The following is a 144,179-nucleotide window of genomic DNA, read 5'->3' as shown; positions in this document are numbered from 1 at the left end:
CTCAAAAATGCGCGCTCCCGCGAGGTGCAAGTGCTGTCCCGATTCTCAGAATGTCAAGTTGAGGGACAAGTTTAAAGGCTGTAACGCCCTCAATATTGAGATTCTCCGGCACCACCCTTGGCAGTAAGGGCTACCCAGAAGGCATTGCGTATTTTCGCCAAGACATCTTCGAATAAGATTGCGATGTAAAAGCGAGCTACAAATGGAAGTATTTTCTTAGTTAATAAAGATATAAATATTACGAAACCATTTTATTGTCTTAGTTTAAGATTTTTTAATGGATTATTGACATCGTTGTTGCGTAACAATTTTTTTTTTTTACTTTCCGATGTTTGTCAGCCGGACCGGCGGTCCCGGCTTCACGTTACTTGTATACCTCGTTGTGTAGCGACGGAGGACTTCTTCCTGTTTCGTCTTCTTTTTCGTCTTCTCCTTCTTCTTCGTCATCGTCGTCTTCTTGACAGACTGGAAGTAGCTTTGGCGTAAGGCCGCCCCCCACAGTCTGAAGACGTAACTGCACTTAAGGGGTGTCCCATTTCTAAGTCACACGATAGCCCTTATACTTATTATTGAGGGCCAAGATTGAGGGCCAAAGATTGAGGGTTAAGTGCGAGGGTTGAGATTGAGAGTTAAGGGAGGAATTGGAATTGGCCCTTTATGTCCTGAGGTGACGGCCACCTTGTGGATGGAGGAGTATCTTGTGATGCACCTGCGTGTGACCTGTCTGCTCACTCACAAAGAAAAGCTTGAAATTCTGATTCCCCATTTGCATATCTTCTCACGAGAGGCTAATCTGCATCTCGTGTCTCATTTTATGTTTTCTTCCCCCTTCCTTCTATGCACAAGAATATTAATGCGCAACACAGGAAACTTTGATGTCACTGAATAGACTTGCTAAATTTAAAAACAAACAAAGAAAACCAAAACACACCCCTTAGTGTCATAACTTCTGCTGCATTTGTGCTCTCCTGGCTGTGGCTTTTTGCGTCACATTATAAAGGTTTGTATACCTCATCCTCGGTTTTCTACATTCTTGTCTATTTATGAGATTTGTAATCGGAGTGAGCTTGGAGTGCTTTGTGTTTTTGGTATCGAGAATAAATTCTGCTGTTTGTTCTCAGAATTGATGTTGACTTTCTGTAATTGAACAGAGGACGAACCGTATGCAGGGTGTTTTTTTTCTTTTACTTTCTTGATTCATCAGACAGCAACCGGGTGGGTGGGGGGCCTGGGAAGAACGGCGGAACATTTTTAGCGAAAACAAGCCATTGATGTGTTTGATTAATTTTAGCACCTCCGCCCCGATTTCTCCATGTGTTTTTTTTTTTTTTTCCCAGGGAAGTACAGAGGAAACAAGCGCTCCACTGAAATGATAAATTCCGCCGCCGTTCAGAGACTCGATGATTCTCGCAGCAGCTCAAACCCCCGCGGGTTGTTAATATAACTGTTCTGCGGCTGCACGGCAGCAGAAGAACCAAAAGCTCGGAGGCAAATACGGGAAGATCAGAAGGCGGGAGTGGGTGCGGTCTCCCTCGCCACATCGATCTCTGTTCCGCAGCTTCAAAGGGGATAGATGGTTTTAGATTACCACCTTGGTTGACATTCACACTCGGCATGTCGTGCTTCTATTTATCCAACCAATGTGTAATCCTCATTTCTATACACAACCTGCTCTGATGCCTGACTTTGCGCCGGGGAGCTTGTGTGGCAATTTCCATCGTTTGGGCGCTTGGGTGTTTCTGCTCAGAGGCTTTCCATTGAGTGACAGATTAAATTCTGCACTTGTTTTTTTTTTCTTTAAAAAAAAGAAGAAAAAAAAAAGAAAACTTATTTTGGCTTCAGCGCTGTTTCACAAGCCACTGAAGCAGCAAGTCATTAGCTCGGAAAAAGTCGAGCAGGCCTGAGTTTGCAGTGCCATCCCTCCCTGTTATTTCCACATAATGCTTTGGACACAGCATATTGGATATTTGCTGCACCTCCAGGACGGAGCTTCCCCCTGCACAAGTGGAGAAGGCCACAAGACTTAAAGGTCCCATTCAAATTTTCGATTGTTAATCCTGAACTTCAATAGAGAAGACCTGCTCTGCATAGAGTTTATGATTAGCTCTTTTCAATACCCAGAAAAACTGCACTTTTAGCTTTCTGTTTTGAAGCCTCCTGCTAAAGCGGTTGGCTGCAGCGTCCTACTAAGAATGAGGCATTTTTGGGATCTTTCACAGCTTTTGCCAGGCTGTCTAAGAGGGTGGGAGAAATATCTGGTAAGAGGTGATGCCACTAACCTGGGAGAGGTGGCGCTGCTCTTTGCAACATCACAAAAGGATGATTTCTCAGAACTTTGTGTTTCACAGCGCTCTTTCTGAAAAACAAACAAACAAAAAAAAAACAGGAGGGAGAAAAGACGTGAAGGATGGACTGCGCGAGTCGACCGACAAGCTACACGCTAAAGGTCCAGCTAATTTGCTTATCTACAGTGTCCCCGTCAGTCACATACAATCTGAAATGGCTCTGAAGCTTTCCACTGTGCTTGATGCATTCATGGAACACTTCATCGAGATTCAGTGTCAGAGTGGATGAAGATGCACCTTTTAAAATTACAAAACAGATGGACAGTATCCAAAATGAGTCAGAATTGACTCCTCAGTAAAAGCCCCGCGCTGGTTTTCCCCCAGAAGCAAACCCTTTTTTTCCTGCCAAGCGTCCTGACATTGTGACCTTGACTAGAGGCCACCTGCCAGGCGCTGTGTATATACAGTACTTATACGGGGAAATGCATAGGGGAGGGGGAGTGTGTTTATCAGGCATCACCCTCCACCATTAGCGCTCTGTGCTTTCTGTCGGGTGCCTACTGTCAGTAAAGCGCTGATTGGAGGCGCTGGGACACCGCCTGCAGGGACCAGGTGAGGAGGCTGCATTCATTTGCAATTTTTGAGATGAAAAGGCACAGCAGTGTGCGTGCAGCTTCGGCGCCTCTCTTTGTTTGCACATATCATTTCCACTCTAGCAAACACTGCACAGTGGTTGGTCCCGCTGCAACATGGCGCAGAGGCTCAAACATTGCTTACATTTTGCATAGGTCTGCATGGCCCAGGGCTTTGGGAGGGGAGACACAAATTACATTTTCCCCTTCTTGTACCATAAAAGTGAGTCCATTCCAGCCCCCGCAGCAGTCTGAGGGAAACTGTTATTTTTGTGTCCAGTGACACCTCTTCTCGCACCTGGAAGGCAGATCCAAATGCTTGGAAGCAAACGGTGAAAATCCGAAAAGTGGGGAAGGGAAGCGATGTGGAGTCTATCACCAGTTTCTGCCTGGGATTTTACTCTCCACTCTGCTCGGCAGCATGCAGGTGGCCAAAGCTCCCTGCTGTGCTGAGATCTGTTCGGTGCTTAGTGTCCTTGTCAAAGAAGAGTTCCTGCCCCTTCACTTGTCAGTGTGTGCGCCCCTGCCTGCGTGTGTGTGTGTGTGTGCGTGTGTGAGCGGGGAAGTGGAAATGAAGAGTCCAGGATGTCCTCTCCAGTCACCTGCTACGTCTTAAGGACTCAAAAGGGGCATAAACGGCTCTTCCTACTGACCTCACAGTGGGAAAATGTTGGAAACATTATTCACTGTTGCTCACATCACCGAGAGCAGTGATGTAATTTCTGTTGTCTGCCACCTTACAGTGCGTTTTTTTTTTTTGTTTTTTTGGGGGGAAAAGGACTGTTTAAACAAGAGGTGTTGGTTCAGTCAACATGGACATTGGGCTTTGTATTGATCTGTGCAGTGGCTTCGTCTGCAGGTGTTTGTGAAACGTAATGTTTTGATTGCACGAGTTTAGCCTAGCTAGTTGGCTAATCTTGCAAATCACTGCATTCTATTAGATAATTCATGATTACACACGGAACGTTCCTCGTAAATTCACGCCTCTAGTATTAGTGCATCATGACTGTTGCAGCTATGTGGATGGGTGCGAGAAGCTGCTACCACTAGAAAGTCAGACGTATGATAACGAGGTGATGAAGAGGCTCCTCCTCTCTCTAATATACACATATAAAAAAACTGCAGATGTTCTGTTTAAACAATGAAAATAAAAAACACACCAGAAATTGTTATTCTCAGAAATGTCAAAATCAAAAAGGTAAGCAGGGCAAGCACCTAAACCATGGAAAAAATGGTAATGCACACTAGATACAAGCTCAGCACAATGAGCGAGCTGTGGTAGTGTAATGAATATTAAAGGGATAATTTACGTGAAATTGGCAAAAAAGTAAACAAGGTATACGCTTTGCACATATGATGAGTGATCAATAGTGACTGCTTGGCCCTTTTTCGGTGCCAGGATTTATGGCTCCCCATCAAACGCGCCTACTCCCAGATTTGGAACGACAACTCACCACCTGTTAGCATTTCAAAAATCCCTACCCCTTGGCCCACTTTTGTTTTCAGCCTGCCGTGTGACGGAGAGCAGAGCTGCGAGAGAGATAGAGAGAGAGAGGGAGAGAGAGAGAGGGAGAGTGGAATTCAAATTTCCCGTCCCTTAAGAGCTTTATTATCAACCCAAATGGCCCGTGACGAAGCTGGGACGGCGCTGTGAATCTCTGGGATCGCTCTCCTTTTTCATTTGCTCCTCCCTGTTGTGAAAATGCAACTTTATTGTCCGTATTGATCTGTGGACTAACAGATGGGGGTGCTCATCATGGGGCGAGGATATGTGGCTCAGACCTGTGTGGGAGGCTGTTGCTGCTGCGGCGCTCATGCTGCCTTGGACGTGGAGTAAAAGATTAGGAGAAGTCTGAATCACGGCTTCCTTGGCTTCAGAGAGAAAATCCGCCGCACATTTGTTTGGGCCGGGCGAGCTTCTCTCGTGATTAAACCCTCCTCCCGGTTGGGCTCCGCTCATGTGTTAACGTCCTTGTCTAATCACCCCTGAATCTCCACATCCTGCTTCCGACCAGGAGACCCAAGTTGCTTCCCGAGAGCTGCTGCCGCCGCCGCCAAGCTGTCCAGTTTCGCTTGACGGCAGCTCTCATTCCGCCCCAAGGAGTCGTTCTTATCCTGAGAGAAACCTCGTGAGGCTGCAGCTAATTATTTTAGATGTTACTGAGACAGTTTCATTCACTTCAACAGCATTTTTTTTTCTTTCCAGATGAAGGAAAAAAAAAACGAAAACGCATTAATAATGCCGGGGTACTAATTAACAATGGGAATGAACAAAGTTTAGAAAGAAGTGTGAGAACACATTACGCCGACTCCAGCGGAGACGTTCTCCCCCAGCACGAGTCACTACGCCTCAAGATAAAATGTTCCTGACTTGGTGCCAGAGCCTGACAGCTTGCTAGTCTTTGCCACCAAACTCAGGAGCAATAAAGTGATAGATAGTGAGAATTAACTATGAGTCCGATTGCAAGAAAAAAAAAAAAGATAACTCAGCGAGCAGATGGAAGTCACGAGTGCACTTGGAATCACTGTACTCAGTCTCCACGGCAATCGACTGCGTTCTCTCAAAAGAGGCATTCATTTTAACTCAAACAGACCATTTGGCTCCTGACTGCTTTTGTGACAGTGAGTCCTGGCAAGAGTTGAGTTAGGAGAGTAACGCTGGAAGCCTCTTTTAGACGGGTGTCAGTCACCATATGTGCGTCACTGCTTTCACGTAGGACACAATGGACGAAGTAGCAAAAAAGGCCTTTATGAAAATGTGAATACAAATATGTTTGTTTTTTTACTTTTAAAGTTGTCATTTGGGAAGAAACTTTTCAGAAATCAAACTAGATCAAGATCTGTTGAGGCCAGTTACTTTTAATGATGCAGTTTCAATGCAAATACTCAAAAGAGTCAAATTAAAATGATCCCTGCACAGCAGCTTGCATCACTGAGAATTTAACGCACGTCTTGCTTAACTTTTTCAATCAGGCTCCTATTTTAATCTCTAATCAACTTTGTTTGGGTTATAATGCAAGCTGAAAACCACAGAAGAAGAGGCAGAGCAGTGGCTGTTGAGAGCGTAGCTGCTGCTGCTAGGGTGCAGTTAGCAAACGGCATTTTCACGTTGCAGAACAGAAGGATTTTCTCTTTCACCAACATGTCCTTTGGCAAAAGTTCCGCCAGACAGCTTTGCACACGTTAGCCAGCCACAGCTCACTGACTTGTGGCCAGTGAGTGGCCACAAGTCAATAGGAAGCCTGTGGCTACTTGGCAAAGCAGGAAGTTGAAATTGTAACAGGCTTATTTGAAAGTGAAAGACCACTCGAGCCAGGCAAAGTCATCCAACCAACCTGTCACCAACATATCCATCAATCAATCAATCAATCAATCAATCAATCACTCAATCAATCAATCAATCAATCAATCAATCAATCAATCAATCGATCAATCAATCGATCAATCGATCAATCGATCAATCAATCAATCAATCAATCAATCATTCAATCAATCAAGCAATCAATGAGGTATCTATTGCGTCTATTGGTATCACCAACTGTGACACCATCTCCTCCCCTCTCTCCTCCCCTCTCTCCTGCCCTCTCTCCTCCCCTCTCCTCGCTCATCCTCTCGCTCATCCCCTCTCTCCCTCACGCCACGACTCTCGGCACCCCTTTTGGGACTGAGTCTGAGTGACAAGCCGCTGACATTTACAATCTCTCAGCTTCAAAGTGCGGACGAGCCTGTCTGCATCCAAGTGCGATGGCAGGAGACGCTCTGAGTCATCAGGAGCGATTGTTTGTATAATTGGCAGGCGTCATTATATCACTGCTGCTCATTAGTCTCAGCAGTACAGTCAGTGCAGCCTCAATTTGACGAAGCAGCTTTGAGTGCACGCATGAATGACTTCTTTGAGAAAAACAACATAAACAATTTGGGCCGGGCAAGAGTTAAACCAAACAGAAGGGATAAGATGAGCTTTCGACTGTCGCAATGCCAACAAACGCATCGTTCACCAAGCAGAACGGCTGCCGCAAGAACAACAACGAGGGTCGGCAAGGTCACGGTGTGTCTCTGTCAGGCCTGGGCCCAAAACATTTGAAGGGTCCCATCAAAACCTTTTCATGAATTATTTTTCCCACATTTCTGTTGAAAGACTTGAGAAACGCGGCGTCAAAGACTTTCAACCGGGACATTTTTAGAGGCCTCAGAGGCACTGTGATTTGGCAAGATTGGTGCTAATCTACGGTGGCCTGGAAGTGCAAAACACAACCGCAAAAGAGAAAACAACCGCAAGTCAGAAAGCACAACACATCAACCAATAACACAACCGCAAATCAGAAGACACAACACATCAACCAAAACGGAAGTGATACCTTGCTTTCGGCGCTCATGTTTGTCGTCTTCTCCGTCTTCGCATTTCGTTTCTGGCAGCGTAGACGGGAGAGCAGGTTTAGTTTCCCGGGCAAAGGTATCGCTTCCGTTTTGGTTGATGTCTTGTGTTTTCTGATTTGCGGTTGTGTTTTGCACTTCCAGGCCACAGTACTAATTCCTGTTAGCTCAAATCCTACCTCGCGTCTTATCTTTCTCCTTATCAGAGATCAATGTTCTGGAGGTTCTACTCTTAGAAGCTGCTGCTGCTGCTGGATGTGGACATCTGCTTCTAGTAACAGCTCCACTCACTCATTATGCAACTACTCTTTACGTAAATATAAATGATTATAATTGGTAAAAACAAACAAACAAAACAATTACTTGCTTTACATGACACCAACTGGAAACATACTCCTATTCCATTTCGCACCAACAGACCCTATGAGGCATTACACACTGGCTGTTTCAATGATGACAGAAGGTTAAATAAAGAGTAATTTTTTAATCTGCCCTAGCTCAACATCCTGCAACCAGAAAGCTGCATGTGACAAAACGCCCACCTGATCAAAAAAAAAAAAAAAGAGTGTCTCAGAGCATTCTTGTCCAGGTAAATGGCAGACTAATAGGCAGTGAATTATTCAACATCAGTACTTGGGGTGGCGCCGTTAAGAAAGGTTACATCAGCGGGCAGGGTCTCCTTTCTTCCAGAGACCTTTGCAAAAGCAAATGGGCTGCTTCAGTGAAAGTTCATGTGCCGCCTTTTATGCGTAGCACTCCGTCACCCTCGTCCTCTCTGCGCTCCTGTTCCCCGAAGGCCGTGCGGCGCACAAAAGCCCTCGTGTCTGGAGGCGAGCAGCTCTGAATCTCCCCTGTGCTGGAGGTTGCAAATTAATCTACAGCGCCTGTGCACCTGCAAAGCACATCGAGCGGCACGGGTTGGCGCGTGCATTCATTTCGCCTCCTCCTGCGGGGGCCAAACATACAGAGACGTTTAATTTAGAGCTGTCGTTTCTCGCGATGTGCAGCTTCCTGGGCCAAACAGTGCAGAATTTCAATGAGAGGCTGTTTACGGCATGGCAGGAATGGCTCTCTTCAAAAGGCATGAGAAATGAGACTGTAAATCTCCTTTGCTAGGAATAATAAAGAAAAAAATACAACCACATACTGATGTCTGGGGCAGGTAATGCACACATTTTATGTTTTTTATTTATTTTATTATTTTTACTTGGCTAATTGCTACTGTGCCAAGTCTCGTCACGCGTTGGTAGTGAGTAGAGCAATAAATGAGGATGGAAAAAAAAGAAAATAGCAGATGGCACACGTGACAACACTGAGAGCTGCAGGGCATCTCTGCTCTTCAGTCTGTCTGTCTGTCTGTCTGTCTGCTGTTATTGTGTTCAGGCAGCTGGGGTGTTGTTCAGTCAAATAAGTGCTGAAGGTGCAGTACAGGGGAGAGTATTTGCTGGTGGTGCTTCGTACTAAAGTATGATGTGTCTAAATGCTGAAGTGCACATTTTTAATTTTCAAATGCTTTTTTTTGGCCAAACTTGAAGCAATTTTTCACTATTATCATCAATTAATTCTTGAAAATTATTGAAATTGTTTTGAATGAATTTGGCGGATCGTCTCAAATCAACTGAATGAAAATTAGATAAACCTAGTTTTAGATAACAGTGGGTTTTTAAATCCAGGCAAAAATTAGGGACTATCATTTAGCCCTGCTTGGTATTTCACCCTGTCAGTAATTACAGAGTGTTCTGATAAAATAAGTTTAAAGTAAATTGGATCTGTCAGATTGCCTTTCATAACCCAAAGTAGAAATTTTAAAGCATGACAATGCAGTTTTCCTACCTTAAAATTAGTTTTAAAATGCATTTTGACAAATAACTGACTTGTAACTGGATGAAGGGCGGCCCCACCACTGACCCGGTGCATCAGCCAGCTTTCATTAGGACCATGTAACTAGAGACTGTCCTGACTTGACGGGTGTGTCCTGATGAGAAGGTGCTGGGCAGGCAACCAAAATTACACAGTACTGTGCCGAGCTCGCTGGGAGAGTTTTGTCCCTGGCAGGGCTGCCTTCCTCCACGTTACAGCTCAATGAAGTGTGAAAGTGAAATGAAGAAACACTACAGAGCAGTGCTTAAATGTATAATTTTGCCTTGGTGTTCCTCTAAACTGACGTCCTTTAGTAGGGAGCCTGCCAGTGGACACCATGCAGTGAAACACCAGCAGTGTTTTTTGTCCGTCGTCCTCTCAGCCTGTACTTCTTCTCCCCAGAGTCGCTCAGCTGAGCAACTCCTGCCATCAGCACCGCCTAACATTAGGAGCCTGGATCAGCGCTTAAACACCCTGAAAAATGAAAATTGCCATGTTTAAAATAAACATGAGCGCCCTTGACGCTTGGCAGCTTGGAGAAATTGCCCCGTCTTTTTATGTAATTTGCCTGCCGTTTGCTCGCGACTCCGTCCTCAGTTCTTCCATAAACATGCGAGCAACAGCTCTTAAACCGCTGCCAGATTTTTTATTTTAACTAAAAAAAAAAAAGAAACAAAACAAAAAACAGAAAACTTTGCCGGGGCTTAGTCTGAATAAGGCACATAATCAAAGTGTCTGGTTTTCTCTCTCTGACTAAAAGTAGTAAAATAATGACGACAAATGCAGTCTAATACCAGGATGCACGACTGAAAATCAGAAGCGGCTGTGCACTCAGACTGGTCTACCACCTGACCTTTGAGTCTAACTTTCGAGAGCTTCGCAGTGTATTTGTGGAAAGTCTGTGTCACCAGCTTGTCCCTCCAGGGCCGGCGCCTGCGACAAATCACAGTGTGGCTGCCTCAAATCAAGCACTCCGGCTGACAGATGGCCTTTGGCATGATGTATGGTTGCTGCTTTCTAGCCACAGGCCCCCGACATTGCGTTTGCTGTGCTTGGTCAAGTGACCTCCGCTTCCTGTGCGTCGCTGCGCCTCCCTGGAGTCCTGACATGCTGCCCGGGTGCAAACACAATCCATATAAGGTGCAGGTTGAATGATGGGAGTCATTGTCTAAGGGACAGAAATCAGATTCTCTGGAGTTTGTTGTTCCAAACTTGCTGCTGGAGTGCCGCTGCTACTCACAGCATTGAATGTTACATTAAATACTGAGGAATGATAAAAAAACAAAAAAACAACAATAACTGACACACCAAATAGAAAGTTACTCAAATGTGTATATCCAACTGAGAGGGAACACAGGAAAGGAATTTGGACGTTTGAAGTGGCAATGAAAAACCACAAAGGGAGGAAAGCAAAGGGCTGGGCTTTCAACTCTGTTAACTCCCACATCCATCTTGCCAAGCTCCAACATAAAATGTTAACAGTTTCTCTTGAGAGTTCCATCCCGACCAATCGCAAAACCAAGACGCTACTGATTCAACAGTTTTTTACCAATAGAATTCAGAAAACGCAACCAATGGATGTCTTCTCTGGTATGTAGCTCGAGGCCTCCTACTGGTGCAAGGGACGCTAGCTGTGTGTACCACCTGGTGCAGCGTGGACCTTCAAGGAATGATGTGCCTTATTCAGGTTATTACTACGCTAAGAAACACACATTTTGTTATGTACAGAGATGGGCTTCATGACATCTACAGAGCAAAGTTACTTTATCAAGTGGTAAAATGATATCAGATTAGATTAGATTAGTTCTTCATTAATCCTGTAGGCAATTCAGTTCCTCAGCTGCATCACAGTCACACATAGTGCATAAAATGCACAATAATAAATAATGGATATCCTAAAAAAAAATGATGGCGAGCAGTTTGCTCAGTGCCGCAACAGAGTCCTGCTCTGCACCAGTAACAGAGGTGGCCTTCTTGATGAGCTTGTCCAGCCTCTTTGTGTCTTTCTGTTTGGTGCTGCCCCCCCCCTCCCAACACACCATCCCATAGAAGAGGGGGCTGGAAACCACCGACTGGGAGAACATCAGCAGCATTTTTCTACAGACATTGAAGGATGCCAGTCTCCTCAGGAAATGCAGCCTGCTCTACACTTTCTTGGAGACATAATCAGTGTTAACTGAACAGACCATATCGTACCAAAAAGTGATACCAAATCTATCTCTGTATCTTTGACGCCACCAGCTCTCAAACATAAACTCTTATCTTTTTTTAAGTGAAAAATGTGGTTGCTGCTTTCAGCTGCTTTACAGCTACAAGGACACCTGCTGTCTGAATAAGAGAGAGACATTGAAAAATACCTCAGAGTGGTTGTGGATGTGCTTTGCTGGTTTACAATCAACACACATCACTCAGTCATCTTTACAATATTGCATTTATGGAGAACAAGCCTTCATCATTCTTCCTTGTAGAAGGTTTCCCGCTCTGCCATCCAGCACTTCAGCGATTCTCAGGTTTTTTTTTCCCCCTGCCATGCACAGTGTGCACAACACCACTAAATAATGGGTCACTGAACTCCCATAACAGAGAGGGCTGCCAGGCGCTGACACAATACATTTTTGCCGGCAATAGCTACTCCGGTAAATACACACAATGAGAAATTAGATTTGGCAGGTCTTTCAACTCTCCCCCCCAGGGATCTTCAACTTTGCCAGAGCATTTTTTCCCCCTCATCCTCGCGGTTTTTAGTTATTTATTTTGAGCTGAAAAGCACACATTTCACCTCAAAGGCTTTGCGGTGCTTTCCGGGGTTTGACCACGTCCTCCTGATATTTCCAGGCACCTGGAAAGAGAAGCTTTTAGCTAGGCAGATTTCCGTCCTGACAAATTGCATCCCAGACAAGCCTGCGCTGCAAGAGTTTTGTTGATTTGAGCCCCACATTTAATTAGATTATATAAAAAACAGACATTTGGGAGGGCTGTTGAGTCACAGTGATGAATCCGATACAATTTCCTTTTATATCACGTTACGTGACTCTGAGCGAGCAAGTTATGAAACGCTGCAGTGTGCCCACACTGATGTGATTGTGCTTGAGCTGCGACATCCTCCTGCTGCACTCCGCTGGTATCAGGCCAGAGCTGGTGGCTCTGCTGACAGGATGAAGCTGCAGCTCTACCAGACTATTAATGAAGGTCCGCTGCGGCTCCCTGGACGTCACTGGGGGGGAAGGATCCAAAAAAAATCACACGCTGGCCCCCACGATGCTCCGAGCTCTCTGGGAAAACACCCACTAGGAGAGATCTCGAGCACAAAAAGCACGAGTGAGCTGTGGAGTGAGCTAATCACGAAACACTTGCAACGAAACTCGAAACACGGGCAACAAAAACACTGGCGAAGCGTCAGACTGCGATCCCTTGACGTTCGTCAATCATTATTTGGACTTCCAGCAGCTCCTCAGATAATCTGGACGACAGTTAAACTGAATGGCAACCAGATGAGTCACCAACAATCTGCTCACCCCTCATATTTTTCCTCAATTCACTACTGTGTTCCGGACTAAAGTGCATGACAACCAATGAACCGATGCTCAACATTCACACTTTATTCTTCTCACACATCCGACGCTGACGTACAAAAGTTGTGCACATCTCGCACATACAGTAATGTCTAAACAGGGCCGGCGGTGATGGACTGGGGGGAGGGGCATTTTCTTTCTTGTCTGATCTCTGCTATGAAAACACAGAGACTTGAGATTTAAAGTGATTTAGAGGCGAAAGGAAAAGAAAAGAAAAGAAATTCTCGTGTGAAAAAAAGAAAATTCAAAACGTGTGAAAACCGCTCGCTCCCTGTTCGAGGTAAACGGGGACAACTGTGTTTGCTTTGTTTACAGCGAAGATGGGACTCAGACACAAGCACACAAACACACACACACGCGCGCACGCACCCGCACAAGCCAGTGTGTGATTTGAGTATGAAGTGGAAGGCGCCACGCTGATCTTCCAAAATTGCATTCTGGAGGTGTAAAAATGTGCTCCGTGTGAAGAGAACACCGCGCAGGTTGATTGTGCACCTGCTTGGCTTTTATTTATTTATTTTTACCACAGGTGCGATTCACGCAGGCGCCTGCTACCTCCACGGATCCCTCCCAACTCACAAAGTTTCTGTTTTCAGATGTCTTACCACTGAAAGCATTTCAAAATCGAACCCAATTAGTTTTAGAAGTGCATTTCTTATGAACAGGTGAGCTTCATTAACTTTGCCTGGCTCTGATGCTCTGGCAGGACTCCCACTCTCAATCAATTTTGTCTGAAATGTAACAAATAATTAAACAGGTTTTGCATGAAATATTGACTTTGGACGAGCCAGAGATTATTTAAGTAACATACATCAGGACACAAATTAACTTCACTGCCGCGTGGTCTTGAATGTGTCTGAATATTATTACCTGTGAAGATTGAAAAAAAAAAAAATTCAGACTGAAGCGATTTCAATGAATCAGCTACAATCATTTTGATGTGTTTTGCTGCACAGTCTTGCAGCAACACACAACACTGTGTGTTGACGTGTTACAGATAAAGGACATCAAGTGCACCCAAGTGGTCTCCTTTATGCCTTTCGCTTATTTTTTTTTTAAACATCCCCGTTTCCCTAATCTAGGGGTGTGGTGATACTCTGCTTTGAGTGCAAATTAGATGTCTGTCAATGTAAATAGGTGAGACACGGCTGGGCGCACAAACAACACAAAGGAAGCGCAACGCAAGCAGCTACAAATGCTCTTTTTTCTCTGTGTAGACATAAGAAAAGAAAATCGACAAAAATACATGACTCCAGAAACTCAAAATAGCTACAATGCCTTTCATGAGAGTTGCAAATGATATCCATTTTTTTAATCAAGAAAAACATTAGGAATTTATCCTGAATTGTAAAAAGATTTCAAGTAAATAGAATAAAATTAGTTTTATTCCCTTTTTCTTGTTTCCTCATCAATAAAGATAAACATTACTACTACTACTGCTACTATTACTACTGCTGCTACGACTACTACCACCACCACCACCACCACCACCACTACTACTAGTAATAATGATAATTCTTTTTTCTCTTCACCAGCATGTTTTGGGTAAAAGACACCAAAATCCAAATACATCCAAATAAAAGTGTCATTGATGGCACACATATATATGTACATTGGGTCATTATGGCCGCGGTAGCAGAACCTTGTGCATTAAAAGGTACTCCAAAAGTCACACCTCTCACTTTGGGACCAGGTCAAACAGCAAATCCCCTCTGAATATTAAAACACATGCAGGTTGCTAATGCTCGTCCTTGCTTATGAATAACTTAATAGTCATGTTTAATGCATCAGACCGACTGTTGCCTGCTTGCTGCGCTGCCGTCGTCTCAGCTGTGCTGTTGGAAATTATCGGAAGAAGGAATTTGTTTGTTTGTTTGAATGTCTAATGTCCTCCAGTGCCTGGAGAGAGGTAGCCTGGTACGCCAGATGGAACGTTTCCCAAATCAGATTTATTTCATGTATCCATCTGTTAAAGAGCCCTAAGAAAGTGTTCAGGGAAAACCTTTCCAGAATAAAACTTGGAAGCTAATTGGATGAACCCTTATCATGTTTACTGGCTCACATATTAAATGCGTAAAGGTAAAAACAGTACACAGAAAGAATTTTTCATTTTGCTCTCCAGCACGAAGTGGAAAAACAATCGCAAAATAATCGAATACACAACTCTTCCTACTGTTTCGTCTCTGACCCACCTAGTTGTGTCACTGTCTGTCCACTGTCTTTATTTCTTTCTTCCTGCCAGGCGTGACAATAGACCCACATGACCACGACCAAACCTTCCTTTGTTTTCTTTTTCAAAAGAAACTCCTTCTTGTGAGGGTTACATGGGCAGTTTGCAGCTCTCACTGTTTGCTTTTTGCTAGTGGTACAAGGACACCGATTGGTTTTTCAGAGACTGCAAGACTGGATTAAAAAGGCAAATGTTTGGAGCTTCCTGAAAAGGATGATGGATGGTTTGCAAATGAAAGAAGAATCAGTGAAAAAAAAAGGCCTGTAACATCATATTTTAGCCACACAGAGAGAAAATGTCCAAACATAAGGTGTCTCTGGGCTACTAATTCACTTCTTGACAGCCGGGTATTGGGTATTCTGCACCAGCACTGGCTACACTCCGTCCCCGTCCTCTGTGTGTGTCTCATCTCCAGACAGTGTCTTGCAGAAGGGAACGCTGGCGAAGTCACGGAGGGAATATGTGAGAATGGCCAGAGGCTCTGGATTGGTAGCTGCTAGCTCCTGCTTGAGTGCGGACCCCCCCTGGGCAGCCCCTCCATGGAAACAGAATTTTTTTATTTAATCAACCTCCTGGCAGGGGGAACGGCGAGGACTTAAGCAAAACGCTGCACACGGATTTGTTTTTCACGTCCTCCGCCTTTTGCAGGCTCTTTTCTGCCGATTGATTAGTCGGCTCATCGATTTGAGGGACGGGCGTCAGCGGGAGATGCTGTTAGTTTGCAGATAAAACAACAACAACAACACCAAATGTCATTGAGCTATTCGGCACGGATAAGCAATTTGAACTGTATTCATTCTGAATGATGGGGGGGGAGTCAGCAAGCCTGCATTGCGTTTGTGCCCAGTTCTGTCTTGTGATGGCACGTCCTGCCCCATGTTGCGAGCGCTCCCACAGTGCTGTAATAACACACCTCAGTGCTGTCTGAAATATTCATGGCCAGGTAGGCCCAACGGCTCCGAGCCAGTCACATGGATTTCTTATTATCGCCCTCCCCTCCAGCTGCTTTACTCCCCCAGGTCACTGTTCCCAGAATGCTGCATCCCACTCACCTCTCAGCACCTGGCGGCACAGCGCTGGAGCCTGGCCTCAAAGTGCCACCCTCTCTGTTTCTATTGGCTCAGGCTGAATTCATGCCATTGTGTGTGATTGCTTGGTTGTCTGTTTAGTCCTCTGGCTGAATTCCTTGTCCGTGTTTAACATGTGGTGAAAAGCAGTTGGACTCACAGTGCAGCCGATATCCAAAGTTGAAACTTCCTGTCCAAAGTGTGTTTTCTGTTTGTTTGTTTGTCTTTTGTTTTTTGAGGTTTCAGCAATGCAACTAGCAGCCGTTTACACACAGAGATCCCTCACCACCAGCCGTACAATAGTTCCCCAATGACCTGGCAGACACATTGATTTTTTTGTTGTTGTTGAATTGGCCTCACGTCTCTCCTCAGAAAGTTCAACCTGTGTTTCTTTCCAGGTGGAAATGTGAAATAAATCCCATCGATTTGGACCTTCTCGCACATCACAATAACAATTATCATTGTCTGTTTTGTGCTCCAGCCAGCTAAAATGACACGTTCCTCATCGGTGTGCCATTCTTTACTTCAGATTACTCTTTTCATTTACACCACTGTGCTCTCAATCCATTCATTCTCCATCACTGCTTCTCCTGCACAAAGGGTTGCAGTGGTGATGGAGCCTTTTGCCAGCTGGAGAGAGGAGTAGTTACCTGGACAAGTTGCCAGTTTATCGTACACAGAGAAACAAACAACCATTCAGACTCACACTCAAGCCTGCAGACAATATAGAGTCGTCAACCAACCTGACATCCACGTCTCTGGGCAGTGGAAGCAAACCGCAGAACCTGGAGAGGACCCACAAAGACACACGGAGCTGAAAATCAAATGTGCAACCATTGGGTTGCCACCTCTGTGAAGTGCTCCTTCAAACCAAACCCTATTTGGTCTTCATTTATCAGACACCATTTACACTGTTTTTCAGTCGGGGAGTCTGCCCTCCCTTGTACTGAAAATATATCAATGTGTGACTTTGGTGAACAGATACTCAGCTGCTGCTGCAAGAAACAAACACTGTATGCACAAGAGCACTCACGGTGCCATGTTTTAAAATTAGAAAAATAAATGCCGAATGTCCCCCAGCTAGTCTGTGGATACACGTTATTTACCACCTCCTGCTTCTGCGCCTTCTTCACTTAAACTCTGCTGCCAGTAAATATGTTTATGCACATGTGTGGAAATTGCATTTTCCCTTATCACCACTTACGCCCGTGGCTATGTTTATTTTATTCTGACTGTCAGGCTCGCGAACGGGGTAAAGTGCTGCGGAGCACAAACCGTCTGTTGCAAAGGTTTCATCAGTGTTATGCGAGAGCAAAGGGGCTCCGTGTTAAATGTATATGATTTGTTTTGACATAAAAAAAAAAAAAAAGAAATCTATCCTCTTTAACCAGTTGGACAGATTTGTGCATGATAAATTCCCTTTGCAAGTTAATGTTTCTTCAACTCCTTACTTTTTTCACCTGCTATAGAGGTAGTTGGGACAATAGGCCATTGGTGATGTGACAAATGGCAACCTGACACCTCTCCCAGGACAGCGACGACACCCCCAGTGTAGCGTTCAGTTTAGTCCTCTGAGACCTCACAGTCTCACAGGTGTCTTGTTTGTCCGCATATGAAAATGTGGAGGCCACAACACAGCAGCGGTTTCAGCAAACAGCTAAAACAGAGACTGTCAGTCAACTTCCCAATAATGAGAAAGTGTAGAATGGCTAAATATCCTGTTTTGTTGTGATTTATAGATTTATTTTGCTATTCTCTTGTGGAAGACAAGAATAAAAACAAAGATCTGAAACTAAAGGACCCAAGTTGCTCTGCATGGGTTTGCTGCTTTGTTGCAAGTGAAGCAAGCATCAGGAAAAGTGAAGATTGCGGTGAGAGTTGAGTTGGAATCCTAATATCTAAAGTTTTTGATTTTTCTAGGGGCAGGGAAAGCCAAATATTGACAAATTTCTCATTAAATAAATCTTGCCAAAATAGGTCAAGGCGGCCAGAGTTCAGCCCTTGCAGCCAGTGGTATTCAAATGCGTTCAGTGACCAAACTGCCCTGCTGCCCGTGGCCCAGACAACGGAAGCAGCTCAAAAGGTCAAAGTCAGCCTTCACTGAGCCTTCGCTACAGTCACACTCCGCCAGTAAAATATGGACAGCGTATTAGCATAGCATTGATTTCTCTTCTCCAGCTTGCTTTTCTTAGTAATCCAAATATGCTGTATGCGGCGCCGCACCTGGGAGCTCCAGAACAACCGCCAACAACTTCTCGTTCCTCGTCCTCCACCGAAGTTGTTGGCTCCGGGGCAACACATTTATCGACTTCCGTGGGTGAACTTTTGGGGTCATCTGGAGAGCCTCGGCTCGAGAAATACCGTAATCATAGCTGCAATAAAAAACACTTGAAGGTGATCCACGGAATGTCACATGGGGCAATGACACGCAAAACCTCTGAGGGAACCAACAAGGTGCAGCTAAACCTGAATCAATAGCTGGAAATGTCACAGTGGTGTGCCCGATGAGGTGTATTTAATCTCCAAGGTGACTGTTGATGTTGTTTATGGAGGCAGGATGAGAACATCTACCAAAAGGGAGATGCCCCCCGCCCCTTTTAAATCAAAGGTCTCTTGCTGACTTTTTATCCTTGCTTACAGTTTAACTCTGGAATCTTGGCTTCATAACACATCTGAAAAACACTCAGTATTTCATCAGCCCAAACTTCACCGTATTCCTCCTTGTGTTTCCTTGTCGTTTCGGCTTTTTCATTTTGTGCTGGTGCAATTTGGAAGAGAGACTCTCTCTAATGATGTTTACTCTACTGTGTCGCCTCGCCATCATGTCACCATCGGCACAGTGAGCAAGCAGACTCAGGGCTTCTTTGTGTGGTGCGCTGGATGCAGATGAGGGACTAAAGACTCAGATACATAAGAAGAAGAAAAAAGAAGCAGAGCCGATCATCCTTCTGTTGACTGTCACACGCAGCCGAACATAAGGAGGCCATTAACAACACTGGCTTCTCGCACACTGAGGGAACATTAAGGCAGACGGCTGAGCATGAAAAAGACAAATGCAGCAGGCAGTTCGGAGCACAGGCGCTTTCTGCTGAGTGGACAACCACGACAGAGAGGCTTTGCAGCAGAGATGCCGACATGAACACCAGTCAGAGGCGAGACTTTGGGAGTTGTCTGTGTTTCCAAAGTTCAATACGATAATCATCATTGTCACACCTTTATTTTTATACAGCACTCGAGTCTGAGCAGCCTCACATGATAAATGGTCCTTCCTCATGTTTGGAAGGGGACAAAAACAAGGTGGTCTCAGAGAGAGGGACACTGACACACACACAGCGGCCACTTTATTTGGGACCAAGATATCAGGGTGTATTTAATCAGGGTGGTTGGTGAGCGCAAAGGTGTGGTATCATCTCGCTGCTACACGTTTGTTCTCAGAGCACAAAATGATATATATATATATATATATATATATATATATATATATATATATATATGTGTATATATATGTATATATATATATATATATATATACATATACATATACTGTACATATACATATTTTTTTTCTTGCGAGGAAACGGCAGTAAAGTTCATAAACAAATGATAAAACATTAGGTGGGACTGTAAAATTTAATCAGGGAGGAGGTCAGGGAACTGGATATCTGACATGCTAACACTTGCAGAACTCTTTTAAATTAACCGTTAAAAGTGATTCCCACCTGAATCATTTTGAGCTGAAGAGTGTATTCCAGGACCAATCAGGTGAACTTGTTCTGTGTGTCTACGTCTAAGGCTCCAACACTCTAAAGAGTAATCTCACAACAAAACCTAAAGTGGTCATGTCTAATACACTTTGTGCAGTGCAAAGATCATCCGTCAACTGGACAGTTCTTGGGTTTAGTGAAGGTATTAATACAAAAAGGCCTCAGAAGTGTCTCAAGAGTCACTCACTCTTATTTGACCCCGTTTTTTTTTTAGGGGGGTCCACAGCCATTCTGAAAAAGGCAGCTGTAAATAATGAAACTGTGTCTCCAGCTACACTCTAAAAAAATGAATCACCTGTAAAAACACTTAAAAACGTGGCCGCCATAGAGAGGTGCGATAGAGTAGAAAAAAGTACAAGTACATCCATTTTCTTTGACATTTGGTATTTCTGAAGCACTGAAAAGAGATTGTGTACAAGCAGGAGCCTTGATAATGCAACTCAGGAGTGCTTTTCTGTACAACATGTGGGCAAAACAGCCATTTAAAAACTCTCACACTCTCAAGCTGTCATTTTGTAAAGTACTTACTGCAGATAATGACAGCATTTCATAATTTCCTTGATAGTGAAGAACATGTGATTTTTATGCTTGCACAGTATAAATGTAACCATCTGACCTTTAAATGGTTGATTCAGGATTTAAATCTCTTAAAACACTGTAACTGTAACACTGACAAATACGAAGAAATTGTTTAATGGAAGAAACTGCAGTCGACAGCAAGAGAGTATAAAGGAACTGTGGCTGTTTGTTGACAAGGTCAGCCTAGAGTGTCAATCCAGGTGTGTCTGTGAGTGTGGTGGTGGGGCAGGAGATGGGTGGGTGGTGTGGACGGCGACGAGAGAGATCAAAAAGAGAGCGAGCAGAGGAGAAGGTGTATTTATTTTGTTTATATTAAAAAGCACAGTCTTGCTTGAGGTAACAAAAGAAATCAAACTCTGTGTTAATTAAGTAAAATTCCCATTTGAGCCCATTAACAAAGATTCCACATCAGCAATGTGCCTCAGACAAAGGGGGAAAAAAAACATAGATGTCCTATTTGACTCTGATTAAAGTGCCTCTAATGGCTTTTCGAAGACAATAACTCCGTCGCCACCGCGAGTCGGAGAGCCGAGCAGGGAACGGAGAAGGACATCCTCAGCCTTTATGCTGGGTAGGAGGGATCAGTACAAGCGAATGGAGGAGAGGGTGGTACGCAGTGCCGCTGAATGCTGAAGATGAGATGGCGAGACTTTACGTGAGTCGAGGACTGTGTGGTTTAAACACAAGACACAGGGCGACACACAAAAAAAACAACAACCAAAACCAACAAAAAAGGGACCCTTTTACCACAGACGCTGGATGCTCCACTCAAAGCAACATTCAGATTTTGAGTCAGGAGCACAAGACCACACTATGCGATGAACCCGCAGCTAGCATAGTTCGCAGGTTGTTAGCTGCTGCTGTTCGCTGTTAGCCTACGTACCATAATCCTGCAATTGTGTGATGTGATGATTTGGGTGTAAGGCCAAAAAAATCTAAAACATATTTAGAAAAAAATGCCCAACTATAGTGCACTGGTTATTCATGTGCCCACTGTGCATTCAAACCAATTGGTATTGGTGGGATTAGTTGCCTGTGTGTATGTGTGTGTGTGTGTGTGTGTGTGTGTGTGTGTGCATGTGTGTGTGTGTGTGTGTGCATGTGTGTGTGCATGTGTGGACACGTTTGTCTCGTACATTGCAGCTTTCGTCTCCTTATCATTTCTCATTAGATGCATGCGGGACTCAAATCAAGAACCTGTGACCAAAAGCCACCAATGGAAGCAGGGGGGCTGAGGTGTTGGAGGGGAGGAAGGGGGGCTGTTTGCGTGACTTGTTGTCACTTGTCAGGTAGTGCGGCCACTGGCCTTGAGATACTCGGCCGTTGTCTGCGAGCACTTTATCATTTTGATAAATGCAGCCTTGGAGCGGTGCACTATCAGCATGCTCAGGGGCATGAGATGCACTCTGACTAATGAAAAGAGAAGGTCAAGGAGAGGGAGGGGCATGCAGCGAGCCCGGGGAGAGAGAGAGTGGGCAAACCAGGGGATGTGAATGTGAAATACGGGACGATGTGTCACATCCTCTCTGAAAGATCTGCCCGCTTGAGGCAAAGGGCGCAAATATGCTAATTTCCAGCGGCGAATGGACCTCCGTGCACGGTGCGTGTAAAGGAGTGATTGAGTGTTTTGTGGCAGACGACTCCTTCTACCTTGAGAGCTATATTTTACCTTTGGAGTGAAAGCTTCATCCTGCGCACCCTCGTACCACTCATAGCACGCAAGATATAGTCGTCAGCCAAAAGTAGGATTCCTGACTCGAGCAATAATTTCTTGATGTGGCACAACACATGGAATGTTTTCACAGTGAGAGAAATTAAATTCATTGTCATAAAATTGATGTTTTATCTGTTATCTGGTAAAGAGCTCAAAGAAAACGCCTAAAAAGTGGAGGACCACAATACAAAGCCGCTTCCTGTTGAATTTGAAGCTGACAATAACGTTCAGATTTTTTTTGTCCTGTTGAGCCAGTTGGTTACAGTTCAATGCTAACTTTTAGTAGCACAGGTGTCTCACGGTGAGTGAGTTTAAAAACTGAGCCAGGGCAGTTAAAACAAAACAAATCTTTTTCACTAAAGATGTATGTTTTCATACAAAAAGCACAGATCTTTTTTCTTCCTTTTGTTGCGTCCATGTTAATTCCTTTCGCGGCAGGTGCCTTGACTCTCTTCCGCTCTTCTCTGTTGTTTTGGGGGGCTGCTAGCGATGGTCATTTCCTGCTTTTAGTCACAGCTGAGTGGAAGCTGTTTGATTGCTCAGTGGCTTGATAAGCAGAAAGAGCGCTTGATTGGAGCTCAGCAAGATTTCAGACCTATAACTTTCAGCAATCCAGCTGCAATGCCAGGGCTCAAAATGTCTCGCCTGACCCTGTCAAAACACCCTTTTGTCTCTCATTAGCCCCCACGCACTACCCCAAGTGGCCTTCGTTATATTTGACAAGAGGAGTTACACCGCTTGTCTTGCTCCAGCATTACTGAAATATTCCCTCTGTCTTTGAAAGTTATTATGGTCGGTGCTGAGAATTTCAAGCACTGTGTTAATTTTGGACTCATCAAAATGACAGCGCTGAGCTTCGGGAATCCTTTTGGGTTCATTACCATAGTCTGCAGAATCTATCGGCAGGGGTCCCGCATGGCCACGCAGAAGATGCTCCAACCACAGCCGTCAAATAGAGAGAATGAGCGGAGGTGGGGGGGAGTTAGCAGATGCTGCTCGGTGTTCGGGGTCACACTCACTCAATTCCCACCACTGGGACTCAGACTGAACACAACAGCCGTGCACAGGAGGAGCAAAAGGAAAAATAAAGAAAGAAATAAACCCCCCGAAAAGAATCTCTCTTCAGTTCAGATTGTCTCCCAAACCTCTTGTCTGTTTGTCACAAAATCCACGAGGCGGTTTGCTGAGATTCATTGTTTGAGGTCTTAGGTCGGACACGAGGGGGGGACAGAACCGGGGGGTTGGTTTAAATCACCACCCTCTTCTTTCTTTCCTCTTCTTTTTCAACAGAAAATTGATTTTTTTTCTTCTTCCCCTGAAAGCTTTTGAAAAAGCGTCTACAGTGCAGATGACTTGCTCAGAGGGAGCCCCTCTCTCCAGTGCATGGTAATGAGAGATGTGCAATTAACTGAGCTTGGCGAAAAGGAGGAGCACAACAACAGGGATGCAGGTGCTAAGCTGCAAAATGTTTGGATCTTGTACTTTGTGGTAAAATGTATGAAAATTGCAAAATCCTAAGCATTGAGAGAGAGAGAGAAAAACAGTGGTGGGTATACCACCACCACCACAACAGAAAATGTCAACATCTTAATAACTTGTCATGTGACCTTTTTCTGATGTGTCACCTTGGTTTTATGGTGTCAAAATGAAGAGAGCTGTTTAAACACTAATCACCACTGAACCAGTCCAGGACATTTGCTCGTGGGTTCACAGTAAAACTTTCAGATCCATTCTGAAACTCTGAAATAAAAGCTGAATATTCCCAATGTTCCCAGGACTTGTGTATGTTAGACACGTCCTCATATGTTGTCGTTAGAATGTTGGTATTTGTTGGTTTTTGTTTATTTTGCCTCTTGTTGGTCGAACATGGCTCGGCTCTGAGTCTCAGATAATGAGCTTCCAGCCATTGTTTTTTGTTTTTTTGATGTTGCTGTTCAGGGGGAATGCAGCGTCTGTTCTGCGCAATTGTGATCGAATGATACATTTGTTTGCAGAGCGAAAGTTTGGGAAGCTAAGCCCTGAAGCCAAAAAACAAAAGGTTTGCTTTGTCGCAGCACAATGCTTGCAATCTGTGTTAAAATGAACATGTCCAATTAGTGTTTCTCTGTGCAAATGACTTGCACAGGGGGAAAGTAAATGTAAATGTAAAGTCCTTTAGGCGAGTGCATGGCCTGATTTTTTGGTTCTCATGCTTGATTCATTCTTTTTTTTTTTTCCAATGTGTGACTTGGATTAATTTATTTTGCTTTGTATATCTGCAGCTGAGGGGATTGGTTTGCTCAAACAGATTCAAAAGTAAACTTTCATATTTACTAGTTTGACTTTTCACAGACGATATTTCGCACATCAGCTAGCAGTTAGCAGCATGCAGTGCTTGTAATTTGTGGCAGAGCACAAACCGGAATATTGGCAGCGTTAAAAAGTGACGTGTGAGGGACAGCGATCTCAGGACTGGACACGCGTGGGCGAACATTGAGCATCCTCGCTTGTTTTGTCTATGTTTTTGTTAAACACAAAAACTATAATCTGAAAAATAAGACCTTATTTCATTTTTTTAAAAATAAATCAAATGTAAGTTTCTGGGAAGAGTGAGGCGTTGGAGTGAGCAGAGACAGGTGTTCCAGTTCGGCTGTTATTTTTTTCCCTCTGATCACTGCGGATACGGATTATACGCTTCACGCGCTCAGCCTGTTTTCTCCTGCTCTGTCTGTTTACGCCTTCTGAGGTGACGTTTTTTTTTTTTTCTTTTTACCAGATTTGCGCGAAAACAGAAGTGTGCCATTAAAGTGAAGCCGGTCTCGACAAATGTTACATCACTTACAGAATGTGTGCGCTCAGTGGGAATTGCACACTACAACGGAGGAGGAAAAAAAGAGCCGTGGAAAACATGACTCCTTCTTTCCATGCGTCTCCACAGTTAATAGGATCTGACGAGTGTCAGTGGTGGAACAAAACAATGAAAACAAAATAATGTGAAGCTCTGTGATTGTGTGTAACTGGAAGCTACTAATTTCACTTTCATGGAAATCATTATCACGGTCTAGCGTGTCTAAACAAAACATGAAACAAACATTTTGCCACGGTAGAAGGGCCTCAATCCTATGTTGTTTTCACAAAGTGGCAGCGATACAGAAATGTTTTCGAAGGAAATCAGTGCTAACCTGCCTCATGCGGGCGGAACCTGGGAACATACTGTATGTCATGTGTTTTGTCTGTAAAGGACCCATTCACATCAATTGCAGATGAAACTTGGAAGGAGATTGCACAAAGTCTCCGTCTGTGGCGGATCAATGAGATTGTTTTTAAATGCCAGTTCAGTCAGGTTGCAGCAGCTTGAAGCTTCTGATGAGTGTGAGAGGTGACATTATTGGCATGAGACTGCCCTGCGGCCAACCTCTGTACAGTGCAGTGCAGTGTAGCGTTCAACTAAACTTTGGGGAAAGTCAAATGGGAGCAAAGTGAAAAAATCTTTCTTTGCATCCAGTTTATCCCATAAAGAGACACACACATTCAGCTGCCACTTTATCATGTGGTACTGGGTGAAGAAGAAGGACCTAATACAGTGGCTGTTAGGTAATCAGCAACTCAAGATCTGGAGAGCATTGGCATAAAAACATTTCATTGACAATAAATGTGAAAGCAAGTACCAGTTCACCAGTAACCAGTACCAGTCCTTTGCTTAATTATAATTCTTTAATCTTTGTTTTGGCCTGGATTGTGAGTCCACAAAGACATGGGGTTGCAATAATGAGGTTACTTTGAAAGGTCCAAATCAAAGCTACTGTTTACTTTGTGTGTCAGTATCTGCTTTGCTTTAAAATGCTGTTTTGATTTAACTGTGATACTAAAAAAAAAAAAAAAAAAAAACCCTCTCTCCACATACGGTGTTCATTAAACAGCAGCAGGCTACTTTTCCGCGCTGAGGAGTTTAGCAACACCAGCTCTGGAATCCGCTAAAATTTTAAGACCAATTAAAGCACGGCGGATAAGACGGATGGCCGAGACTCCTAAGCTGAAAACCGGCCAATCGAGCTGTACCGAAACTTTAAATCAGTGCATGCTCCCAACAAACCCAGACAGCTCGGTGAAACCTGCAGCTCTGCTCTCTCTGATGAGACCCATTTGAATATTTCCAGCCGTGAAGACTCGCTGCCTTCCGCGCTGCCTCAGATGTGGAGTAACTGTGCTAATGCGTGGGACATTACCGGCTAATAAAACCTCCCGCCGCTCCAAAACAGTAAATCTTTGTCCTTCCGCCGAACAGCAGACGCCTGACTGGCACGGCCTCGTGCGGGGCACAAATAGCAGTAAATCACAGCGAGCAGTTTGGGACGGCGCTCTAATTGCGATAACTGGCCGAAAGGAGGCTACAGCCAGTCAGGAAGAGATGTGCATCGACGACGTGCCCCACCCCCGCCCCGCGAGCGTGCGATCGGAGAGTCCTTCACCGTCGCTGTCTGTCGCCGCAATTTGATCAGTAATTTGTGGCTTGTAATGCGACGTGGGCAGAGGCCTCATTGATGGCGCTTGGCACACGGCGGCCTCGCTCCAGCGAAGCACTCAGCCGAGCCGCTCAATTTAAACATCACAGGCAGTGCTGCGAGTCAATGGGAGCGTGTTTGTTAGCTGCGCACGTGGCGCAATAATCACCCCTTATCTTTGCAATGTACATTCATCAAAATATAGTTCTTGCCCGACCCTGCCATGTGACATTACCTTAATGCGCGTAAAAAGGCCCGCCGCCGACGTGTGCCTCATTACCTCGGAACATTGGTCATTTCATTTCGAGGGTTTGATTTTCATTAACCCCCCCACACCCCCACCCTCCAACCCCCGCCCTCTCTCCCCCGCCCGACCCATTAGCAGAATGAAAGCTCGGCTGCAACCATCTGGCTGCCAACCAGACCTCCAGGCTGTTTATGGCTCTGTCGAGCTTCACTAAAGGGGAAGTCACATCCGTCCGCCTTCATCCTCCCCCCATATGCAGGGATCAAAGGAGTGACGCAAGGAGTGTCCCCGTGCTGTGGGCGGAGTGGAGGGCGGAGTGGGGGGCGGAGTGGAGGGCGGGGAAGAAAATAAAAAACAAGACAGATAAATTCAGGGAAATAAAGGAGAGACTTTGGTGCAGTGACAGGGGACGAGGCGCACAAGCAAAGTGAGGCAAAGTCAAACAGAGTCGGACAAAAGAGTCAGCAGTAAAAACAAAACCAAGAAAAAAAGGGGAGGGGTCGCGATGAATCTCGGTACTGTGGGATGAAGACATTCCTGGCAAACCGTAAACTGATGAAAACGTGTCTCACTTGGAGAAAAAAAAAATCTGTGAAGTGATGATCACACATCGCCGGAAGACACCTTCATAGCTGATAACAGAAAGATTTGGCTGCTCCACTGTGCTAACCTCCCACAGTGGCTGGGTCACTCGCTCCGAATTTTCAAAAAATGATCTTAAAATTTGAGTGGATTTCATCCTGAATACATCCTCTGAATACAGGAGGCCTGAGGGATGAGACGAGAGGTCTGGTTGTGCCAAAAAAGTGAGAAGCTTCTGCTGCAGCTTTATCTGCTACATAACAAACACAGAAGAAGAAGAAGAAGAAGAAGAAGAAGCCATGACAAGTATAAATGAAAGTGTAAATGAAAGCCACTGCTAAGGCAACAGAAAGTCAAACAAAAAGCGCAGACGACATGGACCAATAGGAAGCCTTGAGCAGGCCCGGCCTAGCTGCAACAGGTTTAACATGATAGACACACGGTTCGCTCAAACATCTTCGGGTTGCCTTTGAATAAGATCCAAGTCATGATGCCAGGTTACCGCTAAGTGTTTAGAAAAGATTGGCCTCGCGCGGAAAGTTTTTTTTTTTTTTTTATTCCTGTGCAGCCAAGAAGCACCAAGTCCAATTCTGCTCCAGTGCTTTTATTTCCCCGCTGCTGTCCCCTACCTCTATTTCAGTCCCTTTAATTGCCTTTATTTTGCACTGTTTTGCTCCGCCTCACATGACACAACCACCCATAAACCTGCTGTATTTTCTTCCTATTCTGGCGACAGGACGTAACACAATGGCCCAGCAAAAAGAAAAGAATGAAAAAAGCCTGACACATCCTGATTTCTCCCTGTCAACAGCGATACAGCGCTACCGTTCACGCATCGCTTGTCTTCAGGGTGCAACCGACTGGATGAAGAGAACGTTGGCCTGTCACAATTATTTTTCTGCCTGTTAAGCCTTTCTTCTGATACATCATGCAAATATGACCCACATAGCTAAAGTGGGTGTAATGATAAAAAACAGCCGATAATCACGTTTCAACAAACTTACCGACTTTTTTTTTAAATCACTCATAATCTCTTTGTGCCCTGCGATCAACTGGCGACTTGTCCAGGGTGTCACCCTGCCTTCGCCCTAAGACAGCTGGGAGAGGCTCCAGCAGACCCCCGTTACCCTGAATAGGAATAAGCAGGTATAGAAGATGAATGAATGAATGAATAATCTCTTTGTTACGCTGGCTGGATGGTACATAATGAAGGACAGCCACAGCGAAACAGATTCTGATGGAAGTCCCCAAAAAATAATGCTGAAATAATTCATTAAAGCCACTCGAAATGAAGCACATTTGTCAAAACTACATTTGCAAGTCAAATGACAACATCCACGCTTGGGGAGGGACCTTGAGATGGTTTTAAAGGTACATTCTGTAAATTTCTGCCATCCAGTGGTCAGATTTTAGATTGCAGCGCTCTTTCGCTCACCCTCCCTCTCTCAAGATTGGCAGTGTACTACAGTGGCCTGTGTACCAAACCTGGTCCACTCTCTTCTTCGTTGGTTTATTTGAGGATGCGAGCATTCACCCTAAATACGAACCGTGCTGTCAGGCAGCTTGATTGTCCACACCAGCTTTCTTTAAAATATGGTGACACAAGATGACAACGAACTGGGAGCAACACTCTTGCTCTATGTATCTCCTTACAAATAAATAAGAAGCATTCTATGGGTAGGAAAACCAAATGACTTTTATTGTACTGCGAGTATACACTTTTAAACATCACCCTGGTCATATTAGAATTGAAGCCGCTGAGAAGTTTTTCAAGAAGTTGAAGCAGGAATGCCTGGTCTTTGGAGGAGAAAACTGTCTCTCGTGGTTCAGCTTCACTTCATCAATTTCATAACTGTGTTTTGTCTGAAAGATCGATTTGAAAAGTCTGCAATGAGAAGAGAGCATATTTCACTCATGCCATTCAGACAAGTTACACAGTGAGGTCAGAGGTCATGCAACGACATGAAGGCTTGCAGAGTCTTTACTCGTGGGTTCCTCTGTTTTCTCTGTGTCTGCTTCATGGAGACCGAACGTGGGCCCGAAGCGCTGCTCTCAATGTTCATTATATTTTCGTCACAGTTTTGGCTCTGGGCTGCAGCACCGCTCCAAATACTCTATTTACTGGCCGCATTGACAATTTAGGTTCTTTCCCACAATTCTTCGTTAAAATTCAGCCGCAAGGGCAGGCAGCAGAAAATAGATTGGAGAGACAGCCCCGAGACATCAAATCAACCTAAAAAAAAAAAAAAAAAAGGGACCAGAGAGAGAAAGAGAGAAAGAGAGGGAAGTGTCCTCAGAGACTTCGAGCACGGCATGATTATTTCCAGCACCTGAGCAACGTCTGCCCTCTGGGCTCGTCATGCCCAGCAGGGTCAGAACCTCACTGAGGAGGAGGAGGATAAAAAAAAAAAAACTTGGCCACTTTTAAAAACAGGAAAAAAATACCTCTTGAGGTTAGGTCACCAAAACCCCTTCCAGGAGGAGGATTTTCTAGGAAATGATACCTGATATATTGTTGTAACTCAGAAGAAAAAACTAGAGCCAGTTTCAACCTTTCTATGTGAAGGTTCCCCTTCTCTCCTGCTCGGGAGAGTTGGTGGCACACTGAGGCGCTTTTTGTCATCTTTATATTCCAAAACAATATTGAGACTGGAATTGCACTGCCCTCGCCAGACAGTCTGCATGTGGGGTTGTTTGCCAAAGAGAAGATTTTAAAATCTGCTTGTTTGTACCGAACTTTTTTATCCCCCTTAACATTGAGTTCAGCTTTCACACACACACACACACACACACACACACACACACACACACACACACACACACAAAGGATATCTATTAATTTTGAATATCAGAACAAATTAATAGAAATTCTTCTGATAATTGCGTAGTCTACTTTATTGAGAACATCTCAAGGATTCTTTTTTAAAAGTGATTTTATTCATGAAGGCCTCTTCCCTTAAAGCCTCTCCACTCTGGCGCTTTATCATGAATGGTAAATTGCCGTCCCACCCTTGTGTCTCGTGTGAAAAGGTGGGCTGGTTGCTTTGACAGAGAAGAGTCGCATTCAGTTTTTTCCCCCCTTCCTGCCAGTAAACTCTCCTCAAATTACCTCTGCTGTCTCTGAATACATAAATATTAATGAAGTATTATTACTCTGCTCCAAGCAACACAGTGCTGAGAGTTTGAGGTAGAGCATCATTTATGCTGCTTAGTGTCTTTTCCATAGCGTGAATCAGTCTGTTTTGAGCTTCAATCGATAATCTGCCACAAAAACCTGCCCCAAGAAACATATTATGCCTTGAATATGAAGCAATTACTGAAGAAAATGGCTGAATAAAATTTCAGGGTCCCACAGTTCTGTTCCCACATAGTTTCTTTGTAGCAATGGTATTTTTCCATCCTGCAGCTGTGGCCAGCAGGCCTCGGTGCAAGTTTATTTCACATTGCGCCGGGCTAATTTGTGATACACAATGTACTTCAACAAAGCTCCTGGAGTGCTGTTGGTCACATGACACCCCCCCACCCCCATGCGACAAAATAAGGCTAACATTGTAACCTTATCAAAGTTACAAAGAGCAAAGGGAGAACTTCTTGATGACTTGACAGTTAAAGTTATCAACTTCACAAATGACCAGAACATTAGTTTGCACAGGGAACACACGCAGGCCCAACTGAATTTGGTTGTGGTCCTCATTGTTTGTTGTTACTGCTGCGGGAAGGCACAGTGAACGACTTACGCCAAGCTGAAGGGTCATTGCTCACTTGAATTGAGCAATCGCAATTCTACCTTCAGATGGCTGGACAGTCTTTGCTGAGACCAACTGGATAAGTGGAGGGAGGAGGTTATGCTGTCGTCACTTACTTTGGGATAGTACAAGTACTGTTTGTGATGTCATAAAAGGCACAACACAAATTTCGGATGGGAAGGATGATTTTTTTTTTCTTCAATTGTCACTCACTGACAGACAAACAAAATGTGTGCATTTTGAATAAAACGGCACATTTGAACAGGTGGAAAGTTGAAAAAAAAAAAAAGAATTCCTCGGGTCGGTTGCCTCTTCAGGCCAATATGCCCCTCTGCATCCTCATCTCCCACACCAACAAGCTTAAAGTCCTCGTTCAAATCATCAGAAAGGAATGAATAATTTCGCCTTTTTCTTTCTTTCTTTCTTTCTTTCTTTCTTTCTTTCTTTCTTTTTTTAGTCTTTGAACCAATTCTGTGTTCACCCTTTGTGTTCTCTGCAGCCGAGAAAGCCTGTCAGCGGCAGCAGAGGAGGAACAGAGCGGAGGGAAGAGCCGCCCCCCACCGGGGAACCGTTAAGAGAGCTGTTCCAGCAGCTGACGCTAGGAGCTGTCCGCGGTGCTGAAGCTCTCGGCCGCCTCCTCCTCCTCCTCCTCCTCCTCCTCCTCCTCGCTCCATGTGGCCGCCGCTCGGCGCACACAGCGAGCCGAATTAAAACCTCGGGACCTCGAGCGCTCGGCCACAGAGGCAAGTCGGCTCTGCTCGTCTCGCCTTTGTCTCTCTTTTCGTTCTCACGTTTTAAGTTGCAACCCTCTCCCGCTCCCGCCTCTGGAAGTACTCTTTTTGTTTCGCCCAAACACGCACGGAGCCGTTCCCCGTCCGCCCGCCCGCCCGCCCGTCCGCAAGCCGCGAGCGACCCTCGACTTTTATCCGCCATGTGCGCCCGACAGGACGGCCAGTTGAAGAAGCTCCTGGCGGTGCTGGTTGCGGTGGTCGCCGCCGCGGCCGCCTCCACCGCCGCCGTGGCTGACGCGCACGGACAAGGTAAGAACTTGGCTTGTTATGCGCACTTTTGTGACCCCCTCCACCGCTACTTGCTTCCGAAAAAAGCGCCGCACGCGAGGGGGGGAGAGATGTACGGACAGCTCCCGGCTGATCTACAAGTGTCCACGGAGGAAGAGCCGGTGGAAGTGAGCAGCGGGAAACGGCCTGTTTCACCGTTAAGTTTGTGCACTGATTGTTGTAATTAAACAGATCGGATGAAGCTGCATTGGTTTTGTGAAAGTTTAGACTCAGGCAGATCTGAACCGGCTCTTGAAGGCAGCTTCTTCTTTTTTTTTTTTTTTTTTCTCAAAGTCGAACTAAAAAAACTTGACCCAGCTTTTTACTTCAGTGTGTGGCAAATCGTTTTTTTTTTTTTTTTGTTTTTTTTAAAATCTCAATTAATAACATATAGTGGTTAGACAGTTTCCTCACAATCACACATCAGAAATCCTATAAAGGGTTGCTTGTATAGCACACTCTGGCACACAAATCAGACTATAGTAAAGTCATCCAACGTGGAAATAGAAAATTTAACATGACACGGGCAACCTGGGCACAATTCCGGTGCCATATTCCAGCTAACGGGAGGGATTTTTGCGAGTGACATGTTGGTAAACAGTCAGGGAGTGACTTGCTCGGGCGCTGGGGTCTGTGCGACAGACGGTGCTCGGTAATCAGACTCTAATCCGCAGGAATTGCTGAAGATTATTGACCAAGCTGTTTGACACAGTTGAGTGCTTGTGGAAGGATTCATGCACTGGGGCCTTGTCCTAATTATTTCTCCATTGTGCATCTGCCCCCTCTTTATCATTATAGCTCTGCTGCCCTGTCCGTGCCCTTCTGCGTGTCAACAGTGTGTCTGCATTTATTCATTTGTAAAGTTGTTGAACATCAGAATGGACAGTTTTGCAGCCTTCAGGCTGCTGGTTGTAACTAGTAATCAAAGTTAAATGTGCAGTTTTAAGGAGAAAAAGACTTTGCAACATCTTTGATTTTTTTTTTTTTTTTTTTTTATTCAACTAAGTTGACAGTGAAACTACAGACTTTGAGCTGAGCTACAGTAAATCCTTCCAGACTGAAGAATGTTTTTTTTCTGCATCTCATTTTCATGAGCACGGAGGCCTGTTTCATGTTCGGAAAAACAGGCGCTTTTGTGAGGGGCAGAGCGATGACTAAACAATGTAATAATTGCGAGAGTAAATTTGCATTGCCTGAGTTGTTTGACTCATTACATTGCAGTACATAAAAGTATGTGGACCGTAGCCTGAAACAGTCACTGACCCCGTCAGCAAAGCATCGTCTTGCTGGATGTGAGGTGGAGGCGAGACGCTTTCTCGCCTTCCGTCAGAATGTTTGGAGAGGAGCAAACTTGTCTGATCCAGCAGCATCACTTTAGTCAAAACATCATCTGCACTGATTTTCAGATGTCAACGTTGTACCGACCTGCATTTCCAGCTATTGCTAGGTGCTTTAAAAGTCACAAGATCACAACATCAGCATCGGCTCCCTGCTCAGACCTGTGGGAGAGGACAGAAACGCCCAAGCCACTATTTTTAGAGCAAAATAAAATTTAACGGCTTCCATTAGCCAATTCTCTGCTGCTGCTGCTGCTTTGCCAACAGACGCTCGCATCTCCGGTCGATCCTCCAAGGTGAACCCTTCCAAGTTTTCATTCTGGGGCCTGTGTTAGTTTTTTGCTACACTGATGGAAGTTTGAGAAGTTGGCACGTGGCTGCAGTGAAAGAGGCAAAAAGCTCTGATGCCTTCATTTTGTTGCCTGCCTTTGTCTGTTGACGCGCAGTCGCGCACGCTTGCACACGTGCGGCTGTCCACCCGAGCGCCGTCCTGTCACAAGTACAAGAGCGGAGATTAATTCACGGAGGTGTGCCATTAATTCCCCATTTGGGGCTTGAACATCAGTCATCCAGTCACACAGCAGACGTTCGACAACATTTACATAAAGGATGTAGGGATAGATTTAATTTCCTCACGTTTATTTCTGGAAATATTAGCAGAAGTGGTTCATTTTGGCGGTTTTGCCTCGCTGCTCGGCTTCATACCTACGGACTGATTGTTTCTTAACTGCTGCTCTTTTCCGTTTTATTCAATTGCTGCTTTTCATCCCGGCAGTCCCTCCCCGCGTTTATTATTAGAAAGCGACACGAGTTTATAGTAGCTGATTATGCGCTTTTGCTTCGGTGCTGGTGTACAAGACAAAAAAGAAAGGAACTGCAGAATAACAATAATGAAGAGGAACAAACAAATACACTGTGATCCAGTGGAATAAAATGTGATCACAGGACCACGGGTGCAAAATTGGTCAAATAATTTTAAAATGCGAGTCAGTGAGGTCTTACAAAGAAAATGAGGAGAAAAAGGAAAACGTGTTGTACTGTAGAAAATGTCTGTGAAATTTCCGATCAGAATGTTCCCTCTTTATTTATGTGCAGTGTAAATAAGGTGAATAAATTGGATGGTACATAAATCGGCCTGCCAGCTCTTTGTTTACAACACTTTGATTCAGCTTCTGTCTCCCAGACTTGAATCATGTTTGGTTTGGGGACGTGCAGACTTTATTTTATGCATCTGCACGATTAAACGGGATGAAAAAGTGGGTCGTGCATCCAAAATATGTGAAGAGAGCAAACAGGTACAGAGAGCCATATCAAATTGACAAACAGCTGCTTGTCGACGGGGACCATCAGGGTATCAGTGGGGATGTTTCTGTGCGTTGTGAAAGCCTGTGTGGCAACATTAATCGAGGCCGTAGAATCTTTTTTTGAAGATCGTATACATCCGTGTGTGCGAAAGCACTACAGGCCTCAATTATCTCGGCGCAAATCACCAGGGGGACGCAGGGAAACAACATGTTATGAACGTCGACTCGGAAAGCCGAAGGCGGCAGCTTGAACTTGTCTCGAGGAGTATCCGTCAAGTGCGTGCCTCGATACAAAGGACATTATCACGTCTTGCCAGCGTTTTTCTCCTTTATTAAAAACAAAAGCTGCAAAACTGAAGAGACGATCAATCGCCCAACAGAAACACGACCAGCGGAAGTTATTTCCCACAAAAGCAGCTTGGCAATAATGACAATTCAATTTTACATCCAAATTAGCATGTCTAATAAAATCCTGATGCGCATTCAATAGCTAATCATGCATCCTTTTTGTGGAGGTTTTTTTTTTTTTTCTTTTTTCTTTTTGTTGGCCCCGCTGCGGCACTTCAAGCATGCCACTATTTCTTTTATTTTTTTTTTAATGGTGTTCGCCGGAGCCTATTATCTTTACGCCGGCACATTATCTCCGACTGTTAACAATGATCCGTAATGATGTGGGAGTCGCAGAGAGGGATGTTTTATGCATCCTAAAGCTCGTTAAATGAGTTACGAGCTCCTTCTGGGTGACGGAGCGCTCGCAGACAGGCCTCCATTTGGCTTCAAGCGTGCTATTGTGTGAGTTCCATGCCGAACCGTATTTGCCACGTTTTGTTTTGACCCCGACTCTGAATACCAGATTCAATGCTTTCAAAGACATAGTGCAGGGTGTAAACAGCTCTTCTGCCTGTCATGGAGACCGACATTTCCTCTGCCTGATTTGGTCAGGCTAAAACTAGACAAAAGCATATTATCAAAAGAGGGGCAAAGTGACTCTATGCCAGCTATTTCTACAATGACCCAAATGTCAATATGAAAAAAATATAACATATCAAAATTATGAAAGTTGTCCCACATGAACAGCGGCTCAACTTCTACTACTTTTCACTGAGGTGGTTAACTGCAAACAGCCGGTAGAGATTTATTGCACATAAACAAATTGCACAAAGCAGCGCTAACGCCTGATTAAAATGCACTGTTGCAGCTAACACGCTAATTCATTACATCCCTTCCACCGAGTCACAAATATTGATGACCTTTTGTTGCTAACTTGTAAGTGTGAACACACTTTGCCATCCCAAGACATGAAGTCTTGTGCACAGGAAGTTGCAGTTTGCCACACCATCAGCAGGGTGATGGAGGTGCGGGCTCCATGCTGCCGTAGTGCTTTTGTGCCCACACCTGTGGAACGAAGCCCATTCATTCCCAGCAATGACTCTCTGTTACACCCTACTGCACGCTCATCCCGGTCTATTGTTTGCACCGACGCTACAGGTTCCCACACTAATCTTTGTATGCCTGCGTCTGAGCTGCTTTTTACTTTCATGAAAATAACCAGAACAAAGGGAGTGAAGCTGCAAATCTGAGGGAGATTGTTGCCTTGTGTGGCACGCTGACGAGTGGGGAAAAAGAAGAGAGAGAAAATAATTTTAAAAAGAGGAGTCTGAGCCGCGATATAATTTCAGAAGAGGTATCAGGAATCTTTCAACACCTGTTTTCTTGGATTGCCGGTGATTAACTTCATCAAAGGCTATTCAGCATCTGCGAGCTGTCATAATTAGTTTAACTTTCCTGAGGCCTGTCAATGGTAAATGAGAGTCATTATGCCAGAATGCCCCTCTTCAAGGCTTCGGTGCCTGCCTGCCTGCCTGCCTCGGTCCCTCTTTGCGCCCGTCTCGGTCTCTTTCACTGCCTCCTAGGTGGAGCTCACAGCTTGGCTGAATGCGACTCATTTTCAACTCTTCATGTGCAAATGGCTCTCTCTCGCTCGCTGCGAATGTTCTATGCATTCTAATTTGAGCCATCGCCTCATATATTCTCCCTCTCTCACTTTCTCTCTCTCTCTCTCTCCCCCGAAAAGAAGGGGAAAAAAGTGCGCTGCTTTGTTGTTTGCACATATTTTTGCAAGGATCTTTTTCGGATTTCATCGCTGTTTTCCTTGGCTGTGGGGCTCCAACAGCTGGGTTCATCCTATAGAAAATGACACCTGCTGCTTTAACTCACTCAAGGCTGCACTTGGGTAAATTCTACTGCAAACTCACTCAAACGGGTTGGGCATGGAGTTTATTTTATTTCATCTATTTCGCCTGACAGCAAGGTCATAATGTAGCGTTGGCCTATTAAGGGCGTCAGCAAAACAAGGTTTATTAATGGCGGCATTTGTCTGATTTCCTTCACTTTTGCCCATTTTGCATTCAACGCTCAATGTGCATGTTGAGCTGCAGGTACATTCAGACGTTGCGTTGTTTCAGGGTGAACTAAATAATTCAGAGAAAAATGGATTTTGTTCTGCTGCGTTTGAATATATTGCCCTGATAGTCGACTTGGTTATTTATGCCTATTTTAAAAATCTGGCATTACAATATTTACTATAGAGGTAAACAAATAATGTGGTAATCAGTCAGTCCAAATGCTTCTGGGAATGTGTAGTTGTGATACAGTATAAAAAACAGCTTGAAAAGGGACAATTGCTTGTTGATTTTGAAGGGTTTATAGCAATATAATATTTCTGGTCTAAATTGATTGAGTCTTTTTTGGCTGAGCTTCAATACAGATCATGATGATGAAAAATACTTCATTCTATTCTATGTAATTTCCTATATGGTTCGGATATAGTACAGATGCTCCTGTATGTGAGTCAAAAATGAGAATGCTGTGAATTACTGAGCTTCTCCATGTTGGAGGTGTGGATGCAGGTATTTTATTGTCCCAAAGGGAAATTATCTTCTTGTGAGCTGTGATGGCGGGATGTTACAATATAAAGGACACCACAATAAAGTCATCACAGCCAGCCAATAAACAAACAAATACATGAAATGGCAGTGACGGCCATGCAGTGCCAATATGCCCTCATAACTTCATGGAAAAGGAACACGGCAGGATTGCAAGTGCTTAACCCAAAATATAGAATTGGAAAGTTACAGAGCAGACATCCATCTACTGGAAGAGACACAAGATAGTGAATAAGACCTAAATCCACCTCAAGGTTTCTGTCAATGTTTTACTTAAGGTTTCGATTAGTTTCTGTACAAAGCAGCCTTGGGGTCTCATCTGAAAAGTGGGCATCTGAGATCTGATAAGATTTCTCAGTTTTGTTGAGGGACCTTGATTGTTGCAGAGACTAGCAGGCCATTGGAGCTGGTTGATACAACGGTTCAGCTTAAATAGGTGATGAAAGGGTCTAAGTGGTAAGCCATTTCCCACACGGAAAGCATCAACACATTCTGGAAAGGTCTCTGCCTCAGGAATTGAATGCAAACTGAGAAATCTTTGAAGGTCGCCACATTCACTATCAAGGAGCCAGCAGTTATTAAAAAGAAAGAAAAAAAGCCAGGGAGAACCATGATTCGCAACTGCAATTAACTCCGCTGTGATCTATTCAGCAGATATGGGCCTTTGCTGGTCTGGTGAAGGTGGCGCAGGATGACTTTAGTGAAAAGCTTCACAGCAATCAGTCACAAACCAGAGCCTGTGTGTCATTATCACACAGTTTGTCTCCCTTTGTCTTCTCTCCTGTGGAAGTTGTTAATATTTCATTGATTATCTTATAATGACTGAATTTACAGTTTTGTTCACAGCGCCTTCCATCGCTCCAAAAACAACAGACAACACATGCAAACACATCTTTAGAAGGAGAAAGAACTGAACCAAGTCTTTCATCACAGCGGCTTCTTTGCCTCCTATCCTCTTCAATAACATTGACCGGACAAAAGCGTCACTAGCTGCTGCTTTTCAGTAGTGAGGGTCGAGTTCACAGCTTAAAAGCAACATTTTATACTGAAGTTGGACCCTTGTCTTCTCAATGAAGGGGTGAAATTCAATCTGAACACTCAACTCTCTTAAAGTTCCACCTGGGTGCCCATGAGGTGGTTATAAAACATGCATTTTCATCTATATATAAAAGGTCAGATTTATTATTATAAAGTCTTTGACAGTGTCAATCAGGGTGTGGCTGGTTTACTTCTGTCCGCTTGGACTGCAGACTTGTGCCTCATGAATTCACCCGAAGACGGAATCAGCGCAGGCCAGATTTTTCCGGGCCGATCCTCCTCTTTACGCCTTTCGTGCTCTACCTAGCCGTGCACGCCCCTCTAATCAGGACTGGCGTGCTGCTGGGGCTGCAGTCGGGATGGCTCTCCGAAACGATTAGGACCGGGGACGGCCGCGGCTCTCTTCCCCTCGACTCGGTGCCACATTCCATCTGCAAAGCATTTCATCTGTGGTGGAGCTGGGGCTTATGTGGGGTTGGAGAGCGGCCGCGTGAAAGGCAGCAAGGTAATAGGCTGTGTAATGTGTTTGGAAGAGTCTTTTTTTTTTTTTCTTAAGTATTCACAGTTAGCACTGACCTCTGGCAGGCTGGGCCACCCCTGCAGTAAATTCCTCTCAAAATGTGTAATTGAATTCATCAGGACGAGTAAACATATTATAAGTTAAGAGGAAAGATAACAATGTTGTAGGCAGATGAAGGGAGAGGATAGTAGCAGCGGCAGTAATTGGAAAACACTCAAAGACAAACCTAAAGAAGGTGCGCCAGATGTTGAGGAGACTTGGTTTCGCTGTGCAGTTTGCAGTGTTGTTGGGATTACTCCATAAAAGTAATCCAACTACAGATTACAGATTACTTGTTTAAAAAGTAATCCAATTATTTCTTTGACTACTTTGTTTCATAAGTAATCAATTACTAATTAGTTAAAAAAAAAAAAAAAAGAAGAAGTGACAGTTGAAAACGTCTCACCTTGTACAAAATGGACTCAAAATAATGTTTGTATTTCCAGCTACAAATGCAATCGCTGTTTTTTTTTTTTTTTGCTGCCGCATGCTTGTTTTGGTGCGTTGTCGCATATCAATGACTTTGCATGCACGGTTGCCGCATCAATCTGCGACATTGTTGTTTTTCTAAATAAAAGACATTTTGTGGGTAATAAGACATTTTTAGTTTGCTTGATTGATGAATTGTTAAATAATAACCCGTTTTGCCACAGTAATCCCGTTACATTACTCTGTTACTAAAAAAAAAAGTAGTTTAATTACAGTAATGGATTACTTCGTTATAGATCACTTGCCAACACTGGTAGTTTGATCCTTGTCTTTGCCTCACTGCTACTGCATTTTACAACCTAAGAGACCATGACTAAAGACTCTGACTATGACCTCCTGACTGGCCTCACTTTTAATTGCTGGATGAAAAAGCTGAAAAGTGACGCATTTCAATTAAAAAACAAAACAAAAAACGTTTCCTATGATTTCGACTTCGACCACCTTGGCCTTCCTTCGAAATATGAACATTGTCAGTCCAAGCAAGTCGCGGGCAGTCTGGCAATTGTCTGCGAGTTATAATTCAATCCTCTGCCTCCAACTCCACTCCTTGGTGATGGAGAGTGGCTGCTCTCATCAGTTAGAGCGCTGAGCTGCCTTTAAAAAAAATGTAAAAAAAAAAAAAGGAGAAGAAGAAGTAGGAAATTCTGGGGAACAGCTGGAGCGCTGTTCGACCCACGCTGCTGATTGCATGGTTGGAGCTTTTAACGGTGAGAGCTGGTCTGCGGATTCCTGACATTTCTTCAAGAGAAAGTGTGAAATATGGCTGGGGTGGGAGTGGTGGGCTGCATTGCAAACTCCTAATGGATGAAATGCTTTGAAAGCGAGAAAAAAAAAAAAAACCTGCACAGTAAAAGAAAGAACGAGATCACATTATGTTTCTTTTCAATACGACAACTGTTTCAGTGATAAGAGCTGTTAGGTGGAGTTACTGCTAAACTGAGAAGGTGCCAATAAGTAAGTGACTGCAACCACTTTGACTTACACAAAGATGGCATAGATTTAAATGTAGGCAAAAAAATAATAATTAAATGCACATTTCCTGTTTACTTTTGGTTGTTATAGACTCCGATTGATAGGTTATATTTGAAACATATGTAGCCCACTGATTGGCAAAGATTCCAGCCTGACTCCCTCAAATCCCCTTCTCTCCCATCATTCCTTGCCGCTCTTGGCCACAAATCAAACGTTTCATCAATCGCACTCTGAATCCAATACGTATAGACAAATATTTAAGATAAAAATCCAAACATGACTCCATATTTAACCCAGGCTTCCGTTCTCAAACACCGCCAGCAGAGTTTCTGGACTGCGAGTGTATTCAGTCCACGGAAGCCTGGCTGTGCGCGCTTCAAAGGATTATATCTGTATTATGAGGGCAAACAGTGAAAAAGGAATTCTGACTGCCACAGAATGGAGTTTCATGAGGGTCCCTCTGTGTAAAGTCTTCAGGAAGTAAATTAACAGGGATCTTTTTATCCCCTGAATGCCACTACAGCTAGAAAGAAAACAACATAGGTGGAACCAATCACTTGGTGGAACCAATCACATGGCAGTGGTGATGTGGTCTAAAAAAAAACTAAAACAAAGAATCACAAAAAAAAAGCTATTTAAAACAGAGTCATTACATTTATTTATTTTTTCTTCAACTATGTTAGATGAAACTGCATTTCATTTTTAAAAGACAGGTGAAAAGATTTGGTCCGGTGTAAAATAAAAATAGTTCCTATATTGCAGCAAATGTAGGAGATTTGGACGGAGGAATTCAAAGAGACGCGGGAAACAAAAAGCTGTTGAGTTGAGTTAGTTTGTATCTAGTTTTTTCACGCCCCAAATAAAGGCCAGAGGCGCGCACACACACACACACACACACACACACACACACACACACACACACACACACACACACAAGTCAAAGAAATCTTCAGCCTGTCACACAGATTGATAAATTTGACTTATGATAATATGACAAGTACAACAGACAAAAAATATTCAAATTCTACTTATCTACAGCTTATTATCATTATTATTGTTATTTTTTTAAATACAATGTTTGGCCATCAAGGACTGGGGGATTCCTTTTGGTAACATTAATAAAAGCTCTTCTTTAAAGCAGCTCTGGGTAACTTTTCGACCATAAACTTATGATTCCAAACTCAGTAAAGCGGTACATAACCGATTAATAGGATCAGTGGTGCCGCCTCGGCAGCGAGAGGGGGGGTTGCGCCGGCTGTAGCTGCACTGTGTAACTTTCAAGCGCGACCCGACACGCTGGATGAACCACTTTACGGCAACATCACATGTTTATTTAGAGGCGGTTTTACATACTACTACTACTACTACATATTACAAATTAATAAGATTATAAAATGACGGAATGGAACCCAATAATTAACCTCGATAAAGGCGAAGTAATAAAAGTGTTGCACGTTTGCTACAACGTTATTGTCAATGTCTTATTTGCATTTCATATTGGTGTTTTTCCTCGACACATACGAGCGCTCCAGCAAGGCGACTATTTGTATTTTCCCACATCAATAAACTAGCGCTGCAGCGTGTTTACTTCGTCACTTCGCCATTTCCACCGAAAGTTATCTAGAGCTGCTTTAAATACACATTGTGAATAATATTCAAAAATGAAATAGCGGTGAGTTAAAAGCAAAGCTGCGACTGGTCCACAAAAAGACACAAACTCTCAAACTCTGATCGACCTGGGGGTGAGGGAACGTCACTAAACACTGTGCTGTGTCTGTTATTTCTAAAATGAAAGGGAAGCCTTAATGGGACAATAATAAAATTAAAACAAAATAAATATATTTCGTAGAGCCACAGGAATGCAGCAGTGTGAACGTCTCACGCTCCTTTTGTTCCTGGAGCTGCAGGAAAAGCGAAAAACAAAAACATGAGAAAAGAAGACAAAGCAATAAAGCTTGTCAGCACGGGGGCCATGGAAAAAATGGAAAAGGAGCAGTTTGTCTTCAGTGGGGGGTGATTTAAGGGCGTTTTTCCAAACAAAGTGCACACACAGCTCTGCGCATCTCCTGTCCCCTCCCATCTCTGTCTGCAAAAAGGCTCTGCTTCAATCCTGGCACTATAGTCGGGATAAAAGGAGTGAAGCCGCCGACAGCTGCCAAATTAATGACTGCCTGCCTGCCTGCTTCCTTTCCCCGCCGCTCGTTGAGGGATACTGAGTGATAGCGATTTATTTGTCACCGTGGTGCCCCCCCCCCCCCCCCCCCCCCCCCAGCTCCAAACTCTTTGCAAAAAAAGTTGATGGTTTCACGAGCTGGCAGCTGTGAAGGCTCACCCTGCCTCTTTCTGACGGTGGAGAACGGCGCCTGGAGTCGACCGAGGTCGCGGGTTATAAACAATTTGACGCGGAGGAGGAAGAGGAGGCGAAGAAGTGGAGAAAAAGTTACCGAGGCGGAGGAGAGAAAATGAAGCAGAAAGTAGTGGCAACTTATCAGCCCAAACTTGAACCGATTCACAGTCGGCAGAGAGGAGCTCTGAGAGCAGTGAGTTGTGTTGATCAACTGATCCAGTCGGCCTTTATAGGGTTATAAAATGAATCAGCTCCAGATCTCTTAATTTGTCCAAGCTCCTTGAAAAAAAAAACACATCCGCCTTCCTTCCGTGACACAGTTTTGTTTGAACTATCGCATCGATTCGGCAGGCGGCTCTGGCTGACAGAGTTCACGCCAAGTCCGGCGCTGCATCAAAAGAGTTGTGTGGAGGTTGCGCAGCTTCGGATCTGGTGCGATCAATGAAAGAGGAACAGGGAGAATCCATGCCCACGCGCATGTGCCCTGCGATGCAATCTTACGCTTGCGGGTTCATTGCGCGAGCCAATACACCTGCTGCGGAGACCTGCATTTCCTCGAGGATTTTTAAGGTCGTGTTGTCATTAGCGGCGCTGTGTCATCACCAACTGCTGAATGGACGGCAACTCCTTGCACAGGAGCTCTACACACACAAACACATACTGGGGATCCGTTTTATGCAGCCTGACCGCAGCCGTTGCTTTAACTCATATATTTACCACCTTTACCGCCTCTAACCTCAATTTTGAACACATAGTATACAAAAAGGGAGGATCTGCTAAAAACTCAGTCTACTTAGGAAACTAAACTTTTACTTGTGGCATTCTGCACCCAGAGACAATTCATTATTCCTGTGCAATGCAATCATTCTGTGCACTATAATCATCTGTGACACACAATCATCTCTGAGTATTAATGACCCAGCGCACTGTAATTATTCTGTACATGTCCAACAATTTTTGATATTTTTAATTTTTATAATTTCGTTACCTTCAATTTGCACTGTTTTCATCTTGTTTCTTAATTCTGTTTTGCACAGAAAAAATGAAAAGCTCTCCAATCTCGCTAAACACTGTATTTTCTTTATCAAATCACTGTTCAGTGCCTTTTTTTGTTTTTTATTACTTTGATAGGGTATTGTGTCCTTTGTTTTTCTATTAATGGAATTTTCTGGAGATATTTTTTCTAATTGCTGCTTGAGGAATGGCATTTTTCATACGAAACAATATTGTTTGGGGAAAAAGCGACATTAAACACAAAACAAGACAGGAACTGTGAAAATAATAATTTTCACTTTTCCTTTTGGAGAGTATTAAAGGGTCCCGGCTCTATCGAGTGTCATGTTTTTTTGTGCCTGGCCGTGTGACAAGTGGCCGGTCGGTGGGTAAATAGCCTGTGAATGTCAGCGGTCGCTGCTGCCCAGAGCTGACATGTTTGTGTTTGTCTGAACTGCAACCACCTCCCTGTCAAAGTAGTTGCATCCACTGGGTAAACAAATCCAGACAAGGTTTTAGCAAAGCTGAAGGGAGAGAAGAAGAAGAAGGAGGAAGAGGAGGAGGAGAAAAAAAAAATCATTCAATCACAAAAGCGCACCGCTTGGCTCCAGCGCAATTACCTTCTGCAAATGAAGCCCCGTCCTCCCTGCCAGTCGCTCACCCTCCGCACACACCGTGTCAACAGCAGGGCAGCACGGGCCTCCGCATGGAGGGGACGGGGCTGTTTACCTTTGTTGCCGTGCGGATTGATGAGGTGGGCCGAGGCTGAGGCAGGGCGGCCATGCGAAAAGCCGGGAGCATTAGCGTGGAAAGAGGTGTGCGCTCTCCCTGGGAGGCGGCTAACTCAGTTTGACGAAGCAGTTTCATCCAAAAATCTGTGGGGACCCTCGCTGGACGACAGCCTCGAGGCTCGGCTCCGCATGTTCTGATCACATTTAATGTGTGATGAAAGGCCGAAGTGGCGGCGGGCAACTATGGTATCAGCATATTAAATGTAGCATGAACATACTGATGACGCTAACTTTGGGGAGATAATTAAAAGGTAGGGTAAACAAATGTTTTTATGTCTCTATGTCTATGGCTGCTTTGGATTTTTTTTTGTGGCTGAGGGTGGGGGTGACTGCAGCAAATCCAGAACTGCCTGACAATTTGAATGAAATGTTCTGTTCTTATGTTTTGTGTTTCCTGTTTGGGATGTTCTATGTCATCACTGGAAACTCGAATGTTTCCAGTCACGTCCAGTATATAATGGCGATTGTGAGGGTTTTGTTTTGACAACTGAACTGAATCTCCAGCCCTTGAAAATGAATCTTCTGCAAACTGAAACTGACATTTTTTTTTTCTTCAAACCAATCAAAATGAAAAATGTTTTATGTAACTATTTTGTCAGTCAGTTACAAGAGTAAACAAACTAAAAATATATAAAATCAGGCAGTGAAAACATTCAACGGGCCATTTTTTGGCCATTTTATAAACTACATCAAACAAAAAAAAAAAAACATGTTAAACTTTTTTGTGCAATCAAGGACACATCTGTCATTGCCTACTGCTTGTTTAAGAGCCTTTAAAACGAGACATGACTGGCTGTGAGACGACAGCACAGAGAAGTTGTCGTTGTCGTCGTCACCCTTTTCATTGACACATGAACAGATTCTCGAAATAGAAGTGTTTAATAGATCCTCGGGGGGGGGGGAGAAATCTTGTTGTTTCCATGGTAATATGGGGTGAACAAAGCATGGAACAAGGTGAAATAGTGGCAGGGAAGCCACAAGACCAGCCTGTAATTTTGCCTGGGACCGCTCGTCATGAACAGGGTTGGACAATAACGAAACAATGACAACTGAGCTCAAAATAGAATTCCGCCATGATTACAGGAACCGAGAGGTGGGCGGTGCTGGGTACCACTGAAGAAGAAGGAGGTCAATGCACATGCATACACAAACACATACACGTGCGTGCACGGCCCGATGACAGACAGGTCTGCCATTACGCAAATGGATCTTGAAAGGCACTTCACAATGTTTGCTCTTTGTCTCGGCCCGCCCGAGGATTTGGTGAGCTGGAAGGCAAATCGCCCCTTGATCTGAAAGCTTGGAGTAACAGAAAAAATAGATCAAAGCCTCTCCCTCTCCTCTCCGAGATGCTTCCGTTAGATTCGGTGGGGGAAAGTGGGGAGGGGTTGAGCAGGAAGAAGACACCAGAAAGCGGAAGATGTGAGGGCAAAGACTCATTGTGAGTAATTAGGAGGTTTTTGTGGAAAAAAAACGTTGGGGAGGGCGGTGGATTGTTTCAGGAGAGCTGCCGATGTAAATCCTCCTCGATTTTTTGTTGATGTTGTCGCCTCAACTGGCCACGGTCTGCTAAGACAAGTACACTCCTGTGTGTCATGTGACTGTCTAAAATCTCTCTCTTAGGATTTCCAGAAAACAGCAATTGTTTGTCCTTTGCTTAAAAGTTTGTTTTTAGCTTCCTGCTGAAACTGATTTGTTGTTGGACTTTCTGTTTGGTTGAAAAAAGTAGATAGTAGATAGCTACAGGCATCATTAAAACATAGCTGAGGCCTTGAAAGGTGCGTCACATTGTTTCCAGGGTTCCATGCATTTTGGCGCCAGCCCTCTAAGCATGCTGGGAGAAACGGTCGGCCCTGATTGCGATCACAATCAATAACACATTCAGACCCTCGCAGGTTCTTGGCCGTGTTCTGTGCTTGGCTAATGATTGAAAAGAAAGGTGTCCTTATGGCCGTTATTTGAAACACTTCCTCTGAGGGGGTCTTCTTAAAATCATTGTGTTTGCTTTAATGAATAATTAAGCCATTGGGAAGATAATTCAAGCCACTGCGCTTGCTGGGTGACGGCTGCTCTGTGCGATGGGCTGCTTTCATGTCGGGGGTGTGAAATCAGAATCAGCCAACAATTTGCCGTCTGTTCCATCCGCTGTGGCGACAACAAACATCGTCGCCGATTATGTCTCGACAGTGACGCGGCGCCGCTCCCCGAATGTACGGAGGTTGCCCGTGCGTGAGCTTCAATTGTTGTAGGGCTTTTGAAATCGCTGATTTGTTATTGATTGGCCGTTTGCATGAGGGCTTATTCTGGCAGAATGCGTAGCAACGTGTCAGAAAGAGGTTGGAGCGGAGCCATAATTACATTTACTGACTTTTCTGTCAGAGATGGGACCAATCTGATATCAAAATCGGGTGTGATAATGATATGATTAATTTATGGACGGGAACCGGACAATGCTGGTCCACATAGTTCACACTGGACCATGAAAGCATCACAGGGAAACCTAAAAGTGAGCTAGAAGCATCTTAGCCGTTAGCATTAACTCAGTCTCTCCATCGTGTGGAGATAATTTACCCTAAAAATTTGCAAAGGCACTAGACAGCAATGTGTGAATGACTCAGGGAGGCGAAGTTATCTTGAATTGCACGCAGCAAAACTTCAGATGTGAGCTTTGTTTCCATCAAGAGAAGTTGTGAAAGGGGTGATGGGACTCAGCGGCTAGCAGGAGAAGCCGAGGCAAACAAAACCAGCAGAATGACCAAGAAAGAATTTCTTGTAAATGTGAAGTTGAGGAATGTCAGCTAATGGTCTTTGCATTGTATTTAAATTGGCCAAGTATATATTGTCTACAATACTATATGTATGTACTCGGGATGCAATGGGACAGTTTTCCTTCGGTTTGGTATGCATCATGGGTTTTGGGCCACGGTAACAGTACGGTTTTGATATCTATCTATCTATCTATCTATCTATCTATCTATATATATATATATATATATATATATATATATATATATATATATATATATATATATATATACATATATATATATATATATATATATATATATATATATATATATATATACATGTACATATATATATATACACATACATATATACTCTCCCTATATATATATGTATATATATATATATATATATATATATATATATGTATATATAAGATAAGATATCAAAACCACACATACATACATACACAAACACACACATAAAGGTTGACCAAGTTGGAGGTTTTTTTTATTATTATTCTGAGGGTTGTTTTTTGCTATTCCTTTCCTTTTTTTTCCTTTTTCTTTCGATTGTTCTGACTAACACGCACACACACCTATCTTAGATACATTCTACCAGGACAAACCCTGTTGACAATTTCAATTTTGCTGCCGCCGGTGATTTATGGACCCTATTAGTGAGAGACAAAGACAGTGAGACAAACACAGAAGCACACACACACACACACACACACACACACACACCCTCTCTATCTCCTTGAATACCCCCCTTTATGTCCCTCCTTGTTATAAAGACTTGCCAAGGAATCAGTGGTTCAACAGAGAAAGGGCAAATCCTCTTCAGCCAATTTAAATTCTTCTGAGCACATGCTGCAGACTATTCCAAACTAATTAATAGACATGTCATGAATAAAAACACTTTGATTATGAGAAGAGGTTGCCCTATGCCTCCTTTTAGGCTTGTCATTTATATGAGGACACATGTGGTGAATAGCTGGAGTGTTGGTACCAGCAGCCTGAGACAGCCGCAGATGCCCTGTCTTGATTTGATTTTTTTTTTTTTTTGCTCCCCCACCCCGCTGGCTGCCACATGTTTTATTCAAGAATGACTGCACGGACCCGGCACCACACTCTCTGATTAGCTGTACCTGCACCAAGGGCCGGCAGGACCGGGAGGGCACGGCCCGTACAAAAAGAGAAGGACAAAAAGACACGCATTCCCGCCGGGCTCACTCACACTCCTTTATCCGCTGTGCCCTCGGGTCAAAGCGCCACCGAGCACAGGTGCACTTCAGCTCCGCGGCTGTGAGGATGTGGCCAGATTGAGTACAACTCCCATTGGCAGACAGGGAACCCTGATAGCTCGACAGCGTTTGCCAACTTGTTTCGGATTAATTACACCCTTTTTGCACTTTTTTCCCTCTTTTTTTCCTGTGACCTGATGCATTTTAACCTGATTCCCAAAAAGCCTCTAATAATGATTTTCTAGTGCCGAGAAGATAAAGGGCAAGAAACTCCTTCCTGACCGGTAGAAAAATGAAGACAAATTGCTCAGGATTGTAACACTCTCTGTCTTAATGCTGGAACAACCAGTGAACACACCAGGGTTTAGCTGCCTATCACTACATTCTTTGCTGTTGTTTTTTAAACCGAAATGCCTTATCAAAGCACAAGTGAGCCACATTGCATATACATCTGCGTGATCAGCGTTATATAGGTATAATTAAAAAATAGAAATGAAAGATTTTCTGAGCCTATACCACATCTAACCACCAGGGCCATTTGTGGTGTTTTTATGTGCAGTCAGTTGTACGCACAGGCATATTTTAGATTTTTCATATATTAAATATAGAATGCCTTTTTTATACAATTAATGTGATTAGATTGAAAAAAAATAAAAATCTAATAATGCATTTATAATTCTTCCAGTACAATGTGCATTTATAATTGAGTGTGAATCAAACAGGAGGAGGGCCTCCTTCATTAGATAAAGTGGTTTCAGTGCCGTTGCTTCCTAAGTATATTTATTACCTGCATAAGCTGTACCCCTCTTTTAGCTTGTTGCCAGCTGGGATGGGCTGCACTTCCCAGCAACCTTGCAAGAGGATAAAGTATAATGGATGGATGAGAGTGAGGGCTATTTTGTAACACTGTTGGCGAAATAATAATGACATTTTTCATGAAAGTCTGATTTAATGACGGCTCTTCTGGCGCTTTAAATCGCCTCAAAATATTTCTACTATTCATTCTTAAGTTTTGAAATGCAGAACTTGTTGTTTTTTGTTGGCTTTGTCGAGATTACAGTTTCCAGAGGGGACACCTCTCATTAAATACGAGTATGCACAGCCTGGAATGGCTGATGCCAATGTTGCCGCTGTTAGTGCTACACTCTGCTGCTTTATTGATCTTGCGGTGCTGGTGGAACATCTCCGAAGACGGCTCTGCGGTGCCTTATGTTGCGCTGCAAAGCTGCTCTGCTTGTCAACATGTGGTCCTCGGCCCTGCTGACTCGTCCCTTAAGGGAGCCGAACCCCCTGCAGGAGCCATCTGTATCCCCGACAAGGCTATCCATCATCCTCACCACAGCGCTCAATTTGGGCTTCTTCACCAGACGGCGTTCGGGCGGCAGCGAAGAGCTTTTACATGTACGTGTCTGTAATGAGAGCCCTTGAAACCTGCCTAGTGGCTCTCTGAGCCGTCCTTAAGGGCTGAAGGGAATCGATGAGTCGATCTCTGGGACTGATCCCGCAGCCAATCCCCGACAAGACTGCTCCAAATGCGGGCTTTTTCTTTAAATGTCTTCCTGTTGAGGCAGCAGCAGTAAATTAGGGGGAGAAAAAGTGGTCTGTGTGCACGGTGTGCGAGCGCAGACGGTGCTACCGATTTTTTTTTTTGTTTGTGTCTTTTTAATTGGGTTTGTAGACTTATAACACAGTGTCTTTTTTAAATCATTTTGTATTCGGTTCAATTTTAATTTCACACACCCTTAAGTGTTTTGAACAAAGGGGCCTGGTCTGAACTCCCTAACTAAATATTAACATAATGTGAACAGAACCAAAGCAGCCTTGTCTATTAGGTCTCACCAAACGTAGGAAACTCAACCTGGAAAAAGCTCCTGAGCTTTATGGCTTATAGAACCTTCTCCTCTCAGCCACGATGAATAAAACGGTATGTTTTTCTACACCAAGGGCTGTGGGTGCTGTAAATAGAACAACAACATCCATTAGTGCTGGTAGTTTGCTCATTCCTTCTCAAAAATGCACCCTCGCACTGAATGCAAGGCACTATTGGATGATGCAGATTTCGCTGGAAGTTTCCATTTTTTGTTTTGACACAACATACGTTGACACAGATTTATTTTATATCCTCAGAGCTAAAAGGGCTGAATTACACGTAATTACGCTCACTCATGCTTGAGGGTTCGCCTGCTGCAACCAACAGGGAAGTGCTTCTAATTAATTTCCGCGACCAAACTTCCGAAGCAGCCGCCAGTAACAAGCCTCGTCTTCTGTAACCTTCGGCTACCCGCCGCTTCATTGCTAGGAAACAAACACATTCTCGTCAAACAACAAGCCCTGCCTTTGGCGCGGGCGCAGGAACAGGAATGCCTTTGTAAAACACACAAAAAGCAACGGCACTTAGCGGCAAAATGTCGGGTTTTGTGTGTGCTTCAGCAACAAGCTGTCATTAGCCGAATTCAAGGCGGGGACCAAGTGACAATCTCAGAGACGAGCGGAGGCGTAGTAGCCAACTGCTGCGCGGTTTAATGATGTCAGTCAACCGTCGACTGAGTGAAAAGGCGTGGCCACAGGGATCGCTACACGACGGTGGAGCGCCAAGCTGAAGATTGATTTCTCTAAATCTAAAAGGCAAAAACACAACATCATTTGCTAACCTGTAAACATCAGCTGACAGCAAATATAGCAGCACATAAAAGCAAAACAAAACACACAAAAACTGCTTGACTGTGTAAAATCCTAGTAAATTCACCGACTCAACACACCCGTGGTTGTTGTTGTTGTTTTTTTCTTTTTTGGAGGGACAAGACGGGAGAAGGATGTTCTTGGCAGGGGGTGAAATGTCATAGCCTGCTAACCCGACCAGATGAGGCTGGGTTACACGCCGAGTTGGCGGCTCAAGACATGATAGTTGAGGCTTATCATTTGTAAGCCTGGGGGAGGAGAGGCCGCTCGGGGCGCTTACATTTGCTCCTCTCGTATTACGTCTGCATCTCAACATTACAAATCTCATTTTTCATGCTGCTGCTTTGGGCGCTCACACATTTTTTGGGTTAGTTTGTTTGTGTTTTTTTCCCCTTCGCTCAATAATCTCGCAGGCCGGTCGGCAGCACATCTAAATCCACCGCCTACAGGTTCCCAATTCCATGTGTTCCACCTGTTGTGATGTTCTCCGAACCACGCGGACATGCGCGAAAGCGGCATGAGCTCTGTCCACACCACCATAGCAAGACAGATAAGGGTTATTCCCCCCCCTTTGGCCAAGATCAGCATGTCCATGCTGCACAGTGCTGAAATCGTAGGTGAGCCTGTAGGCCAATACAGCGGCTGGAGCAAGTTTCGAGGGACTGATCCAAGCCTGTTTTGTGAAATGGTAAAAAATAAAATAGGCTTTTTTTAAACTCTGTGGGAAGATTGCTTCAGCAAATGTTTGCCAAGTCAAAACTTGATCCCACTTGATAGCTACAAGATTTAGGGGAATATTGAGGTGGGTAAATAAAAACCTTCACTGCCAAAGAGTTACTGCCCAAGTACAATAGAACAAATTTAATCAAAACTGGTTAAGAATTCAATGTTTAAGAAATTCGATCAAGGTTATAACTTACATTTTTTCTTTAGCCTGTTTGCCCTTGGAATCCTAGGATAAAGAGAGATAAACCCAGATGGAAGTGGGTTCCAACTTCAAGGACAACACCTGACAGAGGTGCTTGAACAATGTCAATGTCTTGTATACATTGAATGTGTTTCAGGAAGAGTGAGGCAAGGTTATCTGGATGGAAAACACCACTTTACCTTTATATGTGTTACTGGAAAGACTCGGCTTTGCTGCAGCAGCCGCAGCTGTAGACACGGTGGCACATTTTACAAGGAGTTCCTTTGAAAGCAGCTCTGTTGTGTTTCTATCACCTCATTAGGTTCACAAGCTCTGCAAGTAGATGCGATTGTTTCTATTCTTAGGCCGACAAACCTCAAGAGAGGCCTTCGCTTTTATTTTGATCACACTGGAAGTTTTTCATTAAATTTTTTCCTTTTTTTTGTTATTTTCTACAGTAATGATCCCCGTGAAGATCGTCGGCAAGACTCCTGGTAGATAAGCAGCAGGAGTCGCGGTGGTGGAAATTACAGACAACGTCCCAGCTAGCAGCGTGTAGCTACATGGAAAGCTTCACTTTAAGCATTAATCATGAGCTTTGGCACATCAGCTCTCTTCCTCCGTGGGTAAAGCGGCGGTGCCAATCCACCAATTTGCATTACCGACCCACATAATTGCCACAAAGCCACACTGTCCTTTCGCCGGCAGATCCCCTTTCAAAAAATGAATGTCAAGGTTAAGCCTTCAGCGTGTCTTATTTTGCCATCGGCTGCCAGTTTCCCGCATGGAGATGAAGAAATTCACTCATGAACTACGTCATTGGCTTTGAATCAGGACTTTTTCACCTTGGTCGGAATATGTCAGAGTGCCGAGGTGCTTTTCCTTGCATGGAGGCAGAACATGGAGGCAGAAATATTAAATCTCTTAGGATAAACATATGGAGATTGCAGGCTGTGAAATTAACTTTGGGCATTGAAATGAAAGGCAATGCCCTCAGAGGTGCTATCTCCAGTTGTTGTGGGCTGTGTGTGTGTGTGTGTAAAGTGCGGGGATGCACTGCACTCCCAGTTTATACACGGGAACTCATTAGCGCCCTTGATCCTTTTTTTTTTCTGGCACGTCTAATGCGGTGTGACTTTGCGATCTTGCGGGTGAGACGGCCGTTCAATCTTTGCGAGTTGTTTGATTTATTTGTTCATTAGAAACTCTCTCTGCGGACACGGAATTCTCATCAATTCACACTAGGGAAGTACAATCAACGGACGTCCACTGCACAGCCAGAGGGGAAATGAGTGAAATCCCACACACCGCAGCCATTGATAAGGCGCTCCCCTGCCAACGTTTTCAACTAAACGTAGTGTGGTAATCCCGTCCAAAGTGGATTAAATATTAAATAGTTTGGTGAGTGTGTGTGGAGGGAGAGCTGGCCAGTGAAATGGCGAGAGGATTAAGTCAAGGCGGATAAAGTGTGCGCAGCAGAAGCGTGCTAGCCGAGAGTTGCAGTTTCTTAATAATAGAAATGTCAGGGAAGGGGTATGAGGACGGTCGAGGAAGGCTGAGGAGAATGTCCAAGCCGCCAGTGTTGGAAATCTGCCGTGGAAGTCATCGTCAGTTCTCAAAACTCACATCCATTTTTTTCTCTTCGAAAAAAGTATTAACCTTCACTGTTGAGGGAAATAAAATGCCACAACCGCCGCTTTAATTCAAACAAAGTACTTTAATTCCAGTTCAAAAATTAAAACCACAGTAGAATTGTATTCCAGCGCCGTCAAACTTTCCTGCTAAATTCAATCTTTTTTTTGTTACCCCTCACAAAGCATTAACACCCACACATTTTTCCCCCCAATGAAATAATCCACAGCAATATCTTAGCAAGCAATTCAATTTGCCGAAACAAACATTAAAAACAATTTCGCCTTGAGGAGGAAGTGTTATTCACAAACCCTTTCATACTTTATTTCTAAACGTTTTATCTCTCTCCAAGCAATCACTTTGTCAGCATCAGTAATGCCTATAAATCCTACTGTGGAGCAGATTAGACTGCGCGTAATGCTGCTGCCTGCAGTAATTAAAATTCTGCTGGTTGGCGAGGGTTTCCACCGCCATCATCACCCCCTCCAGAAATCACTACGTGTCTTTCCATGGCGTTGTCCTCTTATCCTTCCAATTACGTTTTCCCTTCTGTATAAAGTGTTTCAGATGTCAAAATATGTTTTTTCTTTCATCCTAAGTGGGTGCTCAGTAGTCAGTCAGACCTCTTGGAAAATCAAAACCATATTGTTATGGTATGGCAATTCTACTTTGCCGAGCTTCAACTTGAGGCGTTTCCAGCACTGAGGAAGCAATTAGTATCCTTTTAGTTGTGGCAAAAGCAGCCTGTGACTGTTAAAGGCTGCCCTTAAAAGCCACAGAAAGTGGGCAAAGAAAAGAAAAACGGGGACTGAGAGCCGAGAAGATTGGTGTGGAGTGATGTTGGGTTTTTCTTTGTGAGAATTTTTGGAGTGACGCGGGAAAGACATTGTTTCACTGCGGTCTTGCATCTGTATTGTTAAATCCTGCAGCACTTTGTAGCTCGCCACTTTGTGGTGACACAAACCTCACACCAACAGAAAGCTTTAAGCACTCGCAAGTGGTATTAAAAATAAATCTCTCAGAAGGGACAAAAAGTTCCACGTGTTGGCTCTTTTTTGTAGCGCAAGGCAAATCTAAGTAAAGCAAAGACTTTATGGGATGCCCTATTCATTTTGAATTCTGATGATACCCTTGAAAAGCAATGAGGTTTACCAACTCTCATTTTCTTACATAATGTAATCTTTGTCTGGCATGGAATAAAATGGAATTATGCATCTGCAATAAATCTAAAAAAAAATGCAGCTTTTACATCAAAAGTTGTTTCAGGGACACCTGCTTTATGGCTGGTCCTCGTCGATCCATCATCATTAGGGTCACCTCAGACAGAGGTGGGTCTTTTCTGACAGTACACACAGCCTGAGACTTAAAGTCACTGTAATTAGTGCACAGCTGAGTCTCTGGATGAACTGCACAAGAAAATCACAGCAGGGATGGGGATAAAAGTATTTCCTACACTGCATCTGTTCGCTGCCCAGCACGTCTGCTCGGGGTTGGCTCTCCGCTGTTTGTTCCAATCCCTGTCAGCTGCACGCTGAAAGTGAAGATGTTTTCCTGCAGGTGCGATCCCGGGTGGGTTTTTTTTTCTTTCCTTCTCCGATTGCAGTCAAAGACAAAACAAACAGAGGAAGATGCTGTACGGTTAACCGCCTCTTATCTGAATGTGCCAGAGGGCTCTGCTGCCAAACAAGCAAAGCTCAGATGTCTGCACACATCTTTGAAGACAGCAATCACCTGTTTACCACTACCACTTGCGTGTTCTTTCTCCCTATTGAGCGACCCTTTGGTTCTGAGTTATACCGATGTTGCCGGCTCCTCCTTTAAAGAACGAGCAAATGTTCAGACTTTTAATCAACAAGCGAGCCGACCCCTGTCACCGACTGCAGTTGATTATGGCTTGGCCGACCTTTTAAAACTCCCCTGGTGCCAATCTCCGTGATGGGTTGGGGTCATCACCTCACCGGTTATCTCTTGGCTGGAGCAGCAGCGTGACCTCAACTCTCCGTCCTCAGCCATCCGACGGAGGGAGATAGACGGCTTTATCTGCGAACGTAGTGACGGCACTACACGTGCTGACATCCATTCCGAGCTGATAAGAGGGGCCACTTTGCAGGCAAGTCGGCAGGCTGCGGCTGCTGCGTTCCGCTGTGCAGCAGCATGTGAAGGAGCGGGAATGAGGCTGCTGAGCTGCCCAGTTCATAAAATAACGTTAGGTTAAAAAAGATCTACAATGCACGAATGGGTGAATTATGCACAATCATCATTAAATGATTAATGATGATTTTGTTAATACTTCTTAATAGCACTTTTCATCCAAACTAGTTGACCAACACGCAAAAACACTTGGCCATGAGAGCTGCATGAGAGTTGCATAAATACCCTGAATTAGTAAAGTGAGCAGCTGACAAGTTGCCTCAGGCAGGAGCCACAAACAATATTTGAGCTTTGATGCAAATGGCCCGAGACAACGAACAGCGCAGATCGATTAATTTAGATTAAATAAAACAAAAAAACAAAGTATCGCACGGCAAGAAAAATAATTAAATCTGCCAACTGAACTGAACATTTTGTTATTTAATTTAGCATGATCATCCATTCCATTCTTTGCTACTCACCTCCATTTTTTTTTTTAATTCTCTCGAAAGCGCCTACCCAGGAACACTGCCCGCGGGGCCAGAAGAGTGTGGGCATGTGTTTGCGTCCTGAATATCTAAACAAGAATGATGAGGCCAAATGCCTCTAGGTGATGTGGCTCTGCTTTTATTTTCCCGGGAGAAGCGTTGAGACAGTGATGATATGCTGCCACAAAATAAAATAACAGTGTTTCACAGTCGCGCAAAGAGCGGGATTTTCCGCGGCAGGATCTGTGTAGTGCCTCGGCAAAAACAGAGCTCGTCGTCCTTCTTCAACCTTGGCGCTGGCGGCGCTCACGGCCCCGACACGCCGATGTGTCGGACCGCTCGCTTGCTCACCGCCCTCCGGCAGGAAGCGGACAGGTAGCCGGGGCAGTTGCGAGAGCGCCGCCAGCCGCCGCCATAATAAGCCGCCGACTGTGACTTTCCCCAGAGTGTGTGAAGTCACTGGCCGCTTGTGCCGCTGCAACCTCGGGCCTTTCTGACGCGTCGACCGCAGATGCACTCGTCATATCGCATAAAACCCGACACGCTGCGCATTTTGCAAGAAATAATTGGACAGGAAAGCGGCACACTATCAGGTTTACAAACTGGCACGCCAGATGGGCTGTTTTTCTGAGGCTGTTGCATTGATTTTTTACAAATCCACCTGGCAGAGTGAAGATAGAAAACATCTGTAAAGGGGGAGTCCCGTTAGAATAAAAAAAAAAGCCAGGATGATGATTTGAATTGCGTCTGTCGCGTTCAGAGGGATTAATAAAACGTCTTACTGCTCGTGTAGTTAGGTTGCAACAGCTTCAAATAGCAGCATTTGTAACACTTCAGCGCTCTGTGGAGTCACAATGTCTATTTTTCTTCTCTGTCTTAGTCTAGGTTTATTTGGGCAGATTGCAGCAGCTGCTCCTACTGGTTTTGTCAAAACTACAACAAAGCTGATAAGTTATGGAAGGATAAGGCCGACTAAAAGCACTTTGCACCGCAGCTTGGCAAGACGGACGGCTGAGGTTTAGTATTTGAAAATTGAGAGTTCCAGTTACTGTGCAAAGCTGAAATGGTTTGATTGGCTCCTCAAGAGTTCCAGGCCTCGGCATCACATTGTTCACACTGCAGTTATTCGTCCGTTTCCCTGACCCCTGTCCGACATGCCACAAATGTCCCTCAACTAGACGTGGAAGCACTTTCCACAGGAGGCTGAGCTCATCAAACATTAAACAGCGAGACAATGTGTATCACACAGTATCTCTATCCAGTAAACGCTGGTCAGGATGCTTTTTCTGCCCCCTGCGCTGCCAAAGCTGCCAAGATTTGGGGGATTAGAGCGAGGTTTGCATTTTCTGTGGCTCCACGGACCGCTTAACCTTGCACTACTGTGACAGCCATTTTTCCACCCAGATTAACTGCAAAATGTACACATTTAGCAGATTTACTACAGGACAGTAAGCATTTGGAGCCCTAATCCTTGGTGGACCTATGAACCAGTGACCTATGAGTATGCTTAAAGAAATAAAAACATCTGAAATTTGTGAAAAACAATATGGTAATTGGGTCATGGATTCACAGTGGGAGAGAAAATACCTTTTAATATATTCTGTGATATTTTATATTGAAGCATAAATAAAGTACTGCGGTATGAGCTTTAAGTAAACACAGTATAATTAAATCCAGTTTGGCTGCAAAATGTTTTCACAAACTTTGACTCTATGTAACTGTACAGAATTGATTTCCTATTTACTGAAGGGTAAAAAAATTTTGTTATTCATGAATCCAGAACTTAAAGTGCTTTTTGACAAAAATGAATGTGATGATTGGTTTTTGACAAGACAACAGCTCTATCGCTCTATCTATCAGGGTGCCGAGATGACTCATGACTCCTCAGGAACTGAATGTGCAGCGTGTCGTGCCGGAGATCGCTTGAGAACATTTGCTGCTTTTCAAATCAAACTTTTCATCTCTGACCTTGGCTTTTAGATGTTAATAACATGCAATGTGTTGTTACCCGCTGGGCTTTTGTGCAGCTTCTCGATTGAGATGCAGTTGCAGCTTTTTAACACCCGCCTGCCCCATAACTTCTTTTTACAGCTTAATTTAGAAGCAAGGCAACGGATTTCGCACAACGCTGGGTAGGCAGTCAGTGTGTTTCAGTATTAATAAAAGATTACAGTGTGATATGGAAAATTGTGTTTTTGCCCTTTTTAAAACCTTAAGTCGAGGCAGTGACATACGGTTGGAGACGGGACTATTGAATATGCATTTGCTGAGAAAAGATCACATCCCCTGACATCAAGAGAACTTTCTTGCAAAATGTTATTGAGATTTATTTCAGAGGTTATTCTTCCAGTACCAAAATATTTCCACTTTACTTTGAAATACCAATGGACCAAAAATCCAGTCTGTCTAAACCAATTTATAGTTCTCATCGCTGGCACCTATTTCAACCATGCATACACCAGCTCTGCAATAGAATTTAATCTGTTTTAATTTCAAGGTAAATTCTTCACCAATCAGTTTCCTTTCTATAACTAATCAACTTCCTCAAATAAGAAAGGCTGCGGCTAAAAAGACAGCATTAGCATCCACATTCACATTAATGGATGAAGCTAAAAACAGCACTTTGGAGAGTAGCATGTTAGCCACAGGACAGTCTTATCTTGTCATAGCCAATCTGTCTTGTCTGCTTGGATGTGACAGACAGAGGGTTCACCCAATCACCTCCTGAGTTTTTCCTCCCCTTTACAAACGCTACGAGATCTTCCAGATGTGTTTGATAAATCTGGAGGATATAAAAATGTTCCAGCTGGCAGGCTGGGTCACTTATATTTTTGTAAAGCTGAACTCTTTGCAACAAAATGTCACTCACTCTCTATCCGGCACTGAACTGATGCCTTTTTTTCCAGACCTTTGCTAGACACATCTCATCCGCGCGCCTTGTGCGGCGCAAGTCGGCGGTGATGAAAGATGACATTTGTGATAAACGCACTGACCATAAACTGTCAAATCACAGCAGAACCTGCCTGCTGGCCGCTTCCACAGTTACACTCTGTACACTTTCCCCCCTCCGTGTCCGCACATCTCCCGCTCAGTGCGGCGCTCGGCTGCCGCGTTGGACGCACTCGGTCAGAGTTCACTTTGACGGGAGCTAAAGTGAGTCACATTGTGGCCGAAGGCACTAGAAGCCAACATTAGTCACCATTTCCCCTCCTCCTCTCTCCCCTTTATCTGTTTTTAAACTAGAAATCTCTGCCTTGGCTGCCACTTCTATCGGTTGTGACGTACTTCGCCGGAAAGAAAAAGCGGCGATGGCGGTGGCGGGATTATGTATTTGAGGTACTAAACAGGAAAATAAAGAAAAGGGAGGGGGAATAGAACAGCGATTGAGGCGATAAATACCTCTGAATAGGACGGCACTGAATTGTGGATGGCACTGGGATACTCATGTGTGCCAGCACGCTTTTATTTCCTTCATCTCTTATTCATTTTCCCAGTTTATCTCCTGCTGACAAGTTGTCACTCTCACAAAGTCTTTTGTCCTTTTAAAAAAGTACAGTGAGTTATTCACAGCGCTCCATGTGATACTGCAGCTGTCAATCCACATGACACGGCAAAGGCAGATAAGAGGGAAGTTTTGGGGTCGTGTTTGCGAAAACCTGCCACACGATAGTCATCAGCGCTGATAAGATGCTTTTTTTTCTTTACTTTCTTTTTTTTTTTTTTTTTTTTTCCAGATTTATGGATATAAAGCCATTACCAGGATATTTTAGTCTAAGCATCAGTGCCTGAGCTGTTCCAGTAAAAAATCATTCAAAACGACAAGAAAAAAACAACTAATGTACTGTGTGTGTTTTAAAGGAAAACTTCAAATTAGGTCAAATTCAATGTAAATAATTCATGTTGGACTGTTTTTAACTGTGAAACCGTATCAACATTTTTGAAAAAAAAATATAAATGTATACACACATATACAGTATATATATATACACAAAAATTCTGAAGAAATAAAGATATGTACAAATATATAAAATGGTTTAACAGCATACAGATCTAATGAGTGACCATCCGGACGGGACTTGTGTGTGTTCAGGACAACAAAAGACATGCGATTCCAGCGTGTTTAAATTGGGTGCCATTCATCCTCCACCGCTGCACAGATATGGAATAAACAAACAGCTGAAGATGTGAGTTTCAGCTTTGATGTGTGTCTCTTATGTGCCAAAGCTGCACAGGGGCGAGTGGCGGCGTGGGCGTGAGCCCACCTGCAGTCTTTAAAGACCTGGAAGAGCTGTGATAGATAGTTCAAAGAGCAGCATTCTGCAGAGAAACATAACAAGGTAAATGGGAATATGAGCTACCTTAGTGTTGGAACAGTCAGATGAAGGCTGCACGTTCCCGCTCAGCTCCCTGCAAGAGCTCATGTGTTCATTCACTCGGCTCTTTCAGTTCACTTTAGACCAAAAGGAGGCAGGGTCATCCCTCACTCCCAAGGAAATAAGAATTTGGAAGAGAGCTGATCAATTCTTAAAAGAACGATCCAAAAATAATGTAAAAATGACCTCATAGAAAAATGTGAAATTAATTTCAGGTGTTTTTGAGCAATGTCTAGTTCAGGAATATTTAGTCCAAACTTTATATAACAATTACTTTAAAAAGAACACAGATCAGGTGTGCCTCAGGAGTCAAAAAGGCAATCAAAAAGGCCTTGCATGGAAGATATTCCTAGTTGTGTTTTGATCACATTGTTTTATAAAAATAATTATAAATTATAAATCCGGAGACAGAAACACATTTCCAGAGGAAAATAAAAAATGTACAAGCAGCAGTCGAGAACCAGTGTGATGATTGTTGCTGACGTCCTCAGGTTTCCACTCATGCATGGCAACATGTTTGGTTGCAATTAAAAAAAAAAAATACCCAATTGAATTGATTGTCTGGTTTCTGCAGACCATTGTCCATGTTCTCAATCTGCCAAGTTGTATATTGGACGGATGTTCTCTTCTCTGCAATCTCTGCTCCCGCAGTCGTGTTCTCAGTCCTAAATTGCCCATAACTACATCTACAAACAAAACTAGTTTGGTTTATCTGCTTCAACCATTGATAGCAACACAAGTCATTTTGAAGAATTGCTTAAAACTGGGATGAAAATCAGAATTGTGTGTACAGTAAGATGCTGTTCAGGCAATAGTTTTTATTTTTTGTTTGTCATTTTCTCTTTCTAGGCTTAGTGTCAAACAGCACAATGAGGTCTAACCAGTTTCAGCCATGCTGTTCATCTAATAAAAAATTGAGATCCTTACAAATGCTTTCCAAGTATCTCTGACAAGCCCTCCAGCGATTCAGTGCCGATATTGGTGACAACTGAGATATGAACCAGCACACAAAGTCCTCACTCTTTTTTTTTCTTTTCTTTTTTTTTTTTTTTTAATCTCTTTCCTTCTTTACCAGAAAGTGAGAGCCAGAACCTCTGTCAGGGTACTACCGTTTTTTCCCCCCGGATTCATTAATTTTAGCCGCACTTAAAGCACCATTTTTATTGAATCAGGTCCAGTGTTTACGTCAGTCAGCTCCTCAATTGGATTTTTTACTGTCTTAACCCATTAGGATTTTACATGTAGTAGCAATAGCGCGCTAATGATATTGCCTTCATATTATGATTCAGTGGCCATAAAACCTCTCCCGAACACTCGAAAACACATCCATATGGCTCTGCCTGCAGCCGTCTGGTGCAGGTTTCCGAGCAATTTGTCGGGAATTCTGTATTTTTATGCCTTTTCTGTATTAATGGCCACAGATGAAAAGCCGGGCTGAAGCTTTCCATCAGTGAGAGCGGTGAAATATATTGAGAAATGCAGGAAGAGAACATCCTCATCATGTCTATTGGATTATGGCCTCTCTCCTGGGGGGGCAGAGCATATCACAAGCTTTATGATGTGGTGCTTTATGAACAGTGTCGACTCTTAAAGGCCTTCTGTGTAAGACTTAGTGCCATCTCATGGTCAGAAAACTTATTACAGTTAATATTATGTCAGAATTAAAATCACAAAACTCTGGCAGATTCATATTCTGTGCTACCGGAGATACAACATGGCCTTAAGGTGTTATGTTTAGTTATTATTAATATTAATAGTAGTAGTAGTAGTCGCCGTCGTACTAGTAGTATTGTACCTAACTAAAAACCCATGTGTATGTTTTTACGGACAGTTTCACGCTAACAGATCCATTTAAAATGTTACGCATTGGACCTTTAACCCATATACAGCACAGAAAGTATTTCATTGTGTCACCCAGCAGCTGTACAAGCAGAAGTCTGTAATTAAATAGACGTGGATCAATCCCACCTTCTCACCACTTCAGCTGAATTAGACAGAGCGATGATGAAGTACCTGCTGTTGATGATTTTCATAAACTTGAAACATAGAAACTATGACAAAAGCATGTGAACATTGATATGAAAGGGACGGCTGAAACCTTCACTCAAACTCCAACCTTAATTTGCGCTATATTTAGTTATTTACTGGAACGGGCTGCTCTCTCACACAGATCCGTCACCGCACCGCATGTGTTTGTAGATCCTCTTAGAGTAGCAGGGCTTGAAATCCAATTTTGGTGAGCCCCTAAGTCACAGCAGAACAAATACTCAAATAAATAGAACAGAAAGTTCACGGACTGCAGTGATTCAGTTTGTTCCGCAGAGGCCATTGGAAATGGCTTCAGCCCAGAATGACACGCTGTATGGAACATATCCCTAAATGGAAGATGTTTCACATTTCCAACTGGCCGAGAGACCGTAGAAAACACGTGAATAGTGAAAAGGCCACTTGTAGAGAAAAAAAACTTGAAAGGCAATTGGAGGAACTGCACGTTCTTCTGATTCAAAGCACATCAGTCACTTTTCTGCTTTTTTGTAGAGGTCACTGGAAAATGTTCCATCTTTAGAGACTGTATGACAGGGAACATGCATCACACACTGCGATGTTTCACTAAACTTTCACTACTGCCAGCTGAGGGTAAAACATAAGAATCTTTTTACTCTGTTAATGTGAAGCTGCCATCAAGTTCTGATAAAAGAGAACCTTTATTGCCAGTTGGCCTGTTCTTCATCTTCTCACTCTTGGTTTGTTTTGTGCAGCAGTTTCTTCGTACTGCTCTCACAACTGAAAGGGTGTTGATTGGTTCTTTGAAATGACGTCCACTTCGAACGGTGCAAATGGGAGGTTTTTATGTGGCCTGTGTGAAATGTCAGGCAAATGTTAGCAATCCAGCTGCACTGCGAGTTTACTTTTGAGCAGGGGCGTGTAAGCGGTGCATATATCCTTAAAAAACAACAACAACAACAACAACCACAACAAGAGCAGAAGGTTGCTGTGAGATTCCTCCATCCTCCATGGGTTTTGTTTTGCCATCTGCCATGCTTCAATTTTACTGGATGTATTGGTGTTCTTCAATTACCCACTATGGTAATGTCGCTCATAATAACCTGCTGCTCCACCGTGAGGCAGCTCCCTGTTTTGTTTTCTTTATTTTCTTTCCTGAGAGAAGTTGAAATCATATCAGAGCTAGAATATTTGCAGCGACTCAATCATGTCACCGTGCCTCTGCCAGCTGGAGATTATTAAAGCAATACGAGGTGCAGTGTATTGTGGCTATTTAGCGAGGCCGCAGCGAGAGGTCTTCTGAGGTGATGCAGCGCCTTATACTGCAAATTGGAGGATTTATTACGCAGAAATAACAAAAGGAACATCAACTTTTTTTTGTGGTGTGTTTTTAACCAGCTGTGAAAAAAGTGGCGCCTCGTAGGAGCCAGGTTTTTATAAAGTATTCTCATTTATGATCCAGCTTCAATTCGGGCGAGAGCGCAGGAGTTTCATGGCTTGCAAACGTGCTGAAGAACACAACATTTGCTTCAGAGATGTGTACATAATCCATTTGGCAAGCAGAGACAAAAAAAAAAACATGATTGAAATGCAAAAGCCGGAGGAAAAAAAGTAGAAAACATCACAGCACGACCTCTGCCCCGGTGTGTTTGCAGTCTTTCCGTGCGCCTCGCAGCAGAGCAGAGTCATCGCGTCTGCTCTCATCATCAATCATGATTTCATGTTTTATTTCAACTTACCTTTCCATCTTTCTTGGCTTTAACTCCTTACCCCCCCACTTAAGCTCTATGTGTGCAGAGTTGGAAGGGAATCACTCAACAACCCACCACCGCCTTCCCTCAACCAACAGCAACAACAACAAAAAATAGAAAAAAAAGGAAAGGGAAACAACCAAAACTGGTTGCTTGATACAATGAATAGAAGTGTTGTAGCAAAGAAGGGGGAATCCATCGGGGCAGCAGCAAAAAATAATAGAATTAGTTTTTTGGAGTAGAGCTCTTGATCTTCCTCTTAGCGGTTCTTCCACTCTGAGAGAGCAGCAGAAGAATTGAGATGATGGTATTGTAAAGAATGAAGCACGCACTCACTACCACAGTAGGCTTTCCTCTCTCTGTTGTTTCTTTCTATCCTCAAACTACAGTGTCAACGTTTGTTTGTTTGTTTTTTACTGCAGGCTTGAGAAAATGAAGTTGCGCTATGGACAAATTGCCCCATCAACTGCACGTGACGCAGTGGCGGAGAACAATTTCTAGTCACGATGTTCCTTTAACCATTTGAACATAATGACTTTGAACTTAAAATTCAATTAACGCTTCTAAATACTAACTCAAATCATCATTAATTCAATGATTGTTGCTGAGCAACTTTTAATTACTGTTCAATGACGATTCAATGACGACCCATTCAAGCATGTCCCCAATGCAGAGGCACAAAAATCTCCAAACCGAAGGCAGATCAGCACATCAGTCGTTAGTCCTTATTCTCCTTCATATGTATATATGAGACATGCAGGGCAATTTGAGGCACTCTAGAAAATCCTGGAATCTGTCACCTAACCTTCGTGTCACTTCACCATGTAACGAAGCAGCGCTTAGATGTCTTGAGTGTAACTTCAGCAGTCCAGACTCAGATAAAAAAAAAAGACAAACACGCTTAATAAAGCCATTCGTCTTGATGCAGAAAGTTCCGCGACTTGCATACGGCAGCAGCGAGCGCAGCCCTTGTAAAAAGGTGCGCGGACTGCGCCTTTTAGATGAAGGCTCTCCACTCTGAAGTGTTCTGTATCTATCAGCCCTCTGCAGGAGGCAGCACCATCCATCACTGTCACAGCTAATATTGTTTTTCCCTGCTCGCCTCCCGATAGGCAGCAGCGTGTTTTGGTTTGCAGCATTTATGTTTCCAGACTTGTGTACTCACAGGCCGTCACCTGGCTTTGCTCTCTGGCACTCCCCTGCCAAAACACATAAAACTAATTTCAACATCACATGCAGCCGGCATATTAAAAAGTGCCGCCGCTCTGAGAATTCTTTCACCATCCTTCTCTTCCTCCTCTTCCTCACTCACTATTTCCTCCTTCAGGACTGAGTTTGTTGTTGTCTGTTTTGTATTTATATATGTATTTATATATTTTGTATTCTGCTGCTGCTTGGTTCATAAATGTTTGGCAAAGGTTGTAAAATGTGTGTGTGTGTGTGTGTGTGTGTGTGTATGCAAACGTTTGATGGAGTTGAGAGAAGATAAACGTTTTGTGCTGAAATCTCCTTGAGGCAGAAGCTAACACCACCACTGCAAACGTCCTTTAACGAGTGTAAAGCTCACAACTGAAGTCCATTGTAGTCTCTGCTCTGTTTGACTCCTTTTATGAGTAAGCAACCTTTAAAAAAAAGACAGGACAGGATGTTTTTGACAGGATAACCGCTCTTGGACATAGAGATATTTTGCAATAAGCCAGAATCCGTCACAAATCAAAACTATTGTGTCTGTCATGTTTGGAAGTAAAAAAAAACCCACAAGGACCTCTTAAGAAAAGCAGCACATTCATATTCCTACTTATTCCTATGTATTTGTGGTTGCATTTGTCTATCGTCGAGACCCTGAACTTCACAGATCGTGTGATAAAAACAACGGTTTGCAGTGAAATGTTGTGAGGTTGGGGAGATTAAAGCGTTTTATTTCGTCAACATCTCTATCTGTAATCGACTCCGCCACGGAGTAAATGAGAAGAAAATGAAAAGATAAATGACTCTAATGGGAGGAAATGAAGTGTGGGAAAACCAGCAGTATTTCCTGCGATGCGGCACATTGGTAAATTGAAATGCAACAAGACTGTGACGTCTATAGGAGACAGATTCCGCCCCGATTACGTGAAATGATCTCATTTTAATGCCATTCATTTGTACAACTAGACACAAGCTCATTCGTTTTCGAGTTCTCTGCCAAAAAAAAAGCAGAAAATGTGGAGAAGATGAAAACCAAGAATTTGGGGGAGCGACGGGAAGGAGGGACACTTCCAGATTGCCATGTGCCTATGATTCACATGCCGGAACGATTCAAAAACTGAAAAATATTTATCCCGTTGCCATAGAGTCCCACTATTTCAAGTCTCGCTTGTTTGACCCCCTGCAGCTTGAGTGCTCTGCGGTGGATTTCATGCACCAAGTATATCAGGGCAGCTCAGCTTTTGTTCCGCTCCGGCATAAAGGTCAGCTATTAAGCGCTTCCGAAGCTCCATTAAGGCACAGTTTGCTTAAAGTCAGTCTGAAGGACAAGGCTCAGTGAAATGGAACACGTAGTCGGCGTAATAAATGGAAGGGAAAAGTTATGGTTCCGCTCAATGGAGTCAAAGGGCGGTCGGAGGAGAAGACCGTGTCTCACCTCCATGCGCCTCTTCCTTCAGGAGGCACCATGAAAGGATAATTAGAGGCACTCCGTACAGGAGTGGGTGCAATCTTCTTGTTTTAGCGCCGGAAACGGCGGCAAATGCTCATTTCTTTCTTGTCTTCAGTCAACTGCTCCCTTTTAATTCGATTTTCAGCCTTTTTTCACTGCTTGCCTCTCTCACCGCGACTTTTTAGGAATCCAAACCGGCCGCAAAGCAAAATTTTAATCATCAATTCATTAAGTTAACTAATGGAATCACCTGAGTGTCGTGCAAATTATCTCCAGCAGCCATCCATGCCCCATGCAGAGAGCCGTGGAGACGGGCGCACGTTGCAGAATTTGGAGGAAATGTCCGAGCTGAGACCAGCTCACGGCGGATGCTGACGTATCAAAACCCAAATTACAGCAATAAGTTGGAAGCACATTCACCATGACATGTTGAAAGTGCATGAGCTGTTCTGCTCAGCCTTGCAGTGTGCGCGCATGTTGTTATTATCACATGCAATCTTCACCTGAGCATTCCTTCATGTGAGCTGCATTTTGATGACAGCAGAATGTCATGTTGCATGTGCGAACGCAGTCAGTTTTCCACCTCCAGCGAGCTGCAGCCTTGGAACAGGAAAAAAAAAAGGTTGTATAGAAAAGAAGTAGGCAGGGAGTTGATTTTTCAGAGTTGCAGATAATAATGTCAGTTATTTAAAGTGATCTGTGGCGATCGCTGTTGTCCGCTCTGAACTGAGTCTGTTCCCAAGGTGTGAAATCACGTCTCTCGCCTGCCAACTCTACTGCTATTTCTTCTCACAGAGACACCAAAACTCCACCACAGGTTGCATTTAAAACTCACCGGAGCACCGACAAACTTTGTCATTCAGCTCCCCATCGCCACTTTCGCAGCTCTACTGATTTCTCTATGGATCTTTATTAGCAAGCGGGGCCCAAAAGGGCACACATGGGCTGAATTACTGCTGTCATTTCCACGTCCCTCCGCTATGGCTCAATACAAATAAACAAAAACAAACACGACTGCGCCTTCGGCCGCAAAGATCAATCATTTGCAAGTCTCATGAGTCTACAACAACATCCAGACTCCTCTGTCACTGGTACCGTGAGACTGACAACACCATTACATCCCGAAGGATAACCTCAGGTAGCGGGACGGATCCCCTGGAAAGGAGTCGTGCCGAGTGGTCTGAGGCTTTCATAAGTGAGCCCAACAGGAAGCTGCTTATTGATCTGCTTCTCCGGTAGCTCTCTGTAATAATACGAAAATAAAGCCCCTGGATATAAGGAGATTGATGCCAATCAGCGGGCGGCCTTGAGTGGAGCTTGTCCCATCCTATTAGCGCTCTCTCCATGCACCGAGTGCTCACTGATGACTCCATTGATATGCAGCCGGAGAGAGAGAAGGCTGTCTGTTGCCATTTTAAGGAGGACCCTCCCCCATCCCGCCACACACACACACACACACACACACACACACACACACACACCCCGTGATCACTCGTTCTGTCATCCAAGACAGTGCGGAGGGAGGGGTTGACAGGGGGCGTATAGATTATCAAAGCAGCAGAGTGCAGGACTGTTCCTCCACTTTAGTGTCACACGTCATAATTACGCGTGACATTTCAGCCATGTCAGAACAGCCCGGTCCATGAGAGAGCCGACGTGCCCAGATAATTTCATTGAGATCCGCAGCGAGACATATTTTTCTCCTACGACGTGACTACATTTTTCTCCTACGGCGCACTGGCGGTGCAGGGGGAAATAAACGAGCACCCCTGCATTTCAGTTCAGATCTCTGTTTCCCCTCCAGAGGAAACATTTTTTTCCCCATACAAGTCACAAAATGCTTAAAAAAGAAAAAAGAAAAGAAAAAAAGAAGCAGCTTAGAAAACCAACAATAAGACACGGAGGGAAACCAAACGTGGATGTATTATTATCAGTGGTATTAGCAAAGCAAATGCCCATGAAGAATGAGGGCAAGGTCACACTGGGTAAGGAATAAATAGGCTATTTATAATGTATTACAATTAAAAGCTTTGTCATGTCACGAATAGGAAAGAAACCTTTGCTTCACCCTTCAGCTGGCAATGATCTTGAAAGATTTAGAGAAGGGCTACTTACTGTGCAGCAGGTTTTAATAAAGCACTGCGGTGCATTTTGATGATGGCACACTGTCAGGCAGATTTTTCTGCACCTCCAACAAGATATAAGTATTTAATTAAGGATTTCACTGCAAACAAAGGGCCAATGAGGCGTTAACTGGCGCAGGTCACCCTTAATTTGAATGTCACCAATTCACAACTTGCTACAATGTCGATGCTGACATTTTCTAAAAACGTGACAAAATTATATCTAATCCGGCTACAATAGAAGCCAGTGATAGACAGAGACTCAAATGTAAAAGAGCCAACAGAAATAAGCCACCGGCATTGAAATAGAAATTGAATTTCGCCCGAAGACAGCTGGGATAGGCCCCAGCAGACCCCCGTGACCCTGAATAGGAATAAGTGGGTATAGAAGATGAATGCATTGAAATAGAGTTGCTTGACAATAACTGAAAATGTATTTTTTTTTCCAATTATGTCTTTAAGGCTTTCTCAGACTAAATGAACACAGTTCAGAAAGCATTATACAAATTCAATTTCTCCGAGGCAGGCAAATGTTTTTTTTTTCAATTACATTTGCGAGATAACAGCAATCTCACTCTGTCATGGTAACATTAACCTCTAATTTATGAATTACCACTAATTAAGTCTCTCCGGTGTGCCGCCACGTCGTGTCCTTACATGCTTAAGCTCTTAAGCGCACCTCAGGTCCCAGCCCTGCTGCTGTAAATTAAGTTGAACGAGGGTGTAGCCAGGCTGAGTATTATATATACCATCAGCCCCTTCACCTAGCAGTCGTCTTGCACGAGAACATCTTCAACCACAGAGTGCAATAAAAAAAGAAGCATTTCTTTCACCAAAGCTCACATCAGCCATGTCTCCGTGAAATTAGCCGAAGTTGGCTGCATGTCGCCGCTACTGAGGAAGCAGGACAGCTTAGGACACACTGATCTGAAGATTGGTTTGGTATGTTCTGCAAATTTAGAGTTTTGCGGTAGAGTGTGATTTGTGGATGTGTGGATTGAAACAGTGAGAACACAGCTCGTCTGGAGAGTTGTGATTCCAGTCCATTTGGACATAAAGGACCAGGATCTATGCTGGCGTTTAGAGCTGTTGTTTTGTCAGAAACTCCAGTGGCACTGTCTTGTGTGTTAGTCCACTAAACCAAATAAAAACCTCTAAAGATACATGTCCAGCAAGGTTTGAGCCTTCTGTTTAAAAAGTCCTGCTAAAAATGATGCAGCTTTTTCCACATGTTCAGTCTTGAAGGTGTTGAAGGTGTGTACTGTTGTACACCTTCTGCTTATTTTCGAGTTACTAATTGAGGACCTCTGTCTGCCTGCTTGTACCAAACAGAAAGTATCAGAAACAAATGCAGTATATATGTATTCACGATCCCACTTAAGGAGAAGCACATAAGTAAAGTAAATTGGACATGGTGATACTTCATTCAATGGGAAGATTCCTGATTTGTGGAAATTACGTAGTCTTTGTTTGCTTATTTAAAATATGTCTGTACTATATTTCACAAGGTGAACTTATCAGCCGTCTGAATTAGAAAAATTAAACAAAAATATTGATCTATGCTATCAGAACATTGCATCCGTTGCCATTTCCGTGACCTGCTTGGAAATGCTTTTATAAAGGAGTTTGAATTTGAAGGATAGGTTGGCAAAAGTTGTAATTCAAGAATAATCTTTATCCCTTCTATGGTTGGGTATATAATCAGATATTGTTATTGCCTTAGCTTTCTGTTAGCAAGAAAATTGGATGACCGAGATAAAGCACACAGCTTACTGTTCCACATCTTGTGTCGTGTGCACTACGTCACGCACGCACGCACATCAGCTGGAACCTCAGATTTGGTCGTGATTCTGCTAAACACTCATGTGCTTTCACAGGGATTGATGTGTTTGACCTGCTGACCTGAGATCTTTGGTGCTTCTTTAAAAAGCAAATATCTGATAAAATACTCACATTTATACAGTATGTTGTTTGCTTTTAAAAAAAAAAATGAAGTCAATAATCGTTTTCAATTTCTTATCATTTATTTTTTAGAAGGAACAAAAAAAAAAGAGTAGCTCATTTCAGGTATATTTTAGGTTTGACATTATTGTGTTGGAGGGGTTCAATGAGTGCATATTGTTACTAAAATAATCCATCCTTAATTGCACAGACTCGGAATCCTTCTTTTGTCCCGACAGACTAAATACTCAGTTCAGACTGCACATTTATCGATCTACACATAAAAAAAACAACCAAAAAAACAACAAAGACATTCAAATAGAGCGCCCGTATTCTGAAACATTAATTAAGCCTCAAAGTAGAGATCAACCGGGGCCTCTCTGTAATCACCACAGCCAGGTCCTAACCTGTACACATTGATCTGGCATCGATCTGTGTATGAGAAACTCTGCTTCATCCCGCTGCTCCATTCTCACTCTCCACGATCAGTCAATACCCCGACTGAAGGGCAGCAACAAGATGGTCAGAATCCAACCTGATGGAGACAGAGATTAGAACTTGAGAGGCTCGATCTCAGTGCTACAATCTCTGCTCCCAAGCCTTACCCAAAGGCAACAGGGAGAGAAAAAAGGTTTCCTCTTTCATTTTCAGGAGCAGAAGGAGCGGAACCAGCAGTCAGTAGAAGAAAGACAAGTCTATTACACGGGCAACAGGCTAAAAGTCAGCAACCCACATCATAGAAGTGAAGTTGTTTTGACAGAGAAGCTAAAAACTTAGCTTGGCCCGTCACTAAAACTCAGAAAGCGCAGGTAAGCGCCATTCCTCCTTAGACGAAAAAAAAAACATTTGCGAGAAGCAACCATGAATCGACAGAACTGTGGCCTAGCTTATAACTTATATATATAGCTTATAACTGCTGGAGTTTTGATAGGAGTGCAAAGCTAGCCCGATACATTTATTCAAATGCTGTTTTTCCGTTCGGTATCTGAAGAAAATATTCTCTTTGATCCCATAAATTTGACTTTGACAAAATCAGTTTTTCAGGAGCAGAATGTTTCTCTTTGTGTTTCAAAGCAGCGGTAATGCTAATGATGTTAGCACACCCCAGAGGTTTCTAGCCCATTTCAAATGAGCATGTGTTTCAAAAGGATCCACATTGTGCAAAAGCACCATTTTTTTTCTAAAAATACTTTGTTGCCATGGGTATTAATGAACCTCCCAGGAAATATGAAAAGTCCATCTCTTTACTTATTTTGCTTGCTCCACTTTTCATAAAATGTGCGCTAAAACGTACAGCCCTGGTAATTAGCATGTTGTTGTGTCACAGGGGGCAATGAGACCTAGTCTGGAACGTACACCAAAGGCTGGAATGCAGACAACTTTATTAAGATAAAAAGTACATTTTCTAAAAATAATGAGCTAGGGAAATATATAAGAAATAAAATGATCACCTTGACATCAAGTGAATAGAGCACCTGCAGCTAAGATGAGGCAAAGAGCTCCAACAAAAGAAGATGAGGGAGTGTGGTTTCGAGACACAATCTTTAGATGGAAAACAGAGCTAACCTGAAGTAAAACTTAAAAACTCTGTGAGAAAAAAAAAAACACTGAAAAGCGCCATAAGTGAATCCTACATCTGTTCTCAAGGCGACGGTGCACTCGCACTGGTTCAGCGGGAAGCTGGGACACTCAGCGGCAGGATATGGATCTCACTCATTTTCCGCCTGTCAACACCACCCTCTCATCTACAGGCGTGGAAAAGGTCTGCTGGCAGCTTTTCTTGCTCATTAAAACAAACTGTCACACTGCGTGCCAGCTAATTAAGGTGTCAGAGCCGACGCCATTGTTTTCATGTAAACACATGCACACAAACAAATAAGAGGATTATAAGAACTCCCACGTTTTGTGTGTGCGTGTTTATCTTAGCAGCTACAAAACCCATGAAATTGTTTTTGTTTTTCTTGCGAGTGAGATGTTGACTGTCTACCCGTGTATATCCAAACTGGCAGATGCAGTGAACACTGAAATTTACAGTATAATTCAATGGAAATATGATCAATTAAACAAATAATTAAGAAAAGAGAAGACAATGGTGCGTGTTTCCATTCATGGAATTAAGACAAACAATGACAAGCATAATATATTAATGTCTGCTGTCAGCTATCCTCTGCTGTCCTCTCTGAAAAGGGATGTTATGTATCTTATGTAGCCAACTGCCTTCTTCACCTGAAATTATGATGATGATGAAATGTCTCTACAATCCATGGGACATATTTCACATGTCCCTCTGGAAAAGACGAAGCCTGAATTATGTAGATTTAAAATCCATCTTAAAAACCCTGGTATAAATTTTCTTCAGTTAGTCTAGAGCGCAGCCAGCATGACCAATGCCAACAGTGTCCCTCACAAGGATTTTTTATTATGCCTCATTCTCAAGTGATAAGACACAACTCCTCCTCGTCGGTACCAAATCCATTTTATCCAAAGCCAACAGTTTCTCCCTCACCATTGACACCTCCACAGTGTCCCCCTCCCCTCAGCTTAAGAGTCTGGGTGTCATCCTCCACAGCTCGTTGTCTTTCCACTCACACATCAATAACATAACCCGCTCTGCACATTTCCACTGACGTAACATTAATCGTCTCCGCCCATCTCTCACCCCAAAGTCCACTGCCGTCCTGGTCCGCAATCTCATCAACTCCCACATTGACTACTGTAACTCTTTGGTAATTCTTTGGTGCCCCTCACAAATCCCTTCACAAGCGCCAACTGGTCAGGCTTAGCTTTTAACTGTTGCGTTCCGGTAAAGTGTCCTTAGGTGCTCAGAAAGGCGGCTTACAAATAAAATATATTATAATTATTATTGTTGGTGTTGTTGTTGTTGTTGTTGTTATTATTAAGTGGATACCGGAAATGAATGCACTGGATTGGGGAAGTGCTCCAACTGGGGTGTCAGTTAACACAAAGCTGGTGAGTCATGGCCGCTGTCAAAGAAAGAAGTCTGGATTGTTCACCAGCATCATTGTCTTTGCAACGAGCCAACATTTCCTCCTTAGAAAGCCAGTTCGCAATGACTCAAACATTACGGCACTGTTTCTGTTCATTCACAGGCACAGAACTCTTTTAGTTGTCAGGCGAGTGTAACTCACAAGCAGTAAAGAGGAAAGCATCTAAGCAAACAGTGAGATAGTAGTGATTATTATTTACAATCTGTCAGCCTAATAAATTGTGCGTGGATACAGGCTGTCTCACACGGAATTGGATTCCATGCTGCATTTACAGCGTAAGTGACGGATGTTGCTGAGACAGGTGTTGCTGCATGGATTTACTCCATGCTTGCATTTAATTGTTGTTATTTTCTCCATATTTTCCACTTGATGAGCTGCTTCCAATGTTTCCGGATTTTTGTGGACCCCATGTTTAAGCAAATAATCTAGATACAAAACTCTGACTAGATTTACTGAACTTTGTCTGTTGTGGAAGATTGAACCACATGAGAACGAGTTAAAACGGGCTATTATTTGGCATTTACGAGCACATGGTTAATTTAGCTCTTCATTAAAAATGTAACTGCTGCCTTCCCAGCCCTCTTGTATTACCATTGGAAGCCCACTTAAAAGTGTTTCATTAGTGAAGTGCAATAGTCCATAAACAATATTTGATCTGTGTGTGTGTGTGTGTGTGTGTGTGTGTGTGTGTGTGTGTGTGTGTGTGAGTGAGTGTGTGTTTGTGTGGTTGAAAACATGGAGGACAACAATAGGCAGAAATTTGAAACTGGCTGCGTGTGTTCTTATTTATTTATTTATTTATTTATTTATTTTTTCAGTCCAAGAAGTTACTCGAGTTCTTCTGCTCGTTGCCTCTGCGCTCTGAGATTTACCTGCCTCCGGCCTGTGATTGTGAAATTTGCCTTTGATAATAAACCGACTTGCTCCGAGCTCCCCCTCAACGCTGTCACGATTAATCGGCCGCGGGATCCTGAATGGAACGTCCCACAGCTCTGTGTTTGGTTGTGCAAATCTTTACTCTTAGCTTGGTGAAATGTAATGATGCTGTGCTGAAATAGATCGGCTGGAGGTTCCCTAGAACAACATGTTTTTCACATACAAAACCTTTTAATTACATCATGCTGACAAGCTGTAAATCAGACTGATTTGCCGATCCTTAGTAATTTTTGATTCCACCAGCACAATCGCAAGAGATGCAATTCCACATGTAATTTCCTCATGAGGTCTGTCTGTAAAACGTGGCCTGACTCCTCTACCTCTTCATTCTCAGGTGCTGTGGAAAGCAGCAGCTTTGGAAGGAGGAGGCTGGGCGCGCACAGCGACTCTGTAACACCGGACTTGGAGGGGGAAGTTCAGTCCGTCACCACTGTGTCTCCGGTAAACATCCCCAACCACCAGCCGCTCTTCAAGAGCCTGCAGTTCCACGAGCACCTGCTGACCAGGAACTTTGAAGGCGACCAGCACTACTTCAGAAGCGATGGCTCCGTGGCCGCGTATTCCACCATGCCCGGCTCAGAGGCCAGAGACCCCGTCACTGTGCTGGTGCCCCACGAGGACGCTCCCGCGTTCTCGGATGTTGCCACCACAGCCACCGCGGCCGCCACCTCCCCGCTCACCACGCCGTCTCCGGCAACTCCGAGGCTGCCGCTGTCCCTGCCTCAGAAGACGTCTAACTCAAGGGAGAGGACCAGGGGAGAGGAGAAGGCGGAGCCGACAACCGTCCCCCTCACCACCCAAGTGCCGCTCAACAACAGAGGTTCGGCGGTGTCGCAAAGTTGGAGCGGTTTTCCAGCAGGGGGACGTCTTGGGCCTTCCTCCACAAGGACGGACAAAGGAGAAGACAGGGGGACAGCGCTGACAGGGAAAGGCAGCTGGGGGAACCCGCTTGCCCACCCGACTCTGCCATCCAGAGAACAAGGTATGACACACCCTCCAAGGGCATTCCACACAAATAGCAGTGGCTTCTGTGTACAGTTTCCACTAAACGTCAGCACTTTAGCAGAGTGTCCAAACCCCTCAGTGGCACCAATAGAGGCAGTGCAGTAAAAACTGTCCTCCCGGCAGAATACCCAAGGCAGGTTCGCCCCAAAAATCCACCACACCAAATCCCGAGGGAAGGAAAAATTAACAACACTGTTCAGCCTCCAACGCTGTGTGCCACCATTCATTTTGCTGCCAGTCACAAACAGACTTGGTCATTTGTCAAAACAAGGGTGGGGGGAGGGGTCTTTCCGTGCTGCATCCAGTTCTCATGCACGGTTAGGGAGGAAATCCGCAGGGATGTTTAGAGGGATACAGAGGCCAGATACTGGCTGTCTGGGAAGAGCGAATGACTCTTCTTTTCACCGCCTTCCACAGAGCCGTGTAATCTGAATTTCACTGACCCCGAGGCGAACATCGAAATCCTGCTGCAGCTCGACTCCGGAGTGGAGTGCAACTACCTGATTACTGTCTACCTGGGATATGGCATCGAGGTTCAGGTCAGTGCTTTGAATTGTAATGTATGATGTGTGTACTTCACGGTATAAACTATAGACATAGAATTATTCAGTTGTGTGTGCGTGCGTGCGTTTCATCTCTAAGCACAGCTGAAATCTCCTCCCAGTCTTTACATTTAATGGGCTGCTTAGGAGCAATTACCCATTTATGGCTCATCATTGCTTGTTTTTGTCTTTTCTTGCATTCAGTGCAGCAGGATACAAACTCATTAGCCAGCTGTTAGCTGTTAACATTGCATGCGCAGCATTGTTTATCTCCACCTAGTGGTCTGACAGATTAATTGAGCTTTTGTGATGGTGCCATGTGGACTGAGGTTCTTTGTCAATCCCTCTGGTGAACAGAATAAACACTTAACAATACAAGACATATACAGCTTTTATTCCAAGCTGGCACTGACAGCTGATTTACCGTGAAATTGCTGAATTTCACGTAGTATCAGTAGTAGCAGTATTGACAGGCCATTCATAGCTCTTTACTAAATACTTATTACTATGGAATCAAAAGGACGGAAACGTATGCAAGAAATGTGCGGCAGTGTAAGTGGAGTTGGACTTTTTTGTCTTTACTGCCTGTTGGCAATTTGTTGTAAGAACATTTTTCACAGACAACAGATAAGAAACAATTATAAACCAACCATCATTCAAGGCTGTCTAAGGTGAAGTTGGTGTCCCACACAATAAGTGTGCAGTTTATGAATGTTTGCCATCCTGCAACCAAAGCGTTAAAAAAAAAAATGTGCAAAAAAAACTTAACTGCAGACTAAGGTATTATAGTTCAGTCTTAACATCTGTCCCAGCACTTGCAGCTCTTGTGTGGGTTTACTTGGATAGACGGGCACCAAATTGCTTAGCCGAGTGGGTGGATGGGGACACAAGTGATGGTCTCTCAGGTTGAGTATTTGCAGGGTAAGTCTTTCAGTAAAGGTTATTAAAATTAACTGTCAGAATGTGTGTGTGTGTGTGTGTGTGTGTGTGTGTGTGTGTGTGTGTGTCACGTTGCCCCGCTTTTGCAATTCCTCAAACGCTTCATTTACCACCGGGGACTTCAGAATGTGTGAGCTTTGTCTCGCAGCCTCTGGAGGGCCGAGATAAGTCTTGACAGAGTATACGTTGGAGAGTGTGTTTTCCTCCAAAAGCGCTCCTCCGAGAAACTCGAGTCAATCTCAAAGCGCTTACGAGCGCAGACACTTCCACCTGCCGCGTGCTCACGCAAGGCGTTTTAATTTCACTCCGTTCCCAGAGCAAACTTTCTGCACTAGACCTCAACTTTCACTGCCTTTTCTTTGGGCGTCTGTCATGCGACTGCAAGGGAAGGCAAACACAGAGATGTTTTATCATCGGCGAGCAGGTTTGCTGAAGAAATGGGAACGCGGCCATGTGTTACGCCAGCCAGCGAACAGATGGGGCCATGGTAGACATTCCACCTACAGCTAAAGTGATATTGATCTCATGGCCAAGTCGAGAGACACCTGCGTGGCCCCGACTGAGTAAAAATGAGGTCTCCGTTGCCGGCGAAGACATCAGACAACTCAAGATGGAAAGATAGAAATTGAAGTCAAGTGTGTGTTACACCTTTGCATCTGCGATGTGTGAAGCTCCTCCGCCAACAGGCTCCCAGGTGCAGAGCTTTTACAGAAACCAGGGAGATCAGAAGGGAGACGGCTAAAGTAGGAATGTGAGCAGAAGCAGCCTTTCTGTGGTTTTTCATTTTTTCATTTATTTATTTTTTTAGATCGTAGTTTTTGTGTCAATGTGATTATACCGATGCATACTGTCTGTTTTGCAACCTCCTCACACATTTGTTTTCACAGGGGATTGAGTGTTGTTTTTTCCATTAACCCTTTGTAATATTTGATATTGCAAACTGAGGTGAACATCGAAACGTATCCATGGTTTTATTGAAAAGATAGGATGTGTTCTCCAGGGACTGCACAACAGATTTTGCCAACTGCAATAGATGTCTTTCTACAATGATTGCTTGTCCTAAAAAATGCCAGATACTATGAACCGGTGCCTTGGACAAGATATTAGCAAGGTTATATTATATTATATTATATTATATTATATTATATTATATTAGCAAAAGGAGAAGAAAAACTCTCTTTTCATTCCTTGTGTCCTGGAACTACTCATTGAATACCACTGGCAACAACAAAAAATCAATAAATAAAAATTGCACACTCCACATTCAGAGCAGCGGAGCAGATAGGGCTCAAGTGTGCTCTGAATGTGTGTTCTGAGCTTGTACGGTACTCATATTTTGAAAAGAGTTTTTATTGCAACGGACAAAACAGAAGTTGACCAATAAATACTGTGCCGGCCAAATGCGGTGTTTGGATTTGGTACAGTGGAAGAAAAGCAGACAAGGACATTTGCAGACTTCAGACTCAGCACCACCAATTTTCACAAATAAAGAAATTGTTGAGGAATCGTAACTGCTCTCTGCTCAGTCAGTTTTCATCTTAGTAGTTCAGCAGCATGCACAAAGGAGTGGCTGAAAAATGTATCATATATGTATGTAAATGCATGTCCAGCCTTCAGCCTGAACCATCAAAGCTCTGCGCCACAGCTATTGGCATCAAACTGCATTGTTCAAGTTGCTCATTCTGGCCATGACGTGATTTATTTGACGAAATAAACACATAGTAGAACACTGTCGTAACATCAACAGACAATACAGCACCGCAATCAAAGCTGAGTGTCATTAATAAAAAAAAAAAAAACATGAATAAGGTGTTGCACTTTCTTCATGCTCATGTTCAAATGTGTGGGATTGTGTGAAATACAAACAAGTTTGACGTCAGGTTGGGTAAATATGAATCATTCTGAAGCCAGAAGGAGTCGCAAGATTACGCCGTGTTGCTGCCTTTTTGTCCCTTAATTATCTCAGTCCTGTTATCGGGAAGATGGAAATTCTTCCAACATTCTCATCAAATGTTATTTTCATCTCTTATTTTCCACAGTCACAAGACTGCAAGAGGGTTTTAGGAGAGAACAGATGGAGATTTTCCAGAACTGGGGCGTGGCACTGAAGTGCTTCAAATCTTTTTCTGGGTTGTTTTTTTAATTATTTATTTTTTATTTGATCAACTAAATCTGAGGGGGTTAGCTAGAAATCAGCTTCTTCCAGGCCATCTGTCCCACTCTGATTTCTCCGCCTCTCTTCTATTCGCTGATCTACTTGCTAGCCAAAGAGCTAGTGTGCAGGTGAGCCCGCGCCCTGTTTCCTGGCGGACACGTCTGTGCACTTTTAAAGTAACGTTTTGTGTTGGGAAGGACTGGGATCGGTTGATATGTTTGAAGAATTATGAGCTCAGTCGCGGCTATTTTCTCTGTCAGCCCAAGGGCCGACTGGGGGAGAGCTTCTCTTTTCTGACAGGTTTAGGGCGGTATTCTTCAACAAAATGGCGCGGGAGGATTTTTAAGGTCACTACTTTGAAACTCATTTCCTTCTCTGACCCTCTCTCAACTCTTCTTCCTCTACTCATCTCTCATCCATCTCTCATTTGTCATCTTTTTTTTTTATTTGTCTCGCTTCACCCCTTTCACAATCACTTCCACTCTTGTGATACAATGGATAAATTAAGAGAACACGGGAGCGATTTACGTGTCCTCGATGCCTTGTATGATTGCTCCCTCCCCCACTCATTTTCTCATGAACGCCATCAGACAGGAGAGGAAAAATTGTTTCTAGTGCAGCATTTCTATTAGAGATTTTTTTTTAAAAGCAACAATAATAGGAAACATAACATTTGATATTTGATCAGAACATTTATTCAATCCAGTCCACCCTGATTCCCACTGTGAAATAGTATTTAATTATCCATCAAGTGAGAATTATACATAAAACTTCATTTGTTTACTTTGTTGATTAAAGCCCCCCATAAAATAAAAAACGGATTCTCAATGGGTGCTGGGGATGGAAAAACAAAACAAAACACATCTTCCATTATCATCACACTCAAACAACCGAGTATTGTTTCAGACGATTCCAAACAAAGCCCCACGTAAAGCCCCACGTCTAATGAGCTCAAGGCTGCGAGTTGTAATGAGTTCCCACCTCAGGAGGGGATAGAGAAGCGTCAAGGTGGATCTTCAGTGAAGCACTCCTCCAGGGATTGAGATGTTACAGAGTATGCCAAATTCTTATAGCTAACCCTGACTCGCGGGTTAACGATCGGTATTTGATGCTGCCTCCGCCACAGCACTCCTCTGACTCCGATCAATAGTCATGTTAATCAGCAGTGCCGACACTTGATACACAGTCTCCTTGCCACGCTAGCTGAATGGCTGTATTGATCCCACGCGCTCTCATTTTAATTCCAGTTTTTCCTACAAAAGAGGCAGAATGCACTCAGCAATGACCCGAGCCGAGTGCAGATAGCGAGGGAGGGAATTCAATTTCATTTTGTTGGTGTTAGGTGAAGGCTAGGGCTCTCGTCGGACCAAAGGTCAATAAATACAATACAATTCTGAAAACTTTTTTCCACAAACACCACCAACACATTCCTATTCATGTCCAACACATAATGCTGTTTTGGGTATTGACACACCTTTGATTAGGACCAATATCCAAACAAGTGCTGGTATTGTACTTGTCCAACCAGCTATAATTTGATGTTTCAGTTTGGCACGAACACTGAAAAAACCTTGAGTGGTGTCATTATGAATGGGCGACTGGATTGCCATTGATTTTGTTCTCACTGCCGCTAACTTAAAGTTCAACATGTGTTTACTGCTGCCGTATACCAAGCTTTGGTATACAGACATTGCTCTACCAGTCTCTCTCATCTCTCCCTCTAAGACTCTTACTATTGTCATAGCTTTTGTTGTATTTGCTTCACATTATCAAGGTCCCGTCTTCAGTTCCCATGTGTGGAAGTCCTTTGTCTGTGTTCTCAAGATGTGCAACGATTAATAACAGGAATTCTAGCCAGTCTGCACCCTCGGGAACCCGGGGACCTTGTCCTGAAGTCTGGAACTAATTCCCCAGTGACACGCATTGTCCTCGCACTGCTCCCCAGAAAACGAAAGGTCAAATGCAGGGAACAGATTTCAATTTATATAAATGTGTACATGTGACAAATAACTGTCGTGAAAAGTTCCTGTGTTCAGCTGGCCTTGCTGACGGGGTTCAACACAACAGGAGAAGTGTCGACAAGTGGAAAATGATTGTTTCTGCTAAAGCAATGTGTGTGCAGTGTTGCAGCTGCAGTTGTGGCAGCTTTAGTGCAACTGGATGTCATGGTATTAAAAGGAGAATAAAAGAAAAGTTTCTAGTGGAAAATATGTATCAGCAGTTTCCTTCTCTTTAGTGGCTTTAATAGGAGTTTAGTTAAACACCACTGTCTGTCTTGTGTTGCCCTCCTATTTACATGAGGCCTGGAGCTGTATTGATTTTGAACATGATAGAAAAAAGTTTAGTGGTTCTGCCAAAACATGGCCGTTGCCTTATCAAATACTTTTATGGGCTCCAACTGATTTGAAAAATGTTCCATTTGACAAGCTGAGTCTCTTGGACCAGAATTATAAATTTATATTTTGTCTCTTCCTCCCCCAGTGTGCTTCAGCTCACTTCAACACCCCTTGACTATCTCGAGTCATATTTCAGACAGCTATCGGGGTGAATTGGAGGATTGCAAGATGGATCTGCAATATTTCAGATTTAAGGCCTTTGCAATCCAGCTGCATTGAAAGATTTCTAACAACGAACTGCAGAGACTTCAAGAGTTGAAATCATCCAAAAAATATGTATATTTTTTTCAAACACCAGACACACCAAATCATGGTTGTGTTACTTTAGCAAAATTTTTACACCAGTACATTCAGTTAATCCAAACTCAAAAGTCAAGCGGGTCCAGACCAGCAAAGGCAGGTTGTGATGCCTCGTTCACTGAGCAGTTTACTAATGCTGATCTCTATGTACCCAATGATTCAACATCTGGAGAGAAATATCCCAGAGTAACTGATCTGAACGGTGGAATGGAGGCCCAGACAGGCTTCCTGCTTTTAATCAACTTGATATAAGGCAGGATGAAGCCTTCATCACGCCGCGCCTTCAGGGGCGAAGGGGAATGGCAGGACATAAAGAAGGCCAGTTTGATCTTGATGAGCTTTTTAGGGTGTCAGGGCTCGCTCAGATGAGTTTTCGCTGGGACCAGCCACCCCAGCAGGAATGCTTTCAGGTGACACTAATTGCTCCTCCACCCATCAAACCCTGTCAAAAAGGCAGAAGGGAGGAGGAGAGCTGCCGTTCTCTTCCCCAGTCTTCCAGCGTCATGACAAGGGTGGCAGGGGGAGCACGCGCTCAAGAAAGATGAGCAATATCTGAGTTTGAACTAATGCAGAAAATGCTCATTTTGGTAGACAAAGGGTTGAGGCGATTGTTTTCTTCAATTTGATTTGTTTTAATGACTATTTCGATAGGCAGGAAAAAAATAGTATAAACATGAAACAAACCAGTCTAAAATATGACAACTTGTCCTTTAGGATCAGCTGAAACAAGAACAAAAAGCACAACAGTAAAAGAAGAAATAAAAAATCTCTATCTTGGCGTGTCGCAATGTGGGAAACAACAGAAGAAGTAATGTTTCACTGCAGCAATAAAGAAGCAGAGTTTTGATTCAGGAAAAATGCAATTTAATTTTTTTTAACCAATTTGAGTGCATCAGTTGAATAATTCTTTACATATACACACACATATACCAATATATATATACATATATATATATATATATATATATATATATATACATATATATATATATATATATATACATATATATATATATATATATACATATATATATATATATATATATATATATATATATATATATATATATATATATATACATATGTATTAGAGCTGTCAGTCGATTAAAAAAATTAATCCGATTAATCGCATGGGTTTCCATAGTCAACTCACGATTAATCGCAAATTAATCGCATATTTCTTTTATCTGCTCTAAATCTACCGTAAACTGATATTTTTCCATTTTTTTAATAATCATATCAACATGGGAGTAGGCAAATACTTGCTTTCTGCAAATGCAGCATGTTTATTCGCGTTGGAGCAATGACAAGTACTACTAACAAAACAAAAGATGCTAAGGGTAAAAAAAAATGATTATAAACTCAAGCCGAACAAAGATAACAGATGGGCATAACTGTAACATTACATAGTAATGATTACTAGTACTGCCAAAATTTGTATATTTTACTTTTCAACTCGAACTTGAACTATTCATCCCCCACTCTGATACAATGTACTGACAAATATAACATACAAATATGATCGAATTTGTCATTCGGTTTTTATTTTGAAATTAGTTTGTTTTGAAAATTCACCGGATTTTCTAGTTTTTTTTGAACGACTTCCTGTACTATTGACGAGGATCGCTCGCGGCTCGCGCACAAAATAGAGCAGACGCTGAAACGACAACTGCATGGCGCGAGCCGCGCGCTCGTTCGCGTCTGGTGTGAACCACCACATTGATTAATGTGGGCGCCGAATGGAAGCGCTCATTACAGCAAATGCATATCACTTTTGTCCTCTCAAGACTGCCATCTGGCAGGGTTTTGAAGTGGAACTTTCCATTTACAATTGACGCCTTATCCATGTTAGTCCTTCCTAGTGCTCATCTACGCTCAGTGTCTTTTTCTTTTTTTGTTGTGTTTACAAGCCGGCTGTAAGCGTGTGACTGTGTGCTGTGAGTCAATTCATTTCCCGTTTCCACAATCTACGGAGCGGCCAAAGGTTCAAAAAGCACCGTGTGCGTTAATCGCGCGATAAAAAAATTGTCGGCAATAAAGCGGCGTTGAGTTAACGCGTTAATAACGCTTTACCTTTGACACCCTTAATATATACTGTATACATAAATATATGTAAAACTTTTGAGAAGATGATCACTATGTGACATTAACATTTGATTAACATTTGTTAGTCTCTGGAGCTAAAACTCCCAGACATCTCAAACATGTCTGGAATGAATGCCAGCCACACATATTCTATTCAGCCATGTTGGCTCCAACTCATTAACGTTTGTCTTCTGCCGTCTGCCAAGGGCGTATTGTTTCACACAGTGGGGCAAATAGGAAATGGCCTTGGCAGTTCCGCACGGAGGTGAATGTTCAATTAAGATAACATTTTTTCATATAATGAGTGTTGGAGGAACTCTTTTCTTTGTGGGAAATTATCAGGAGATGCACAAAAAGGCCCTGGTGGATGTGTTTTACCAAGATTATTCAACTGCGAGCCTGAGATTCGCGGCAACGCGGAAGGTATACAACCAAGTGTGTTCAGCTGCACGGGCCAAAACGTTTTATCATAGTAATGATGACACTGCAGCCGCTGCATCCAATGGCTGCTGATTTATAGCACGCTGGCGGTGGGGTCATTTAATTTCCATGTATAGTGGGATCGTTCTGATTACACACCACGCGTCCCCCAATGTCTCTTGCGAGGCTGCGTAAATGTTCGTCTCCGAGCACCGCCAGATGCTTTTCACCGGTGAATTATCAGCGAGAGGCAGCCTGTGTGGACGGCTACCTCACACTGTGCACGTGTGGATGAGTTAATAAATGATGAATGCGCGGCACTCGTGACAGGCAACGTTTTGTTTGACAGACTATTTATCCCCCAGTCACCACAGGGAGTAGTTCTCCTTTCCCTGTTTTAATAGCGTGAAGCCCATGATGGCGTGACGCTAATTATTAGTACATCTTCAATGCGTAGCTAACTGCAAGATGCTAGCGACGATGGTGCTGCTGCGCCAAATTAAAAAAGTGCACCGGGCTGCTTCCTGTTTTGTGGCGATAAGAAGGATCTTCAACCCTGCTCAGATAGTTTCCTCCAGCAGCCTGCTGGAAGCTCCGCCGTTCTCAAAGGCCAGAGAAAAACATGTGGGGATCAAGGTTCTCATCGCCGCACGCATTGTTACAGGATTTATTTGGTAGATTTTATTTGCTTCCTTTATATTGTACTGTCCCAGACCCGAGGGCCTGCCGTGGCCTTGCAGGATGGTCGGTTCATGATGGAGGTTCGATTGAAAATACTGGAAACCAAGGAGAAAGAGCCTCACTGACACTTTGACTGGGTTTGAGAGATGTGGAACTGGAATCAGCAGGAAGGGAAGAATAGCCAGAGAGAGACCTTGAGGATTCAAACGACGCGCCGCCTTAAATTGGTTCTGCTAAATTCAAAATATAAATAGACATTCTGTCACAGAATAGACACAATTGTGGAAGCAGTGCAATAGCAAGCACGTGCTTGGCTAGCCTAGTTCCCCTGTGTGTAGAAAATGGGCGAGGCGCTGAGATTCCAGCAAGCGGTTACAGTACAGCCTGCTCTCATTAGCGTCCAGGGGAACGCATCAGCGTGAGAGCGTGCGTCTGAGAGTGAGAGCGAAGTAGGGGGAGAGAGGGAGAGAGAGAGACACACACACACACGTGACAGGAAGGAGTCCCCGAGGGCGTTTGGCTGTAGCGCGGCCGAAGATAAGGCGGTCTGATGTCTCCTGACAGGGCCAATGATTCATAATTGAGGTAGGACAGCTGTTGCTGGCTGCAGTGACAGGCCCCAGGGTGGGTGACAGATGATAGAGCCCTCTGGGGCCCAACTATCTATCAGCCCAAATGTTCACTGTCCACCCTCTGCTCACCTGTCCTTCACGAAGCTCCCTGCTATATATGTAAACCACCGTGGCCGAAGAGCTGACCGGCCTCAGGGAAGATCAAACGACAGGCGCGTGACATGCGTATCGATTGGTGCAGCACACACGCTGCACAGGTGAATAAATGTGTATACAAGCAGATGTAGATAGATAGATAGATAGATAGATAGATAGATAGATAGGTAGATAGATAGATAAATAGATAGATAGATAGGTAGGTAGATAGATAGATAGATAGATAGATAGATAGGTAGATAGATAGATAGGTCGATAGATAGATGGATATTATTATATTATCTTGAAGAACTATACAATACTATAATAAAACATTATTATTATTATAACACTTGATTATTATTATTATTATTATTATTATTATTATTATTATTATTATTATTATTATTATTATTACTATAGATATATAAACATACAAACTTTTATTGTGAAATTACTAAGTGCTCATGATGCACAGCGACACTATTCATTTTCCGAGTGTTACACAAAGCCATCAAAGCAAAAGAAACAAGGTGAAAATACTGGCTGCTTACATTTGGATTGCTCCTTTAAAGTTTATTGCTGTAACAACGAAATGCTGTGCACCAGGCTGACAGTGCACTAAACTCGACTCTGCCAGCATGGACTTCACTGTGTATATAAAGAATGTACAGAATTGGATCACAAGGATTAAATCAATTTAAAACTGTGTTTGTCTCCCGCTGCTCCAGCGAAGCAATATAACCTTGTTACTCCAGAATTGTCATCCAATGAATAAACTCCTGACTAGTGATTTTAGAAGGGGCCAAGTCAGTCTGATCAAAGTGCTGATGCGCTGACGGGGCAGAAAAGTAATATTTGTAAAAAGAATGTGATTAATATATATTCTGGAATGTTTTTTTTATTTAATAGAAACACAAATGTACAAAAATAGATCAGTCAATCTATGAGATTGCCGTGGCAGAGAAACCAAGTACTAATGTAATTTACTGCAATATTGCAGCGCAATATTATTTACAATTGGCCCCAAACTCTTGAATGTGCTGGGTGAAGAGAAAAAAATATTACAATAGCTGCGCTGCACTGTAGGTGGCATTATGAAATTGAGCAGGCGCAGTAACCTGATTTGCAAAACACACACATGCAAGCACAACCGTGCAGCGTTTGTATAAACTCTGAGAAGAAGGAGGCAGAGGAAGAAATAAAACCTGTGCCTGAGGCTTTGTCATTGCCGCTGCCCTTGAGAAACAGAGGCGAGGATTCTGTCATCATGTGACGCCTCCTTCCTTACGCACACTGGGACACTGTTGTTTGAGGCTGCACTGAAGGTGTGCCAGAACTGCGTATTATCAGCCCCATATTATGCAACATTGACGCTGGGAGTATCACCTAACCCATTGGTGAACTCCCCAGAAAGGGAAAAAGTCCAGCCCCCTCTTTTTTTCCCACAGATTTTTTATTATTATTATTCGCAAGTGCACCAAAATAGTTCTGTTCAGTTTACAGGAAAATAGGTATATTTGTGATGTCACAAAAGGGCACTGACACCTTGGATACCTCTGAAATGTTGGTGACAACACGCCCAGCCAGGTGGGACAGCATTGTTTTCTATTTTTTAAAATCACCAAGTTTAAGGTAGAAAAGATCCGTTTTATTTGAAGAAACAGCGTTCAACACTGGCTTTGGAGGTAAAGCCGAAGAGGCAGCAAACACAGGGCTAAATATGCTGCAGTCTAGATATATCTCGGTCGGTCAGAATGACAATTTTCTGTTTTTGTGGTTATAATTCTTTTGACAATCAAATACGCTAATCTGGTTCTCTAGAGGCCCCGCATTGAAAACAAACTTTTTTTTTTTTTAATGACTTTCAAAAAATTGGGTTCAAACATCTAATCAGAAGTCAGAGGAGTTTCCTGCAGCTGACCATCTCCACTGGTCGACATAAAAACACCAAGAGGACGTGTGCTACATCCTTGTCATAAAATGTAAATGGAATTGTCTGGCCCCACGGATCAGACTCAGACAGAGGTCACCTTTAAATTCTGCCGTGCCCGCCAGCGTCTCCGTGCGCTCAGCGTCAGCTCTGACAGGCGGAGTGACGGTTAGTCGGCCCGGCCAATTTCATTTCTCCTGCCACTTTGTGTGCAGCGTTCCCAGCCCCCGAACACCGCCTGAGCTTTTCCGGGCTACTGCGCTAACACCGCTACACACATATTACCTCGGGGACACCGAGGCTACGGAGGGCAATCCTTTTTCCACCTCACGGAATACCTGAGACCCGGGCCCAGGCAGCGTTCGCCCCTTTGGAGCGTATGATGAATTTCAGCGGGAGCTTAAAATAGACGTGCTTGAATTAGCTTTGATGGTGGTGCTTATCTTTAAAGCCATTTGTTGATCTGCCGGTGTCTCTCCCTGGGCTGCATCCTTCTTATCTGTGTGCTTCTGTGCACGTGCACGAGCAGCAAGTGACGGTGGCCTCCGTTCACGGGACGCACGACAATGTTCAAACCCAAAGGCTAAAAACAGGATAAGGCACAAAAGCCTTTCAGTGGGCTGCCCCGTCTGCCTGGAGGGACGTTCAGGAGGTTGCCGGAGTTCATCGCTTTAGAGTAGAAATATTAGAAGACGGAGAAAGATAAGCTCCACTGGTCTTTGCAACCGCTTGCTTTCCTCTTAACTTCGTATTGATTCCTGACTTTGTATATGCCACATTGTGTGTCAGGTGCATTCTTCTGCACTGTCGTAATATGGCTGCTTTCTCAGCCCGCTTGCTTGTCTTAAAGAGATTTTAATCTCAGAGTTGTTTTTTTTTTTTGGCTAAACAAAAGGCTATAGATGGATACTGACTGCTTGCTGTCAAGCTGGTTAGAAAGAGAATGACAGACGGAGCTCTGAGTCCTGTTCCAAACCATTTTATCAAATCTCACACCTGCTTTGCGCAAATGCTTTTGCTTATCTTAATCCACGGTTGCATTTATTTTTTTTTATGTCTTCAGAGGAATTTCTAGACAGGGAATGTAAGGCGAAGAGAAAACCTTAGACGTCCGCTGGTCAAAAAAGACCAAATCAATCAAAGGCTTCATCACGGTCACAGCAAAATCTTAGAAAAATTCCTGGTGCTGCTGTGACAAACAGCATGACGTGATCGTTTCAGGCCTTTGTGAAATTTCCTTCAAGATGAACAAAGTATCTATCTATTTAACTGAAGTACCTAACTTCAGTTCCAGGTAAAGCACAGCAGATGGAAAGCAACTTTCATCATGACCCATCATTCCTTGCTGTCAGCTCGCCTTTACAGATTTCAGCAATTGAGCAATAGTTGCTGGAATTGAGTGAGAAAATGTACCATATTGCACAGGTTCTACTGTGTTTTACTTCTGGTTTCTGGTATTTGCCAGTACAAAAGATGGAGACACAAAAGCAGTAGATGGACCCTAGAGTATAACTCAATAACTATTTTTGAAATGTTCTAGTTGAAGAAAATGCCTTACTAAACTGAAAAAGATGAATAAATTCTGCAGTAAATATTGCGCCATAGACTTATTACTGTGGTATTACAGCACTGTGAGCTTTTCATGTTGTTGCATCTCTTTTTTTGTTCTGTGCGTCCAAAATGTGGATTTTTATTCATTACCCAGCAGCAAATCCAACCGTTTCCTTCACCGGGGTCTGAATTGAACTCAGACACTCCGTCAAGCAAATAAAACCACCACCAGAGAAGCTTTTCCCCGCCGATCGCAAACATGGACAAATACCTGTGCAGCTGTGTCAGCAGCTGGTGTTCCTTCACAAAAAATTAGAACAGCATTTTTAGATTAAACCGAGCCTAAAAACAGCACCACACCAAAACCCCATTGGTGGTGACCCGATCCCCCTTAAGATGAGTTACATCAATTTACCAAGAGACAAAAATGGATGCAAATGTGCAACAATAAAAAAATAAATTAAAAAAATCCCAAATCCCATGAGTCGGTCTCTCTTTCCACAGGTGCTCAATGTGAGCCTGATGGAGGGAGAGCAAGTGACGGTGGAGGACACGGGCGGCCGAGAACCCTTCATCCTTGCCAACGAGTCGGTGCTGTTGAGAGGACTTGTGCTGCGCAGCTGGAGCAACCAGATCTCCATCCAATTCCGCCGGGACCAGGAGGACAAGTTTGGCTCCATCCAGCTGCATTACCAGGGTAAGCCAGTAGGGCCGGGATGTTCTGCCCTGTTGTTGATTCGTTTTACTAACTCGAGGTTCCTCGCTAACTCTCAGCGACTTGTACCTGCCACTGCTTTGCTAGGATGCTTGAGGAAACAGCCAGACAACATGTCATTATTGTGCGACGGCTCCTCCAACTGCATTTGTGTAAATGTCAAGTTAATAGATGTATTAGTCCTGTGGGAAAAGCAACAGCTCTGCTTTCTTGTGTCAATTCCAGGTTTTGGTTATGAGGTTCAGCTGTGAGACAAATCACTCAGTCGCTCACAGTAGCCCGGTCCCCCTCAACAATTGAGCAAATCACTCATCTGCTCTGGGAGTGGGTGGAGCTTGTGTTCACATATGAATTCTCACACACTCTGGATGACTGACTGATAGAATATTGTATCACTTATCATCAGGTTCAACAGGACCAAGAGACCCAGGAAACCCAGTTTAACATGAATAATATTGACTGAAAAAGAAAGGTCATTCTAATATATTCTTCCAAATGACGTAAAGCATTTTTAGTTGTTTTTTTTTTTTTTATGTGATCCTTATCACAAATCAAAGTCACTCTCGATTAACATCCGTCCTAATTCTGCACAATGGATGGAATCTGTTCATCATTCCACTGCTCCTGGCTCTGATGCCTCTTCCACACACTGAAGAGCCGTAACTGCAGGACACACTCCTCATTCATCTCTTTATTCCTCTCCCATCCTTCACTGGCCTGGTGCACCTGCTGCCACTGCATCACAGACTTAAAAAATGAAAGTGTACGTACCCACATCTGTGCACTCTGTGTCCCTGTTTACTTCAGCCAGCATGTGACACCAGGATGACAAACGACTGAAGTCCCTGATAGACCGAAAACAATATCAGTGGTCGTTACGCGATCATACCTATAACACAGAATTTAAAAAGAATACAAATACGTGGAGACAGTCATTTTTCTGGAAAAGAACATATGAAAGACAGTGCAAGGACGTGCGTATTAAAGTTGTTCTTTGCCGTTTATTCACTTCATCCACGCCGTTGTTGAGGTGAACACCTTTTTTGATGCGCACTGCCATAATGAGGAGTGCTTTTCACAGCGGGGCCACCTAATACGGCACCACGCCGGCAGCATCTGCATAATGTTTACCGTCCTTCTGTCACCTTCCGCATTTCCTAACATTGGAGGAACCAAAGTGGTGCCACGCGTCAGATTTAAAGTTCACTGGAGCAAACGTTGTCACCCCCGCCCCTTTGGATTGCATACGCGTCTGATCGACTCCCCGCAGGACGACAGAGAGACGTTCAACCAAAACAGCAGCATATGTTATTCTTCTTCTTATTATTCTTATTCTTATTCTTATTCTTATTCTTATTCTTAATTGAACATTAATACCAAGCCGACTTCCAGTGACATACTTAAACACACCCACTCCCATATTCAGGTACACACACCACCACATCCATACACACACACACACACACACACACACACACACACACCACACACACATATACACACATGCAAGTATGCACACACACACTAGTATACACACATGCAAGTATGCACACACACACTAGTATACACACATGCAAATATACACACACGCCTCCTCCTCTACTCCTCTCTCTCTATCCCTCTCACCCCCCCGCCCCCACACACACACACACACACACACACACACACACACACACACACTCATTCCCCCTCTCTACTTTCCTCTCACCCCCCTATCTATCTCTCCCTCAGTCCGGTCATGGCCAGAATGTCACCAAGAATATTATAATAAAACCACTCAAGAGGAAGCTCCTGAAACAACCCATGTGGCTCACACTCTCAAGATCTACCTCTGAGAATAAAATCTGTCAGCCATCATAGACATTCAGAGACACTTCTGCTTGTCATTATGGCCAGACCGGACAAAGGGAAAAAAAAAAAAAAAAAATACCAAGCCGAGAGTGAAGCTATAGTGAAGTTAGTGAAGCTATAGTGAAGCAGATTTCATCCCTAGAATGTTGTTGTTCTCTCCCTTTCAGCAATTGAAGCTGCTTTTTGCTGGTGAAGTGCAGAGCGCTAAGGACAGTCTGCACAAACAGGCTTATGGGAACTGGGAGAGAGAGAAAAAAAATTCCCATTTTGTTCAAATGACCCATAATTTGAAACATCATACGTCAACATCAAAACGCCGTCTGACAGCACGCTTCCGCAAAATTAACAACACAGTTACCCGCCTAGCAACCCAGTGGCGGCCAGATCTATCAGCAGAGACATTTATTGTGTTCTGTCTGTAAATATGACGGCCCATCAATTCCACCATGTCCGCTGCTCCTTGGGCGCCCGACACTGATTTCCCCTGTCTACATCAATGTCTGTTTATCTTCGCAATCGCACAAAGTGGCCGCCAATTACACGGACCATCGATTTGAGATGATGGTGGAGGCTGCTGGACAAAGCGTCCCTTTTCCAGCGAGTTGCGCTGGTGCTTTTCTGAGCTCGGGAGGGGGAAAAAAATGAAAGTGGCAATTCCAAAACAGCGCTGTTGACGTGAGAAGGAAAATTTCATTCATATTGAATTCCTAAACATGGACTTGTTTTGGAGCGGGATGGTTCCAGCGAGGGGTCAGCGGAGATGACACGAAGTGACACTAGCTCGGGGTTACATTGCAGCGCAGTTTTCGAAAATAAATTGCACCGTCTGAATTTGTTTTTTCTCCCCCTCCCCTCTGTGAACTGTGTTTTGGTCTTAATCTTTTTTTTCGCCACATGTGCAAACATGCAGGCCAGACAGACGCCCTGCGGTGATTTCTGTAAATTGAAAAAGCCTGATTCATCCATTATTCCACGGTTCCTGGTGGATTAACTCTATAGTCCCACTGCACTTGACGTCTAGCGCCGAGAAGCCGACTCAGCAGGGAAGGCACACTAACTGCTGACGCCAATAATATTATTAATTAAAACAGCTGACTGCTGCATCTGTTGTGACCCACATGGCTTTTGCCCATGCTTCATCTGAAAACAACATAAATAACCAAGTAGTTTCTTCTATAGAATGCAAGCATCGTGTAAAAACACAGCAGGAAGCTGTGTGAGAAGCTCCAGTGTGTAGACTAGTTTATTTAAATCAAAGGTGCGCAGTTATAGCTCAATTGTGAAATCATTATACCTCTGCATTTGGCTTTATGGCTTTTAAGTTTAAAAATAGTTTACTTTTTTCATTACAAAGTTGACAACTTTATGAACCAAGTACTATTAAACCAGGTGAAAATTGCATGCAAAGCATTTTCTAAAACAGATTGTTCCCCATGATTTTATTTACATAATTTAAGTAATCTTTTAATAAATGTATTACGGCAATTTATAAATTCTAAATCTTGGATGTGCCCAAAATATGCAAGCATCAAGTCCTACAATAAAATTTAAACAAAAAAAAAAACAAAACAGCAATTTTGAGATTGAAAAGCAAATAAGAGGGACAAACCAAACAAGCCAAACAAAAAATGACTATCTTGTCATGATCATATGGTTGAAAGAGAGAAATACTGCTCTATTCAAAATATATTTTTTCTTAATCACACGCTGATCAGATAATTAGTGTTTAATAATTTTTACTTTCTTGAGTGCATTGGTAACAAGTCATCTTTATTTGTTTTGCACTGATTGAAATTTGTGCACTATAAATAACAAGACATTGCTGCTGTCATCTGCGATGAACTGGCGACTTGTCCAGGGTGTCCCCTGCCTTCGCCCTATGACAGATGGGATAGGCTCCAGCAGACCCCCGTGACCCTGAGCTCAGGACTAAGCGGGTATGGAAAATGAATGAATGAATGCTGCTGTCATGATTTTAGCCTCTGATGCCAAACTAATCAAAGTCATGTGTCTGATTCTGCACTGACAGCTGCATAAAAGAACACTTTGCTGCTTCAGTTTCTTTTTAATCTGTGCTGAATTTCACCAATCTGCTGAAAGAAACGGTGATGACGGCGGCGGCAGCCAGCACAGAATGAGACCAGCTGACTCAAACTTACTGAATTATTTTGCCCTGGATTAGATAATTTCCCCCAATGGAGTCGTTTGCCCAAGTAATAATTAATAGGGCATCATCGTATCTAGAATTTAATGTTCCTTCGATCTCCGGTTCTGACGGCGACTCAGATTTTCACTGCACTTCCAGATCCCGTGGTATTGTCCTTGGTCAGTCCACTGAACAAACAGTTTTGCCTTGAAGTGAAGGCGACAGACGCAGGCGCACTAATGAGAAAAGATGCATGGAGCAGCTTTCCGGGAGACTAGACATATTGGATGCGCGCAAGATATTTCAATTTGTGTGCCTCCCCTTGGTAAGCCGAGTATCACCTTGTCCTTTATAATGGGCTGTGAGAAATGTGATTGGACAAGCATGGAGAAGGAGAGAGCAGACTGCAGAGAGATGGATCTGGGCTTGGGGTAATTAATATCCGTAGCAGCGCTGGCAGACTGATGGATGCCTCCATAACCTCGGCGCTGAGCCTGACACATGGAACACGGTCGTCGCTGTGTTTTACTTTTGATATGTTCCCCGAGGGCGGCGGTGCCGGAACTCTGGGCCGGGGGAGGGGCACGGCACGTATCTAGCGGGCCACCATGTTTTCCCCCACAATGCACACGTGCATGCGTGTGCGTCTCCGTAAACAGCGGGCGCTCCCCGTCCTCCCAATCACGCCCAGCCGCTGCAGCCATTGTGGAGGGGAAATTGCACGCGAGCCGCTAACAAACGGCCGATGTAGCTCAAATGAATGCATCCCGGGCGCTGACGGCCCTTCGTCGACACCGGAGTGACTTCAATTTCAAACCCCAATTATATCATGAGGGAACGAGCATCCAATATTGCAAGCACCCCCCCCCCCCGGCCCAACCACCCACCACCCCTCAACCATTTGCCGCTCTGCTGTTCCATTAGAACAGTCCTCATCACGGTGCCGTGCATGCAGGTATTAACCTTAATGCCACCAGGAGCGTTTTTTTTTGTGTGTTTTTTTTTGTGTGTTTTTTTTTGTGTGTTTTTTTTTACATTTACATTTATTTATTTGACGTAGCCATCAGGGATAAATATGTGTCCTTCGTTTCTTCACTGCCAGGGGAGCTGCTGCAGTGTTTAGCCAAACGTATGCTAAAACCAGCAGAGAGTCAAATACGAGTGTCTTTCTTTTTCTTATTTGAGTGCAAAAGCTCCAACCAGCTCCCTTTCCGAAATGCGACTGCTGCATGCTAATCTCATTAGCGCCAGCAACTTTTGGCTGTCTGAATCTTCCAGTGACTAAGTAACTACACTTTACAGAGCCTCATTAATTAGCATTAAATTGCTTAATGGAAAGCTTGACGCTCACGATTTATTGGAACGCAATAACTGACCAACTGCGCTCAAGATGAATCTTAGCAGTCCATCTGACTGAGAAACATCCACTTGGATATTCAAAATAAAGACTTAACAAGGGGGAAACGTCCCATCACCATTCTTCTGAATGCTTAACGGGGGAATAATTGCGGCGATGGCATGCAAAGGAGTTTTTGGAGAAGATTCCATTGGAGCAGTGAAAGGCGGGCTTTGACTTTTTAAACAGGGGTCAATGAATGCTGCCGTTTGAGAAAGAAAATCATTTGCATGCATGAGCGTGGAGGTTAGCAGTAATTAAATGTTACACACATGCAAATGTTTCCCCCTCCAGCCTCCCCCACCCCTCCAGGGCCCAATTCCAATTCGGCAGCATTCTAATTTCTGAACAAAACTGAACCGCAGATGGAATTCAGCCGCAAGCTTCTTGTTACTTGGTCGTTGGCACCATTGACATCATTTCTGACCTGGCGGATCTCGAAGCCGTGGCTCCAGGACTCTGTAAGGCAAAAATCGATGGAGGTCATGTTTTTACAGAACGCACCGAGTGTGTAGTGCAACCAATAAGCCACGTTGACAAGTGAGGATGCCGGAGGCTCCGTCTGGCGTCACGTTATACCTGCATCGACGCGACATCTCCCAACGTCCGTTGTTATTCATCTTAAACAGCCCATATTGAGCTTTTTGAACATTTGGAATTGAGTTTTTAACTGAAGCACACGAGCGGTAATAAGCCATATTGGGGGCAGGACTCAGGCCCTGCCTCGGCACAACTGAATCACTTTCCCGGAGACAACACTATCGATCGCGGCATTAAAAGTGACGCTCCGGTGCACAGCCAGGACGCCAGGCAGCGCTGAGTCGCCCCGTCACATTGCAGAGCCGCTGTCACCTCAAGAGACCCGTCACACTCAGCGACCTGGAGAGGAAAAATTATCGCTCCCATTTCCCCCCCGAAATATTGATGAACTTGTTATTCCTCTCCGAGCATGACGCATTTATACACAACAACAACAATAATAATAATGATGAGAGCGACACACTTGTCATTTGCGTCATTCTTTCCCGGCACACTCTTTTATCGCCTGCCGCTCCTCGGCCCTCTGTTTCACAGGCTGAAATTGAAATGCATCTCATTTATTGGTCCGAATATATGGCGGCTCGGTGAGCGACACTGGTTCAGTGGAAACAAAGTGTGCAGCTCACACTCATGGACTGGAGCGTCGGAGCAGGTCGAGCAAATGACTTCTTTCTACAAAAGATTTTTCGACCACTGAAACCTGCAAACAGTGTTTATTTCAGTGAGATGACGCCAACTTGAGGACAAGTTGTCGCTTCCTCATCGGATGGAACTGAAAAGTCTCACAAATGTTTGAAAGGGCAGGAGACCAAATCTATATGAGTCATAAATAGCCCATTGAGAAAGAGCTATGAAAGGAAACAAAAAAAGGTACAAAAGACCTGTTCACTGGGTCAATGCCAACACAATGTGCCTCTATTCAACTCTGAGTCAGATCCCACAGGAAACCTGGATTTTAAAGAATATTAGACTAACTATAAAATCTGAATCAGAATGAACTTTGGCCAAGTTAGTATGCGAAAAAGAAAAGAAAAGAAAACAAGGAACTTGACTCATGTATCTCGGCTCCCTCTGTGCGGTAGTTTGAAGAATCCCAGTATAAAAAATATCAAAAGAATAAGAGTCCAAAAAGAACTGAAAAAACAGCATCTATGACGAAGTGCAGTCTCTTTTGTCCAAGAATATTTTCCTTGCCTGGTTTTAAGAGACTACAATTATTAGATCCCTCAATAATGCAAGTTTTTCCTTAAAAAAAAAGAGGAAGGTTTCAATGATTGAAATACAAATGTAAAATATGTGGCATCAACACTGAGTTAAAAGTACTAAAGTCTTCTCGAACCCTTGGCTGAGGAGTGCAGTAAGTCGAGCAATCACAATTGGGCAAGATGATTCGAACCACACTGACGGCATCAAGTTCCAAGTAACAATGCAACAAGTGGAGCAGAAATCAAGCAGCAGGCCGGGCCACTGCTGTGGAAGTGTCCTCCTCCCTGCTGACCGCTCGCTCTTCTCTTCCCCTGAGAGCGACACTAACTGGAAACATCTGCTTCCCGTCATCCCAACGGCCGGGCTCCCTGTCTCTCCACACCTCAGATCCATTATTTGTAATGGTAAAACAATCAGACTTTATGACCCAGCACAGTGTCGACTGGGATGGAGGCTGCGCATAATTTAATACTTCAGGAATTGGCTCTACAATTTTTTTTTTTTTTCGCCCGCGGCTCTCCCACTGCATGCTCAATAGGGATGTAAATGCTGCTATGATAATGGCAATAACTAGGTTCAGTGGAGCTGGTGATAAACTACAAATTGAATGGATGACCCAGGGGTGGCATACCTCGTCCCCGTGGCTCACTGATTTAGTGCTGAGGGGAGGCCCGTTTCATTACGGCGGGGAGCTGGCGGCATGTGTTGGAGCCAGAAACAAGCGGTGGATTAAAAAATATTGCATATGAGGTTCAGTTTCGCCAGCCTTTACGGCCGTTATGCACTTAGCACGGTTTTCCCTCGAGTTCAACGAATGAGAGAATCCCATTTTTTTCTTTGAAAACTCAATTTAACTTCAAGGTAATGCCGGGGAGATAGGAGAAAGTGTTGTTTTTCATCTGCAAACGGCTGGCTGCCATGAAAGCAGCCCCGGCTCGTCCCGTGGCAGAGTGCAATCTTCTCCTCTGCTTCACCTGTTTAATCTCAAGCTGCCGAGCATCCGTGCGTGTGTTTGTCAGCTCTCCACTGGTTATTCGTCTCTGGCGGCACCGCGTGGGAGGACCTTCAGCAGTTTGAGTCGCCGAGCCTGCGTCATCAAGTCCTGGTCAGCGCAGTACAGCTTGTTTTTTGGTTAATTTTGAAAAAACAAAACATGAAAAATTGTCTGTATGTTTCTTTCACTGCTTCTCCTGTAATCACTGTCACATTGAGCCAGAGCCTTTCTAAGCACAATTAAGAGTTGCCTAATGGGTGTCTCAGGACTGGGGCAGGGACAACGGACAAAGACACAGGAAGAACATGCAAACTCCACACAGAATTTCCCACAGCCTGGGACTCAAACCCACAGCCTTCTCACTGAAAAAATAAAAAGAGTCTGCTGCCTGAGACACACTAATAAAATGTGAACTGATTAACATACTGGCCGACCACACCCATGATAACAAATAGTGTTTTGTACTTGTAGTGTGTGTGTGTGTGTGTGTGTGTGTGTGTGTGTGTGTGTGTGTGTGTGTAACAAGTTGACCAATACAGAAAAAAAATCACTGTTGCTGTCAACGGGCAACCCCTCAGCCAGTTAAATAATTTTCTGCGGAAATTTTCAAGAGGCCCATGCTCAGCCTTCCTCGGCATGTTCGAGGACTTCTAATCCCAGAAGCTGAAACATGTTCAAGATTTTTAATGTCAAATCAAGCTGCGATCCAAATGGGGAGGCTAAAAATCAGACTTTATGCGCCTCACAGCGCAGGAAAACTCTGTTCAGGTCGTCCTCACAACATCGGGCCTTTTCTGAGTTTGATTGAAGGTCCAAAAGTCACATTATCTGAGCTGATACCCCCCTTGAGTATGTTTTGAAAACAAAAACTTTAGTGCAGATAAAATGCACTCTTAGACACACCCCATTAGTGCCAAGAAAATTGCGTACTACCATTTAATATTTAATAAGAGCAGTGGAAACTAGAGAGACAGGTACGAAATCATCTTTGACTAAATCGAGCATTAAGGATGGAGCTGAGAAAGGCTGTAATCCACTCTCTAATTCTTTTGACGCCCAATAAACGAAATCATATTAGCATAAGGAGATTAAGGTGTTTACACTACACAGTCGGCACTTGATTATTATCATAATTGCTTTCAGGGCTGCAAATGCAGTTGGCCTGGACAGGACTTCCTTCCTGCATGCTCCTCCACTGTGCGATCCTTCTATTAGCTCTCGCCGACGCACACACTCCATTAAGCGAAATCACGACTTGCCACGTTTTCGGCCCAGTTGCTCTTTTAAAAAGCTTTCCGCGATTGTGCACGCCAAGCCGAGGCCGGGGTCCAATTACGTGGCTTGTTTTGTTGTTAAGACACTTGGAAAAGTTTTAAAAGTTGGAGTCCGGTCATTAAAGCTCCTTCGTTAATGAGGTAGAACAATGTGGTTATTAGACGGAAAGGGAAGGTTGTTTAATAGCTTCCATTACTGAGTTGGTTAGCTCACTCCATTATCCACGTGAACTCCGTCCCGTCCTGCGCTGTTCGTTTAAGAAAAAAAAAATATCAATTCAAAGCCGCTCTGCTGAGGCATTGATCTTGGCCGCGGCTGGAATCACGACTCTCTGACAAACACCTCCGAGGCAATTCCTCTTCCTCTGCTGCCATATTACAGGCCCCCCATCATGTCTGGCCAATCAGCAACAATTCTGTTTGCATCTGCACGGGCTCGGCAGTGCGCGAGGAGGTGGGGGTGGTGTTAATTAGCGTAGCGTCGCAAACATGTCACTCGAGTGCCGCGTGTACCTGGAACCTCCAATTAATTTCAAAAAATGGAGTGGGAACAAGTGGGAAGGTGGAGGGACGAAGGCATCTTTAATTAAGTGTGCGCAAGACAAAAACAAGACAAAGAAAAATATATACGCACCACCCTGGGAAAAAAAATAAATAAATAAATAAAAAACGGCACCCGCATATAAATTTAAGAGCACCACTAAGACGAGTGGATTTATAGAGAAGAGACAACATGGTCAACAATGCAACACAACAGCAGTAACAACAACAGTTTCGGCACAATGCAGGGCCCAGAGGATTATGTCGCGCTGCCAGCCCACACCCTCGGTTGCTCGCTTTGGCAAGGAACCCACTCCAGTTGAAAATAAAACATGAAGTCCTTGGCAAGAATTTCACCCACCAACTGAAAAGCCGCCGTCGTGGCTGCGTCACGACAAAAGAAAATATATTTTGAATTCCGGGCAGGTCTTTTAATAAAGTGCTTCATTATCAGAGCCTCACAGTCATTTACATTGTCAGAGACAATAATTATTATAATAATTAACTGTGTTGCTGCATAATTGAATAGAACCATAGCGGCGGTGTGTCACTATCGGTCCCCCAAGCGCAATGCGCTCGTGGTAAAAATGTGTTTTTGTAGCAGCAAATTAGCATGTTTGTCAAGTTTATTGATGAGGCTGTGCTTTCGGAATTTTTATATCTGCAGTAGACAAAGCTAACGAGTACATCAGACGGAAGTTAGTCAAGTACAGGTGAAAGTGTTGGTTTCAAAATGAGTTCACAGGAACTCTTTCTAAACCTCTTTACAGTGATGGAAAAATGAATAAAACTGCCAAAATCTTGAAATTGGAATGAAGCTCAACTTCACTTTCTGGAAATCAGTGAGGTTGAGGTTTCCACCAATATGCAGTGATAATGTACTACATTTTCAAGACAAAAAGACATTTTTCCGGTATTGTTCTTGTACCAACACAGCACCGTGTCAAAACTGGCCAAATGGAAAGAAAAAATAAGCTGTACATCAAGCAATAGTTAGTCCACTGCCCACTACACATTGTTATCACATTCTGCTAGACATTCAACTATGACAGCTGGGATAGGCTCCAGCTGACCCCGTGACCCTGAGTTCAGCAAGAAGCTCAGGGTCTGCATTATTCCATGTAATAAGTGCATTACATTCCACTGCCACTGTAGGACATTTAAATTCAATCATTCGTGTTAACTAAAACAATTCAACACATATTGGTCTGTGACGGCACTCACTCGCAGTACACATGTAGACACATGAGACAGCAGGGGAGCACAAGGTGGTAAAAGATAACAGGAGCTTTAAAATCAATGAAGTCAGTGAGCTCGTCTATTTATCAAAGAGTTTTACAGTTTACAGTTGTTGGAGTTACATTTACACAATTCCACTCACATTTACAATGAATCTCACCTAAAATTTCAACTAATTCATAATAATAAATCTGAGTACGGCTACATGTTGTTTATTACATTTCAATTAATAGCGATTGTTTCAGCAAAGCAGCAAGTGTGTATTTTTTGCACTACTTCAGGGAGTCTGCAAAACTTTGATACAATACCTGTTTGTTTTACGACCATGGTGGTGTGTCCTCCTTTCCTATTTGCTCCTTTTCCACCTCAGCCAGGGAAAAGGACGCCGCTCTCGTTGCCATCGTGAATTGATGAATCTGAGCTCGATAACAGGGTCTGTTGAAGGAAGTCGCGTGCACACACTTATTCAGGATGGGTTTCACCTCGTTTGATGCAACCGTGTCTGCTCATGCTGGATGGGTCTTTGTGCAAGCGATTAAGCCTGGACACTCGTGTTTGGATTGGTTGAACTCGGCTTAGCCATTGATCCTGGATGTCAAATGCCCACTTTCAGTTCCCAGAACAGACGGTTCAGCACAAGGTTGTGTTTGATGACAATGATGGCGTTTAAGAGTGAAGCACCATCAGTTTATCCCTTCCTCCGTCACACTGCTGTGCCGGTGGTCATGAGGCTCTGATTAAAATGCCCCCTTTCCTCTCTGTCTGTCCGTCCGTCCATCTGTCTGTCTGTCTGTCTCCCTTCCAGCTTTTGTGTTGAGTTGCTCCTTCCCCAAAGAGCCCCCTGGTGGAGAGGTCACGGTGACTCACCTCCACCCCGGTGGTGAGGCCTTCTTCCACTGCTTCACTGGCTACAGGTTGCAGGGCCCCAAGATGCTGGCGTGCCGCAACGCCACCACGCCGTACTGGAGCGGGAAGGAGCCCCGATGCGTTGGTGAGAACGTGACACGTCCTTCTTTTTTCTTTTCAAACGTGTTTGTGAAACGCCTGTAGAGCCTGGACACTTTTCAATAATTATACGCTGCATTAAGAACACCTTTCCCCCGCAACACAAGAGGTATCGATTGTGAAACATCGGAACCACTCCCACCCCACCCCACCTCTGCGTTGATTAGTTACACTTGCAAGGATGATTGAGTGTGTTTGCTGGAGATTGGGGGCACGCGGGAGCTTTTCTTGGGAGCCGGGGAGGAACACGGACCCGACTGCCTTAATTAGAACTGGGCCACACGACTCCTTCTCCTCCTCCTCCTCCTCCTCCTTCTCCTCCTCCCCCTCCTCCCCCTCCTGCTGCTGCTGCTCGGGGCTCATCCTCTGCTCCCGGCCTTTTCTCAGCACCCGCCTGCAGCTGCTCTGCACTGATAGCGCCGCCCACCGCCGCCCATCCCCGTTATACAAACCCATCACATGGCGGCACCCCCAACCCTCCCGGTCACCGTTCAGCAGATTTTTGACGTCATCTCTCCTAGAAACCTGGACCACTGTGCCCCCCTCCCCCGCACTCCCAAACCCTAGTGTTTGACTCTCTCTCTTGTCTCCCCCACAACCTCAGCATCCTGCGGTGGCATGATAAAGAACACCACCTATGGTCGCATCGTCTCTCCGGGCTTCCCTGGCAACTACAGCAACAACCTGACGTGCCACTGGGTTCTGGAGGCCCCCGAGGGCCACCGGCTCCACGTCCACTTCGAGAAGGTGGCTCTGGCCGAGGACGATGACAGGTGGAGCGCGCGCACACACACACACACCCACACACACACACACACCATCAAAACAGAGCAAAACAATAAAATGCGTGGCTTTTGTGTTTGTCGTCATCTGATAAACGGCGCCGGGCTTTAAACTCATTTTCCTGGATGACAATATGCCTGTGGGCCCGACCAATAAAAAAAAAAACGAAAAAAGGGGCCCTATAAATAACCAAAATCTTTAGGGAGCGACGGATGAATTTGAAAGGATCTTTTATCATGATAATCCTATCACGGCGTTCCACCGGAGCGAGCGGAATGAAAGGACCTCAGAGGGGAGCAGAGAGGCGGGAGACGGCGACAGCTTTACATTTCTCACTAAGCCAGGCGGCTATCATCTCTCCTGGACATTCACCTCATTAGGAAACGGCAGAGAATGTTATCACAAAGACGATTACAGCCGCGGCCGTGGCGACGCGCACGTTCTCCCTGATAGCCTGGAAGCACTTTTAAAGCCTCTCGCGCCTTTCAAAACCCCGCCACCGTTTAGAATTGTTCCTTTTTTTTTTATGTGTCATCTTTCTTCCTTTTTTCCCTTTTTTTTTTAGGCTGTTGATTAAAAACGGTAACAACATCGACTCTCCCCCGGTGTACGACTCCTACGAGGTGGAGTACCTGCCCAACGAGGGCGTCCTCAGCACCGGGCGCCACCTGTTCGTGGAGTTTACGACGGACGGAACGATGACCTCGACTGGAGCAGCCATCAGATACGAAGGCAGGTTGATCACAGCAGCGCAAGTGTTTCTTTCCCAATGCCTTCACTGCTATATCCCACCATTGTTAGCTACATTTTCTGTATGAAGTGGATTTCCATTAAATCCAGTGCATAACAGGGCCTGTTAATGCACTCAAGAATGAAGAGAATAAAGGAAGAAAAAAATAGAACACAGAATATCGGATTGCAGAATTTATGGAAAGACCCAAAGTTGTAAAAACTTCCTCTGTGCGCCCGCTTGAGGTGGTTTCAGTCTGAGCTGCTGCAGAAATGATTGAATGCAAACAGGCCAACTTATGTAGCGATCTCTGCCTTCTCATGTGTGCCATCAGGAGAGCTCAGAACACATCATATAGCCTTTGATTCATTCAGTACAAACAGGAAAGGCTAAGCAAGGCTTGATTCTGCATGCAAAAAAAGGTGGGTTTTTTTCTTCCCACTTGAACCCTGAGCCCGCTCTGGTGTCCTGCTCTGCAGCTTTTGCCCAGGGGATGTGCTACGAGCCCTTCGTCAAGTACGGCAACTTCAGCAGCAGCGACTCCACGTATGGCGTGGGCGCGGTGGTGGAGTTCTCCTGCAACCCCGGCTACACGCAGGAGCAGGGCTCCGTGGTCATCGAGTGCGTGGACGCGCAGAACCCGCAGTGGAACGAGACGGAGCCAGCATGCAGGGGTGAGTGAGTCTGCGGCTTCCAGGGGACAAGGAGTGCGCTGCGGTCGGTCAAGACCCTTTGATTGACGTGAGAACCCAAAGCATCCGAAAGGTCATTTTTCCCCCCCCCACTAGAGTGCTAAAGTTGGCTGCTTCTTAACAGTCTCCTGCTAAGCTGCTTTCCCTCTGATCCATGATAGATTTTCTTTAAATTATAACGCCGATTTATTTTTGACACGTGCGCTCGCAGGGCACATTTCAGAAGAGCTTAAGATTAAGAAAGGCACACAATGGTCGGTCACTGCCATTTCTCAGCACTCCCGCCCCAGAGACCTCCTCTTATCCTCTTTCTTATTCACACCCTGCCACACACACACACACACACACGCACGCGCGCGCGCACACACAAAACACGATGACCCCGCTGCCGCTCTTTGTTGCCAGGTCGCTCTGGCACTGTATAGCTCTCCAGCAAAGCCAGATATGAGGAAATTTAATTTCTGCCACTGCAGGGCCTCCTCGCCGAGCTCAGATCAGAGCTGGTGCTCTGTTTGAGAAGATTTATGTCAAGAAGCCTGCAAACATTACAGACGGCTTTGTAAAATATACACACACACACACACACACATACAGTTACGTATGTATATATAGAAGTGCTGGATTTCGCACCGAGATGAGTCCTGCATTCTATGAGCTTGCACATTATTTTGTGTGCACTTTAAAGGGCTAGTTCACTCAATGATAAGACACTAATAGATCACAGCTGATCTCCAAACAGCTCTGGGTTCATCCTAAAGATTTTAATGTCACACATGCATAAGGCATAACATGAACATGCTGCTGGCCAGAAGGTCACAGTGAAGATTTTGGATAAAAATATTGGTAACGACACAATTTCATGACAAATTACAGCTGCTGAGTGTTGCTGAGCCGTGAGCGCACATGTGGGTTTTTTTCTCTTTCTGTTGTTGAAGAATCCTATACTCTCTTGAAAACTAGACTGGAAAAAGTCACCACGGCCTTTCACTGACTTGGGGAGGAGTAGCAAATGGTTGATTGGTTAAATGATTTCCGGTTCAGTGTAATTGTTTCTTACCACTTTCACCCTGAACTAGATAAATATTTGTTTTTCTATGTTTTGATCACTACAGTAAAAAGTATCTCTGCAACAACATAACAATTTTGCAAGACTTTTTACTTTTGGCCGTCTGGCGGCCATCTGGTTGGTTTTCCCAATTTAACCACTACCAGCTGTGTTTGTTTCGGTTTAAACATGACGATGGAACACTAACAGCAGCCCACCAGTCTCTTGTAAACTTCACAGTGACCACAAAGCCCGAGATCACCTTCACAAGCCATCCAGGCATGGAACGATTGCGTTCATACACATCAAATAAACTGGACTTTTGGGGGCAAATGTGCTCTGATCCACTGCTACAGCCGCTGAAGTGAAAAGATCCCCTTTGACTTTATACACATTTTGTTGAACTGACCCATATTTCAAACGCTATGTCTTGAAAATCATTTGTTTCTAGGTGTGAGCCTGCGGTGTTTTTTGTGTGTGTTTTTGTGCAGCCGTGTGCAGCGGGGAGATCACAGACTCAGCCGGCGTGGTGCTCTCTCCTAATTGGCCCGAGGCCTACGACAAGGGGCAGGACTGCATCTGGGGCATCCATGTAGAAGAGGACAAGAGAATCATGCTCGACATCCAAGTGTAAGAGGCCGCAACTCAGGTGGAATGGCACACAGGAGGTCGAGGGGAGGGGGGAGGTCGGACGGACTTCGTGGCGGTCAACACTTCAGTTGACCGCGTGCAGATTTCTCACTCATATATTCCCTGGCGAACGTAGACTCTGTACAACACGCACACAGGGAGGTGTTTCTGCGGTTGCAGCCGCTAATTAGATTTTTTTTTTTTCACTCACCTCGTCCGCTACATTAAGAATTCTGTGTAGCTTCCAGCCCGCTCTCTGACCAGATTAGCCAATAAGCCTCCCTTGCTTCCCCTTCCCTGGTGTGTGTCTCGGAGTTGGCTTTGAAATAAATATGCTCTGGCAGTGAACTACTCTGAGCCACTTATCCAGCCTTCCCCAACTGTAATTCAACAAGCACACGCACAGATGTCACAATAGACGGATGTAGGGCGGAGGAAGACCCGCACCGCTTCTCCTGCTCGCCTGCGTTCTCAGCCACAGCAGTGCACCGGCGCCAGCGTCCTCTCGCCAGCGAGCCAGCGAGAGGCTCTGACGTCTCCATTGTGTCCTTAGTCTTCTTTAACAGCCCGACGTCGATTCAAACCCAACAAAAGGATTGAAGCGGACCGTATTTGCATTTCAGTCCGAGCTATCTTTAATTTTATGGCCCCTTCTGTTTATTTTCGAGTCCAGCAATTCCCACAGCAATTCAGCGGACACGAGATCCTGAGGAAAAGAAGGAGGGATGAAAAAAAACCAACAGCATAAGTGATTTGTGTTACTGCCTGAAGCACTAGCACACAAGTGGCTGCAGAGATGTTCAAATTAAACCAGTGGGAATTCTGCCTGGGGTTGAGGAAAATGGAGTTACTGACAAACCTCAAACGGAGGCAGCCCTCGGTCACAATGGTCATCTTCATATGCAGGCGCTCCTTCCCTTCAACGCACGTCTGGCATCCAGAATCCGTCCGTGTTACATGTGAGAAATTAGGGTTTTACCTTCGTGATCCACTGTTGTGTGCAGACCAAAAGAGACTGTAATACACAGCAGGAGAGCACTTTGAAAGGGCCAATGAGGGACTACTTTCATTATGAGACACGCTGGTTTATCAGACTTAAGATCGTGGAGGCTCAGATCAGAGGGCAGACAGATGGAGTGCTCTTTCTTTTCCCTCTTCAGGATTGCTCATTTTTCATCTTGGAGAGCAGTTGAGAAGCCGTGCACAATTAACTTATCCCCCGAATCACAATGGATCTCCAGGAAACACCATACTTGGCCCTCTGTTTGCAGAGCAGAAACATGGCAGGGGGGAATGAACAGCTGGGTGGGAGTCTGTCTCAAGCCCGGGAGAGATATTGGTGTTTTAAAGATTTACAAGTTTACAATTTACAAGCCGATTTTCAAAACTGTAGCAGCACTTCAGGTGTTGCACGGAGAATGAATCTCAGGGGTGTTGTGACCAGCGGATCCAGGATGAGTTTTGCTCCATATGGTGGGTCTGCCGTGGTGGTTTGTGAATCTGATTAGAGTGTCCTCAGGGTAGCCTCGCTTTGGAGGCTTTCCAGGCTTCTCCAGCAGGGAGGAGACCACGGGGGTCGCCTTGGGATTACACATCCCCCTCATGTAGCGGGACACGGAACACTTGGCATCCTCCTGAGGTCTCATCATGCCTCGTCTCTGCTTCAGATTTGTTTTCTGAGAATAAAAGTGGCTGTTCTGGGAGCTTGTTAACTGAGTAGGCCACTTTTGCCTACTCAGTTAAGTAGCTAAGCTCAAAAATCATCAGTGTGTAATCTTATTGTTCCTAAAACCATTGGTCGGACTGTCCTTACCCCTATTTTACACCAGAAGCGTCTGCAGAGCGTCTGCAGAGCGTCAGCAGAGCGTCCGCGTCGACGCAGTGAAACGCGGCCACTAAAGTCAATGAGCAGGTTCACACCAGGCGCAGAGCGTCCGCGTTTCAGAAGCGTCCCAGAAGCAGTAAAACGCGACCCGCTGGAAAAGAACGCCAGAGTTTATTCTTTGACGCTTGCCACGTCCCTCCTGCGTCAATTGCAGCAGGTAGGATCGTTCAGACAGGAAGTCCATGGTGTAAAAACACGGTGGATCCGGTTGATTTTCATCATAACACACAATGTGCTGGATTTTGTATTTATATGTGTTGTACTTTACTGTGAAACATCAACGTGACGCATCGGCTTCAACGCTGTTCAGGTCGGCCGTCAAACAAAAACAGATTTCACTTTGAATCTCAAACTATGATGAACAAAATGCACCTATACTTTAAATACGTGCATTTTGTATGATGCCAGCAGTTCACTTTATTATTATTTTTCTTTTTCTTTTTTACACACATCGATACTTCGAGACACTGTTGGGACAGTGTCTCGAAGTATCGATGTTTTGTTTCATTGTTGTTTTCTTTAAATACACGGGAAAATTACCTGGGTTGTCGCCCAATCTTGCAATCCTCGCGTGAACCGATCGAGCCGCTGCACGAGACGCTCTGCTCGTAAAACGCGTCCTGTGAGAGAGGCTGCTGGAGCGAAGCAGAGCGTCTACGCGGTCGCTCTGCTGACGCTTCTGGTGTAAAATAGGGGTTACTCTGCAAGAGGCATGCACGGGTCAACACAATGATCCACCAGTCGTGGAAAAGCTTCATCAATTGTGCCGCGGTGGAGAAAGAGTCCTTTGCAAAAGGTGGACCCAACAAAGTCCCATTTTCTGTCTGTCATATTTCAGCAACTGGAGTTAAAGGCAGAAACTTTTTATTTTATTTTATTTATTTGATTGATTGCCTGCTTGTTTGTTTGTTTACTTTGTTTTTCCCACTACTGGTCATTCAACCCTGATGTCAAGTGTAGAGTATTCATCCAGAAAAGTTCCAGTCAGACTTTTTTCCAAACTATCAATATAATTCATGACTTCTCAGGCGAAAGCGGCTGAAGGTTAAGAAAGTTTACAAGCCACCGCATGTTTGTAAACAAGGCAGCATTTGAACCTGAACTGAAGAGGCTTTTTCTCCCGACTGGTTTAGACAGGAGTTCATTCAAACACTGTGCCACAATGTGCACATCTACACCGGGCCATTACACGTGTCAAGGGTCGCTCCTCCATCTAATTGGAAGCTTAGCACTGTTACCAACTGGCTCAGCTGGCGGTAAACAAACCCAGCCTGCCTGTTTTGTCCAATCACTTTTCACCTGGTGTATCAAGATAACGAAATTGAAAACTGTGCAAAATACCACACAATGTTTATATACTACCTTTGGCTTGGGCTTTGGCCTGGGATCAGAATTAAAATCGGTGGTATTGCGCATCACTTTTGGGATAATGAACAAAAGTACAAACTGGGAATTCAAATCAGAAAACAACTTTTACGACTATACCCATATTTAAATTCACATGAAGCATCAACATATAGTAGGCATTTAACTGCTGCAAGGCATCAGTGCTGTTTGGAAGATCTCTGATTTGTATTCCGCCACATGATCGCGAAGCACATTCTGCCCCCAGACATTATACTCAAGGCTGAGAGCAAGTGAGACAACAAGCCATCACTCAAATGTGATCCTCCGATCAAAGAGGCAATAACAGCATTAGAGGATGCCAATAATACACAACCGCGAGGCCGCACAGGTTTGCGTGACCCCGCTTGCCTCCCTGTTGTTTACTGGAGGACTAAGTGATTAACGTCTGCGAGTCAGCCGGTGCACCTTGGGTGAAGAACAAAATAAAGATCAGAGGGATTTGTCTGCTGTACGTGTTTTTCCCCCCCTCCTTTCCAGCAGCAAACAAGTTTGATTTGAGGTGGGCCGATTTCCATTTGGAGACCCCTTTTGAAAATAAATTGCGTCGGCCGCAAGTTTGTTTGATCTGAGCCTCACGAGGGCGTGAATTGCGGGTTTTGCAGGCCGGCCCTGCTGTTTATTTCTCACGGTTGGTCACGCATGGCTGAAACCACAGCTTGTCCGATCCCCCGCAGGCCCTCCCATTACCCCCAGTGCCTAGCACGTTCATCTGCACCATTAAAGCCCTCAAAGGTTCGGTCAACATGCAATTTGCGAGAGGGTGTGTCTATGTGCGCGCGGCAAGGATGTTGAGGCAGCGGAAAAAAGGCCCCGGCTGGTGAGAGCTGTCTCATTATAAAAGGTGGGCACACTCTTTTTCCGCATTAATGAGAATGTTTTCTATATTATCATTCATCACTGCGCCCGTGCTGGCAATTATGCTGAAGCGGTGTGCATAATGAGGACTGATTAATTAATTTAGGCCAAACAGGGGGGCTGGTTCTCCGCTAATTAGTGTGGAGCATGGCTCGCGCAAGAGACGATACAAGGGTCTACAGCTGATACCTGCACCTGTGGATGGGTACCCGGTAAAATTGTTCACACGTGTGTTTTCAAACATTTGGCTTACAGTGTGGGGGGCCTCCCATACCGGCAGTGATGTTTTTGTCAGCCGAGGAGCAGCTGTTTAATGGCACGCAGAGCCTGCAGAGTCCTCTTGTGGACACTTTGGGTGTTACATTCCTATTATATCATATTATTATTATTATTATTATTATTATTATTATTATTATTATTATTATTATTCCTACATACAATAAAAGGGGGGTGGGTTCCAAACTATTTTTTTCTATTTCTTTTTCATTAGAAAGGAAAAATCAGCTGTCAACTATGTCAGCCTTGAATGAATCACAGCTGTTCAGCTCTTCTGAGTTCAAAACGCTGCAAGGCACAGGGGTCTTCAAAATGTGATTAAGAAAGCATCTATGTAATTTCAGTTGTCAACTCAAAAACATTATATTGTTTGTAAAACACAGCTTGAAGTCAGCTTTTACAATCATTCAAGTCGGGGCTTAGTCAAACTGCAGGTTGGAACACAAGTCAAGAATATTCCAGTAGGGCCCAACATTTACCATACTGGGCGACATGTTGCTGAAAATCATAATCACCCTCATTGTGCCATCGTTGTGTTTTAAATGTACCTCCATGAAGCCCACCCAACACCCTCCCATCACTAATGTGCTTTCAAAGTCTTTGATTCTGCATCTTTGCCCTTGAACGTTTCACAAATGGAAAATGTGGATTTATCTTTTTATATCCGGATTATTTAATTCGGCCTTTTTTTAAAAAAAGGACACATGCGGCAGGGGAACATATTAAGTAAAACATATCTCCTGACTCTCCTTGGTGATGTGAAAAGAAAGTCTAAACTCAGGGACACGCTGAGACAAGGAGAAATTGTTGCTCTGCGGGAAGGAGAAAGCAGGTGGGACGACATGTGGGCAAAGTGACTGCCAGGTTGTGCGGAGACGGCAGCCGATCAACCTGCGGTGATTCACCACGCGGTTCTGCTCCGAGGGCACCCAAGGCTTGGCACCATCTCATTTCAGCCACCGGGATCTCGAGAACACTTCAAGTACAGACTGGAGGTGAATGGCGAATGTGAATGAGGAGGAGAACAACTAAAACCCAATGTCGGGAGACACCTTTAAAGAACCTAAAGTAATGCTTACTGCATGCAACAAAAAAAGAATAAATAAAAAAAATTAAAAAAAAACATTGTGAGAGCAGCTGAGACTTGTGAGGCGGCCACAAAAGTGAACTGATTATGTGTCATACGTTGACATTCTGAAGCCCCAGACCAGCAGGAGGTGTGAGGATGCAGTGTGTTATCTGGGATGTTGCCATGATGAGGATTAGAAGGAGGAGCAGGGGCTTTTCTTTTCCTTTTTTTGGCACTATGTGCTTATCGGGGTAGAAGAGCAACAGCATATCAGCAAACAAGGTAAAACCATTGCAAAAAAAAAAGACGAAGAGAAAAAAAAAACACGCAATGTCAGATTTCCAACGCCACACAGTCGACAAGGCCTCAGACTGTCCTGCGTGTCCGCGCCGCCGCTTTGTGCGGCTCCAGCTCGCTGAAAGGAAACCGGAGGCAATCACATGTTCTGATTGCAGACAGTCAAGACCATGCCCACCCCCACCCCCCCAAATCCCCTCCAACCAGCCCCAACACCCCCACCCTCCCATATCTGACAGCAATCTGAATGCAGGGGACCTTCGGTTGGCGATAAGGGGTTGGGGTGAGTCGGGCCGGGGTGGGGGGTGTTTATGGAGCGGCGATAAGGTGGACTGGCTTGTTGACAGCAGCAGCCAGTCTGGCACGGAGCTCGGGGAGAAGTGAGGCGTGAGATTTGGTGGGGGGGGGGGGGAGAAAAACGGCAAACAGCGGTGGCTGCCCTGATGGGCAGAGCTGTTTTATTGCGACGGCGACAGCAGCTGCTGCCGCTGAAAAGAAGAAAGGAAAAAACTATGTCACTCTTTGCTTGTAGCAAGCAACTGGTGTCAGCTGATTATTGTAAATGATGCATTGTTTAAAAAAAACTAAGAATTTTTTTCCTCTTCATTTTAAATGTTAGTCATCAACAACCCCTCCCAAAAATGGAATTTTAGCCCTCTGTTTATGGCCACAGAAAATGCTGTGAACTCTGTATTTCAGAGAATTTATTGACGTGGCTTCGACTTCTTTTCGCACATGATTTTATCAAATCCCACAGAGACGAGGCGTTCGAGAAAATTCTCTGACGCGTAAGTGGCAAAGGGCGATAAAAACGCTGTGGGAGAGACAGCTTGGAGAGGAAGGAGGCTGCAGAACCTGATTTGCAGTCATTGCGACTTGCCAGTTTAATTCATGCAAATTGCACAGAAACAAAAGTCTCCCTGCCGCTATTTTGGGGACAGAAGTGGTTTCCCAGTGAGCTGCCGTACGACTGGCTGATTGCTTGATCGCACCAAATAAAAATAAAGAGTGGGGAGCACACGTGGGCAAGTGATTCACGTTTTTATGTCATTTAGTGATTACGTACATTGGCTTTGTGCGGGAAAAGGCGCAGTCCTGGTGAGATCTAGTTGGTGAAGCTGGTGAGTCGGCTATGAAAGGCCTCTAGTTTGTGGAGACTGTTTTAAAGGTCTGCATTCTTTCATCCCTGACTGCAGTAGAGCGGTCACTTACTATTCATTATCCCAAAACGGCATATTTATCCCGCTTATGGCCGCTTTAAATAAATAAATAAAACATTTCATTTTAGCTTCCTGTTCAAAGTGACGCATTATTATGATTATTATGATTATGATTATTATTATTATTATGACGTACGATAATTAACATCTGTTTAAATGATTCTTTCATATACTGCCAGACAAAGCAAATTCACGTATTTTGCTCATGCACTTGCAAAAACACCCTTTGTAACACATTCATGGGTGCAAAGAAGCCCGCAAGATGAATTATTTAGTGTTTACTTCACATAACATCTATCCAATATAAACAGAATTTCATATTTCCCTTTTTGCTGACGCAGCCTCATGTCATTATCTTTGGCTTTCATCAGTCAGGAGAGAAGGAACTTGGCACAAACAGAATTTGACTTGAGATATTACAGTCTTAAAACCTCACGATTTAAGAAGCTTAACCTCACATTGTTTTCTTTTTTCCCCACCATCTTTTGTGGATTCTAGTCTCCACATCGGCAAGAACGACCTGCTGACCTTCTACGATGGCGACGACCTGACGGCGAACATCCTGGGGCAGTACAGCGGCACGCGGCCGCACTTCAAGCTCTACACCTCCATGGCGGACGTCACCATTCAGTTCCAGTCCGACCCTGCCACCAACATCTACGGCTACAACAACGGCTTTGTGGTGCACTTCTTTGGTAGGAGTCTGGCTTTTTCTGCTCCATCCAGCATTAAAAAGAAAGAAAAACAAACTACGAAAGGCAGAAACGATGTCACAAACAAAATCAATCAATGGAAGATAAAAGCAAACACCGGGACGGAGCAACAATTCAGCAGTTAGAAATAATGTGTTTACCTCTTCCTTGCAATACCTCTGAGTCACTCCTGGTGCACAACAAGCAAACAAACTACAAACGCAGACGCACAACAAATCGTCGGCACTTCACAGCCGAGACGTCAACTGATTTTACCCGCTGCTGTTGTGCTGTTGCCCAGTTACTGGAAGCATAGACCAACTGGCTCCCGACCACATGCTGCTTTTGTACATCATAAGCTTCTATTTACATTTTTCCCTCTAAACTGCTGCTTTAGTTCACACGGCGCAGACAATTCCGTGAAGGAGCCCCAATGAGTTTCTATGCAAACATGATGAATGAAAACCTCACGGTCTTTTTTTTCTCCCCCTTCAGCGTTCAAACAATGTACTCTGCGTTTCTATTTTTCAATGTCTTTCAAAAAGAGGTGCAAAGGAACGACACGTGCTCCGAGCTGCCCGAGATCACCAACGGCTGGAAGAGCACCTCCCACCCCGACCTGATCCACGGCACCGTCGTCACCTACCAGTGCTACCCCGGCTTTGAGCTCGTGGGCTCCGAGATACTGATGTGCCAGTGGGATCTGACGTGGAGTGCCGACCTGCCCAAATGTGCAGAAGGCAAGAGGAGGCCACAGCATGTTTCATACGGTTTCCTTAAAAGAAAGAAAGAAAGAAAGAAAGAAAGAAATGCAAATTCTTTACCCTTCTGTTCCAACTGTTCCACTAGTCGAACAAACACAAAAAGCATCCATCAAGTAAACATCAATAAAGTTCCTTGTTTGCGCAGGTCCTTTTTGTGAATAAAATCAATTCAGAGCCTCGACAAGAAAACAGAAAACCAAAACAAACCTGGAAAAAGAGAGAAAAGGAAAGAAAACCCATTTAAAGCCAAATGTATGAAACATATTTGAAAAGCTATTAAAAATCTTTTCCTTTGAAAAACTTGCTAACTGCTAATCTGAATTAGTAGCGTCAACATCATGCCATTAACATGAAGCAATAAATGCGCGCGTGGTATCCCCTCGGCTCGTGGCACTGACATCTTTTGCTCTTCTTCTTTCTTCTGGACCAGTTCTGACGTGTTCGGACCCCGGGAATGTTGAGCACAGTCACAAAGTGTTCGCAGGCAGCCGCTTCACCGTCGGCTCCACCGTGCAGTTCGTCTGCAACAAAGGCTACGTCCTGTCCGGTAGCGGCGTGCTCACCTGCTACAACCGAGACACCGCCGCGCCCAAGTGGAGCGAGAGGCTGCCCAAGTGTGTCCGTAAGTCATCGCGGCCAACGCACGCACGCACACATGCACACATACACACATACAAACACTGACACTCAACTGATGTTTAAAGACTTTTAAGGCACCAAAGCATCCCTATGCAGCGGCTGGATCGTTATCATTTCAACTGAGCAAAAAAAAAAATGAAAATTTAAAACTTCCAATTTAAAAAAAAGAAAAAAAGGAAGCATTCCCAATGAGTTTCATTAGCCCTGCTAACCGATTAGCCTCTGTTAAGCTATCATGAAAGATGGGCGGGGGGACTGCTGCTAGCAGCAGCTAAAAAGATGAAAGAAGACACAGAAGACGACCAAGAAGGAAAACAGTAAGTGACTTTGAGCCGAGGTTTGCTTATGTGGTACCAGCAACAGTTTTAGAAAACAATGAAATTTATTTATTTGTTTGTTTGTTTGTTTGTTTGTTTGTTTGTTTGTAGGCTTCATTCAACAACGAACCTCGAGCGTAGATGTAGCTAAACTAGCAGTGACAAATCCGATTGGTCTGCTTTGATTGTAATTGAAGAAAAGTTGTTTTATTATGTTTTGCTTTGTTGTTTTCAATTATTCTGCCGCCATTTCACAAACTAACTATTTTGAACAGATGCTGACCTCCACCCCCTTTGCTCTTCATCTAGTCAACAGCCTGTGTGTGAAGCAGTTCCTCAAACTCATAGTATAACCTTCGAAACAGTGTTGCATTTTCTTGTAATCTTCTTCTAATCTGAGCTAGGAAATGTTTCTTAGTCGTGGAAATAATTGTGCATTTTGGATTTAACAGCAGCAGTAGCTCGGAGAAGCCATTTGAGTTTTCTGTCCCGTTTTCTGCTGAGGCGTCATGTCGTTCATTCTATTTCTTTCTTCTTTCTTTTTTTTTCCACATCTGGTTTTTGCCTCCTGGCAGCTGAGAAGTATGAGCCGTGCCGGAACCCCGGCGCAGCCTCCACCAGCATGCAGAGCACTGAAAAGGCTTTTTACCAGGCCGGGGAGACGCTGAGCTTCTCCTGCCAGCCTGGCTACGAGCTGCAGGGCCAGGCCACCATCTACTGCATCCCTGGGCACCCGTCGCAGTGGAACAACACTCCACCCGCCTGCAGAGGTACGGCACACCAACACGGCCAAACAATGCCGCAATTGGAAGCACGCTGACTTTCAATTGCGACTCCTGCCCCGACGCTCATCAAAGTGCTGTTTGCCTTTCCAGCGTCAACGGTCCAGTACGTGAATGAACGCAAGCTGGATGGTGAGTATTCAGCAGAGTCCCACTATACAAGTTTAAGAAAGTGCATGAGTTGATGCACGTTCAGGTTGAGAAATCTCATCCGATGATGATGTGAGAATTTCGAAACGGGCACATCAGGCTTGAATGAGTTCATGCCACCAACTCTATGACACAGAGCTACAATATTATGGCAGGGAAACTGTCTTCTTGTTTCTCCAAGACCAGAAAATATAATATTTAGAAGAAAATCCTTGAACCTTTTTTCTTACTAATGACAAATGAAATGAATTTTGCATAGCCATGAGATTTTGTGTGACATTTGCATTTAGTTCACAAATTTTGCGCATTCAGGTGTTATGATGTATTTGGTAGAAAAGTACTGTGATTTGGCAATTTCTCTTTGGCACCTCATGTATTTTTATACAACAGATGCATTTTTTGATCTTTTCTAATGGTCTTACTGACTATTTCCTCTTGCAGTCGTTGACATAGATTACGCCATGGAGGGAACCAACGTGGCCCTCGCAGTTTTTATTCCGACCGCAGTCATCTTGGTGGTCGTCCTGGGGATTTACATCTACTTCGCAAAGTGAGTATTTAAAACCTAAAGCCTTGACTTATTGCAGTGTACATTCAAACGTTTGTCCCTTCATGATCTTGTTTACCGCTCCTCCCCCACTGCAGGCTGCAGGGAAAGACTATCAGAATGCCGACGTCCTCGCCACCGTACGACAACATGACAGAGGAGTCGGCTTTTGACAACCCGGTGTACGAGAGTGGAGTAAGTACGGACGTCACGACGAGCGTGAGAGACGTGGACTCACAGAACACCAGCGTGCTGTCCTGATCCACCCCGCCTCCCACCTGGCCGTCATTCTGTCCCGTCATCTCACGGTTCACCAGCAGAGGGAGCCCTATGGCTTCATCTTTCATCGCCTGTCTGTCAGACATTGTGGGTGCTCATGAAAACGTTACAGAGGGGAAAAGGACATCTTATCATGTCATCGGGACTTCCGTCATTGTCCATTGTCCATTCTGACATCATCTCCCTTCCTGAGCTTGAAGATCATCAGCCTCATGTTTTGTAACCGATGTCATAGGATATTGTGTTCATGTCTGTGTGTAAAAGGTTTTCAGTCATCCAGTTCATCCTATTACTTCAAGAGAAAGTTAAAGCAACTGGACTGGTTTTGGTCTTCAAGATACTAAAACCAGTCGCCTTAACTTAATCTTCAAGTATGACATTTTGCTATTTTGTACACCGAGCATGTGTGTTAAAGATGTGCGTTCTCTGCATGGCTGGTTTTATGTGAGAGTGAGATTTTGCTTGGAATGTGAACTTATATTTTTATATGTATTTATTTATTTTACTACTAGCTGTTAGCATACAATTAGAGTATCAGAACCTTTAAATTGTTTTAATGATTATCATTATTGTTTAACTTTCACTAAAGACACAGGTTAGTTATTCCACAAAGTAATGAATCCAGTCTACAGAGATTAATGTTAAATTTTTAATCCACAGCTAAAATAAATCAAGGTTGAGGAACTTCTACCACTGAAGTATCACCATTAACAGTTTTTTGAATGCTTGAACGTCCACAGTGCAGCAGAAATGCTCTTGTGTGAAAACTTGACAGGAAGCCGCTCCCTGCACCTTTTTGTGTTTCATGACCTCAGTGTCCTCTTGTATTCTCTCCCTGCTCCTTCAGCACTGGCAGTCTAATTCTAGATATTAAATTCGGCCAGGAGCCGCCGTGCCGCTCAAGGACCTCAAGGTGAGATGTGATATATTCAGTGACTTCCAGATCGCCTGGTCGGGAACTAGGTGGCAGAGAGCACAATCAGCATGTATGTGACTGCCATACTCCACATATCTCAGACAGTCTTTCTTAAAACTGACGCCTCCTGTCAAGTTCTAATTATGTTCTTCCAGAGGCAAAACATTGTCCACCAGTCCTGCCACTATTTTTTGAAGTAAACATCCAGTTTATTTTTCATCCCAAATAAAAGCATAATATTCTCCAATCGAAACATGCACTTGGAGTGTAATGGCCTGATGCAAGTTCTGCAATGTGCAAAATATGTGCTTGTTTGTTATACATTATAATGTGTGTTTCACTCATGTAAAACATTATTTAACTGACAAATGTGTCTGGTCTTCACAGGACAAATAAAAAACCAAACATGAAAGATTGAGAGGTGTCCACTTGGGAGACCTGTACGCAGGAATTGCTCGAGCTCTGCCTTGGGACTCTGCACTGCTTCAACCTTCTGTCCTCAGTGATTTCTCTCCATCTTTTGTGTGGATTACTGTATATATGTTGGCTTTGTTTCTTTCTTCTTTTTTTTTGTCTGCCCTTTCTCTCTCTCTCTCTCACGGCCCAGTCTGTGAATCTGTGGATCGCCATGGTGATATTTTTATAGAGTAAATTGCAGATAATGAGCCGCTGGTGATTGTACGCTTCGGGGAGCTTTTTCACCCCCTCGCTGAGCCAGCGGCGGTTAGAGACTGACTAACTGCAATGACTGTGGAAATGCGTTGGATACAATTTTCCCCATTACCCAGCAGTCTTTGGGATCATTAATTTCTCTGTGTGCGTGTGTATGCGTGGGGTGTCGGGATCTGTTATTTGTAAATAAACTGCCTGTCCAATAAGAGTGCCTCACAATTTACTATATAATCTGAGAGATCACACTTGTTCCTCATTTACCTTTTGTTTTTAGCGACTTTATCATGTGTTTTTGTTTGTTTTTCGTAACACAGAAATAAACACAGCAGACAATGTTTACTTTGACTATAGATAGAGGCTGACAGCCGACATGCTGCGACACTGATTGATCATTTATTGTTGATCACGAGCTGGTTCATGTGATCGTGCTTCAAGACGTCAGTGCCAACAGCACATCAGGACTATGTCATCACACCAACCAGCTCAGATCATCTTAATGAAATTATTCTGTGATGACGATCATAATTCTGGAATGCACACAGAATATGAAAAAGTAGAGAAAATCTTGGAGAATTGCACGTCCCTTCTCGGCTTCTATACTTTGCAGCTCCCACCGCCATGCAGCCTCAGATAAACTGCCCTACACATATTTTTCATCTCCATGCATATCTCACCTCTCATATGTAACAACTCGGTGTGTTAGGATGTGCCAGGTCACGTGACTGCATTAGATTTGGTGGTGGCGTCTTAGCACACTTTACAAGTCAGCCACGGTATTGAATTCAATAACATCAACCATCTGACTGCAACCAGTATTTACAATGAGGAATTCCCAGATCATGGATCTACACAGAGACAACCATCAAAGTGGCAAACCATACTGAAGGAGAGTGATTTGAAGGTCAAAGTATCTAATCTGAGTTAGAGCTACAAATAGATGACTCAGGATAACGATAAGAAGAAGAGCGGGTTAAAATGTATCTATATTTTTTTCTTTCACAATTTTGGAATGAAAGTCTCAGTGTGAACTATTTCAGACCAATGTGTCATGAAAGGGAATAGAAGAAAGTACATTTGCTGCTTTTTTGTTTGCTGACATTCTAGGAATTCTAATATTTGTCATTTTTCATTGTAACGTGCTCTCAATCAGATAAGATCAAAGACCGAATGCATTGGGGAATCAGAAAACACTAATACTGGTTGCAATGTGCTTTCTTACCGTTAGGTGGCACTAAGTCACACACTTGGCCTTTGAACAAACGATCTGTTTTTTGTTTCACGTTCCTCTGTAATGAAGCTACAGTCCTCCAGGGGGCACTACAGGTGTGCCATTCTTCACCAAGGCCACACATTTTATCCCCAGCTGGTGAAAGGCAAATACTTCTGAGCTTATACAAATAACATTATATTATTATTTAAAAACAAAAAATCCGAGGGTTTTTTGTCATATGTTTGGGAAAAGTACTGAATAAACACTTTATTTGCAACCTATTGATCACCCAAGGAATCGGCTGCAGTCATGAGGTAGTTTATTTTGTGAAAGCGGGTTGTTTTATGCTCTTCATGGGTCAAACAAAACCCACGTGACCACAAGGACCTACTAGTTCATTGTACCTCAGCCACTGTTATCTAGAGGCGGCTTCAATGTTTCAATGTGATCAGCATCCAGGAACCACACTTATTATGGGGAAGATCTCAAAGCTGCTGATCCGAACTTTGACCCGCTCACGTTGTGACCTTGCATTCCGTTGTTTAACGTTTGTCAATGAGCAGTAAGTCCTTGGCTCAGTTTATGTCCTCACTGATCTTTCGTTTCATTACCTGAGAAATGAAATCACCCTTAATTATCCCCAACACAATAAAATGTTGTTTAAAATACCATTGCTGAGTCATAAATTACTGCTGAATAAATTCACTGCATATTTGTACACACTTTTTTCATAAAGTTGGAACATAGTAACAAGAGACTTTAAGGTTTGTCTTAACAGTTTATAGTGGACTACACAATATGTGCTTTGAAACATAACATCTCTGAAGTTGATAACTTCCCTCCATAGTGAATATCTACCGAAAACAAAGCTTCATTTTCTGCTTATTCAGAACTCTATTTACATGCACGCGAGCACACGAAAACACTTGACAAATGAATAGAAATTGTAATAAACATTTTTACCACTAGATAGAGCAATCATGCCACACATTCTCCAGCAGCAAACACTGCATACAGAGTAGTTTGCCTTAATAGTATGGAAAGCTCAACAGAATATTGAAAAGGAGACATGCACAGAGTTAGAAATGAGCTCAGGTTTGAGGAGAGAACGGCCAGCTGCGAACACAGCAGAATGCAGCACGATGACTGCTGAAACACATGGATCATAACTGCAAGAGAGGCAGATAGGTAAATGAATAAAACCCAATTGAAATATGAACTTATGCACAAATACTGAAGTCCTTGCATGGCCAAACGCATAGATGTGATTTAGATATTCACTAAAAAAGCAAATATTGTGACTTCACTGAACCAAGATAGTCAACAAATTCACACAAATTTGAATCCCATTAAATCAGTGAAGACCACTAGGGTCATGTATTAGACTTCATTGTCCTGAAACGTTGTTGCCGCTGGTGCCAGAAGGTGGCGGTGTACACCCAGAGAGGCCTGCTAGCGCTGCCACCGTGCAGCCACGCTGGGCGGCCTGCTGAGGGGGCGGGGTTTACGGGCCGGAATGGCTCACAATTAAAATAAAATGCCCTCCTCACAATCCAGTGGAGACCAGGACATGGCAATTAACCCACTAATACAGGAGACCATTACACCCCCATCGTATTGTCTGCAGCCCGAGGGCATACAGTACACTAAGCAAGGCGCTCAGGGATGCATATTATGGCAGATAGTTTAATGTAATGACCCATTCAGAGTCCTACTGTCGCGGTACAGAGGATGATTCAGGAGCACTGCATCCTGTGTGAAGGTCCAAGTATTTGGTGGATAAAATTTGGAACGAACATTAACATCTAACCAAAAAAAAAAATATTTTTGTTTTGTTTTAGTTTTGGTTTTAGTTTTGGTTTGTTTTAGTTTAGTCTTGAGTTTAGTTTAGTTTTTATCGCAAGGGTTGCACCAGGGTTGGTGGATCTGCTGATGCTGCTAAAGCTGAACTTTATTAGCAGAAAGCCAGAGCGCTGAACAAGGAACAAGGTTTATCTTTTATAGATGGTGTTAATAAATTTGAATATTATTCTGATAAAATAGGTTTGTTTGTTTGTTTGTTTGTTTGTTTGTTTGTTTGTTTGTTTGTTTTACATTCTCTCATGACCTTTTAGTGCTTTGGGGGCATCTGGAGATCAAATCAAGATTAAATATAAAATTATGATCCGAAATATGAATGCTTATTTATCAATAATAAAGTATTCATTATACATTTTTAAGGCTTATTAGATACTGTAACTAAACACATTCTAATATATCCATCCATCCATTTTCAATACCCGCTTTTTCCTCAGCGCAGGGTCACAGGGGTCTGCTGGAGCCTAGACCAGCTGTCAAAGATCAAAGGCAGGGTGACACCCTGGACAAGTCTCCAGTCCATCGCAGGGCCACATAGAGACAAACAACCACACTCACATACACAATTCAGAGTTTCCAATTTACCTCACATTCTTGTTTTTGGAGTGTGGGAGGAAGCCGGAGAACCCGGAGAGAAGCCACGCAGACACAGGGAGAACATGCAAACTCCACACAGAAAGCTCCCAGGCCCGGAATCGAACCCGCAACCTTCTTGCTGTGCGCCACCGTGTTGTCCATTCAAATGTATTTTCTCTTCATTTTTATGTCAGTCGATTCAGACAAACTCGTCCTTTAAATCAAACCTCTCAAAATGCTGCTTTACGTAACGAGCAAGTATTTAGTAGAACAAACATTGACCACCATACTGGGCTGTCTTGACAGTAAGAACTGGACCTGGCTTTATCATTCAGTCGTGCACTGGTACACCTGTCTTGGTGAAGTTTATTTCTTGTCCCAATGAAGGGAAATTTGTCACATTGCCTGCATTGTGTTGGATAACAACTGGTATGTACTGCATTTGACAGTTATGCTTTAGCAGATCCAGCTACAATGATGGTGATACTCTCACACTTTTACTCTAGTTTTACAAGCGAATCTGACAGGGTAACAGGTAGGCTAAGCCGAACTACAAACTATGGCTTTAAGAGGGTTTATGTGCATGTATGCGCAACAGCAAATTTGTGTGTGTACGTGGCAGAACCATCACCCGTGTGCATTATCCGAGCTGCGGTGAGACAGGAGATATTTTGCTTCCAGGATGCTGGGCAGATTTGAGATTGAAGGGTCTGAACAGAAAAGGGACAAAAGCAGGCGAGCCAGAGGGCGAAGGGGAGTGGATGAGCTGCCGAGATGATAATGTGGCATGACACCTCTGAAATGAATCCCTGGTTACCATGGCGAAGGAGCAGGATGGGACAGTCTCTCAGGGGCCTCACATAAAGCCGGCTGTAAATGACATTTGATTAGTATTTAGATCATGTTCTCGCTTGGCAGAGACACTGGCAAACTGTGCCGATGCTGCACCTACCAGTTAAAAAGAACAATGTTATATGTGGGAAAATATATATACAGTTTGTTTAAAAACATGACTGTAATAAGAAACTCCAGTAGAATATTATAGATTTTTAAAATAAAATTAAAGCAGGGAAATAGGAAAAGAGCTTATTTACTCAACATTATTGAAGCCTAAAAGCAACGTAATCAGCACAGCGTGCAGGTGCACCTGGGTATTCCTGCGCGACCTGCCCTGTATGTAAATGTTGCAGCGGACAATTCTGTTTGCTAGTAGCTTAAAACCCAGGAAGGATCGGCCTCCCAGTGCAAATACGGGAGTGGTGGGTGGCTGAGCTCATGCACCTCAGCATGTTAAGCAGATTATGGTTTTCATTAGTTTACAAATGGGCCGCATATTTTTTGCTCACTATTTAGTTCTTTTAAATAAAACTGAGAAGGCTTTCATACCTAATCAGTTTGTGTAAAACCATATGACTTTTGTTTGTTTGTATAGACTAAACACACTAAATGTCGGTGCTGTTACGTGCACTGCTTATGAAGTGCAAATCATTCATAGGAGTGTACACGTCAAGCTAATGCAGAAAACGTCGCTACTAATAAGTATCTGCACATAGAAAGGGGGAGAGAAAAAAAATCTTGGTTTGTAAAAGAGGAAACTTAACACTACTACAACTGTGGACTGTGGACTGCTGCTGTGGAGATGTTTTTGTGCTGAACGTGATCTGCTACAGCCGTTTGTCGCCGTGTCCAAACAGATAGATTATTTCCCACTGCTTCCTTTGCACTTTCTGCTCTCTCTCCCTACGTGTCAGCCGGGCCCTGGCAATGGACTGCTTACCTAGCCAGAACTAATCACATCTGACTGCTATCTGTCACTGTCAATTACACACCACATGGCTCTTGCCCCGATGCCACCGTGCAGTGAAAGAGATCCCCGCACTCGGCCGCAACAAGGATCTTTTGAAGGTGGGCACGATCACAGCTGGCTTCAACAACTGCTTTCATTCTGTCCGTTATTTGCCATTTCATATCTACTAAAAAAATAATAATCATTGGTTTAGCTCATTTAATGCTTACTATCATTCGGCTGACTGGAAGGTCAGTAAGTTTTGAACTAAAGTGAAAAAAAAAAAAAACAAGTCAGGATGTCCAAGGCATCTTATTCAATGTACAGTCACCCTTAAAGAAAATCATTCAAAACCATCACCACCACTGATGTGATGAGTGATAGAAAGCAGTGTCGTCATACTGAGCTAAATGCTAATCCACATCGATTCTCACCTCTGCGGTCATGAATGGATCAGTCATTTGTGTCAGATCATATTGACGGAGAACTCAATACTAATTAAGCTCAAATAAAAATCAGTGCCAACTGGAGAAATGTTGATTTACCAAGTGCAAATATTGCTTCTGAATTCTGCTGGGGGAAAAAAACGCATCTGCATATTCAAGGCAGCGAACCTTTGGCAAGACTCGGTGGGATTCACCTCGTGGTACACGGCGCTTACATGCACAATTGTCAGACATCCAAGACCTGGACCAACCAACACCACTAATGATGTACCTAAGTTTCTTAGAATTTGCTGGTCTTAAACGTAACACAAACAGTCAAACAGCATGTAGACGCGGAGAAGACGACTTGCTGATACCCACTGACTGCTGTTCACCTCTTTACAGCTTCCCCTCAATCTGACTTTTTGATCTTAATCTAGTCAAATTTGATATTGGCCATTTTCCTATCTTCATCCTCTCGTCTTCATCTTGTTCACGGTCTGTCCACACATGTGGTGAGCATGTGACAGAGACGTATTGTTCAGTCTGTGCTTAAAGGTGACTGCCACCATTCCCTCTTTCGCGAAAGGCGCAGCGGATCGGATCACCGGGATCCGCTGCCGCATTCTGCCGCCGCAGCGCAAACAAAGAGACTGGGAGGAAAACAGGGAAGGGGCTGAGGAGGGAAAAGGGTGGAAAAACGAAGGATAAAAGATCACAGAGCCAAAAGAAACGATGAGGACGGGAGCCGGAGCACTGACGAGCTCAGCCGCTGGTCGCACTGAGTGGGGGGCTGGGTAGGCAAATGAATGGGAGCCATTAATCATTATTGGCTCATACCTCTATCCCCTGCACAACCTGACACCCCTCTTAGCTTTGACATAAATCATGATTTCTTTATAATAGATCCCCTTCTCGCCGTGCAGGGGAAGAGAGCGCTGTTGATATTGATTTCAAACCTCCATCCCACAGTTGGGCCTCTCCCAGTGGCGCTCTGCCGCTACCACACGGTGCCCATGAGGGATTTGCGGGATGTAATGTTGGAACTTTGTTTTCACACGACCCCGCAACACTGAGTAAATAACATTGAGGCGTTGACGCCATTTAGCTCATCGTTCCCGCTGGAGCCACCAGGAGAGAAAGCAAAACAGTGAAACTGTGGATTAATGAACCTGGCAGGCAGGACAGAATGTTTCCTAAATGTTTTGGATTCAACTCATGGATCCGTCTGGTAAAAATCCCATAGAAAGCATTTGCAAAGTGATAGATGATGCTTGGAAAACTCTTCTGACGACGGTGTAATGCAAGAGAAACAAATGTGTTCCTGCCAGTTTTTGCCATTTGGTGACAGAAGTTGCTTCCTGTTGGTGAGGAGGACCACGTCAGTGGCATGACTACGATGAACTGCAGTGCCGAAGCCAGTCAGAAGTCAACCAAAACTATGTTGCTCCCTCTGAACGCCTAACCTTCTATTTTCATCTGATTTTAATGTGAAAGTACCATCAACTTCTGATGAATCACTCAAGCATGTAAATGTCTTTAGCTACAAACACTGCTTGCAACATGTTTTTTTGTTGTTGTTTATGTTGTTTATGGTTTTGGGGAATTTGAGCTCTTACTCATGTACAAACCTTTTCATCCAGAAATTCAGTTATATATACTATGTTGATATATTATACATTAGTAAAATCCAAAATCTAAAAAGACAAAAAATACAATAGAAAAATACAATATGATGGGACTGAGAGCGCTATGTGTTGGATGTTGGCAAAATGGATGAGCTGGTTAAGCCAGTCAATTAAACGTAAAGAAGAAGAAGTGACTTAAATCTGGAGCAAAGCATCCCGTGAAGCTGAGAGGAGATACCTGGCGGCAGGAGATGAATGGAGGAGACGGATCGCAGTCACTCTGCATGAAACATTAATAAACCTCTCGTCCATTTGAAGCTCAAGCTCATTTGTCAAGCGCATCACGCTTAAAACATTAGCACAGGGCCACAACCTTGTGGCTGATTCAAGAACCAACAGACAAACAAATAAATGCTATTACTTATGACGTCGTTAAACAGTCCCAGGTTCTCTGAAAGCCGCCCAAAAAAAATCTTTTTTGTGCATTTTAAAGCTGCTAAAAAACACAATTAAATCATTGTTGTTCAAAGGACCACGCCGCAGCATACACACTAGAAAATTAGACTCCAAATTACTACCTGAATCATTGAAAGTAATAAATAATTAATTTGAGGTCTTTTTTATAATTAAACATTAAAGTTTAATACATTCTTTAATATGTTAACCAGGAGGCACTACAGGACTATATTTTACAAATGTCTTGATTAATTACTTACCGGCAAATGCATTTTCAAATTATACTCTAATTAGTCATTCCCGACTTTGGCTGACAGTAAAAGAGTAAAAGCTGTGGAAAGACGGAAGGACAAAATTCCTCTCTGGCGACGGACAATAGAAGGAAAACTCTATAAATAAATCAGTGATACATTGTGCGTTTGTTTGCCGTCAAATAAATCTAGTGACTTTAGAAAAATAATAACAAGGGAATGGCAAAACAATTATCAAACGTCTAAAAAACATGATCTCCTTTTGATGTGGAAATGTTGGCCAGCTGTGATCAACTGAACGACACTGCTGCAGGAGGTTCTTGCGTTCATCGCGACCAGATCAGAATTCTGATTGGTCGGCTGAAATTGATTTTGCCGACAGCGATCCAGCTGAATCCTTTAGAATTTTTGGGAAAGGTTTATTTTTGGAGAAACATGACACTGGATAGAAGAGTACAGAAATTCTGCCATTAAATTGGAGAGGTGGACAGATTGTTGATCCCTGATCGCAATGACTATATAGATAGAATACTATGGAGAAGATAGGCTGATGTAGATTCATGACATGTCTTCTTAATGATCCCTGATTTAACTACATGGGGATTAAGTAGCGTATGAGGTCCATACAGATAGAGTCTAAATAAATGATTGGAGGGCTAATTGCAGTGTTCTCAGAGTTTGATAATGGACTATACATCCCTAATGATAAAACATGAGCATCTCCCAGGATCCTTCACTTAAGCTTGACTGGAGATGAGATATAGCCCACTAAGGCAGGGAAAGTCTTTCTGGATTCATTCAGTCTTATGATGTTGTCAATAATGTGGAAAAAAGGATCTGGTTCAGTCATGTACTTTTCTATTACAATGGATGTGTGATTTTGTGCGATCCCAATACTGACAATCGACAATACACTGATAAATTACCCAGTTGATTATGCATCCTTTACTTGTATTGACGTAAAAATCGTAAAAAGAGACAACAAATACTATATATCACTCACGTTTCATAGATTTTTTTTTTTTACGGGGGGGGGGGGGTTGTTTCTCCCACAGAAGAGTGGAATCATGATCGCCGTGTTGAAAGTCAACAGAGTAGCAAATGCTTGCTAACGTGGCGTCCTGGAAGAGTTCATGATCCAGGAGAGACATGTACTCCACTCTCATTAGGTACATGGTGTGAAGTAGGGACCTCTCACTCCTCTCGCTGTGTCTCTGCTGGACAGAGGAGCACTTTGCTTTGTAAAACTGTGCTGCATCAGTAAGTGGCCCAAAAATTAAGCTCTCTCAAAATAAAGTGCCTTTTAGGAGTTAATGATCATCAAGAGATCCACTGTTTGAGATGATATGTACATGGGGCCACTTGGTAGTGGGTTTAGAAAAGCACACAGCTAGCTTACAATTTGCAAATTCAGTTCAGTTTTGTCATAAAAATGCAAGCAAAAAATTCAGATCCTCGTTCCTAAAGAAAACTGCACACATTTCTAATCACAATGTTAATGTGTATTCTGATTTTAACAAAGGATCCTGAAAATATATACCAATCAGTATGTACTAGGTGTGAAGATACAGTATCATTTGCAATCTGAAAAAAGGAGGTCCTTTCTCATAAGGATATTTAGCTCTTCTGATGGAAGTTGGTTGGACGCACTTGAACATTTTTAGAGCACAAAGCTATCAACGCTAACATGCCAAGGTATAAAACTCTGATAGACAACTGAGCAAAAATTCACTCTAATCTATTGCTCCTGGCTCAGAGCCACGGCAAAGCGTCTCCACACTGCTGCGGCATAACTCACCTCAAACAGTCACAACAGCCCTAATATACGGCCAGACTGAGAGAAAAACGCAGGCAACCAGATCCTCTGCATTGCAATCAGAGTGAATTAAACAGCTCAGTGCCTCCAACTCACACCACACACAGAGTCTGTTGTAGTAGTGGACTGACTCCCACCCCCACCCCATCCACAGATTTATTTCTAAAACATTTCTGTATAGTGTCGGTAAAAACAGATTTGTTGTCCAATTCTAAGACTTACTGAAAACAGACAGACGCAGTTGAATTGCAAGATTTAAAAAAATCTCAACTTCAAATGACACACACCAATGACACACTCTGACACACTCACAAAGTCTGTAAGTCCAAAATATGTGAAATGAAATTTTTGACCTGCGATCTGCAAATAAATAGATGAGAAAAAGTGAGATGAGGTGAGAGAAACTGTGGCTACATTTCATTCCTGAAAATCTTTGCAGCGATATTGTATTGTGTCTGAAGTATGAAAGCAATTCAAACGTGACGCAAGGAGTGATCAGTGAAATCAGTGGGAAGCAAAGTTTTACATTAACCCACCAAGTGTCATCTCAAGATGGAGGCCATGTTACCACGCATGAATGCTTTCCATAGAAAAAACACACAACCGATGGGAGGAATAAGTAACGCACAAAGTTTAACAGCAAGTAATGTTCCTGATATGGACAAGAACATAAGTGGCCCATCCGGCGTTAAGTGCTGAGACAGTCAGAGTACTTCAGGCTTGGAGCAGAATGGGAGGAAGGAGGTGCTGGTGAGGCAGGGGAGGGTGATTATGGCAGATTGTGGTGACTAAAGCCTGTTGCCTCTCCACCTGCTCACCCCTAATGACAGTTTACTGAACGCTTATCCACAAGTGTCATAATTTGCCCTAACAACCGCAATTATGCCATTTATTTTTCCACAGACGGCGCATTAAACCCCAACATCCCCCTTGTCATAACTCGGATTAGCCCCTGAAGAAAAGACGCCGGCTGAAATTGTCAAAGGAAGGACGCCTCCCTTTTGAGGGCGGAGCGCACCTTCAGTGTGTGTCTGGCCACTGAAAGTAGGGCGAGTTGTTAAGAGTTCACACAAAGCGGCAGACGAGTGAGGCAAACAAAAGCGAGCAAGAGAAAGGCTTGTCGTAAGAATGGTGTCCACAATTTTCCCAAAAAAGGTCAATTTTAAGGCAGCGGAAGGAGAAACACAAGTGCTTCTTGGGTGGAAACAGTCTCAGTTTTGATTTGTTTTTGAAATTTCTCTGCATTTGACTTTGAGGGAATTAATTGCATTGGAAATTAACCTCAAATTTGGCCCAAATCAAAATGTTTCTGCCTACAAAACAGAACAAGAGGCTGGTCCTTCGTAGAAATATACTTTACTTACAACTTGTACCATCACTGAAAAACTACCACTGTCTTTGCTAACTATCTTGTCTTGCTTCACTCCATTATTTTTGTATATTTGTCACTGACCAATTTATCCATCAGTCCATTTCCCGTAACCTTTTCTTCTGCACTCAAAGGTACAATGTTGCAGAAAAGAATCAATGATAAAACACCTCTTAGCTTAAAAGTTTCCTTGAGGATGATGTAGTCCAAAGCCACCAGAGATCAGTTTCACCTGAACTCTAGGGTGGAGAGTTTAGGTGTGTTGCAGCGTGCTCGCTATGCACATTTCTCACACCAACTTCACAGTCCAGGCGGACAGTTGGTGGTTGGTCCACCTGTAAGAGAACAGTTACAGTAAGCGGCAGCAGTGCATGCCTGATGTCAGCGGAGAAGAAGGAAGGGACGGAAACAGATGTCTCACTGTGACTCAAGTCCACAGACTATAACAGCAGCATCACTCATGAAAATCATCATCATCATCAGACAAAATTAAGTGTTTTTTTTTCTTGTCAGACACGCTCAAAGTATTTCAATTTTAGCCTATACGATGACGTAAGGAGTGGTTTCAGTACCACGGACAGAGTTCAGTGAGGTCTTCAAGGGCGCACGAGGGAAATGGATTTGTTCTATAAAACTAATCTTGGTTTTTACCTCCAGCCTCTTGCAGTGATGGATGCACAGGTGTATAAATTACTGAGAATAACAACTATGGTATTCATGACACAAATTAAGGAAATTGAAATTAATCAAATTACACATGGTGTTTCATTTTTGCTTATGGGGACACTTAACTATTTTAATTTTAGGGGTCAAGAAAAATAATTCATGGATTTGAGGGGAGGCAGGGAAAGCATTTCCCCAAACTTCAGCTCAAAATCAACAACAAATGAAATATGTTCATGAGCAACACTACTGACACCATGCCACAATACAACAGCCCCTAATGTGACTCGACCAAACATGTTATTTAATTTGATATCGATGCGTGGATAGAGTCATTCACTTTTTTTGAAGGATACACCTTGCATTTCAAATGCTGCTCCAAACTATTCTCAATAGAAAGTCGATCCACAGCAGCCTCATCAGTGTGTGAGGATTCATTCATTCAGAAGCTCAGACACAAAAGATAAAACAGTGTCTGGTTTTCTGGTTTTCCTCTCACAGCCAGCCACACACAATTCACAGGTTTGCAGGTGTGAAGACCTCGGTGATCCACCACATGTGTCGGTGCCGTGCATGTCACAGCGTCACGGTGCCGGATCGTGGCTCAGCCGGACTGGGTTCCTCCCACGCACGACAGGGGGCCTTTATGCACTCCACTGATCCCTCGCTCTCTTCCCATTTGCTCGCCCCTCCCCCCCTGCCATGACAGCATGATTAACCATCGGACACACAATGGGAGGGCGCGTGCCCCCTCCCGGCCATGAGCGGCTCCCTCCGACCTGTACAACCTAATGAGGATTAGGCACCAAGTTAACAATGAATGGAGAAGTCCTTCAGGAGCGGCTAATTCCATTCTGCTCCGTGTCACTTCTCATCCGGGGCCATTCACAACCATGTTATTGAACATGAGCTTTAATCCTCTTAAATATCAAAGGTGGACAAATCATATTAATTTAGACATTGCCTCCCCAGGACCGAGGACGCATTATGCACTCAGCACAGAGCCGCAGCCTCCCCATCTGCTCTGCCCTCAGCCTCTGACTGACAACTCCACTCAGCCCTGACTTCAGTTTTTTTCTTTTCTCCCACATTTCATGTATTCATTTTTCATTGCCGTTAAAGATACAGCAAAGAATTTTATTTTTTTTTAAAAAAGCACATTTTAAACACATTGCTGTTTTGTTTTCTTTTTAAATCTACATATAAGACAGATTGGCCGGGGTTGTGGAAAAGAGTTGAAGAAGCGCAATGAAAGAGTGTCAGCAAGAATGAAAGCCACGGTGTAGAAAACGGTGGGAGAGCAGCAGTGTTGTACTGTTCAGAGACAGTGGTGCTGAGGTGATGCTGTGTAATATGCGGCGTTTGTGTTGACATCAGACTGCTTGACAACTCAATTGGCCGGCTTGGTCACATGGGTCGGCATTTAGCTGCCAAAAATGCGTGGATCAGGATATGGCACGGTCACCAGCCTGTTCAGCAGGACATATATAATGGGACAAATTCTTCAAAGACACGCGATGACAACGAGATGACACTTTTGATTCAGAATCAGGTGAAAATCTATTATGAGCATCTGGGCTTTTGCTTCGACCTCTCACCAGTTTGACACCAACCCTGCAGTGTAATGAGCCTGGTTTTTTTCTTTTTATTATTCTATCTTCACTCTGCAGAAAGTGATCTCTCACACGCCAACGTACACACACACACTCTGACACGAACCGGCTCGGCGCTGACTGATGCTACTCCACCCTAGGGACTCTTTGTTCAAAGGGGCCTCATTCGCACCACTGTGTCTGCCTCGGTGTTCCTCCGATCCAAGATCTGCCCTTGTCACTCACCTGTCCGCTAGATATCTGCTTTCGCCTTTCGTCTCACAGGAAGGTGCTAGGAATGTCAGACGGAGCAATTTGCCACGAAATGTGCGTAACACGAGGCCTCGTGAGATATCATCTGAGGTGGAGCAGTGGAGATCTGAGGCGTCCCTCTGGTTCTCCTCAAGCATTCACAGATGGTCGTGCCACTTGTTTTTCGTCTCTCCGCACAATGAACCCGGCTCATTAATGCTCTATGTCCTCCACCCGCGACTCACTCCACTGCCACCCTTCAGAGCACAAGCTGCTCATTTAAAGGCGTTGGGAACAATTACTGTACATAGGGCACAATGTCCATCTTACTGCATTGAACGTTGCTTGTAAATTGTCAGCAGATGTCAATTCTCTTGAAATAAAAGACAGCACCGTATGCGAGCTACTTTGCGAGGCTGCAGCTTTGCTTGAATCAGACAGAGCCGTCATGAAAAATTCCCATCTAAATCAGTCGGACACGCAATCGAACCAGTCGGCTTGTTTTGAGGACGAAACCAGGAACATGCTAACAACGCAGCATAGCAAATTAAACAGTGCTATAGCCTTTTATCTACTACAGTCTGGCCTGGGTTTGATGTTAGTTAAAAACCGTATGATGGTCCGCTGTGATTAATTGGTGTTCTGAGCAATCGGCTCCCCTGGTTGTGAAAACTTCTGATTGATTGTTGTGACAGTGTGGCGGACAGAAGTTTGAGATGCTGGCTGAAACAGAGTGTGTTGCAATTTTATAAACATTTGGGGTGGAGGGTGGAGAGGGAGAGGCCTTTATGAAGAATGCAAGAAAGTGAAAGTGAGAAGATCACCTGATTTCACACGACTTGTGGTATGTGTGAGCCTGGAGATTTGGCTGTCATCAGTAACTGAATTCAAAGCATGGAAGATAAAGATTTACATAAAGAGGAAGGCGATACATAGACAATCTTATCAAAGCTTTGCGCACAAGATATAACACTTCACAGGATCATGCTATGCCAATCATGGATTATCTGGGGCTCACAGTGAAAAGAAACTGAATGACGGGCGGCAACAGTTTGTGGATGAACGGAGCGCGAGGTGTCGCGAGGCGCACAACAGATGCGGCACTACAAAGTAACCTAATCCGCTGTCAGAGGAAGAGAATTATACATTTTTGGAGGATTATCAGAGAATTAAAATGAAAATCTTACGTCTTTCAAACTCCACCTGGGAGAATATCTTCTTATAAGTAGAGATTCATGGATTCAGGAGACACAGAGGGTAAACTGATCAATATGCAGCAGAACAGCAAGTTTCCAACACAAACACCTCAACCAAAGCTGCATCCCCAAGCCTGCTGTCACCCTGAAACAACCGTATCCTCTTATTGTTGCCTCGTTTCCACTGAGGGGAATACAGCCAATGTGGAATTGATTGACTCACACAAACTGGGGACATTGATTTTCTCTCTTTTACAATACAAAACAAAAGAAACCAAAACAATGGCAACAACACACAAACACTGAACAAGCACACTGGATGTGGCAGTTATCTGTTAACGTTGCACAGCAGGTGGATGAGCTCAGATTTAGAAACTTTGGTTAAACAGCGCTGTTAGCCGGGGGACGTTGACTTGCGGCTTGCACAGTGCAATGGCTGATTGGATCTGATTGGATATATCTTGTGCACAAAGCTTTTAATAAGATTGTCTATGTATCGCCTTCCTCTTTGCATATTGGTTAGTGGAGTTACCTTCCCAGTTTTTCCTCAAGTTTCCAAATATTTTCTCTGGGCTCATGATCACATGGACATGTTGGAGGTGTTCCACATAAGTCTGCTTTATCTTAGGATACTGTCAATAAGCTTGCTTCACCAGTCAATTTGAGCTATCACACACCCAAAGACTGAAGTCTGCCAGTCAGCCCTGCGTTTTTCCCTCAACATTCAGCAGGCTTGGTGCTGATCACTGACACTTCCTCAGAGAATGCAGTGTCATGGCTTTTCCTTACGTCCGCCATCTTCCTGGGGGAGGGGCCAGTCGTTGAGGCACGGCTAAAGGGTGGTGGGCGGAGCTGGTCGCAGCCTCAGAGACGTCATGCGAGGTCAGATGTGAAGAGGCACCGATTCACGCTTCGTCCACTGGTTCCTCTCCTTTTAATTCTCACTAGGTCCTCTCGGGAGCCCGGAGATGTCAGCGGATCAATGGCTTGAAAATGGCTTTATTGACATGACAAATGAAATCTTTTGCATTGAAGAGCCCATTCAGTCGCATAGTTGGCACATTAAAAAGACTACGTGTGGTTGTGAATAGTGTCGTCCACCGTTAGACCAGTAAGGGTTGAAAATCAGTGCAACGCGATTATGTCTTCTAATTGTACCATCACTCGCAGCCATGCAGTTTAATGCATCTGAACTCAGTAACCCTGATTTTTTTTTTTTTCAATAAACGCAAGACAACAAATTTCTTAGAGAAATCATGCTGTATATTGACGTGAGAACAGAATAGAATGGAAAGAATTATAATAATATAACTGAAACGCACCTAACATGTGAGCATGGCAACAAAACAATCATTACATAGACCACTTATAAAGCTATGGATTTTTGCTATGTTATGGACTAGATATAAAATATCCTCCACTGTCATCATAGATCCTAGAAAACATTTGTGTTTTAAGAAAATATGCAAAATTAAATGTTTCATAAGGTGATAGAAGGTTGAGCTTTTTAAAATGATTGGAAGAATTTTTAAAAAGATGAGATTGTGGCTTGAAACTGAATTTGAAAAAAGGCTGTTTTTATTGCTACTCTTGTTCACAGAAGGCCTCCTCAGTCCCTGACTTGCCCTCTGGCCTCTCCTGCAGGTGCTGGGCATGGAGTGTGAGACTGTGGGGGGTCTGGATGGAGAGCAATGAAGGGTGCCAGAGCTTCGCGTGAAGATGTGCTTTGTTACGAGTATATATCTCAGTCAAGAGGTATGAAGAGGCACTGGGCTCCTCACTGCCGTCAGCTCCTCTGCTGTGTAGTCGCACTCTCTACTCTGTGCACCTCCCACCCCCATCCCCACCCCGCTGCTCGACTGCTTTCATGCAGAGAGACCCGGTAGGATGGGAATATATCACAGTGGGTATCACTGTCACCTGCAGGTTTCCCCAATAAATACTTTGGATTGATTTCACTTGTCCACCAGGGAAAGAGCCCAGAAAACACTGGGAAAGAAGAGGCCCGTTAAAAAGCAGGGGAAGCTTGAAAGGTAAACTAATTCTGGGAAACGCATCAAGGTAAAGAGAAATTGTTGTCATTTTGATAGACGATACACACAATAACAGGTATAGAAAGAAAATTTGAGAGCTGACTGTATGAACCAACGTAAAAGCAGAACACATCCATTTTTATTCCCAGGTAGCAACATTGAGGCTTAATCTTGGTTAACACTTGATGAGCCGTATTTAAATAATCAAAATCAGACTGAAGCCTTTGTGACTCCCTGGGTTGAAAAGGACTATTGTCAAAGCCAGTTGCAGTAAAGCGCCTGCAGCTGCAACTCTTGCTCTTTTTAATGTAAAGTTTCCATCCAGTTACTATTGCTGTGATCTCTTTCACAGGGGCCATTGTGTACAAGCTTTCATTCACGCCTTCTGGTGTTGTTTTCACTCTTGGAAGCGCTAAAACTGACTCACTGAATCCCACTAATAGCTTGTTATACTGAAAACACTCACAGAAAGGAGCTTTTCAGGTGGATGTGTGAGGTCTCAGACCTCAGTTAAGGTAAGAGGTAAGGATCAAAATATCTGGAGTAGGAAAATAATGTAATGTAAAATAGTTGTAAGATGTGTTTACATTAAAATTAACTGTCTAATATGAAAGTAGAGCAAAATCCGAAATATCCTTGTTCTTCTCTTTCTCCGCTCCTCTTATCTGGTGACAAAATAAGGAATTTATGGAAAGATTGGAGTGAGTGTGCGCGTATGCCTGTGTGTGTGCATTTGCGCGTGTGTGGCCGTTACGGTGTGTGGAAGTGCCCCGGGGCTCACTGAAAGAGAACAGATTAGCACATTAGCAGGGCTGGAGCTGAATGAAGAGCTCTGCCTCAGGGGCTGCTGTCACTTCCAGCGAGCACCGCTCCCTATCATCACCGGACATTTATCCAGTTCTCTTGCTAAAATAAAAAGGAGCTTGAGGTTAAACTCTCTCCGCAAATGCTGGTATTTCTGGATCGCATTTATAATTAGAACACGCTGTAAGCTTCCAGTTTGCCACCTAGGCCCCATATGAGACCCGTTTCTTCTTCATTTTTGTATGTTTTGCACCCTGGACGGCGACGCCAATATCGACAGAGCTCCAGAAAACAGCATAGGACAAAGCCCTCTGTTTATAACGTCCTGCTATTATTGATGCTCTGTTGTACCTTGCACATGATGAACAAAACCGAGCGTCCACGAGGCTGTTACACTGGGCAAAGTGACCACCTGGAAGAGGCAGACACTTTTGTGTGGCACCACAAAAGGCAGATTTGCACACTGGAGCATTTTGAGACACACGTGTCGAAAAGTGGAATAAGCAAAAGAAGAAAAGAAAGACATTTTGATTTCTAGGGAGTTTTGTTGACAGGGTCGTGATACGTTATGTCAGAAAATATTGGTAAGTAGAATTCTGCGTGATGTGGGGCCTTTAAAAGAGAATAAAGAGGGAGCACTGTTTGACATCCACCTGCATGCTGCCTCTGAATAGGAACATACAAGCATGCTGCTTCTGAACTACCTCTCACACCCCTACCACCCCCGCCCCACACACACACACACCCCACCCACCCCTCTCTCTTTCACTCCAGTGATATCGACCCTGCCGGTCCAGTTCCAGTTGGCTGCCCTCTGCAGAGACGTCGGGTGTGTCAGAGGAAATATACGGCCCTCGCCTGGAACCCAGGTGTGCTGAGGCACAAGTGTTAAATTTGCTCATTACTCCTGTAATAGTGCTTTTTTCCCCCCTTTTTTTTTCCTTCGCAAGGGTCATGTGTGCAACAGTCCCGGCGAGGCCTTGACAGGGGGCTGCAGACAGAGACGTAGGGCCGAGGGTCGTCAAGCGGACCCGCGCGGACGTCAGGCGGAAGCCTGCTAAAAGCCAACCGCAGACCAGGAAGGTCTGCCGGGGAGGCAGCGATACCAAAAGAAGGACGATGAGATGAACATCAAGGCTTTGGTGGTACAAGTAATCGGCACATGCATCTCACGTTTGTTGGTGATGTTTGTCTGCAATCTGCACACAGCAGAGACTGGGCAGTCTGGCAGGGGGAGGAGACAACCATCCTAATGGCCTTTTGATGTAAATGAATGATGTACAGATGGCTCACTCAATATATATGTGTATAGTATATATATGTGTATATATATATGTATATGTATATATATACACACACACACACACATATATATACATATATATATATATATATATATATATATATATATATATATATATATATATATACATACATATATGTACACACACACACACACTCACAACGCTAAAGATTTTAGGGTGTGAATTCATTGGACACCCCAGAGGATTTGCACAGAGACGCTGGTGCTGAATTGCTGACGGAGACAGACTCATGTTTCACACAAACATTCTGTGAAAGTTCAGAAAAAAATCTGCCTCAGACTTTTCCACAGTATGACTTTCACTTTCTGCGTGAAACCACCAGATAAGCAGTGCGAAACACGTGCTTCATGAATTCAAATGCATTCACTGTGCCAGAACGTTCCCAGCAAGCCCTGGCACAAACTTGTTTGTGTGTTTGTTTCTTTAAAATGACAAAAAAATAAATAAATAGCTCCAAGTTGTAGCCTTTTGAGGATTGGAAACAATATATTGTCAGAAGGGAAAATGATTACTAAGCTGCCTGTTTCTCATCTCTTTACACAGCCTTTAATTTTCTGGCGACAATAAATAAACACTAAAGCCTATTTGCGCTGTAATTAGCCACTCTGCTTTGACGGAAACACTCTGTAACATCAAAAGAGAAACGCGAGCGCACAAATGACGGTAAAACCATCAAGTGACAAAGGATAATGCGAGGATATCCAGAGCTGACGGGGGCCGTCGGGGGAGAAAAAAAGCCTCTGGTGGTATTACAACTCTCCAAGATCCTGCAGTCGGGATAGTTTAGGTCTGGGGAGATAATCCTCTTCACTCTGCCATCTCAGTCTGCAGACAATATCCTGGAGGTAAGAGCTGCCAACAGATTCCACGCTATCGTGTTCTGCCGATGTAAATTGTATTTACCCACGATTCACCTTTCACACCGGCAAGGAAAGGAAGCCAAAATAGGATTATGCACGTGAAGGATTAATCCAGACATGAGCACAGGGTAATGTATGGTAATTATCCAACGGGATATTCTTACATAGCGATTAGCATATCGGGGAGGCCAGACGGGGACGGGCAGGGCAATGTGAGTGGAAGTAAAGGACACGGCGGCTGATAAGGAGCCCAGTTTGTTTTTTCTTCCTTGTGTGGGTGTGTTTTCTTTCTTTTAAGACATTGATTAAAAAAGTGGATGGTCTGGCTACAGGCATGTGCGTGCTCTCCTCCCTCTCCCTCTGCTCCATTCTATCTTCTGCAAGCACGCACGGTCCCAGAGGAGAGGGAAAAAAAAAATCAGAATATGCATGCACACACACGGAGACAAGAGTCTTATCGGGGAGGAAGCAGCGAAAATTAACAACGGAAACACTGGATTTGAGAAAGGCGGCGGGCAAAAAACTAAACTGGGAAGGAGGTTTCAGATCAGGTTTACCCACAATTATTCTATCAGGAACCGACAGGTGTGTTTAGATTAGGGTTCTAAATCGTGAGGAATCCAAATCATCACCTGCTGACTTGTGATCTTACACCAACGTGGTGCAAATCAGGCAAAATGTTAAAACAGCTGATCTGAGGAGCCACTTGATGGATTTCATTGAAAACGGTTTCGAAGGAGCCAACTTTACCAGCTGGATTCATTCAATGATGATTTTTGATGTCCGGAGAGGTTTTCCAGCTATCCAGTTGTTTTCTCAGTGCAGAGTGAAAAACAGTCATGCTGATTAATGAAACTGAACCGCCCGTGCACAGGAAAAACAACACCTTAACGCTTTTCACAGCAGTTAGCTCTCTGTCTGTCGTCCTGAGTTGCCGTTTTCATTCTTTTTGAAAGAAACCACTAAGACTTTCCAAACTTTAAGCATGACAATGTCCATTCAAGCGCCTCCCATTTCTAAATGTTATGGGCTCCGTCTCAGATGGATCAGTGAGAGAAATTTAATGCTTTGCGCCACATTGCACATCATACATCTACAAAGTGCGTCTAAGAGAACAATTAAAAATAACATTTAAAGAACATGGAAGAAAAAAAACTTTGAGCAGAAATAAAATGTTTTTCCTCTTGATTATTAAATTATAGCAGCAGCAGCTCCAAGTTGACTTCAGTTGGGTCACTGGAGCTTGTGAATGCCGCCCTCATTTCCCCTCCAACAATAACAACAGCTTTCAACTTGCGTCGTCCTTTGTCGTCTCCACTCAGCCCCTCGTCCCCTCCGTTTCATATCGCGGGGAGCGTGAGCCACTGTATCAATCCTCGGCTGGGGCGTTTAGGTGTAATCAGGCATGCAGGACACCAGCTTGCCAAGAGGCAGCGGGCCTTTTGTGCGACGGCCCATCTGTTTAGTGCACTGGGACGGAGCTGGTCCCAGAGAGCTGCACCCGGGAATTGAAAGAGGGCGATGATGAGAAGGCCCAGCTGAAGGGACGCGGGTGGGCGGCGGCCGACCTGTCTGCCCCACTCGTGCACGCTCACCACTCATTCTGAATGCGGCACGTACGGCTAGCCGCGCTCGCATACAACTCAGAGATCAAGAGGCTGGCAGATGTGCCGGACCCAGCCGGGCCCAGTTGCTGTGTGTCAGTGCTTTCATGCATTGCAGCGTCTGTGTCTGTTAATCTGTTGGGCTAATATTTTCCCACCGGCTCGTCAGGGTACGTTTTTTTCTCTCTCTCTCTCCAACCCAGCACTGGGTGACCTCTCAACGTGAAGCCTGGGGTCGATTCATACAGCAGGGCTCTCGCCGCTCTTTCCTTTCCCATCAGTGGCTGGGTGGTTGGACGGGCCTGGCACAGGGAGAGAAAGCGATAAGCTGCCACAGAGCCGCTCCAACTGATCGCTGAGCTGATCCAGTTGCTGCAGCCCGACTCATTCTGGCCTCACCGCCCAGCTCGGGAAATAAAGCTGCTGTTCCCCAGACTGAGACATGACCGTCTCATACTTGTGCTACAGTAGAAATATTTGGAAAAGAATTTCAATTCCAGATACTACTGCTTCAATTTAGAATTGTATAACAAAAACTATTATTATAAGTATAAATACTAATAATATAAAATTTTATTTTCTTTACTGAGGCTCCTATTCGGCATTCCGTGCATATGACAATAAATGCTTTGACTTTTGAATGAATATCCTGGCTAAATGACAACACAATCGTATTCTTCTGCAGGTGTCCAGAAAACTCACACTCACACTAACATCCAGTAAAAATACTCATCACCTTGGCGGAAAACTAGCTCAACCATCTGAGTGATGGGAAAACCTGGCTGCCGGTGTTGCAAGTGCTGTTAATGCCCTTTGTGACATCACAAACAGTTTCTGAGAGTGTTTTGCATTTTTTCTTTTGTAAAATTTTTTTAAAAAAAGAAAAAAAAAGTCGAGCAATAAAAATAAACAAGAATGTATTTTTTTTTTTTTTTACATTTTTTGGAGAATTAACTGAAATTCTGGAAAAGGTGTTTTCAGTCGGTCTAAGTGTGACGTCAGCTGTGATGAAAAGCTGGAAGCGACTACAGCCAGCTGCCCTCAAAAGAACATGAAGAGGACGTGGAGGAGACCTCTCTAAGCCCATCAATGCACTGAGCAAAAAAGGGAAATACGTTTTGTTTGTTTTTTTGCTTTGTCGACTTCAGCAGTGCACTGCCACAGGGCAGCTAACACCAGGCTAAATCACTGCTGGAAAAAGCATGGGCAAAGTCAGATTTGCACAATACGGGACAACTGCACGTTCCTTCTCAAACTCTAAAACAAACAATCGGCCGCCCACTTCTGGGACCGTATTTCTCCACTGAGGCATGGGGGGCTGCGAGGCGACCGAGCAGCTTGTGGGAGACTGGGCATGTGTCCGTTTCCTCCTGTTGTAGCACCATATGCCTCCTGCTCCATTCTCTCTCTCTCTCTCTCTCTCTCTCCGTCTCTCTCTCTCTCCCTCTCTCTCTCTCTCCTTCTCTCTTTCACCCCCAAAAAAACTTCCACGCACGTGGCACGCTCCTTTCAACCATCACCCGCCCCTTTGTAAACACTCGCTGGCAGCTGACAGCAGCTGCGGCGGCCGACACAATGCGTTGGGGCTGGAACTGAGAGGGAGGTGGGGAGGGGGGGGGGGGGAGACGCGATCAGCTGGCCTTACCCATCCCCCAACCCCCTCGAAACCTCCACCCCCCCTCACCCACTTGACACCGGGTCGACCTCTGGCTCCTGGCCCTCGTGCCCGGCTGCAGCCTCGCACGGTCTGCTCCCTCTGAGTCTGCAGACACGCCCAGCCAGCGGGAGCTTCCTCGGGGTCGGCCGGGTCAATTAAATTCAAATTGGGGATAAATGATTTGCAAATCATGTACAGACGGGGAAGTTGGGAGAAGGGGAGCGAACGCCGCCACCGAGGACTCGGAGAAACCTACCCGAGTTCCCCATGGATCCCTCGTCAATATCTGCTTGTTGACTTTCATCTACTCTCCCTTGTGTGGATCCATATTTCCCCCCCTCTCGCGCGCTCACGTGGAGAAGAAAAAGAAAACACACGTGTGCACAATCGTTATCCAGAATGAGGGGAAAGTGAAAGGCTTGTAATCGCTCTGCTCCCTGAGGGACTGATGACAGTAAACCAAACAGAGGCAGTGTGTGTGTGTGTGTGTGTGTGCACGTCAGGGGCCCTTTCACCCCTCCCACACACCCCTCCCCTCACTCCCCCTCGCCATCCTGCTCCTTTACAACTTTACAAAATAGCCTTTTAATTTGCTGCAGCGTCTGGGGTGTCTGAATTGTGGCGGCATCAATCACCATCATCACAGGGGCCCTCTGACTGAACGGGACCCTCGGGCTCCATGTTTTCTGCCCCCCACCCACCCACATATGTGCGAGTGTTCACCCTTCTGCGCCTCGACCTGCGACTCATCCTCAGCCATCCTCAGTGGTGCTGACAGCATCAGACCTAGAAACTCAACATTCGAGGTGTCCTTGTATTTTTTATCTAACAAAAAAGGTTGTAGTGTTTTTTCTCCTTTCAAGACAGCGCTTTTTCAACAAGAGCTGTTTGATTTTTCTATTCTTTTAAATATCAGTTTGATTCAAAATTCATATCATAGAAACAAATTATCTCTACTCCGTATTTGTGTAAAGATATTTCTAAA

At 44.0% G+C, this 144,179-nt stretch overlaps 1 protein-coding gene across 1 annotated transcript; it reads left to right on the top strand.

Moving 5' to 3' along the window:
• The first annotated feature begins 31,609 nt into the window (after positions 1 to 31,609).
• On the top strand, positions 31,610 to 121,709 carry sez6a (seizure related 6 homolog a). The gene is made up of 17 exons (XM_076020312.1): positions 31,610 to 32,173; positions 75,902 to 76,549; positions 76,990 to 77,111; positions 90,786 to 90,978; positions 102,988 to 103,173; positions 103,792 to 103,960; positions 104,536 to 104,702; positions 105,180 to 105,374; positions 106,929 to 107,067; positions 114,575 to 114,771; positions 115,314 to 115,508; positions 115,963 to 116,154; positions 117,064 to 117,258; positions 117,364 to 117,402; positions 117,862 to 117,970; positions 118,066 to 119,159; positions 119,550 to 121,709. Exons 1-16 carry the CDS (start codon positions 32,065 to 32,067, stop codon positions 118,226 to 118,228), a joined length of 3,018 nt encoding a protein of 1,005 aa, XP_075876427.1. The 5' UTR covers positions 31,610 to 32,064; the 3' UTR covers positions 118,229 to 119,159; positions 119,550 to 121,709.
• Positions 121,710 to 144,179: the final 22,470 nt, after the last annotated feature.

The sequence above is a fragment of the Nelusetta ayraudi genome, unplaced genomic scaffold (assembly GCF_046127955.1).
Source record: "Nelusetta ayraudi isolate G7.1 ecotype Tasmania unplaced genomic scaffold, CSIRO-AGI_Nayr_v1 ptg000011l, whole genome shotgun sequence".
In the NCBI taxonomy this organism is placed as follows: domain Eukaryota; kingdom Metazoa; phylum Chordata; class Actinopteri; order Tetraodontiformes; family Monacanthidae; genus Nelusetta; species Nelusetta ayraudi.
Note: the sequence above shows the minus strand (reverse complement) of the source record. Positions and strands in the feature narration are given on the sequence as shown.

Coding starts and splice junctions, on each gene's coding strand:
- sez6a (XM_076020312.1), top strand. CDS start 32,065: ATGTGCGCCCGACAGGACGGCCAGTTGAAGAAGCTCCTGGCGGTGCTG. Junction 77,112..90,785: donor GATATGGCATCGAGGTTCAG/GTCAGTGCTTTG, acceptor CTCTTTCCACAG/GTGCTCAATGTGAGCCTGAT. Junction 117,403..117,861: donor GAATGAACGCAAGCTGGATG/GTGAGTATTCAG, acceptor TTCCTCTTGCAG/TCGTTGACATAGATTACGCC.